The sequence below is a fragment of the Molothrus ater genome, chromosome Z (genome assembly GCF_012460135.2).
Source record: "Molothrus ater isolate BHLD 08-10-18 breed brown headed cowbird chromosome Z, BPBGC_Mater_1.1, whole genome shotgun sequence".
Classification (NCBI taxonomy): domain Eukaryota; kingdom Metazoa; phylum Chordata; class Aves; order Passeriformes; family Icteridae; genus Molothrus; species Molothrus ater.
The window spans coordinates 13,735,421-13,879,599 of NC_050511.2; the positions used below are offsets into that span (position 1 = coordinate 13,735,421).

Consider the following 144,179-nt stretch of genomic DNA (forward strand, 5'->3'; position numbering starts at 1 on the left):
AGGGAACAGAGCAGCTTTCCTTCTCTGCAGTCCTCTGCAGCTTAGTGCCAGAAACCAGTTAAGAATTGACCTTTCCTCCTGTCATTTCAGTGCATTTGGGTATTATCCCTCTGTGGATGAGGATGTGCTGAGTGCACCATTTCCAGCCGCAGCCCCACCACTCCCCGGGTAATTGCGCAGGACGCTGACCTCCTCCTGCTGTGACACATGTAACCACATTCCCCAGCAGGGATGGCAGTGCTGATTTATTCAGCAAACCCAGTTTTTTCATTTCCCACCTTAAAGATTCTGTGTAACTAGTGGGACTCCAGCTGTATTCATTTTTATTACTAGAGGCTTCACCTGCGGATAGTGGTGGTAAAATTAGCGCTTGCTTCCTCTTCTCTGGCCCCAGTAATTATGAAGATGAATGTCTGCTGCTGGGTTTGATTTGACAAAGTTCCCCTAAGGTGTGAACCACTGTGTGAATATACAAAATTTGGAGTGATGAGTGGCAAGAAATTCACAGGAAAGCCATTCTCTTCCTACCCTCTTCATTCATTAAATTTTTACAGAACTTGTTGCATTAAATCTGGTTGTAAATGTATTGTTATTATTAGATTATTTCAGATTATATTATTATTAGATAACCCAAATGACCTTGGTGAGTGGGTTTGTTGCCCCAGCACCAGCAGTGCCATGATGTGATGGTGCTGCTCCCTGGTCTCTCTACCCCTTTCAGCTCCACTGTGAAAACAGTCTGTTGCAAAGTTAAAATCCCCATGGAAAAAAAGGTCTTGTGTTGTTGCTTTCTCAGAGGGATTGTTTTGCAATAGGTCAGATAAATTGTTCAGAAGAGATGTACTCAGGGGCAATTTGGAAAATTAATTACCAGCCATGACCTCTCCACTTTTGAAGTGAAGTTATCAGCGATCATACCCCTTTCTCAGTTTCTCTGTGACAGGTTACCTCCAGGTTTTTGTCATTACAACATGGTGATGTTTTTCTCAGACTGGATGAGTTTTGCAACTCCACATCCAAAGTGTTCCGAGGCTCTCTCTGTAATTTTGTCCCACTGGTGTACCAGCAATGACTTTCCTGCACAACGGAGGAAAAGTACTTTGGAAATTATAAATCGGCTTTTGTGAAGCTGTGGTTTATTTTATATTGATCTGCAGCTTCTTCTTCTTGCTGCAGCAGTTAACATGTCCGAAAAAATGCTGAATTGCTCTAATGAGAATATGGTTATGCTGTTGCAGAATAATTCACCATCCTTCAATTTTATAGTTAGCAGATTGATGCAGTTGCCTTTTTTTTATTTTTCTCCTTTTCCGGGCCAAAGGTTGCCTGAAGAAGACAGGAATCTGAAAATGCTGGTGTAATCAATACAGCAGCAGAAAATCAGCAATATCAGCCTGTAATCCTGAAGAAGTATTGGCACTACAATGAGAAGCATCCCCTGGTGGAACTGAGAGTTCCACGATGCAGGACAGAAACTGAGTTTGTGCCATTTCAGTCCGAGATATCAGCTCCTGCCTTCTGTTCCAAAGAAGTCTTGAGCCTTTCTCAGCCCCGTCCCCCACCACTGTATACGCACAGCCCACAGGACAAGCATCTATGATCTGAGAAGTGCCATGTCCAAGACTGATGTTTTCCTTCTTGCCCCAGTGAGCACTGCAGTCAGTAAAATGCCCAGGGCTTGGGTGGCCAAGCCCCTGGCTCTTCACTCAGATTCATCCTCTTCATTTGAGTTTATTATTTTAATTTTTCAAACAGAGCAGCCATGTGATCTCCAAGTTGAAATAAAATTAAAAACAGAGAGAAGAACGTACGGTGCATCTGTGTTTTTTTCTTACAGGAGATGTGTGAGAGGCAGTTTAGAAACTGGCCAGAACACCAGAAGTGCTGGTGCTCAGCAGTGGCTCTCTAACACCATTCCCCAGCACCATCTCTGCCCGTGATGTCTGCTCTGCTATTCTGGTCTCAGTTCCCCTGCTGGCATGGCTCAGCAGAACACAGGCACACACACTTCTACCTCCTCTCCTCCTCCTAAGAACGAGTCCAGGCAAGCGGGAAAACTGATGAAATTTGAGCAGTCTTCCTTGAGCAGAGGGAGCTACTTGTTTAGGATTAGTAGGGTGCCAGAAAGAGGAAAGCATGGGTGATGGGTTTGATTGGAACGAATGCAAGATGGAATTCAACAAAAATGAGGGGCAAGCCAGAGTGATTGATTAAAGTTTGTGTTTTTAGGGATATTATTTGACATGACAGCCTTGCCTGCTATAGCATCACATAGCTTGTCTTGTTTTTTGGACAAATCTGAGTGATAGTGTTACTTGCTCATACAGCCAATTTTTCTAAATGGGTGGGGGAAACGTGATTTTCCAGAATATAGGCATTGGATCCAATTCATAGTCTTTATTCACTCATTGCTTAAACAGATGAGATTGAATTTGTATTACATTAATGTATACCTTCTTAAGTGGCATGAATGTGTTCCTTCTGTGGCTTGCCTTTGCTTTTTGGGTGGTAACACGTAAGTTTGCTTTTCATGCTTTTTGTTCAGTTTCTGCAAATTAATTCTCCTCCTGGCTGCAGTTTTTGCTCTTCTTGAAACAGGCTTTCCCTGCATTTAGAGAAGTTTTCAGTTCCCTTTTCTACTAGTTTCCAGCTAGAGAACCAAAGGGACTATTTAGAATTTTATTCAAATAATAAAAGTAATTACCATGGGAATCTACAAAAAAATTTGATTCATTTAGAGGAATCAATCTTAAAAGGGAAAATCCCTCTGCGTCCTTTACTAAGGTGCCATAGCAGTATATTGCTTGACCTGCCTGTTCTTTAAGAGACTTGCCAGTTTTGTTGGTTGCCCTGAAACACCTTGCAGGTAGGTTCCTACAGACAGAAGGGAGGGGAAGTGAGTTGCTTACACATTTGAAAGCACATGTTATTAAAAGAAGAGCCATCCTCTGAAGGACAGTTCAAGTCTTGCCACTGCTGGGCGAATGCACACTGCATGAACATCTCCTGCTCCTTCTTGACTTCATTCACAGCCTTGTGGCTTTTGCCATCCTTTCTGCTAAAGACATTATTCCCTGGAGCAGCTCTCTCACCCAGCTCCCTGAGCAGCAATGGCTGGTTAGGTGTTTTCCTGGGGCAAGAAAGATGTATTTTTCAGGGTTACTGAAAAACCTGGTCAGGGTTAGGAGCTGAACCTTTGCAAAAACTCTCTCTGCCAAGTCAATACAGGGAAAGAAACATCATCACAATTTTTCGAAGGAGCTGGGGCTGTGCCAATTCTATGTTGAAAACAGCACAAACCTACATTCAAGGTGAGACCCCTTGGCAGCCAGGTGGGTGGACACTGGCTTGTAGCCCTCACAGGGGCACAGGTTTGAGAGAAGCATGATGATCTGCACTGCACCAAGGGCAGCATTTCTCACCTGTGTAATAGCCCCAGGGGCAATGCCCAAAAGCACTACAGCACCTGCAGTCTAATAATCTATCCAAGATTGACACAAATTAAACAGTTTTTCACTGGATTACATGCTGAGGAGACAGTTTTAAGAACATGGAAATAAAAGTTCTATTTTTAGACTCTACTGCTCCCACAAATAAGTCATGTTCTGCTTGCTTCTGCATGCCATTACACCAGTAAAATACAATCAGTAGGAAGTATCATGGGAGGTAGATGGAGAATCCAATCATCTTGAAGGCAAGGATTTCTCCCCTGCCCTTACTTCTTCTAGATATGTACATAAACATGTGGACCAGACACAGCAAGTTTTCATAACACAAACACAATAGCTACTTTTATCTTTGCTGGAGCCTCAAAACCTGATGTTATGTAAATACCTTGAGAAAAGTAATTCCTTCCCCATCCTGTTGTTCTCTGAAATTCTTCTGTTTAAAGCTGCCAAACACACTGTGGAATGGGTATGTTAAGATCCTCGGTCTCCAGAAGCAGATGGCTATGTGCAGAAGAAGGGTTCTACTCTCAGAAGAATACTGCTGTACAGCAAAGAAATTATGTCCTGGCCAAGTCCCCTCCCAATTCCTGGGATCCCCAGCCTCCTCACTGGTAGGGTGGGATAGGAGCTGAAAAGGCCTTGGCTCTGAGCAAGCACTGCTCAGGGTAAGGAAGACATCCCTGAGTTACCAACCCTGTGTTCAGCACAAATGCAAAACAAAACCCCATACCAGCTACTGCGAACAAAACTAACTCTACCCAAACCCAAACCAGCACAATAGGCAAAATGGAAGACATACAAGGTACCACAAAACTTCTCAGATACGCCTGTAACTTTCTCCTCTTGTCAGAGGAAAACATAACCTTCCACATTTGTACGAGTGGATTTCAGAGCTGCAAGATTGCTGTATTATCTCTGGGGGTTTGGCAATTACCTTGTAGCCCCCTTCACAGGGATGTTGGATTTTGACCATGCATATAAATTACTGAAGAGTTTCATTTCAGAGAAAAACATCAGGGTCTTTTTTTATGACTCAAAACATTTTTCTTCACATTTATCAACCTGCTTTCTGATGATACTGAAGAGAAAACGATTCTATGACACATTTATGCATGACCTTATGGCAGGCATGGAAGGACCCCACTACACACAGACATTTTCATCCCTTTGCAATCATCTACTTCATCATTCAGTAGGTGGTTAATGGAATTTGTCTTCATGTGTCATCTAGTACAATTTTCAGAGTGCAGCCACACGTTAACATCAATGATTAACATCTCAAATGTGATCAGTTCTACAGTAGTTTTAATCAAAAGGTAAAAAATCTCTTCTCTAAGGACTACATATGCAGTCCATTATTTAACTTGATTGAAAAACAAGTCATTTTGAAAATGAATGTGATAATTATGTTTGAGATTGACCCAACAGAGACACCAGTGAGAAGAGAGAACATGTAGAATCCAGCTGTTAACGGATTTTTGAGCTTCATTATTTCTGTTTATCAAACCCATCCACATTCAGACAAGACCTTGAGGTTTTGCTATGTGCTGATGTGTGACATGCTGGTGTGAACACAAGCTAAACTTTTACTTCTCCCAAAAGCAGAACAGAACACCACAAAAAATGGTAACAGAAAAATTAATAGACAAAACCTGCAATTTTAAACCTTTATTATTTTGATTGTTTTTGCACATAGGAAGGACTTTGATGTTTAGTTTGCAGAGTTTACAGCACAGCTATGTTTTCTACATTTTTTTCCTTTTTTCACGGACAAAAAATCAGTAAAATATAAAGTGGAGTCCAATGTGATAATATAGTAGAATCATCATCTTCTTCAGGACAAAGAGTATCAACTGTCCTTGTCTGTGATGTGCTGTCAAGCAGGGAATGATGTCAGTCCCAATAAACCTTAATCCCTGCAATGCCAACTATTGCAACTACTGCTCAGAGTATACCTTACCTGTGAACCACACCTGTGCCCACAGAGAGGGAAATACTTAGGAGTGCTTTAATTTTTGCTTAACAAATAAATTTTAAAAGTGGATTCAAAGCTTGTTTCAATTATCTTGTGCGAACTCATGACATTTTTATAACAATACCAATATTTTAATAGAATCTTTTGTCCTCAAGATACAAAAATACATGTGTGACATACATATCTTGTCTCCTGTTGCTACAGCATCATTGCTGCATATGGAGAGAGCCTGTTCTCCTTTTATCCCCAATTTTCAGCACCATGTACTTTCGCTCTCTTGCATTAACACTGACACAAATAAGACACAGAACTCAAATGTACAGCACATATGACAGTCTTCAAGTACTCTTCCACACTCTTGATCAAGTGTGATCCCCAAGCTGAAGAGAAACAAATAACCTCTTGCACAGACCTTAGCTTCTTATTCCTCACAACATCCCTGTGAGGTAGGAAGAAAAACATCCCCTTTTCCAGCAACAGGAGACAAGGCAGAGAACACAGCTGTCATTCCACAAGGCAGTTAGTGGAGAACCAGAAAAGCTGGAAATCAGGAGTTCTTGGGTCCTAATTCTTTGATTCAGAAACCAAGGTGCTAAACTCCCAGACATTAACAGGTCATTAGTCTTTTTATAGCCATGTATAAACGACAACAATAGCTTCTGTGCGTGTACCAGCAAAGCAAAGTTCTATGGCAGAAGCAGTGTACACCTGATCCTGCCCTCAGACACTTCTCCTGCACTTCATAGATGTGTAAATGTTCACTGGAATAAACTAATCAGTCCAACAACTAATGTAGCATAGGTAATTGCAATAGAGCAACATTTTCATTTATAGATTTCTTTAAGACTCGCCCATCTATTTAAATGTTTGTGTTCTTTGGTCTTTTTGGTTTTGTGGGGTTCTATTCCTCTGGATAAGTTAACAGTAACTGCCCTTCCCTGTACAATAGTTTTTATAATTCTCCCCTAAAACCATCATCCATTTTGGGTACTCTATACAAGAGCTTTGAGTGAAGATGAACAAAACACCTTCAGGGACTACATCCATTCCCTCAGAGTAGCTCTTCAGAAGGCAAAGACAGGCACCTTTTGCTGTGTACACACCACCACAAGGGTCAGAACTGTCACTGAATTGTCTTCATAGAATAGGGAAGAGGCCTGTGGTCTGCTCTATTCAAAAGTGAAACTGTTTACAGTGAGCTGAAATAGTCAGGTTTTATTATATACAGATTTTTAATCTTCAAAACCTCTGTGAGCAGAACTTGAGTCTATCTCCACAGAAGAAAAAATGGTCAAACTTAACTTGTGTGGAATGAGTGAGTAACACAGGGAATACATCTAAATAGCCTAAATAGAGAAAACATGTGAAAATTATCATGCTGTGTTAAGATATCTTGGAGCACTACAATAAATGTAGTTTCAAGTCTTCGATGAAAATTACCTATCAACCAAATCACTTGTTTACATTAGTCATGAAATTAGCCCTGGTCTTTGTACAACACACTTTTTTCCCACAGGCCCAATATCAGGTCTTGCCTATAGATTCAGGCTACACAATGGCCTACTACCCACCAGCAGCCACGAGTTCAAGTCACAGTTTAGTATTATGGGAATACTTTTGTACTGGCATAATGGTGTTTACAAAGGCATTTTGTTCATTTCTTTCTGGGATGAAGGGTAGTTTGTTATGGTATTGACAAGAGATTATTGAAGAACTGTTTAGGGTAAGTGCAACTATACAACATAATACCTCCAATTGAAACAGTTTTATTGCTGCAAAACCCATGTATGGATCAAAACCAATTTTGTAGCTGCTTCTATGAAAGAGAAGCAATTAATATTTTAGAATGGAAAAATGTTGTACGAAGGCTAGTACAAGAGCTAAATATTGCACAATTTAGCTTGCCCAAGAAATGTGTTACATTCCTTCCATTACACACATTGACTATGGTGAATCCCTTATTCACTTAGTATTAGAATGCTTTTCTATGTCATGTGCTAAACATGCTTATTACATGCATGAAAGGCATTATATAAACTTCTTGTGTATCTACATTTTACTTGTTTTTCAGTCACTTAATATGCTCCACATATAGTCCTGATGTCACACATTATGTCAGGAATTATTTTAACTGAAGTGTTTTACATGTTCCTATTTATATAAATGACAGAAATGACAGAAACCATTATATTGGAGAGAACACTGTATTTTAGTAGATGTTGATTTCCAGTCAATTAATGCTCTGTATAACAAATACATATTGTACTGATTTGGTATGTGAGATCCAAAGCTGTCATATTATCTGTTTGCAAAAGTAACAAAATATAAAAATGATTTTGTAATTAACAGGGAAAATAAGGCCTTCATCAAAATTACTCTGAGATAATGTCTTTTCATTTTGATTGTCTCAAGATATGATGAAATTGGGTTCCAAACTCTAGATTTTTCTGGTGCCTTGACTGAAGTGGTGCATATTGCTTTTACCCTTAACCATCTGTATTCCCTTCAGAAGACTCTTCAAAATGTCCAAACCTTCTCTTCTCCTGTTTCTCTATGAGGCACTGAGAGGACAGAAACTATATTCATTTGCCTTTGACTGGGAGCTGAGGAGAAGCATTATATCTGGAGAACAAGAGCAGTTCATGTGGGAAATTGTGCAGCTACCAGTTGCCTCCATGAGGACAGACACTTTTTCATCTTCCTCCTTCATACTAGCCCCTTTCTAGTTTGTATGACTGAAATATGAAGGGTCACAGTTGGACTTTGGGAGGTGTAGACCTCTCAGTACCAAAAAACACACACTGTGGAAACAGCAGATATATTTAGGTCCCAATTATTTCCACTGGTTTAAACAATTTTGTTACAGACTGATGAAAAGGTTCAGGAAAAGGAATGTCCATACTCCCAATATCTCTCTACAGATACATATATTTGTTATAGACCACTCCAGAAAAGAAAGACCCACACCTTTACAGGAGAATGGACGTGGTAAGTGCTATAGTTCCAGAGCAAAAGATATCATCAAACAAAGAGGCAATCATAAGTTTTGCATGTTGGTTTTTTTTTTCTAATTCTGTGTAAAAAAACCCTAGCATTTGGCAAGAGACTACAAGGCATTTTTTTTTCTTTTTTACAACAATCATTAACATTTCACTATAACATGATTCAAAACTTAGAGAATATATTCACCATTCCATTAAAGCTGGTAATGTTATGAAAGCAGAATACAATTAAACATTTAGTCAAGCCTGAGTTTAACTATCTGGAAACTACTTAGACAGCCCTTAAAAAAAAAAAAAGTAAAAAAAAAAAAAGTAACATTGCAAGACGGTCATCAATTTATTCCTTTTGGAAACAGGCCTTCTGGCGAATTTAGCCCAGTCTGTAATTCGCAGTTAAATCTGCCTCATTGGTATTAGTTTCGGTGAAACCTAGCAAAAAGAAGGGGAAAAAAACTCACAAAAGTTGTCATACAGGTAAGATCTAGCAGTACAACCCACCATTCACTTCCACCTGTACCTACTATATACCACTAAAGACTTGAGGCATTGTACTTATTTAACCTGCCATATTTGCATATATTAGAGATAAACACCACCACAACTAAATTTTCTGATGCAAGAATACAAGATGTGTGTGGTGCTAGTATCCAGACTCGCAGCTTCATTTATTTTGAGATAGGTTATTGGTGTAAGGATGCAAGCATATTAAACTTGGGCAGATGAATCTGTACTTGCCCCCTGCAGTCTTCTGTGCAGTAATGTCAATCTTTTGGAAGATGCATGTGAGCAGGGGATACGCAATGAAAGGTACACATATGCAAAAACACTCTGCAAATATTGTATATGGATACATTTGATGGGATTGTTTTATGATGATATCAAATTTATATTTCCTATTTTTAAATGTCCTTCTTCCATTCACATTCAATTTTATTTGCTCAATGATTATATAGTTAATTAATTCCAATTTTGCTTTTTTTTAAAAAACCTTGCATTTTCCCATTCACAGTAATTTTTGTGTAATGACACATTTATGTATTCTATTATTTTAATTCATTTACTCATAAAATTCAATTAGTGATATTATAGGATGTACAGCAGGCCAAAAATAAAACACAGTAAGCCTAAATAGGAAGGTAGATGAGGAAAGAAGGTGTAAATAGTAACAATACTTTCTATAGCAGCAGTGGTTAACATTTGCTTGAACTCTCACTCAGGTCTACACAAAATCTCTGAGGAATAGGTCTCCACAGAAGGTCCATGCCTCTTTAATTATCTCCTGTTTCCAGCCTGATGCCTCAGGATGAAGAGCAGAAATAACTCATGTGATCTTACTTTTTCAGGATGAAAAACAGTTCTGTGGGTAATCTGGCCCCTAGTTGATAAATGCGCCCCATGGAAGCATCACCTACTGCATCCTCCTGCCTCCTTAACCCATCTTTTTCAGCTAACAGTACTCAAGAAACTAACTCATTAAAGAATAATATATAAATGCCTTTTCAAGCATTAATGCCTCTTTCTTTTAGAGGTACAGGGCTGTATTTTCTGTGCCACTTAGATTTCTACATGATCTTTCCTCCAGCCACCATGTATCATCATTTATAACCTTATGAGACTAGCCATTGAGGAAAACTTAGTTCATGAAGAATGTGTTTACTGTATCAAATGTTTTCAGTGGATAGCGACAATTCATTGATTTTTTTCCAAGTTGTGTGTGAACTAGGATAATAAATAGATGTAATATGTACAATGCATCAGCATTCCTGTATTAGTTCCAGAAATGTTTCAACATTTCAGAGTCCAAGTTGCTATGTGGCCCACTTTATTTGGGCTTATTTGTGCCAGACAGGGACAGTTCCATTCAAGTAAAGCTAAACACTGGAGGATGAAGATAGAAGCACTAAAATCTGTATTCTGCAAACAACAACAAAGGCAATTACTGTAGAGATTTCTATTTTTTCTGATGTTGTTGATTTCAGTACCATCAAAACATCAAGTGTTTTACATTTGATGAGCATATTCCATTAAATGTGGTGTCTGCACATCTGACGCTAACAGCTGTCATTTGTGCGTACCACTATCCACTTCAGATGGGTCTGATGTGCCATAATGTCTGCTCAGGATAAGGAAGGTGGTGAGAGCCCAGCACCACTCAGAACTGGACCCAAACACAACTTTTGCTCTACCTAAAATGTGATTAAATAAGCAGAAAAATGCCAATGAAACAAAACAGATGGTTTGTGCTTGGAAAACAAGAATTCAAGACTGAAATGTAGAAAGCATTTCAGGACTCCCTGAGTCCACTAGAGACAGTCAATCCAGCATCACTCTGTGCTAAGAGGACAGCATTTAGTAAGGGCTAAAGGGGCTTGATGCAGACCATATTCACAGTGCACAGCTTCAGAATTGCTAATGGTACCTCCTAAGCAACACAGTCTTAATATTATTTCACTTACAGGAAGAATACCTGATCTTGGAAGCTTCAAATACTTTGTTAATGTTGAACAGGTAGGTGTTCTGGGAGGAGTTTGCCTGTGTAGTCCAGTATGTGGCCTCTCAGCTGGTAAGAAGACACATGGGCTCTGGGGCTTGTTACAGTCCAAGCCTGTTAAATCTCTGATTTCCAACCCCAAAGTACCCTTTTCAGCTACACAAACAGCCCTATGCTTATTTCATTGAATTTCCATGAAGCAAGCACTACTTCAGGTTCTGATTCTGAATAAGGCTGAATCCTGTTAAGTTCCAAGTTAGTGTTCAAAAATTTAAAACGAGCCCTTAAAAAACAAAAAGAAAAAAAAAAGTGCCTATTTGTTAAATTAATAAAAGTTGCTTATATCTTATAACACCTATTTTTTAGTTCAGAGAAATGCAAACCACAATTCTAACATCAAATATATATCTGTATATATATGATACAAAAATCTCTTCTTAATGGTTTTTGCAGCAGCGGTGATTGATCAGGAAAAAAAACCCCACAGCTTCCATGTAATAATCAACTCAATCTTGCAACAGCCTCAAAAGAAAATGTTCTTCAAAGGAAAACGTACTTCCATAAAATATAAAATCTATATCCTGTATCATTTTTAACTCAGTGGTTGAACTTGGACAGACAATTCCTTTCTAAACATACACTAGACGTGGCAGATACTTTTTCTATACATTAGCTTTGAACATTTTGAAAAAACAAGCTTTAAGATTAAGGGGAAAAAAAAAGGTTGTGATGGGGATTTGTGATTTATCCTGATTATTTTTATAATTAAATACATCTGCAAAAGTATGTTCTGTCATGGTCTCATCAATGGTAAAAGGCAGTACAAGCCCAAACAGATTGCCTGCCAAGGTGATCTATATGCTAGGCTACAGCAGATCTTATTTAAGCATGCAAGATAAGCCAACATTTTGTCTTCACAGCACAGTAAAATCGAGGGCGAATTGTTTATTTTTTACATGATGCCAGTCTATAATGAAGATTGTTGACTCTAAATCATGTTTCCTTTGACATTTTGTTTTGCAAATGTTCTTTAGGAGATGTTTTTCCAAGTAAGTAAGCAGGCTGTGAAATGGAACTGTATAGTCAAATGTGTCTTGAATATGGCCATATAGACTATGAATTTCTCCTCTCCAAACAGGAGTAGTCTACATGGGCTAAGGCAGTTACATATAAAGATATACCCATCTCTTAAAATCTCATTTCTAGTGAATTCAGAGAGACATTTGTTTTAGTTCAGATCATACATGGCATCTACTGAAAAAAAAGCTACTAGAAAAAGGGGTCAGCTCCTCATTTTCCCCTGATTAGCTCTGTTTCAAACTAGTAAAATATATGATCCTGCTTTTACTGTGGCAATACAGTATCACTAAAGCTCCTGTTACCGATATAAATAAACCCAAGATGTCTCATTCAGTGAACATAAATAATCACAAGCACAACTGTTACTCTTGCAAGAAAGCCTGAGGCAGAGTTTTGAAATGTGAAAAAAAAGGACCAAGGATGCTGCATTCTGAGTAACTGCCAAACACTATCCTCAAATTCCTATTTTCTGAAATTCAAAACTAAGCAAAGAACCTGTAGCTGTTTGCTATATATGTAATTCAGGCCATCAAGGGTCCAGTATTACACAACAGCAACCCAGTCTTGCTGTCAAATATTTCCACAGAAGATTCGGTAAGGATTTCAATGACAGCAGGACTGGGACACTATGACCTGGAAACATTCTTTACAGGATGTGGGAGGAAAAAAGGAAAGAAAGGGCTAGTGCACTTCCATGCCACAGGTTTAATAAACAAATAATTGAGGTTTGTGTCATGCTTTCAATCTGCAGTGCTGTAGGGACTGTGGGCACTTTAGTAAGTAAATCACGCCATAAGTAAATCACACCAACACCTGCACGTGCTCTGGCAGAGGTACATGCTTTGCAAACAAGCATTGCTTTGCAAGCATTTATGCAAGCTTTCAAGGTAAGTACATGTAAATGCATAAACCAAGAAGCATCTACATTTTTCATGCCCACAGCTCGTGATTTCATGCATGACTGCAGCAGCCGAAGAAAGCAGACTGTGCTGGAGTTTGCTTTCTGGAGAACTAGGAAATGATGCCTGTGAATTGTCCCTTCCTGATCTTAGAGAGACATCCCAGGGAACCAGACAGTGAATTGTTCCAATACCTCTCATCAACTCCTAACTTCAGGCTACACTAAAGAGTTTAAGTTTATATCACTTGTTCGAAACATTTCCAGGAAAGCACCAAGGAACAGTGGGTGGCGTTAATCTTTTCTTTGGACCTAACTGCCTTGCCCTGTCATACCTGCTGCAAAGCTTAATCTCATGGCCCAACAGTTTAATCTTATCACTTCTTTCTCTGAATTTTTTGCTTGCTTCTGCTTTCACTGCCTTGAGCATAGGCAGCTAGCCTTTACTTTGGGAAACACCACTTAATTGAATAGATATCTCTTGGTCATCTCAACCAAAAAAAAAACCCAGGTCTTTTCAAACAAGCAGGTTGGAACAAGTAAGGAGTGTTTTCAGTGACTTCTGCAAACAGAAGTCCTTTGCTGTAGTTCACATCTATTTAAAAGCTTACTAAAAATTGCACTTTCAAATTCATCATGAAGTTACTCCCCAAATTAAATCCAAAAGAACAAAGCAAAGTGACTGACTGCGACAGATAAATACATATAAAGATCATTTTTATGTTTTACTTCTGGATGCTAGCTGCTTGACAGACAGATCAGGCCAAGAAAAAGAAGTCCTGGCATTATCAAAGTTTTAAAAAAATGATAATTTTTTACTAGAGCAAAGTCAGAAGCTAATTGAATCATTTCATTTCCACACAGAACTGCTGTATATGGAAGGTTGCTTCCACTTTAAATAAAGAAATAATAATGACTTCCCTAAAATATGACATGGAAAGCTAGTAACGTAGCATTGTTATGTTTAGCAAAGTGATTCTGTAGCACCTTCCTGCACTCTGCAGTTGCAGGCTACGAGTCCTTAAATCCAGCATCTTTTTCTCAGATAATTAAAGGTATTTTCAGCAGTTAACAGACCTTTATTGAAAATATCTAAAGAGAAACACACACAATCATATTTAGTTATCAGAAATACTCTCTTATGAACACAGGAAATAAATGAAATTTCACAGGTTCATTGCTCAGCAAGTTTCCTTACTACCAAGAATATGCTCAAAGCCTTAATAAAAAACTCTCACACATACTAAATGCTCTGCAGTCTCTCAATAAGGCACCATAGCCACGCTATGAAACTCTGCAAAAAGGAGTATTTTACTTCATTAGTAAATATTCCTGAACTATTTTTACAGCACAATTTTTACACTGTCATACTTGCTGCCCCTGCCAAAGGAGGGTTGAATTTCCCCAAAAGACTTCACAACACAGAGGAAAAGATGCTGTATTTTAAAAATTTGAAATGCTGATGTAGGGACAGGCCAAGAAGAAACTGTATTATCAACCACACATGCATTCAGTTACACTCTAGAGTGCTACAGCTTTCCATTAATTACGTAGTTTTGTGTTTTCATTAAGTAAGACTTAAGAATGAATGTGAATGTCAAAAGGCAGGGGTTTTCTGGATTAATGCAGAGCATAAGTTCAATTTGTACAAGGCAGTTCATTGATTGGCACTACTAAAACAGAGGGGAAAACTGTAGTCACTTCTGTCAAGAAGACTCACAACTCCACCTAAAGATAGCATGGAAAGTCAGCTACAGAGAGTTAGGTAAACTAGCTTATACAGTGAAAAAATAAATATTTATCCATCTTTTAGAGATGAATCAATTCCCATCTTCAAAGCAAAGAAATTTCCTTTACACTTGTCTTTTTACTCTAATTTAAACTTTATTTAACTTTTTAAACTTTACTCTAATTTAACTTTATTTCTCCATCTCTCCTGGTTTTCCTAACTTCTGATGCTTCTGACATCATCATACTATATTAGCTCCAAATTATCTTTCATTGTAAATCCCACATGTAATCTATTCAGTCCTCATGTATAAAGAAGAAACTTACTTCAACTACAAGCCTTCAAGTGATAAGTATTTGTGGAGAATATTTGTTCTGACTCCAAACTGTACCAGTTTGTACAATTACTTACTGCGAAGTCACAGCCAGTGCTTTTCTTGATATCATCTACTGTCAGTCCTTCCCAGATTTCTATGAGGGTCAATCCCTTCTTCTTGTCCACATCAAACACTGCCTGTTAAGTTAAAAAAGCACATAATTTTTTAAAAATTATTATTAAAAGAGAAAATGAGGATGTAAATGCAGTAACACTGAACTAAATGGTGTGCTGAAGTAGATAGCATTCCTTCAGTAACATAAGATGCTACTTTTCACTTTCATAACTGACTAATACAGGTTTCTGCTACATTTATTTGTACTGAGAAAGAGAATCTAGAATGTGTTAGAATATCTAGAATCTAGTACGTGTAGAATCTAGTAGTAGTTTTGTGGGGGAAAAAGTGCAACTGTTCATCACTGCAGGAAATGTGGACCATGCCTGCTGCTCCAATCTGGTGAGAATGGGAGGTTCAAAGGAAAGGGCTGAGATGTTCTTTGCTGTAAGAATATGTCCACCAAGAGACCACAAAAGAAACAGGGCAGAGAATGTCTTCCCATTGTTTTATTTCATTTCATGGCCAGTAGAGAGATCATCTTTGGCTGACTATAAGTTTCTCCAACAGCTACTGCACAACGAATACAAATGCTAGAATTCTTAGAAGCTAGCAATGAAATAAAAGATGCCCTGCAGTATTTTTAAAATAAAGCCTGAGAGGAAGAGGCTGAAGGAGCAAAGGCTGCTCTGTCTGATGTCTTTATAAGATATGCACTCCACCTCTGAGACTTACAAGTGCATCAAATAAAAATACCTGTAAAACAACGTGCACTTTAATAGTGCCTACCAGAGGGACATGCACAGGTTGCAATCTAGTTGCCAGGGAAACCATAAGGTCTAAAGTAATTTTCCTTAAAAATAAAAGTTTAGTAGCAAATGACCAGCAAAGCTTCAACTTGAAATGAAAGTGAAGTCGTAAGCTTGTCACAGAAGTGTCCTGAAGCCTAGTGGTCCTTTGGGCACATGAAACTGCTTTTTATAGGACTGGAAAAAGACAGCTTCTTTAAGTCCTAAAAGAAACGCAGGGCATAAGGAACACTCTAGGATGCTAATGTGGAAACAGAAATTGCAACACTATCCAAATGTTGTTGCACATTTATATAATTCCCTAATAAAGCCACAAGATCTGGTAATTGATAAATATTAGAGACATTTTGACTTGTTTATTTTCTGTTAGTCCTTGTTCCCTCTCGTTTTCTTTGTACCTTACATTTGTACGTGGCCAGTTGGTAGAAGAATAATTTTAAAAAAAGAAAACTTCCATATTTTAATAAATTTTCCTTTACTTCGTGAAGAAAACTCCTTTAGATATAGCAATATACAACCATGAGAAAGCAAATTCTTCATCAGCACCTTTGATGCATTGTACTTGACATGACAGATGGCTCACAGAGGGACTACTCTAAGTCCTTAAAAATGTAAACACCAAAAATAAAAGGAGCATGATTACAGCAAAAAACCTTAAGTCACTTATCCTTTGCTGAAAAGATCCACTAATGTACTTTGAGCAGCAGCAGTATGAGATGCTCGTATGTACTTACACTTATACTTTCCAGAATAAATTGCTTTACAAATGGAATCAAGTAAGGACAAAAGAACTAAAGCTCTGCTACAGCCACAGGTTTCTCTGAAACAGTATGTAGTATACATGAAAGAAGTTGCCAATTACCTATGTCTGCTCTGCTGGAAAAAAAAAAAAAAACAAACAACAAACAAAACAAAAGGACAAAAACAAACTAAACAAAACCTAACAAAAGCAAACAACAATGCACCTTTGCCTCCCAAGCTGTGATTACAGCCGTACTAGAAAACTGGCATGTCACAGCAAATTTTCAGAAATATTTTGGGGGAAAACAAGGAGATGAACACTTTTCATGCCTGTCATATGTGGCATCTTTGTTCTGAAGGCATCTTAGGGTACAGTTCAGTATGCTAGATGTCAAAACTTTAAAAAGAAAAATATGAGCCCCAAGACCTCTGTATCGGAACCCCAAGGCCATCTTTTCACTTCAGGGCAACAGATACTGAAAATATTCTTCAGTTTTGCTAAGCTTTGCTATTGTTATTAGGGATAGAGGAGGAAATTATTAACAAGGAGTCAAGAAAAGTACTTTACCTTTTCTGTAATGATGCGGTCAACACATTGCTTCCCAGTAAGTGGTAAACTGCATTTCTCCAGGATTTTATGGACATTTCCCTGTGTTTAACAATGTACATATATCAGTTTTTTAAAAAACTCAAATATGTTCATGAAAATCACAGCCGTCGCCATTCAGTGCTATTTTAATACTCAATGTGCTCAGAACACTCTTCAAATTCACTTCAATGGCTGACTAGTAAGAATCTTACTGTACTACTGAGTGGACTCCTGAGTTTAAAAGTCCTGCACACTGCTGCTTAATAATCTGCCCTTGCTGCTACGATGAGATATGGAACAAGAGATATATGGAGCCTCACTGATGTGAGAACAAAAATTAGGGAACAACACTATGGGCAACATATTTCCCTGTCTTATCCTTTATCACAAATAGTATGTGCAGGATCAGCCACACACAGAGGAACTTCAGATCCCCAGAGTTCAAGTGCAGAGTCATGCTGTCAAAATAGTAAATCCAGTTTATTTATTCATATTGTCTCTGGGAAAGTCCTTGGTTTTTTTTCCATTCTTCTTCATTTAAAAAAAATAATAGTTAATAAAATGTCTCTTGATCATACTAAGTTAATGTAGGCTGCAAGAGCCATGAATGGATGCAAGGTAGATGGATCATTACTTTTTTGGTCAGTATTTGTGTTTTACAGAAGTAACATTAAGTGCACACTTCTCTCATTACCCCATGCTTTTAACTTTTTGTCTAATTATCAATTTTCAGTTATGTGTTTCAAAAGTCTCAGAGTATAACATGTCTCATTTAACCATTTAGAATCATCAGTTTACCTTAAGGCTTAATCAGGGGCCATCTCACAGCCAGTTTGACTCCTGGGTGATAACACAATGAACAATCCATGTGCTTTTGAATTTATCTTTCACTGTGAGGAACTATTTTTTCATTCCAGTTACCTTCAATTGATCTACTTTTATATCCTGACCAACTTGGGAATGTCCTTGTGCAATCTGCCTAAGAGCCAAGATGAATCTGTGCTATTTGTAATATCTTCATCAACATATCAGATACACTTTTCAGCCATGTGAAATGAAGTGTCTCGTCATGGTACCTAATTGAGATTGAAAGGCATGGACTTATGGAGGTGACAGCCTGAATGGCTCCTGTGACCCTGAGAACTGATACATTTGAGCTTCTTAACACTTGAGCTGAAGATTATTGTATCACCAGCTAGCCTTAAAGATGAAACGCATTTCCTGATCTTTTCAAAGGTTAGACTCAATGATCTTGGAGGCCTTTTTCAACCTAAATGATTCTGTGACTTTTGGAATACATCCATCAGGGCACTGTAAGAAGAGCAAATTAAATGGAACTGCATGATTTTTACCATCTGAATTTATTCAGATTTATTCGGGATTTGTTCAGATAAAGGAAAAGACTATTGTGTAGATACATAAAACCTTAGGTGTTCCAATCTGCTTTAAATAAAAAATTCTGTTGTTGAAGAACAAAAATGACCTTAGTCTTCCACAACACGTTAAAATCAGAACTTTTCACAGAAAGGTATTTTCAATTCAGTGTTCTACATTTCAGTCATGCCCAAATCAAGTGCTTAAAATCAGTCTCCATTCTGTTTTTCTGAACAGTGTAGGCAACTCATTTCACAACATGGAACAATTACCAGCCTTTACACTACTGTGTTTTGCAAAACATGTCAATGATGGTATGGGGGTAAGGACTTGATTTCTAATTCTCTCAGGCAGTACTTAGCAAATTAGACATAAATGCACAGGGACTGTTTTGGCATTAAATAACAAGCTTATATTATATTATTCTTTTCTTCATGGCTATGAAAGAAGAGGTAATTTAGAAAAAAAATACATTAAGAAAAACTAATGAATTTGACAAAAGGTCCATTTGCCAAGTGTCTCTCGGTGGCCTAAGCATATAGAGCAAAAATTGAAATATCCTTCTGCAAATATGCCCTCTTGGTTCCTGATAATGCTGTAATGCACAGATTTTCTGAGGCAGAGACTGTTTCCAGGCAGTGCTATTTAATTGCCATTGATGAACTCAACCTCATAAAATAGTTTAATTCTTTCTATATAGACTTAATTCCTTGAGATTTTTGCATCATTCTGCTATCATCCACAACTTAATTAGCTGGCTGTGGAATGTGTTTCTTCTTGTTTAAACTAATTTCAGTCAGTTATCCCACATTGTTTATGAGGCAGTGGCAATTCTGCATCCACCTACCCCATTTCGTCATCATTTTGTGTACTTGTCTGTTACCCTTCCTCAACAGCAGTTCTTAAGCTGATGATTCTTCCACAATGCTGATTTCATGTTGTCTCATCTACCTTCTGTACATTTTGGTTTTCATTACATGTAATTTAAAATGTAATTAACTTGGGACTGAGCATATTTGTTTTTATTTTTAACATACTTCATATCAGAGTTTTAAAAGAGTAAAATTCTTTGAGTATTTATTTGGTAAAAAAGTTACTAGTTCCACCATCATGATTCAATGTAAATTATATTCTGCCTGTGCTGCAAGGACTCAGCCTATTTCTATGTTTAAAAACTGCAACATGTCTACTGAAAGGAAAAGGGCTATTAAACTCTTTAAAAACTTACTTTAATGTTTAACAAGTCATCACTATTATCAAAACAAAACAACCAACCAAACTTGGAAAGGATTAGAAGGTCCTTCACAAGATCATAAATTAGACAAAACTAGCACAAGAACTACCTCTTGCAGCACCTCTTGCATATGTCCAGTGAAGGCACTGCCCATACCCCATATCTTCCACCATATTTCCATTCATCAAATCTTGACTGTTGTTGATTTACAGGAAATTTTAATGTCTGATGGTAGAGTTCCTATTTATTTGGAGAATAAATTTACAGAAACGTCCCTTTACTAAAGAGCCAGCAGACACAAGAGACTGTCTCAGTACTTGCAAACTGTTCTTTCACTCAGTAGCACACTGGGCTTTGAGCAGGATGAAGGATTGCTCCTCTGATGCAGAATTCACAGGTAGTAAGTCTGATAAAATATTGGGTGTAAAGAATTGAAAAGCTATGAGTAGAAAATCAGCTCTGGAAGATGGAATCACCCCCAACAAAAGGTTTCTGACTTTAAGAACTGGCTTCATGGGTGCTATATTTATTTGACTATTCAAAAAAAAAAGGGAAAAAAAAAGGAAGAGCGCCTGAAAACTCTAACAGCAGTTTTGATCTCTAAACACTAGATTTCTATAGGACATAATCCTCACACTTGAGCAAGCAAGAAGTATCAATATGAAGACCCCAGAAGGAGGCTAGGTAATAGGAAAAAGTGTCACTTTAAAATAAGAATAAAATAAAAATATCACATGTTGTTAATTTGGCAGTGCCTTTGCACAAAAGCTGAAGAAATGATTTATGAAAATCTGTAACTGCAGAAGTGCACACTAGGCACACCATGCACAAAAGTGGACAAAGTAGGTATACATACACCAAAATAAATAATTCTATGCCTGACTTGCTCATAACAGTGAACCTATCTCCATTTTCCTTCTTTTCTTGTTTCACTACTCCTACAGACAAAACAAAAACAACCCAGCAAACAGTTTCCAAACACTCTTTTGGAAAAATATTTTAGCAATAGTACTTTTAGGAGAAAAACTGGTTTGATTATATTGAATGTGGACTCTAAGCCTTAACCAAATTCCACAGTAAGTAGACATTTAGCATAAATATTTATTCAGATCACATGAATACCTAAAGTGTGTGTCTGAGCAAATGGATAACTCCCTATGTTACTACAGTTTTTGGGAGGCTGTGTGATAGTAATGCAAGCCATGAAGATTAATTCATTTAATATTTTCATTTACTCATATATGCATATGAACATGACAACTATCAGGTTAAACTCAGCCCTGTTACTCAAAATGTGCTCCTTGAGATCACAGTTTAGTATAAATTGTGAAACTACAATATTTTTCAATATATATTTTTGTTTATTTTTAAGTGAAAATTAATTTTTCAAACCTCATTTAAAAAACACAGAACAGTTAATACATTTACTCTCACATTTACGTATTTACTACAGTTTACCATGCAAATTCTGACAAGAGATATTACTTTGGAAAATACAAAATTAATTCTTGTTGCAGACATATAATAACTTTGGAATAAGAGAAACACAATAATTTAAAAAAAAAGTAAAGCTTTTTCTCCTTCAGTACATTTTTCTCCTGTGTTAGAAGTTTCAAATGCAAAGTTTCCTATGATCTTTTGGGGGGCACTTCTATCTATAGCATATACCTATATCAATGCCCTCACAAAGAAGTCTCTAGATTAACTACTTAACACATGATGTAAGGCATCTCATCATGCCAAAAAAATATATTCTATTAAGCTGTAAGTACCAATTTGACTGGCAACTTCAAAGGTAAATATCTTTCCATCATAACCATGGGAAATCTCATTTTTCAAATTATTCTGAGGCAAAGAGTAGAGCAGCAGCTACTATAGCTTCGGCAATGGCTATCCCCATTAAATTTGCATGAAGTAGCTAAAGAATATGTGTGCAGCTTTTAAACTTGAAGTTAATATTTCATTTTTTCTCCCATGGTGAATGATTCACTTACTAGAGGAAAGGACCCATATTAACCTAGCCTCCAGTTGCATCACCATAATAACAGCAAAACTGTCAAATCCTCACAAAGCAGCAGAATGGATATGTCCTTTTTTTCCTGTTTATTTTTTTGTCTTTTGTGCAGCACAAAACACTGATTTAGAAAGTGCCAGAGCCTTACCTTGGCTGAGTGTTCCATGGTGACAACCACTTTGGTCTGTGCACTGGATACCAGGTCCATTGCACCCCCCATTCCTTTCACCATCTTACCCTAAAATGAAATTTTTAATGGAAATGTAATATTATTTGTTGGTTTTAGTTTTTTTTTAAAGATAATATTGTGCCTGCAAGTGACAGCACGAGATAGTCAACATTTCCTGCATTGAAAGCCCACCTATTTCATAGCCACAGTATTCAAACACCAACAGAGGGAAACGAGCTGTCTCATTCTTGGCTCTATTTGATGCATATAGGAGAAGAGTGATGAGTAAAATAAGGAGAGCCACTGCCATGGCTCTTTCCTTGAGTGTAACCAAAATCTGAGTAGTATCATCAGCTTAGTGAAAGCACTGACACTGAGAAGCAATGAATTTAGTTCCAATGGTTTTGTCCCATGAAAGCAAAGAGTACATCTATCTGTTGATGGAAATGTTACTGCTTCCTCAAAAGAAATCTCTACTTATAAATGCAGCAACAAGAACATCTGAACACTGTACATCCACCTCACAGTTTAGAAAGTCTCTTGCCACTTCAGAAAGCCATGCTTTGTATCACTATATCAGCAGTAACCAATTGGGTTTGGTCTATTCCAGATGTCTGTAGAGGTCATTTCAGAGTATGGGTAAATACATAAATGTGGCTCAGTATTCGCTTCTGTTTGTCCCTCAAAACATGGATTGCTCTCAGCCTCTGGACTCATTCTTCTGTTAAAGTGGGATACAATTGCACATGTTATCCCAGCAGATGTCTTGTGGTGTGGTGTTCAGCTACCTCTATTTTTACTTTCTGTAATGCTATGGCATTTAATCCTGCCTGCTTCCATTACCTTAAACTGGATGCATCTGATCTTGGAAGGTAAAGAGGTCCAGACCTGACACACTACTGACAGGAGATGATCAGATGTACAAAGCTCTGTGAGTATGAGCAGAGCAATCACTTTTGAAAAAGCTCTAGACCCCAATAAGTAAAGACAGCAACAACCTCACATGCCAACCAGAGCTGCCAAGGAGGAGAGAAAGGGGAGTGCAAGAGGGGCTAGTAGGAAACATGACATAAGGAGGGCAACAAGGATGGTGAAGGGCCTTGAGGGGAAGCCATATGAGGAATGGCTGAGATCAGGTCAGCCTGGAGAATAGGAGGGGACACCACATTGCAGTTACAACTGTAATGTATAGAGGAAGAGGAGGAGCAGGCACTGATCTCTTCTCTGTGGTGACCTGTGACAGCATGTGAGGGAATGGCCTGAAGTTGTGTCAGGGCAGGATTAGGTTGGAGATCAGAAAAGGGCTTTCCACCTAGAGGGTGGTTTTCACCCAGGGCACTGGAGCAGACTCCCAAGGAAGTGGTCATAGCACCAAGCCTGGCAGGATTGAAGAAGTGTTTGGGCAATGCTCTCAGGCACATGGTGTGACTCCTGGGGATGGTGCTGTGCAGGGCCAGGAGTTGGACTTTGATGATCCTTGTGGGTCCCTTCAAACTCATAATATTCTTATTCTGATGAAAATAAATTCATTTCTGCCTCAAATGGTTTCCATTTGCTTTTGAGTGGTTATACGGACAGTAATACAACATTTACTGTTACAGATATAAAACCTAAAAGGTTATGATTAAATGCCTGGAAAACTTCCTAGTGCAAAGCTCTTCTCTTGTGCTTCCTTTTATCAGCTATGTAATCCAACACCTTACAAGTATCAGCACCTAAGGTCCATGATAAAAAACATATGGAAGAGACTTGTCTCATTAAACTGCCAGGCCAGCTACTTGTTAGTCTCTAGATCATTATGGTCTCTAATGTAATGAAGGCAGTTGTATTGGTTTGGCATGGCCTGGTTTTTGGTAGCAGGGAGTCCACAAAGATGGCTCCTTGTGAGAAGCTGCAAGAAGCTTCCACCGTGTCCAGCAGAGCCAAGCCCGGATGGCTCTGAAGCTGGCCAAACCGGGCCAATGAGAGAGGTTGGTAACACCTCTATGATGACATATTTAAGAAGAAAATCAAAACAAAGTCATAAGGTTTCAGCTTCTAGTCAGAGAAGAGAAGGAGGTAAGAACACGTGAGGGAAACAACTTGGAAAACACCAAGGTCTTTGAAGAAGGAGGAGGAGGAGGTGCCAAGATTCCTCTGCAGGCCATGATGAGACCAAGGCAAAGCAGCTGTGCCTCTGCAGCTTGTGGGGATCCACAAGGGATGCAGAGATCCACCCCCAGCCCATGGAGATCCATAGGGATGCAGAGATCCATGCACAACCTGTGGGAATCCATGGGGGATGCAGAGATCCACCCCCAGCCCATGGAGATCTATAGGGATGCAGAGATCCAGCTGCAGTCCATGGGGATCCATGGGGGATGCAGAGATCCACCCCCAGCCCATGGGAGGATCCATGTGGATACAGGGGATGCAGAGATCCACCCCCAGCCTGTGGGGATCCATAAGGGATGCAGAGATCCACCCCCAGCCTGTGGGGATCCATAAGGGATGCAGAGATCCACCCCCAGCCTGTGGGGATCCATAAGGGATGCAGAGATCCACCCCCAGCCCATGGGGATCCATAAGGGATGCAGAGATCCAGCTGCAGCCCATGGGGATCCATAAGGGATGCAGAGATCCAGCTGCAGCCCATGGGGATCCGTAAGGGATGCAGAGATCCAGCTGCAGCCCATGGGGGAGTTGCCCATGCAGGTGCAGGTGGATGCCTGGAGGAGGCTGTGATGGGAGACCCAATGGAGAGACAGGGCCCAGCTTCCAGGCTGGAGCAGCCTGTCCTTGGAAGACTGCATGCCATGGAAGAGTGACCACGCCACAGGAGTTTTGGGAGGAGTTTCTGCCTGTGGGAGGGACTCACAGTGCAGCAGGCGTGGTCTGGCTGCTGCTCCTGGGAGTGAACCCACACTGGAGAAGTTCACAGAGAACTGTTCCCATGGGAGGGACTCCATGGCCTCACAGGGGAAGGATTCCTCTCCTGGAGCAGTGGAAGGAAGTCTTGGTGATGAACTGACCAAAACTCCCCTGCCCTGTATCCCTAGCAGTGGGAAGGAAGAAGGGCCTGGGGGAAAAGGTGTTTTAAGGGTTTATTTTACTTCTCATTATCCCCCCTGATTCTGTTAGTAATAAATTTCACTTTGCAACTAAAGTTGAGCCTGTTTTGTCCTTGAAATATTTCTCCCAGTCCTTGTTTCACTCATGAAGACTGTGATAATTTTTTTTCCCTTTTCTCTCCTTTGCCCAGCTGTAGCAGGGGAAGGTGAGCAAGCAGCTCTTGTGGGTGCCTGGTGCTCAGCCAGTGTCAAACCACAGCAGCAGTACTTACACACACACACACAAAAATATTCCCATTTCCCTGCTGTTGGCATAGTGAGGAAGAAATCACATCTCCCTAAATCTATAAACAAGCCCTTTGGCACTGTTCAGTCAGATTAATATATTTATCACATAAATTATCATTGCTACTAAATATTTCTTTGCAAATAGAAATCTGGAAAGGATTTATCTCCGTCCTTAACTTCCTGACACTGCTCAGATCATTCTCTATCCTGCCTGGAAAAACATAGCTCTCACAGAGACTGGAGTGACCTCCAACCTGCCTGCCAGAAACTCCATGACAAGATAATGCAGAATATTTGAAGATTAGATATTATCTCCACAGTAACTCAGAATATGTTTGCATTGAGGATCAGGCTATCAATACATCTATCCTGACAATGCTATCAGCTCATTTTCCAGGCCTTTTCATTCTATTAACTACAAAAGACTCACAGTGATAAGTAAATTCCAGAGGAACTAAGTGCTGATGAAGGTCAACAACAAATGTACTGCTGAAGAAACCATCATACAGAACTGAGAGAAGAGACATTATCCCTTTGTGTGTGAAGAAAGAGGAAAATGCAAGCTGAAGAGAAGGACTTCAGGATTTTAAATTGCTTCATCTACTCCTCCTCTTTAGGAAAACTTATTCACCACTACAGGGTGGTGCCTAGTAAAGCAAATCAATTCAGCATTAAATGCAACTAGCCAAGTAATTACATGCTTTTATTTTGAGGAAGATCCAAAGCATAAGAGACTTACATTGCTCTCAGTGCACCTACCAAACTCTCTGTCCTAGGTTACAGTCTGTCTTCAAGAGCTGCTGAAACCACAATGGGCATATTTTTTTCCTTATCTCCTGTTAATGGGCCCATCAATGCCTTTCTACATGACTCAGAGATTACTCCCTCTCGGAGCCGTTTCCGTTTAGTGGACCCACCACATGACTCACAGAATGATACCAACCCATTGTGAGATGCTCCACCCAGGGGGGAGGAGCAAAGCATCCCCACCTGGATATAATCTGGGGTTTGGGACAGAACAAGCTGTCTTTCCGCTGGATTTTCAGAGGAACAGCTGCCTTCTTCTACTGGATTTTCAGAGGAAGACTACATCCTTCTACAGGATCACTGCTCCAACAGAACCACATCTGCCACTCCAGGAGGACTGCAGCCACCAACTGGACTGGTACAACACCCTGACCAAGAGAGTGTCAGGTTGTATTCTGACTCTGTCAGTAGTTTTTCTTTTGTATTATTGCATGTATTTTGGTTTTGATTTATTTTCCTTTTCCTAATAAATTGTATTTCTGACTTGGAGCCTCTCACTGGTTTTGCTTTCAAACCAGAACACTACCATAATGTGCATTTTCCCCCATTTCCCCCCACACCACACTGGAAAAGGGGCCAGCCACATTCTAAATTTGAATTAAAATATTCAAGGCTAAAAAGTGGTTCCAAAAAGACACTTCACTCATTTTTGCCCTATCCTGCTCCCTCGATTAATTTATTTAAGATGATTTTTGTTAGTTTTTAATTACAACAGTGTTGCTAGCTTAAGAAACTATTAAGAAAGAAAGAGTGGTGTCGTAGAGCACTGGTAATTTGAAGCACTTTTATAAAACCCATTTCATCAGACAGAGCTTGAAGTAACAATAAAAGATTTTTGGATTAGCCATGCACTTCTGAGAGGTCCAGTGTTGGCAGTTATTTATACAGAGAGTTGGTTAGAGAACAGACACAAGCTGACAATTTCCTTGCAACTTCTCTGTTATAATACAAGTTGGGAATTCTCCTTTTCCCATTGTGTTTTCATCAGCAGTTTCCTCTAAGTCTCAGTCCAAATAATACTAGAGTGCAAGACATGGAAATTTTGGACCTGATACTTTGGGTTTTAATAGACATCATCGGCTGTCCTGCCTTCTTTGTGTAGACCTACATAAATGTACACAGTATTAGTGAAATTTCTTATAATGACTACTTATTGCAAAATGAACTGTTTTGTTATTGTGGTAATGGGGCATCTTTCAGAAAAAGAGAGAAAGGTATGTATTTTCTCATCTATTGCATTTACATCTGAACATTATTTGAGTGGTCAAAATACAACATGAAAGACCTGAGGAATTGATTTAGCCTAATAGTCATTCCTAAACAGGAACCTTCGTGTTTGTTTGGTCACCTATTCCACCCAAGACAACCTGGCATTCCAGTGGAAACTTGTGAGTACTCCAATGTGGGCCAGACAATGAAGATATTTTTCAAGAGAATGTGAAATTTTGCCTAAATGGTATTTCAAACAAGTTAGAAAGGTGCTACAACAAGCAGGAAACAATTAATAAGAAAATTCAAGCAGATAAACGGCTGAAGAAGAGCTGGATGAGAAAAAAAGAGAAAAATTCAGGAGCCTTCTAATACTCTTAAGGTCTTGAATCCACGCTGGTGCCTTAAAACCTTCCTCTACATTCCTAGGGGACGGACTTTTCTTCTGTAACTGAATTTTATAACTGCTCCCAACATTATATGAAAAAATACACCTGAACTGTTTGCTTAAGTTAAAATAATGTGATCTTTTGAGATGAACAGGTATTGCATCAACAGTACAGCAGAGCAGATGCTAATGATGAGTTCAAGAAACAATGAAAACTTGTTAAATGCATCTTGAATGCATACCATGGTAAATGCATCTTGAATAATTCCATTCAAAATTGAATATCAAAGCACAGTAAAAATGTACCCCTGCTTGGAAAGGAATCAAGCCACTTCTCTCCTAACAGTCCTTGCCCATGTTTCCAGCTGCCCTAATACTGTATTAACAAATAACATTCAGTCTGAAATTTCTCTTTCCTTCCATTAGATAAAAAAGTACACATGCCTCACACTATGCTCAAAGTTAGTGAAACTGCTGTTTCAAAAAGTCTTACAGAAGATTACAAGTGCTTCTAGTTCACACTGCAAGGTTCCGATTTAACCTCAATTTTCAGGCATCCCCCTGAAGACTGAACAAGATGCATAGGAGGAGAGAGCAAAGATGCCAGCATTGTCTCTCCTGTCCACAGACACATATGAGGTGTCAGATATGAAAGGAAAAAAGCTATGGAAGGCATCCTTGTCAAAGGAAATTATTGTATCATGCCAGGGACAGACACTAAAATTCAGAGCAACTGGAACAGTATAAGATTCACAGAGAAAAGCAAAAGCTAAGGTAATGTAGTGGCTACATGGTACTGCCATCACAACCATCAACTGTGGTAATGATGCAGTCAAAAGGATAAACTGAAGGCTCCTTCAAAGATCTCTGCTCTGCCCCTCTCTGCAGTACTGCTAACACACGTCAGTCACACAGGTCTCCCTCTCTGCATGGACACTGTCTGCCAGCACTGATGTGTCAGCATCAAACAGCACAGCACAGCAAAGGAGGTCGTCAGATCCATACCTAACGATCTCATCAGTTGTGGGGTTACACCTGGTTGGTTTGGGAAAGCATGTATTAGCTCAAAACTTTGTTTTAGGAAAAAAACCACAAAACAATCAGAAGGTAATATTAAAGAAATACAGATGCATAAATCTACTCTAGCTTCATAAAAATGTAGATGTCTCCTTTGCCCCTTGGTAACAGTCCTGTTCCTGTATTTAAAGGACAGGTATATTTGTAGTTGATTCTAAAATGAAAGTCACAACTCTTCAGATCTCACTTTCCATTTTTCCAGTGAAAAAGACTGCATGAAGATTGTATGAAAAAAAAGATGGATAAAGCTCAAGCATTCTGAACTATATTTCCTTGTTCTATTTTATACTGATTTTATGTCCTTACATATGTCCCTCTTACAGAATTATTGTAATTATACTGTCAACTAGGACAGCTAGATTAGATCTTACTCTGAGGAAAAAAAAAAACAGTGGGAAGTCATTAAGAGGATTTTTCATTCAGAAGAGTGGGTAATGCAACAACACAACAATAAGTTGATACTGGCAGAATACAACAAAACGAAGCACACTCTACATGCACAACAGGGTAAATGTATTTTTTTAAGATACTAAAAAAACCCTAGTTGTATGGTTTTGCCATACAAGAAATAGCCTGGTTTTGAAGAATGTTAGCCAGGTATCTCCTCGTGCATACACAAACACACAGTGAAAAATAAAATCAAAAAGTAAGTCTAATTTCTGAAAGAATGGAGTATAAGTTCTTGAATGACTTCTTTTTCTTAGCAAAATGTAATAATAACTCTACCCTAAAATTTAACATGCACAAATACATGCACTAATTGTATTTATATTTTATTTTTATTTTCCATAATCAGAAAATTAGGGTTGCATGAAACACATGCAAAGAAAGTTGGGCAAATTTAATTCCTTTATTCTCCCCTAAACCTAACTTGAAATGACCATTGGTAACAGATTTGAATGACAGAGTAAAATTCAAATGAATACACTGAGAAGCTGCATCTCAGGAGCAATGCAAAACAGTCCGTGACATGCTTCATTGAAATGGATTTGCTTTACAGTGATGAATGTTATTTCAGAGTAATGGGACAATTAAGCTGTCCATTTACCTTTGCATACCATTTCCAAAACACATAGCATAGCATCCAATAATTAAATTTTACTGCCAACATAATACTAGTCTCACTTGAAAGTGATGGCCCAATATCATAGTAACAGTTCTCACCACTAACCCACAGATCAGAAGTCCTTTGACATATACTTATATTTCTGAGATAGGCAGAATTTCTTCAGCTGCTCTCATTATCCAGAAAGCAGAGCTGCCACTTCCCCTACTGAAAATTTAGGAGTATGAATAAAATACCAATAGGGAGCTCCTACATTCCTTCTATGCAGTCTGAAGAGAAATAAGCATGAAGAAAATTGATAGAAAAAGCTATCAAAACTGTGGAAGAAGTAGAGCCAACACAATACACTCTGTTTCTCCTCTTTGGCTGCAGGACTTTTGCAATAGTGATAATTTTGTGTTGCAAAGGCTCTGCAGGGCTTTCAGGCACATGTTTGTTGGGAGATAAGCAGTAAACTGGTATATTACTGTAGGTGTAATTTCAAGATGTGTGTCTGCAAAAACCTAATACATCTTGATACTAAACCCCTTTCAATGTCCTATTGAAAAGTAGATTTCCAAGAAGTCTCTGGCTCACTGAAAGTCCCATCCTTCTCCTCTGTTGAAATACTGATGTAGCCCTACTCATGTCTTTGACATCAGACAACTTGATAGCATTACTGAGAGAAACTTGGTATTAATACTAAAAGAAAACAGTCATTAAGCATATTTAATCTGCATACTTTCTATTCATACAGATTTTAGCCCATTTTTAGTCCTTCACACATTTCACAGTTAATAGGTAAAGTACTTGCAATGCTGTACATCTTGAAACAAAACACTGAGTTTAATGCATTCAATGCCACAGGAGAACTAGGAGAGTAAGTAGACAATGTGTTAGGATTCAAAATGAAAATATGCCCTATGCAAGACATTCCTACCCAAGCAAAGTGATGAACAGGCTGCAGTAGGGCTCCTCAGAGAAGACCTACAGCACTCTCAGGCAGTCAGGGACGCAATCAGGCATAGGTGTTTTTTCTTCCAGCATTAAAAATGATAATTTTGTATAAGAAAAACTCTTGGTGTGGAGACATCCATTTCCAGGTTTGCCACTACAAATAGCTAAAGGGGAAAATAAAACCAAAAAACCCTAATGCAGACACAGAGCTGGCTGGTCTCTGCCAATTTACCTTTACATTAAAAAACATCTTTACTAATGAGGTCTGAGTGTCCAAAACTGTGCAAAATATGTACTTTGAGGCTCTGTAGAAAAGCTACCAATAACGTATAAAATCATATTCCTAATGTCTTAGGTTATACTAACCTCTACGGACTGTACATTAAAGGATTTATTATTGAATTTGAATGGGTTTCCTCATTTCTTCTTTTCAGATAATCTTTGATAAAGCTTAGAATTTTTTTGTAATTTTATTTAATTCTTAATGTTTTAATCATTTAGGTTTGGCTACTCCAAATTAGAGCATTAAGATCTCAGGCTGCTGAATCTAAAATTTAAGGATTTTTTTTCCCCAAAGAATGGTACAGATTTATGTATCCAAACTTCACCCCCTGCACAAATTACATCACTCTCTTCTTTTCTTAGTGCTACCTTAGTTAACTGCACTACCTTAGCAATCTAAAAATTAATTTTTAATTTTCCAGTTGAAGAATATACAAAGCTAAAGTTTATTTTCCTGGTTTGTATTGTTTGTAGAGAAAAGGGATGCTAAATAATGTCAGGTCCTGTATCATCTCTGAGGCTGCTTGTTAATTTCTGGACGCTAGGCTTTGAGCCTGCTGCCTTAGGAAATGGCCAGCTTCTTTTGGATGTATTCTGTCTGCCCTTGTGAATTTACACAAGTCCAGTCTATTAACCACTCCTCATTCCTCTTTGATGGTGGGTACCATGTGCTATATCTACACATTTTCCAAATACCTCCAGAGATGCTGACTCCACCACTTCCCTGGAGAATCTGGTCCAATGCTGGACAACCTTTTTGGTGAGGAAAGCATTCCTAATATTCAGTCTAAACCTGCCCTGAAAACCCTTGAGGCTGTTTTGTCTTGTACTATCAGTTGCTGGGAGAAGGGGCTGATCCTACTTAGCTACAACCTCCTTTCAGGGAATTGCAGAGAGCATTAAGATGTTCCCTGAGCCTCTTTTTCTCCAGGCTAAACACCCCCAGCTCCCTCAGCTACCCATCACAAGCCTTGTGCTGCAGACCTTTACCAGTTTTGTTGCCCTTTTGTGGACATGCTCCAGCACCGCAAAGTCCTTCCAGAACTGGGCAGCTTTCCAGCCACTCTGTCCCACGCTGTGGCACTGCCTGGGGTTGTTGTGACCCAAGGGCAGGACCCAGCACTTGGCCTTGTTGATCCTCACACAATTGGTTTTGGTCCATCAACACGGCCTGTCCAGATCCCTCTGCAGAGCCTTCCTGCCCTCCAGCAGATCAATACTGTCACTCAGCTTGGTGTCACCTGCAAACTGACTGAGGGTGCACTCAATGCCCTCATCCAGATCATCAATAAAGATACTAATCAGGGCTGGCCCCTACACTGAGCTAGCCTCAGATGGACATAACTCCTTTCAGCACCACTCCCTTTGCCCAGCCACCCACAGTTCTTTACCCAGCCAAGTGTCCCTCCATCCAAGCCCTGAGCAGCCAGTTTGTCCATAATTATGCTGTCAGAAATTATGTCAAAAGCTTTACTGAAGTCCAGGTAGACAACATACACAGCCTTTCCACCATTCACTAAGCTGGACACCCTGTCATGAAAGAAGATCAGGTTCTCAAGCAGGAACTGCCTTTCCCAAACCCATCTATCTGATGCCCTGGTTGTCCTGTATGCCCTGCATGATGGCAGTCAGGATGATCTATTCCATGACTTTCCCCAACACTGACAGGGAAGGTCAGCGTTGCTGACCTTTGCTGACAGACCTGCAATTCCCTAGATTCTCCTTCTGGCCCTTTTGTAGACAGCCATCACACCTACAAACCTCCAGTCACCTGGTACCTCCCAGGTTAACCAGGACTGCTGGAAAATGATGGAAAGTCTCAGTGAGCACATTCACCAGTTCTCTCAGTACCTTGGGATGGCTCCCATCTGATCCCATACAACTGTGTGAGTCCAAGTAGTGTGGCAGGTCAGTGACCAGCTCCCCCAAAATGTAGAGGCTTTATACTGCTTCACGTCCTTTGTTTTCCAGCTCAGAGTGCTCAGTACCTGAGGAACAACTGGTCTGACCATAAAAGACTAAGGCAAAGAAGATATTAGGTACTTCAGCTTTTTTCATGTCTTTTGTCACTATGTTTCCCCCTGCCTCCAAAGAAGGATGGACAACTTCCTTAAGCCCTCCTTTCGTTATCAATGTATTTATAGAAGCACTGTTTACTGTCTTCTGTGGCAGCAGCCAAACTAAGTTGGACTTTGGCTCTTCTGATACTCTCCCTACATAACCTCATGACATCCTTGTAGTCCTGCTGAGTGTGCTACGTTCACATTAATGATTTACTGAATAGTTAGCTTTTTCCCCTGCACAAAGTTTCTGCCTAGTGAAATATGATGTCATGGACATTTAATCCATTTTGTGCTTTCAGATTCATCAACTTCCAGCTGCAGGGACCCTCCACTATTGCTTCAACACTTTTTCTGCTGCTACAGTGTGTCAGCTGTATCAGTAGTCATATTAGGGTTGTTTAATGATATGGGTTGTTCAGAAATGCATATTAAAAAGACAGAAGCCTTGGTGTCACAAGGGAACATGGCAGAAGTTCTGGTGTTTTGTTTTGACCTATTCTCAGCCTCTGATAACATGTCACAACAATAATCATAGTTACTTGTGATCTCTTAGGAAGGATGGGGAAAAAATAGCACTACTCTGTGCAAGCTGCAGCTGTAGTACTTTGTAGTAAACTTGGCCCTTGCAGAAGGGCAGCAGAAACTGTTTCATGAATGCTTCTGTTCTTAGGGTTTCAAGAAGACATTAGTTGAAAGGAGCAGAAACGAAGCAAGTACATGCAGGGATATGTGCAGTCAATCCCACAGCTTTTAAAACCACATACGAGACCACTAACGCTGCTGCTCAGTAAATGCTGGAAGCTGCCCTGCTGGCAGCAATTTCCAATATTAACTGAGACACACAGATAGGCTACAAGTGTCCTGCACTTGTGTAATGAAAGGTGGCTCCATCCAGTAACAACCAGCAGCCATGGGTTATCTGTTCTGGCCTGACCTACTCCATGATCATGACCTCCATGTTTCTCTTCAAACTCTCTTGGCCAGCTTCTCACACAGATTTATTCTGTTCCCAGGGGATTCACAGAAATTTGCCTCCTTCTCCTTTCCCTCCTCAGAAACCCTCTTGTAAGTTGGAGAAATACCAAAGTGAGGAAGACAAAAAGCCATTAAGTAGTAGTGCTTAATGGAATAAAATTACCAATAAATGCCAGTATTTAGGAAGTAACTTCTGCCTAAGCAAACAGCATTGTTTACTGCATGTGCTTAAAATATTCACACCCTCTTCTTCCTTTACTCAGGGGATTTTTCTCTCCATTAGAAGTCAGCAAATGAGAGCAAAGAAAAGGCTATAATTACTGCAGTGAGACTTCCTCAGCTCAGTTCCTAATAGTAAGTGCATGTACACACACATGCACACACTAGGCCTCAAGTGTTATCAAGCTCTTATGGGACAGAAAGGTCTGCTTCATAATGGCACTTGCTCAAAACATACAGAGCTATTACTTGCCTCTGAAATAATGGCAAATATCATCAATACAAGAATCCAAAACTACAGTGTATAAGAAGTATTTAACCAAAACGAAGTGAAAAGTGAAAAATGTTAGAACAAAATACAGCTTGAAGTTTCCTTACACTATGAGTTTTCAACAAAGTCAATCTTTGTATCATCCACACACAAATCTTGTGACTAAAAAAGGAATACATCTTGCCCATAATTAAATTTAACTGACAATAATATATCATCTTATTTACAGGAAAAGTAGGGAGACCTGTATATCGATGGGCTGTTTAATCCCATTTTTAAAATCTGTACTGTAGAATAGCAGTAACACATCAATAAAGTAGATTAAGAATCATCCATCCAACAGATCTCCATAAAAGTAACCAAAGAGAAATTACTGCTGCTTGGAAAGGCTCCTGGTGGATTTATGAAGTGTCATTGGCATATTTACTCACAAGTAAATACAGCTCACTGCAGAGTAAATTTCCAAACAGCCAAAGATCAGTAAGAGAGGAAAATGACAACAGCAAAAGTCACGAGGATCCATCTGATGTATGCTGTAGTATGTAATAACAAGGTACATCTCAAAGGTAACAAAAAGTCAAACAGTCTTGAAAGCTGCACTTTATACTTTCCTGTTTTGAAAACATACCTGTTATTCATAAATTTGGGGTTGCACAGAACTGAGGGGCAACTTCATAGGTAAGATAAGCAATACCAGATATAAAAAATAATCTTTTTGATATATATGAATGCAAAACTAAAATCACTATCTTTTAGAGAACATAAAGCACTGAGGGAAGAACATGTAAATCTGCACCATTTTGAGAAGGATTACAATCAATCTTGGCTTCAATGTTTCAAGAAATACATGTGTAAATGAACCTTGTTGTCAGTACAAAATGCTGTCTTCATCTTTTGATAGTTCAGATCTTGAAAGGCTCATTTCAGCCTAGCCATAACCCTTCTCACTCCCCACAATGACTCACACAGACACCTGGATTAGCCCTTCACATAACCCTTTCTCCCACATCTGCTTGTATGGCTCTCATGTCAGACCATCCCCTCTCAATAAAAGCACCTTGTGCTTCAGCCACTGCTTCATGACTTCCATGCTCAAAGGTCTGCTCACAGACTTCTGGGTTCAACTAATGCTTCTCCAAAAGACAAGGACATTCATTTGGGTTTTTGTCCCCCTTTAATCATCTTTCAGTTTCCCAAGGCCCTAAACACTGCTCAGGCAGATAGAAATATGTTTCATTACTTTAAACAAGGCTAATAGGGAAGTTTGCTTCTAGACATCTCTGATACATACCATATCTGAAAGTACCATATTGAAAGCCATTGAAAATATCAAACTTGTCAACAGTATGAAAGTCACTAATGTTTAATGCTAGAACATAAAGTTCAAAGAATGGCTTAATGTTATCCACTGCTTAAATAATGCTGGAATTAGCTTATATTTCTATCATTGAAACCTGCAGGTCTGTTTGGCTAAATACAGTACTATTGCTTTTTCCTTAATGTATTTGAAAGGGCAATGCTACAATCTTTTGACAGAAATACAGAAAAATAATGCAGGCTCTTTTTATAATTTTATAATGAACTACATCCTGGTTTACACTTTCCTCCAACTTACTGCTCCAGGAACAACCATACAAGAGTCGCCACTGTCAAGAGAAGGCATCACTCCTCAGCCAAAAAAAGAGACATTTGAAAGGCATGGACATAAAAGGCAGAAAAAAGACTTGCATAAATAACATTTTGCTTTTCACAATGCACAAGAATAATTTTAGAAGGCTGACTTCTGATAATGGATTGCTTGGTGCCAGCAGTATGCATGAAAAATACACATATCCTCTATTTTACTACTTTTAGCTTCACAACTCCCATTCTACTTCTGCCCTGTTTTCCTTTGCCTGGTCCTCAGCTACATTTATGTTATACTAAACACAGTACACTGCCAGTAGTTCAAAAACCTACTTACAGGAATCATCCAGTTGGCCAGGTCACCGTACTTAGACACCTGCATAGCTCCAAGCATCGTCAAATCAACATGGCCTCTGGTAACAGAAAGTGTGCAATTAGCATATCATGTTCAAGTAACAGCCCACAAATCTTAACAAGCTTTTGTTCATGCTCATTACATAAATTTTAAAATGGTGGCATTTGACAAATGTAGCAACTGTTTGTAACACATGTAGTTGGGTTTTTTTTTCCCCCTAGATGTATCACTGATGCAAATGTCTCTCTTTATGCCTAGCGAGCCTCAGAAACGTTCCTACTTTTGTCTGGTTTGGTTAATTGCATGTGCAGTCAATCATCTCTGAATTCGTACTTTTTAGTGCACTCCTTAACATATTTACATGCACCCATTATCTTTTCAGAGCCATTAGGATTTAGTGTTTGTTTGCATCCAAACTCCTTTCCAAAAAACAAACAAAAAACAGGTGCAGATGTTGAATTTCCATTAAGGAGGTGGAATGAGGATCACAATTGCAAGCTGAGCAAAGAAAATACACTGAGTGCAAGTACAGATTAGATACTTGGAAATGACCAAAAAATAGTAGTTAAAATGTCATTACAAATGTGTTTATAGATGGCCAGGTGGTGGTAGGCACAAACATCACCATGGTATCTATTAGTGCAGTGTTTTTTTATTTCCAATAGCTAGATTTAACCCTCTGTAAACCATAACTGATTAAGTCCATGATAATTTTACAGGTTGTTAAATGCTAACCACATTTGGAAGAAATACTTGTGAGTTCTGCCACTGATGCAGTTTATTCTTTTCCTGTTTCAAAAAGATCAGAGTTTGTGTTGTTACATACCCTCTTATCATTGCAAATGATTCATCGCTAGAGAAATAGGAAGAACCTGGAAGAACAGTGACTGTCTCCTTACCTGTAAAAGAAACAAGATACAGTATGCATTTTGTTTCTTTTACAAATGAAGTCACAGCTATTTACCAAGAAATAAGAGGTTTTCATAAAATTCCTTTGGATTCAGTACAGCTACAGCCTGGTTACACTTACAACATCCCATGTAAACCTAATCAATCCTATTGAATTGTGAAGCAGTTTGTTAGAGTTTCTAATGATAGGCTTGCCTGCTGTTTGACCACCAGCAGTTCCAGGCAAGCACCAGGAACACCAGAATGTAGGAAATATCTATGGACTTTAGCTTTCTGCTCCATTTACAGAAAAAGTGAGAAGTAACTGTCTTTTGAAACAGAGGAAGATAAAGCCTTCAGGACACAGAGAGGCTGCAAAGAAAAGCAAGCAGATCAGATTGAACTGTTTATAATACTAATGATGAAAAATACAAAAAAATAAATGACAGGTCTAGTCAATTCTTGCTTTTTTTAAAGGGCACAAGAAAATGTGCTTCTGTGTTCTGTACTTTGCTCTGAACAATGCTTGATGCAAGCAATGGAGCACACCTGGAAGTGTCTTTATTTTGACTCTGTTCAGAGCCCTTCTCTTCCTCTTCTGCCTGCTCTTTGAATCAGTCTAAGCAACAAACATTTACAGAGGGTGCCTCTGATAAGTCAGAAGAAACACAGATGAAAATGAAATTATAAAAGAAGCATGGTAAACTTGAGAGAGGAAAAAAAAAAAAAAACCAAAATATTTTAGCAAGATGTGACATACTGTAACACCAAAGGGGAAGGGGAATGATGCATCATTAAACAGTTTCCAGAAAACAGAGGAAAAAAGACAATGAGATTAACTAAGAGAATGGGAAAAGGGAAAGAAACTGTGCATAAAACTTTAATTAGAGATCTAAGATATGTGCTTTAATTACTGAACTCATCTGAGGCATATTTTATGCCATTTGTATGGAAATTAAATGGAATAGTATAGAATTAAGGTCATACAAGTGGTCATGCACACTTCTCAAGAATTCACCATGCTAACACTCAGACCTGCTGAGACAGCCTGAATTATCTTTCCCTACAGGACAGCCACCCAAAGCAGTGAGAGAGAAAATAGGGTTTCCAGGCAGCGACATGGAGAGAGAAGCCCAGGATAAGGTGACAAGGTAATGATGAGAAGAAAGACACACAGGCTTAGAACCACAGAATAATGTAAAAAGAGCACCACATTACCCACTTCTTAAAATGCTCTCAGGAGGTCAGTACTTTAAAATATTTCTGCTGTAATACAGTAGTCTACCTTTCAGTTGCAGTCAAGATATCCTTCATGTGAGACATTAAAAAAATGAAACAAACAGAAAAACCCACACATATTTCAGAGCATCACAATTACATTTGCATAGAGAAATCTGGCAAAAGCCCAAAACAGGAATATGTTTTAAAAACTTTGACCTGGACTTTGGGGCTGAGGGATCATTCCAGCTAATGAATAAGAACAAGATTAATTTCTATTTCTATGCAATTCAGCTTCTGTTTTCTTCACATGGTTTTACATATTTGATTGGAAAGCACCTAGAACGGTCCTAATCCAACCATGTGAATGTTTCAGCAATTATAGAAATAATTATATTGGTGGTAGGTCTGATGTTTGTCTATCCCATGTCCTGTTTACTGCAGCTTCAGAGGGACATGTGAAGCTGCTTAACATCAAATTAACAATAGTACAATAATCTAATTTTCTTGTTGCATTCTGACCTGTTATGTTAGCTTCATGTCTTCCAGATTGAATCTTAAAAAATATTTATCAACTACAAATAACAATTCAAGACCATCTCAATTTCCATGTTAACGCAAAATTTTTTTCAGAGAATTTATTAAGTTCTTGGATATTTTTTCACTGTCGCTCTGTTAATATGTTCATTTTTCATATGCACCCATATTAAAACTTAAGTTCTAATATGCATACATATAATTTCACTCATAGTATTTTTTTCTTCTAAATATTTTTTTTCTTCCAGTGAATCCTCTGACATATTCCTTCATGCAGTTCTTGAAACAATTACATATATACTGGTGAAATGCCGGACTCAATTTCTTAAATAATTTTTTATTTCAAACCAGAAAATGGCCTCAGATAACTCCACATTTAAAATACAGTAACAGAGGCAATTACCTAGTGCTATGATAAGCATCATTTAGCTGAGCCAAGCAGCAAATGTTTCAAGTCAGTGAACAACTGCTGGACTGATATGAAATTAAAATTATTTTATGTCAGTGCTTTATCTCCTTTGACTTTTCAGAGTTTAATTGTACTTGCTAACAGCCATTGAGAAAAGTACTCTCTGTATAAATACATATGTAGACACACATACATGTATTTGTATGTATGCATGTGTATATTTGAATAAAAAAAATGAAATGTGTATCTTTTCCATATGAAAAAACAAGTCTAAAATGTCAGATCTACAACCAATACCATTAATATCAATGACAAAGTCACAAGGCCTATTTCTATTTGTCACAATGCAATATTTAAGTGTATCTTTACATGGAGACAGAAAATGTACACAGGCACAACTTTTCCATGAATAAAATAGAAATCAGATGGGTGCACTAAATTATAAGAAACTTACATTTTTATATTGAATAGCATCTTCTGAGGTGAAATGCCCTAAAGCAGCTGGGCAACAACAGTATGTGAGAATTGCCATTCCCTGCTAAAAGTGGCAAAAGCAGCTGCCCACAGCAGTGCCCTTGGTGTGCCAGATGCCAGCTGGGCAGCTCTTTCCCCCTGCCTTGGCTACCACTCCCTCTCTGAATGCAAATGACTTATATTCCTGGCTGGGAATAAACCAAGCCATTATACACAGGATGTTTTAAAACATGTCCCAAACATAAATCATTGAAAACCATTTTCTAGAAGACTCAAGGAAAAGCAGCAGGAAAATAAACCCATATTCCCTTACAGGCTGCTCAAAACAGTCTCACTTCTGAAAAGGATGATTTAACCATTTACTGATGGGCCTGGAAGACAGACTCTCCCCAAAGAAGAAGACTATCACTTAAAACAAGACAAATGCATTAATATTTATTATCAAATAAAACAGGTCTCTAGATTCAAATACTGTATCAAAAGAAAAATTTTAAATTAACATGGTTATTCTTTTTCCATTAATTAAATTTAATTGAAGTATTTACCTGCATTAATCAGATCTGGATCTACTTCATTTTCAAGTGGATAGGGACCCTGACAACAATACAGATGTATGTTAAGCTTTAGAATAAAATATCTCTAAAATACAATAATTGCCATATTATTTCCAATGCTTATTACCAAAACCAGATCAGGGTAGACATGTATTTTTTAATCTTATTAAATCAGAATTCTATTTTTTACCAGAAAAACATCCTGACATTACAAGCCACAGTTTATATCGAGTAACATATCAGGTCCTTTGGACTTATTGTTCAAGGATGTTAGCATAACAAAACAATCATGAAGTGAGAGGTTTGTTTGATTTGGGTTTCTTTTTTTCTTAATCAAAGTGACAGACATTTTTCAAAAAAAGGTCATAACTGCAACTTCATAAAGTTATATGACAGTAAAAATAATATTCACTTTAAGCTTTATTTAAAAATATGTTTGCTAAGGTTTATAATGCTTAGTCTTGCAAATTCCTGATCGTTTGAGTCCAGAAACTTAAGGACATCCTTAGCAAAGTAGCACCATAAACATAAAATGAGCATTTCCTAGAAAACTTCTCTGCAGGAGAGTGAGAATTATATGATGACATAATATAGTATATATATTTTTAGCAATATCATAATCAAGTTGGAGGCACACAGGAAATAAAACCCAGCCACAGAAAAATAAAAACACTACAATAACTGATCAAGATATATTCTTACCAAACCCAGGACTCCATTTTCACTCTGTAAGTGAACAGTTATGTCTGGACTGATGAAATTACTGGCCAACAGTGGGATTCCAATACCCAGATTAGCTGAAAAAAGGTGGTTAAGGCAGAAACACTTATTGCAAACTAGTAAATTTTTAAAAAATTATTACTATACTATGAGTAGATTAGAACTGTTCCACTCACAAGCACTTTTGTTTTTACTTAAATACCTCATATTTGTGATGAATTATTTTGCCATTTGGACTGTCTAATTGCATTCTGTCAAATCCTATATATGATAAAAATATCAATGTGCAACTTCTACTTCAATTGGGTATTAATAAAATGAGAGCACCTCAGAGTCCGGTAAAGACAATGAGCACGTTAATCAACCTGTTCTAAACAAACCAGATGGGTTTCTTATTCTATTTAGCAATCACTTCAACCTATAGCACATCTGAAGGATACCATACATGCCATCCTCAAACTCTAATGCAGCCCGTTTGATGATCCTCTCCCTTACATTGTCTCCTTTTTTTTGTTTGGCTGTTGAGTCTTCAGGCTTTCGGATTGATAAGCGCTGCAAAATAAGAAGTAATCATAAGTAAAGATTAGAATCCAGATTCTTGCTTCTCAAGACACAAAAGCTTGATTTGTGATTGCACTGAGATACTTGATCTAAGAATAAAGTTATTTATTCATCTTCTACAAAAAACCTGACCTTTTATTTTATGCATTCAAGCTTAGCTAAGCCAATGGAGTCATCAAATATTGCCAGCGACACCCTTAGAGCAAAATATTATTTCTTTGTCTGTATTGCCAAGCCTGATACATAGAGAAGTGGCGAAGAAGGCACCAAACACTAGTGCAAATACTAGCAAGTCTCAGATTCATTACCCCAGAGATACTTAAATAGATTTGTAAAATGTCAGCCAAAAATACAAATACTGCTCTCTTTCTGCATTCGTTCAATTCAATGAGCTGTTCTAGATTTATAAGGATGAAACAGACAAATGCCATTCATCTAAAGATACTGGGGAGCTAAGAATCAAAATTTTCAAACATAACACTCTATAATCTTGCACACCCCATGAATTTGTTTCCTAGTATTTTCTCATCTTAAGTTCATGTTTTGTAAATCACCTGCAGGTGAAAATGCCATGACATTTAAGAAGTTCGTAACATCTTTCTTTTAAATTATTGTCTACATAAATTATGTTCTTTGCACATCTCTCCTATGCATGGAAAATTCATCTGGAAAACATCATGTCCTGCACCCCCATATGTCTTCCTATCTTCTCCTACTTCAGGCTACAATTAACACATCAGAAAAAATTATCCTGTTACTTTTCATCACCACAAAAGAATTTTTGCAGAGTCACTTTCTCCTTAGGCAGTCAGAAACAGTCAATATAAATCCTTTTGAATTTCCCATCACCTTCCTTTTTATGCCTTGGCTATTTTCCCTAGAATTGCTTAGCTTGTGGATTGATAAAGTAGGAACACTTACAGAGGGTTTCTATACAGCAAAGAGAAGGCTGGATAGAAATTACAGCTGGTGCTAGAGAAACCACTTCTAAGCCATATTAGGCAGGAACTGCTATTTAAAGCCAGTAAGAATTATGACAGACTAGCTTCTCTTTGTTTCTTTATTTCTTATATTCTTCATCTTCCCTCACCACTTACCATACCCACTGCTTTTCTGCATACAGCCAGTTGATTTATAAAATTTAACAGAAGAGTAAATAAATCTGCCATTTCCTTTCTATACCCAGCAAGAGTTGCCACTGCCAGAATTACAAAATTGCATAATCAAAATTAATCTCTGTTACAATTTTGCTTGGCAGTTTATAATAGCTTTCTCCCTCACCCCTGCCCCCTTTTTTTCCTGAAGCCTATAGGGAAGGGGGCAGATGACTAGGTAGGTATTCACCAGGTATTCAGTAGGTATTGACTAAATAGATATTCACTTATGCAGCCAAGATGCAGCAGAAGCAATGTTTAATAAATGAAAAATTATTTCTGTCATAAAAGGTAAAAAGCTTTTCTGGGAGATAATGCAGCCATTCAGAAGAAGAAAAAAGGCCATTAATTGCAATCTGACCCAACACAACCAGAGGGAAAAAAAAAGGTTTGACACATCTGTTTGCAGTCAATTACTCAACACCATGCAAGATGCTTTTGCAGAATGAACAGACGGCATTAAAAAAAGAGCTTCTTAACCTTAGCATTCACAAAAGAGAATGCTCAGAGAAAAGGCCTTGTACTACTTCCTAGGACTCGTGCTTTGATTTTAATAACAGAAGTTTAATTATTAAAATTCCTTTCTGCACTTTTTTTCTCACAGATTTTTTCTCCTTGTGTCATATATCTTCCCTTCTACCAGCTTATCTAACAAACAATTCCCACCTCCAGACTACAGAGACACAGAAGAAATACAGAATTTTCAACTGCACATTAAAAGCATTGTTACATCACCAAAATGAATATAGGGACATAGCCTGAGTGTGGCAAAGTCATAGAAACAACAAAGAACAATTACATAATCATAATTTTATTGGGTGTTTTCAGTGGTGGAGTACTATTGCAGCAATTTTAATAGCTATTGACATTTTTTATTCAGACCAGAAAGGCCACCAGTTAGAAAAGTCCCTGATAAAAAGAAAAGGAACAAAGGTTTGCAGGACCTTTGCAACATATCGTAATTCAATGTACAGCACAAAAGGGACTGAGGCTGGCCCTACATGCCCACATCAAAAGCTGTCCAGTGGAAAAGAAAGTCAGATCCTTGTCTAAGTGTTCCCCTTGTCATATCTACAGCAGATGAACTGAGAGGGAAGGAGAATTTACTAGCATTTTCCACTAGATTTTCAACTGCAGTAAAGTCATCCAGGGCTACAGGCAGTTGCCCTAAATTATTCAGGACCTGAACCAGAGAGTCTGCAGTGTAAGAAAGAAGGCTCAATCCTCAGGCCCCAACTTAATTACATAAGTACTATCTAAGCTCCAGTTTTTAGCAAAACTTTATGGGTCTTTCTCACACTATTTTCTCAGTGCTAAGACTTGGTGGCTAGACTAAACACCATACAAATTTTAAATACACCCCAAGCTGAAATATGTTGTGACTGAGAAGCTCAGCTACTTACTTCAATTCTCTTCTCAAACTTCTCTCCTTGTAACAGACGATCAACATAGATTTTGGGAACATGAATGTCTTCTGGGGCAAATGCTCCTATATCAACAATTTCTTCTACCTACAGAGTAAAAAAGAAAAGGGAAAATATTTAGAAAAACATGTTCAATGAGAGGTTTTAATACCAATGAAGTTTTGAAATGAAACATAAAATTTACAGCAAATGATGTCAATAAAACTAATGAATATGACAAAATATATAGTCTTTAGAACATGTTAACTTAGATGCTTATCTGCTCTCTTCTTTCAAAGTATATTTCTTTATAAAAAGTTGAAAGTAATTTATAATTTTACAGGCCCATTTGTATGGCCAACTTGAAGAAATAATACTGTGTATATCAGTTACATCAGAGTTGTTTGTAACTACCAAAAATTTCTGCCCAAACAGAGAAGAACAATATGCTGCTAACAAAATATAAAAATATAAAGCAGAAGTATTAATTTAGAGGATACAAACACTGAAGCTGAAACAAAAGTTTTCCATAGTGTACTCAAAACTAAAATAGAAAGCATTTGAACTGTAATAATGGGTTGCAAGAAAGAAGACAAAAGATGAAGATCTAGAAGTCCTTATAGTTAGTGAAACAGAGATTCAGCACAAAATGACACTCATCCACCTGTAGTAGATTTGAAATGTCACCTATCAGGAGGAGCCCAGACAATAGGGGTTTCCTTCCTTCTAGGCCTGAATTGGGGGTGATCTAGTTAGAGACCCTGCTACGGACAGATACCTGCAGCAAAGACTCTCAGCCATGGCTGGTGCTTTCCCTTAACAAGTCTGAGGTACACAGAGCACATCTCACTCTGCCACAAAACAGACCCTAATGTTAGTGTTGTTTGCAGTTGCATCCAGCCACAGAGAAAACACGAAATGTTAGCGCAATAGTCAAAGATAACATACAACCATCTACTACAAAGGACATAACAACGTACCCAAAGATCAAAAGACAATTTCCAAACTGCTGTATCACCAGGGATTCATTAAACTCTTAGCAATGCCCAAAGCTTAATAACTCCAAAACAAGACCTGGGGTATGGTAAGGATAAATCTCTGAACAGCTGTCACCAGTGAAACAACATTAAAGAATTTAAAACTCAGTTTGACAACCTACTGGACAATATGATCAATATTAAAATCTATAGCACATCTGATAGAAAATTACCTTCCTACGGTGCCTTGAAATGTGACAATAAACAAACAAAGAAACCAAACAATCCACCCTAAAAGCAGGAGAGGGAAAAGAAAAATTAATAACTAACGATCACAAAATCAGGTTCAGATGATCCCAAAAAAACCCCCTAGTTAAAGAGATAGAAAGGATGTGCTGTGAAATCTGCAAGGCAAACATCCTAAGCAAAAGGCAACAACAGCTACAGCAACACCAGCCTCAGTGCTCAAGGAGAACAGAGCCCACATCCAGAAAGCCCTTACCCACAAGATAAGGAGAGCCAATCAAATCAGGATCTTGAAAATTCTGATTTTTCATATTAAAAAATGCTAAAGTTTCATCCATCTCACTTGAAGTTTCCAATTTTATACATTCATTTTAAGATTAATATGGAGACCAAGTCAAACACCGGGTAAAATTAAAAAATCCTGAAGCACACAGCTGAAGCACACTGCACTTTTAGTGTAGTGACTACTGTCAGAACATCCTCAAAAGAGAGGAGAAGCAGGAGACAAGACTTTCCAATGAAGCAATAGGCAAGCAGATGATCTGCTACCAGCAGAATTCCCACATTCACTCTTTCTAATTAAATTTATCTTCACTTATCAGATGGAAAACTAGGCCTAGGGAATACTAATTGCTCCTGATTTGAACCTTCTCACAGAATAACTACATTTATTTGCTGCAGCAGCTGAGATTAAAAAACCAAAATCTTGGCACAATTCAACTAACTCAAACAGAATTATACTGTCAGGAAACTTTACACACTGAGTTTCTCCCCCCATAGAATACACCGAATAAATTATTCATCCAACAATAAATTGTTGGATTTTGTTTCAGTCACACCATTCTGCTAATTGGTTTGTATTTTGTCTCTTGGGACACAGCAGTCAGCCTGATAGCTTTTCCTCTAATATTTCCAAACATTATCCTAAATGAACACAACACTGCAAACTGTATTTTGTCCTAGGGATTTCAGATAAGCCTAAGGATCCCTGACAACTGGAACACCTTTCCATGTTCTACCACTATGTGGAATAAGCATCAAATGTAACTAAAATTAAATATGTTCAAATACCTCCACAGCAGTAAAGAGGAATTTTGAAAAGGGATTAAGAATTTGCATGTGATATATGAAAAATGAATGGTCTTCCAGTTCTGCAAGTGAAATAATCAGCACGCTACACAGAAAAGGGAGAATTCAAGCAGAGGAAGTACAAACGCCATCTGAGTGCTCCAGCTCTCTCTCCCAGGGAACTGAATGATGAGGCACCATACATGGGCTGCCTGCCATCAGCACTGCCAGAGATGAAGCTGAGCCAGCTGAAGTGACACCAGGATATCTGATGGCTATGGGAATCAGCACCCTAGTGCCTTTGGCCACTGCAAGGCATTGCCCCAGTATCTTCCTAGAGAAGAATGATACTGCAAATTCAATAGGACCATCACTGGGCATATTCACTTCCCTTTCAGGTTTCATATTTCTTTATGAGTTGGCTCTGTAGATGAAGCCTCAAAGAGAAAGGCAGGAGCATATCCATATTAATAATTCAAAGGATGCATGTGAGTTTTCCTCCTGCTCTGCTCTCATCATACCTATGCTTCTGTTCTTTCTTCTCTGTACTCACTGTGCCTCAGGCTTTATTTTGTAACATACAGAAGAATCTTTGTAAACATCAAAAATCATTATGTGTCACCCCACCCGAGAGACACTAACTCTGGCAAAGCACAGAGAGGGAACTAATCAGGGCAGACCACCTCTTGTACTCTTTGTATTTAGAAAATCAAAATCCTCTGGTACCTTTTAGATAGCCTTGATTACATGTGTTCATCTTAAATCTTCATTTCATCAATGAACAAAAAGACAGAAAATGTTTACATCTTTGTAAACATTTTGTAAAAAATAACTACGAGAGACCATGAGGTCTGACTTCCCTCTTCTGGGACGGCTCTGATGCCTGATTCAAAAATCCTTTCATTGCCTCAAGAGTTTCACAGTATTGGAGATTTCTTCCTGGGGTTAGCGTTCTTGCAAATCTTCTCTGATTGCTGACAGTGGAAGGAGGATGAATGAATTCAGCCCTTCCTAAACACTGGTTTATCTGTAAGTACACCCAGAACATAAAAGCTGTTTTCCACTATGATTCACAAGAGCCTTCTGCCATTCCTTTTTGTATCAGCATTCACAGAGGCAGTGGTTCTTTGCTTCACAATATCACTTCCTTCTGTAATTTACATCTACTTTTCCCTTGTAAAGCAATTTTAATTCCTTTTCCTTACAGAAATTCAGCTATTCTTCTAGTTTTATTCCAGAATTTCTGAAGGCTTACAGAGAGAAAAAGGGAACCTTGATAGATATGGAAGTAAGAAAAGTAAATAAAGTAAGAAAAATAAAAACTATGGTTCTTTACCAAAAGTTGATAAGGAAACAATAATGACAAACTATTTATGCCAAAACACTCAAAAATAAAAAAAGCCTTTTATCTATTTCTGCAGCCTAATTATGTACTTTATGATACGTTAAATATTTTCAGCTGGTTTGGTTTTAAATCTCAGTTTTCCTAAAGCTAAGCTTTAACCAAAAACTGCAATTTCATTCCTTATTACAGAAAAAAAATCAAAAAACATGTGCGTATGAAAGAAAAAAAGAGATGGGGAGAGAATCACAGACTAACAAACCTATGCATTTTTAAGTAGCTTATTTTTATACTAACTTTATTAAGTCTCTCTATCACTACCCTAATTATCTTAGTTCATTTCAGTTCTTCAAACTGAAATAATAATCATTCCTAGCAGAACATTAGTAAAATAAAACATTACAATTGGTTAAATGTCCAAAATAACAAGAGGAATGAAAGAAAATTTAGCCACTTAGATGCTCAAGACAAACTCATCAGTACACGTCATCAGTTCACTACTGGAAGAGTCAGGATGTCAAAAATTCATTGTAACATTTATAAAATCTTAAAAAAAACTTAAAATACAGAATAAGGGCTGTAAGAATAAATTTTATGTGTCTGCATTCAAGATCACAGAAAACTGTGATCAACCAACCATTCATGATGGTTAATGACAAAAAATAGGGGAAAAAGTTAATATTAATTGTTTAGACTGAATTTCACAAATAGCTTTGATATTTTAAAACTGTGAAATATACTCTGAAGACAGTCCACTCGAAATTAAGAACACACCATACAAACTTTCTTAACTACAGAAAAAAGCAAAGCAGGTTACTACTGAGTTCTGCAAGCAGGGAGAGGAAACAGAAGATCTTCTGAGTTGAATTCTTTCCTTTTGTAAGATCAGATAGACCGTGAAAATTCTACTGTCAAAATCCTACAGTAATGGAATGACAGCCAGTCAATATCCATACTGCAAAAGAGACTTTTATAACTTTAAAATCAAGCAACTACCAAATAGCCTTATAAAGGCACATCTTGATCAACAATTACCACATTAAGGTCATATTAGACTTCAAACAGATGTTTTCATAACCTTACTGAAGGGCAGGGAACAGTAAAAACCTGTAAAGTTCATATTTGTCAGAGAATCTTTCACACAGTGAGCCTGGTCTGGGTCTCACTGAAGGTCCACACTGAAGGTCTGCTTAGCCAAATAGCCCTTCTTCTTAGCAACAGGATCTTAAAAGGCAGTGTGGTACTTCTGGTTATATTCTCCCAGCTGCCAGCAATGTGCCAACTGCAGGATGTCCTCAGTCAGAGGCTGGACATACATCACCTTCCTCATAGCTTCTGATGAGCCAGGAACTAATTGTTCTCTTGAAACCCAAGAGACTCTAATGATGCATTTCTTAAATTTGACTATTATGTAAAAGATTTCTTATTACCTATTGTAAATTCACTGTGTGCTCCCTTCTCTGTGCCATACAGAAATAGCACACAGGAGTTGTTTATTTGTCTGTTTCATGCTGTTGAAGATCTTATGTACCTTTATGTTTTCCTTCTTTCTAGTAGACTGTTATCCTCTGTAAACACCACAGAGAAAAACAGTGAGATCTGTTGCCAGTATGTTGTATCTGATGATTAGGAAAGCAAAACTGACATAAATCTCCTACATTTGTCTTCAGGTTTTTCGTCATGTGGCTACAGATCCTCCTAAATCAGGAGCCCCCGCTAGAATATACTCAATTCACATTTGTTTTCTCTGCTCTAAATCTCCTCAATTATCACCTCCACTTGTAGTTGCCTCAGGCTTAATCTCCTCTCACACTTCTCTGCACCTGCTCCCTGTTTTCTCCAACGGCCCCTTCCCATTGCACGCATTTGACATCTTCCTCCATGCTGTACTGCTGACAGCAGAGAAGAAAACAGACAGCAGTAAATTACCAGCTCTAGATCCTCACAGACAGCAGCTCCAGGATATATACCACAAAGAAAAGAGGATGCATGCTTGATTATCTGCAAAGGTTATGTATTTGTAAAGCTGTGCGCATGCATGGAAGAATATGAAAAATTTAACCACCAGTCTCTGAAGAGGTTCTACCACACCCACAGAACTACACTTCGGAAATTTTTGAGCTAGTCACATATTAGCACAGCAAGGATACGCAATAGTCTTAACTTTCAAGAACATGTTCAAAGTCTGAAGAAACTGACATTTCTCAAAGAAATTCTTCCATTAAATTGATGGGCTTGCTTGTTTGATGACTTGCACTAATATGTCTATATAATTCTGTATCCACTAAAAAGTCAAAATGAAGATAGCTGTTTTCTTACCTCCTTAAATTCACTCATTTGCATTTTATTCTATTATTTTATGGTAAAATTACCTGAACTGAAAGCATGAGAGATTACTTTAAGATCCAGCAGTCCAGCAGCCCCAGCATTACCAATCAAACCAGGCTCCTACAGCAGGCACACCTAGGGAGTGATTCTTTCCGAAACCCTGTGGTTGCTCTGATATAAGTCATCAATAACCTCCTGCTGGCTGTGATCACATTTTGTGACTTTTCCTTTCTTGATGAAATGAGGTGATAAAGCACCCAATTTGTATTCAATACCTAGGTTCTCAACGCAAAATAAAACATAACCATCCATGTGGAATATATACAAAATCATCTCACATCTGGAGAAATTTTGGAAAATTGTTTTTTAGATTATGTATTATGTAATTAGTTTTCAATCATAGAATTAAATAATGGGAGAAGAGCCAGAAGACAGCAAACAAAACTCCCACAATCTGTGAATATGGTCTTCATTTGCTAAGGGCCAATCAATAGCAGAAGAACCCGTTTAATCCATACTCAGCTGAATAAGAGGACTGACCTCATCCCAAATACTTCCACTCCAGAACACAAAAGCTGCTAACAAATAGTAACTGCACTGGAATATAATTTACCATTTTTGCAAACAAAACATATGTTGCTTTAAATACATTATTGCTGTACTTTGTTACTTATTTTCAAATTGCTTTAGATTGACAGTCTTTGAACTTATTAGAAGGTAAAAATAAATAACTTACTTTTTTATTAAAATTAATCACATTTTACCTGCAATAATTGAACTCCCAAAAAATCCCAACCATAATCACAACAAAAGATTTGCTTACTCACATCACAGAAATGACAAATGAAAAGAGACTAGAAGAGCTCTCATACCCTACACATTCCAAGAAATGTAACTTAAACGTCAGGAGATAGATTTAAGCTTTACTTTCAAAAATAAACTAAGTGGAATTTAAATACTGAAGTGAAAAGTAGAAAAGTAAAATAAAAATTAAGAAAAAACCCAGAGATTTCATTGCACTATCAAAGGTGGGTTTTGTACTTTAAAATCTATTTAAGTGCAACCAAACCCCACTCAGATTCAAGGAATATCTCTAAGGATCAGACCAGAGCATGCTCAGCAGGAGATACATAGCAACGTAATACTAACATAAAACAATGCATTAGCAGCTGATTTGTAGCTAATTCTGTTGCTGTTTCTCTCTGTTAAGAAAAAGAAGCCCTGCAGGTATTTCAGTAAAGGTAACAAAAAGTTATCTTCATCTGAAAATGGCGTGTTCTATGCTTACATCTATAAGGTCTCCTTCTTTCAGATGTTCATTAGAGACCGTGGTAATTTTCAAAGAGTTCTGGAAGCTACTTGACATGCTACTGCTTTGCTTCTCAACAAGGAATTAGTGTGGTCGATTTCACCTTCAGAATCATAGCAGATATCCCAACCTCCCAAAAGGATATTCAAGATAAATAAACTTCTCGACAGTTTTGAGGAAGAAGTTAGTCAGGGTACCTTTCAAGGGAAAAGTTTGAAAGAAAGAAGACAATTGATGTGGCCTAGACACTTTCAACAGACTACAGAAATATAAAGAGAATGTCAGTAACATATTCTAAGAAGAAATAAAGTTTTCTTGCACTTAATTGTTATCCTTCCTAAAAGGTGCCTGGAAAAGAGAGCAATAGACACATATGGAAATTAAAAAAACCCTAAGAATAAAGTACTTTATAAAAGCACTTTATTATTATTTGAAGCTGGCAGAAACATTTAAATCAGTCCTTCAAACTATAAAAATGGAATTTTTTGCTTATCATAGCCTTACAAGAAAATTCAAATTTCACTAGAAATGGTGAAAAATTGTCTTGAGCACAAGTGCCCCTTATCCCACTGCTAATAGAGCCAATTGGCTACATACCTTTCCCATTCTAATTGGGATTATTTCACAGAATCATCTGAGTCAGAAGTGACCCACAGGAATCATGGAATAAGTGAATGGCCCATATGGGGATCAAATCCACAACTCTTTGCCTTTCTCCACTTCTTTCAGCAACAAGAAGACTGACAAAATACACTTGACTTATTCCAAAGGTTAAGGAAAAGGAGGAGTGTGCTTGTTTCTCTGTAATAAAATCCAGGAACACCTGTTCAAACATGGAGTTGCTTTAAGATTTGTTTAGTTATTGCTTACTCCAGATGAATCAGAAGTTGCAAACTAAGGATCTTAGTTTATATTCATGGGAATATAAATGAAAGTGCATTTCAACACACCAGACACCCTGAGTGCAAGTTCTCTATAACAGAATTTAATAACATTTTGGGGAGGAAACTAAAAAGAAAAAACAGGAAGACTAGGAAACTGTTTAGGACACAGAAAAGGAAAACTACTCTGTTGCCCTTGTTCATTCTTTTACCATTGCCTGCAGTCATTATTTTACCATTGTCACACAGAAAAATCAGTATGATTTAAGTCAAGTCAGTCTTGGTATCTCAACCCATTACTTCTCTTTAAATATTCACTTTTTTACTGAGTAACTCAATAGCATTTGCAGGGGATGGATTCTGCAAGAGCTAAAAGGATGCTGCTAACACCTGAGCTACTGATTCAATTACTCAAAAATTTTCACTCCAGCAATAGTTATGAGGCTGCAGCTTTTCAAATCTCATTATGTTGATGACCTGAAAAGATACATTTGCTTCATGTCAGAACACAATTTTTTGGAAGATTTTCAGTTTGGATGTTAAATCTTTCTCATTCTATGCTAGAAATCTTCATCAGAGATGTTAATAGCACAGAAAACAAATTAATGCTTTAAGACATCAGGATAGATGCTTGTAAATTCTTTATATCATGCCTAGAACTCTCCCATATTTTCAGTCCTATAATAATGCACAATTTTAAATGCAAAGACAGTTAAGTCATTGATTGATTCACACATCTTATACACAAAGCAGAGCTGAAAATTTAGAGCATTTTAAATTTAATTTTCAAATTCTCATAATACAAGACATGAGTACTGTTAGTGAAATATACTTCAAATGCACAGTCTATGAGGCTTTCTATAAAATGTTATGAAAAACCCTCTAAATTCAGCTTTAGAAACAAACAGAGGCTTTCCATCAGTTTCTCCAGCACACTTATTTCCTGGCAATCTCCAGTATCTACTGATCAACTGCGAGCTTCCTTTTTCTTGTTCTTATTGAATGTCATATTTGTTCTTAACATATGTGACAAGGATAAAAGGAATTTTTTTCATTGAAGAATACATTCACATCTGCAATGAACTTATCAAGCTGAATGCTGAGATACACATTCAAGAAAGTATAATTTAGAAAGGAATAAAATATAAGAGACAGATAAAAGGAAAAAAACAAATTCAATCTTCCAGCAGTATATTATAAGGAGGTAAAATTACCTGAACAGCAGTCAGCAACAATTTGATCTGCTACGAATTTTAACTACTTAATATTCACTACCTGAGCAACAAAGTGCCAAATCTGAAGCCATTTAATTAGACGCTATATATAAAAGAAAAGCAATTGTAGGAAAAAAGACCAACAACCAGGAAATAAAAGAACAACAGCTAAAAAACCAACACAAAAGCCCATCCAAACAAAAAACATCCACAAACCTCACATTGCAAAATTAAATATCAAAGGAGTTTATTCCCCTGAAAATCATAGAATAGAACAGTCACAGAATATAATAGGCTGCGTTGGAAAGCACCCATTAGGATCATCATGTCAAACTCCTGGCCTGGCAGAAGACACTCCAATAATCACATCATGAATCAGAAAGATGTTAGCTAAACGTGACAAGAACTACCATATGAACTACCTTCTAGCCCAGTACTACCTATATTCCAGTACTTTTCTAATAATTATAAAAGGGTCTGCGCCACAGCTGTACAAATGTTTTGTTGTTCTATTCTGTTTTTAATAAGCAGAAAACAGAAGCAAGAAACAAAATACAATGAAGAGAAATAAAACCAACAAAAGAGTACTCAAGTCTGGGAGTGGGATTCTTTTTGGGAAACTAAAATTGTTGTGGCAATGGTGTGTAAATGTTTCTAGGAGCTGATTTTCCAAAACAATACTGATAGTCCCTGAATTTCAACTCCAATCCTTTTCTGATTTGCTCTTTAATTTACTATGACTGGCATCGTTATAGCTGCCAAACTGGTTGTTAACATTGTTCAGTACTGCAGGAGAAAAGGCATTAAGCTCTTCAGCCTTCATTGTAATCCGCACAGATAATTTTAGTCCCTTCATTGAGTGGTGAAGTATTCTTGGTGTCCCAGTCAACTATGCATGTATTCTTATAAAGATTTCTTGCTACTTTCAAGTATTCTTTATTTTGTATTGGGCAGGATATTTCTTAGAAGCTTAAGCTTTTTGGTTTGCTTTGGCTTTGTAATGCTTAGCCTCAGACATCTGAGCTTGGATCTCACTTTCTATCATGTTTCTTTTCTGTGTTTGAGATTACAATGATTGTGATCAAGGTTAAACTCCTCCTGCTCTTCCAATACTTCCTCCACATTGGAAAATTTTATTCTCAAGCTCATTAACACAGTCTTTCCCTAACGCCATTTCTTCTTTGCTATACCTCCCAGAAGGTTTCATCAATCCAAGTCTATGAAATCAGTCCTCCTAAGAGACATTCCTGATATTTTGCTATTTTCCCTTCTATATTTTTGAAGAATCATGAGCTTGTATTTCAAAGTTGCACTCCCACAAATGTTCACTCAAATCTTTCAACTAAGATTCGTCTGGGAAAGGTTATTGTAATGTCTATACATAGTATTTGGGTTATCTAAATTTAGATCCACAGGCATCCCTGACTCAGGATTTAGCCAAGGCCTAGGCAGGTAAATACACTTATGCAGTCAAAAGCCCCAACTAACTACCTACATATTCAAGATACAAAGTTTTCTATGTTTATTTTATACACACATACACACATACACACGTATATATGTACACACACACATATATATGTAATGTATTATAGGAGCATATTATGGCAACTAGAATTCTACTGTCACTTGTGCTAAAACTAGCTGGTAATGTGGCAGGACTAAGTTCAGTGTCCATCCTGTGACAAATGGGATTCTCAAAAAAAGCCTTTCTCCCACTGCAGATCCATGGGACCCTCCCTCACAACCATTGCTTAAGCACACACAGATTCAGCATTGAGCAGTTAAATAATAGCAACAAAAGCTATAGCAACACAAAAGCTCAGTGGCTACAGAAGGACTTTAATTCTACATCTGTGTCTACTTATTTCTATTTCATTCCATTCTATGTCTGATCTGTGGTTTGACAGAAACACACACTAATGTAAAGTCTGTGCCTGTCCCAAAGCCATCCTCTACCAGGCTTCACTTTTGAGTTCCATGGCTGAAGCATCCAGGTAACAAAAAGTTTCTATTAGATGATTGTTTCACTTTAAAGTGGTACTTATAGGTTTTTTGTAGTACTAACTGTCACTGCGCAAAAATCTTGAAGAATTTTTCAGAAAAGAGCTGTGCATGTGAGGGAAATTTTGCCATTGTTAAAGCATTTGGAGGTATAGACATACACACAAAAAAAGGTTCATTTCAAGTTTCCTCAATAAAACCAAATGCCATGATTTAGCACAGATAACATGATACAAATAGCTCATTTCAGTCTGATTCTGTCCCTTAGTGCCATGCAGTTCATTGTACCTGAGAAAATGGTGCTCACTGATGTGGCTGTGTTGTTACTAGGCAACCAGAGATAAAATGCAGGGCTTAATGATTTTTATTTAATGCATTTTTATGAGAAAGTACACTCTCTTTTTTTCCCTCCCTTGCTATTATTTGAGGTGTAAATGTTATTTACCCAAGGAGATATATTTAGCCATCTGCTGTGATCTGAACAAGAAAATTATTCAAACTGGATATTCAAACAGCCAGTCAATAAATATTTCTAAACATATTGACCATTACCACTACCAAACACTTCCACGGTGGCAGTGGCTGAGATCTCAAAACACTTCACCAATGAAAAATATTCAGTAGGTCTCACAGCAGAGAATAAAAAGAAAACAGGTAAGAGCTCAGGGTCATTTGGGACAGTTACTGACATTTATGTACTCTTCCGTGGCAGAAAGCAAGAGCCCAAGCCTATATCACCCTTTCCCATGTTATCATGACACCACATCTGGCAAGGTCACACCATGTGGCTTTGTGTAGCCCCAATTCCCTCCAAAAAAAGAGGTGTCATGACCAAAAGCCCCAGTGGGGCTCTGCTCAGAGGTGTCTCTACAGGGAGATACACATGTTAAGAAGCACCCTGTTATCACAGCCCTAATCCCAGGAGTCTAGGCATACATCCAAGAGGCCTCCTGCAACTCCAAGCTGCCTCGCAGTTCATCTCCCAACACAAAATTCTATGGCTCTGTAGAGGGTCCTGACAGCAGTGACACCTCCTCAATTCAGTTTCACCTTCATTCAACAGTGTTGGAAGTGTTACCACATCTATAACATCACACAACCTCTCAAGTTTTTTCACAGGCCATGCTCTTCCTTTCAGTCTTTACAAGGGCTGGTGGCTTGTATGTAACTTCTGACCATTGAGTTTCTTTTGTATTGGCCAATTTCTCAACTCTCCCATCTTTGCTACAGGAGCAGGAAAATGTTTATAGCTCTGAAAAAACAACCTGAAAGCCTCAGGCTGAGTGTGTGCGTGAGAGCTCAGGTTCAAACAAAGCTACAGGTCTGGCTGCATGCTTAACTTCTGCAAGCTGAAGCGAGAAGCAATGAACTCCCTGCATCATTTCATTTTTATTTATAGATAAAGCCAAAATAACTGATGCTACCAACATGATTGCTTAGCATTTGTCTCTGCAAAGGCTTAACTTCCAAGTAACAGGAATCATGCAATTCAGTGGAAATCTTTTTTGACCTTTAATAATGGGTCACCTTCAAATTAAAGTAGAAATTCCACTGGACTTGGCAGTTACATTTTTATAGACAGTTACCTGTTCCTCATATAACCCATCTTATTTTCTTGATAGCAGATTCTATTCCCTCTCACTTAGATAAACAAAAGAGATGCATGCAACAGTTCAAAAAATTTGTGTAGATCAGTAAGCACTTGTTGCATTTAATTAGAAGCTTACAATCAATGTATTTCTGATCCCAAAATGAGTACTGATTGGCTACTTCGGACCATTTCCCTATTCAAAATAAACAAGGCTGAAAGTTTAATCTGCCATTTTAAAAATCAGTAATTCTTCACTGTGTGTCCCAAATATAACAGGTAACAGTCTGACTTCCTCCTTCTTCAGACACCTCTCTGCGCAGCCAATCTTGCTTCTCACAATACAGGAGACTTTTTAAGCAAACAATAGCTATCAGTCTGTGAGTCTGAGAAGTGGGGGGTTTTTATCTCTTATCTCTTTTTCTTTTCTTTTATCCTTCACATCAACAGAATTTGTCTGCCTCTGAATTGTTACAATTATTAAGTGTCTGTCTGTACTTCAGATAAGAGTGTGTAAAACACCACACAGACTAAAACTAGAGAACAGCATTAAGTAAAGAAAAAAAAGTCCTTCACTGTGTATGCATGTCAGATTTCACATCTCCCCAGGTAAACTTTGCAGGACATGTTAACAAATGTAATTGATTCCCAGTTAACTTCCTGTTTTCAACAAGTTCACAGATACATTGAGATTGAATTTCCAGTAGTTTATATTTCATTAGTATCTTACTATGCCAAATGCCATTCCATATTTGTATCAATGATCAGAAACTAAAGTAAATCTCAGGAAGTGGGAAAACAATCCTAAAACCCCAGTTAATCACTTTATCTTTGAAGACAAGCCTGACCTGCAGCTATTTTGATGAAAAGGAGCAGAGTTGGCTTCACGTCTCTACTCCTAGGCACTAGAACTGTCCGCTTAAATTCAGTTAAATGTTCAGTCAGTTACAGAAACAGAGCTGGGAAAAAGCACCAGAATCTGGAAATCCCTCCTGCCAAGACAGTATCTGAATTACTACTCTCACAAACCCTTTTCTTCTCCCTGTAAATGGGTTTGAGAATTTCAATCTTCAGCCTTGACCAACTTTAACTAAGGAGTCAGGCAAAACTCAAATTTTTAGTTGCCTTAGTTCCCTATTGATGAGCTAAGACAGCTTATACTGCTCAGTACTGAGGATGTACTAGACACCATACAGAGGTATTTCCTTCTGATTCCCTGGGTTTTAACTCTTACACCCAAACACAACATTCTGAATTCCACTTTTGAAAGAGTGACATTTAGAAGTTAAGTCACGGATGGTTCAAAATATTTGTCCTAAATCTGTGGTTTTGTATCTTCATCTAATTTGTCCATAAAAAACAGAATTGCAAAGTAATATTAATAATGCATCTTGCAAAAAGATTGACCTTTTTATTAAATGGTATTGAAAATGCAGTAAGACTCACAGTGGACACAGTTCACAGCAGATCTACTAACAACTGATAAATGGAATTACAGCAAGAACGATGTCACATCAGCTGCTCACTGACAAGAAAATTCTACCCTATCATACATGGATAGAAGAGCAGAAAGAGAGAAAGAGATGGAATGTAGGTGGAAGGCTTTGATCTACTTAAATTCTTTAAATGCTAGACTGAACAAGGTATAAAGGACAAGTGTCTAGAAGAAAAGATTCTTTATTTAATTTTTAGATAGAAAAATACTTGAAACCTTTCTTAAAAACAAAACATGAGAATCTTTTGCTGTATTGGCACTGTAAGTCGTGGCAAATATCATGGTATTTTTTGTGATAGTTCTGTAAGGCACAAAGAAATAACTGAAGTTCCCAAATGTATTATCCAGAGATGCTTATATAACTAATATATTTTCCAAATAACATCTTACAAACAAACAACAAACAAACAAAACCCCCAAGCCAACCCCCAAACAAAACAAACAAAAAACCCTGAAGAAATAACAGCCTCTTCCATAAACCATTTACTAGAAATAGTCCAGAAGAGTTTGTCTTGATCTTACTGCCAAACTGCATTTAGCTTTTATTAGGCATATAAAAAAACTTAACAGAGAGTGAAGAAAAAGCTAAGAGAGCAGTCTATCTTTTACATATTGCTATGCCTTAGCAACTCTCCAGGCACCAGTATTTTTTCAGAATAGGCTGTTTCATGTTTTTAAATATTATCATTTTAGACAAAGAAGAAGGGCAAAAAGATTGGAAGAAACTTCTAGATCAGCTAGCTCATCCTCATTCTCAAGACACAGCCAAATGTCTGTATCTCATTATGGACTGATATTTATGTAATTTTTTTACATTTTAGAGACCACAACTGTGATAGCTCTGTGGTTTGCCTAATCTATGTTGTTATGTACTTGATTTTATTTTCAGTAAGTTTTGCATTAAGTCTTATGTGAATCTTCTAAGCCTAAGCCTACTCTTTTCCTCTTTCATCCACGTATTACTTTATTTAACAAATTTGAAGGCTCTTGCTTTGTTTCCCTTTCAAAGGCTGATCACAGCAAACACAAAGTCCTGACCAGCATCAGTTGTACAGCAACAAAGGAACTGCTCACCAAAGCAGAGCACAGTGCCAGGAGAAGGCAATCCAAGAGGAGAGGTTAGACCAATGACCCTGATTTGAAATCCCCCCAGCCTGTCTCCAGAATACTACATAAAATAAAAGGGTATGTTGACTATAGGGCTTACTATATTTCAATTCCCTACCTCTACTACAGTGGTTTTTGCAGCTTTGCACATAGGTTGGTTGAAGTTTCTTGCCGTTTTCCTGAAAAACAAAACAAAACAAAAAAAATGAATAAATATTTAAGGCCATAATAGTACAATGAAAGACTTTTCACAGATAAGCTACTAGAGGAATGTCTGTATTTTAAGCATCACAAAGCTTTTTGCCAAATAGATGAAGAACTAATTAAAAAAAAAGTGTAAGGGAGAAAAAAGTATTGTGGAATTGTGTAAGATGCATCTGAAATGAAATCATGTTTTTCTACATTAGGAAGTATTTATTACAGCTCTTTCAACTTTAAATCAGCACACTGTTTAATTGAAATTTGGTATGTTACTGATATCTTTATTTATTGGATCCAAAAGCAGCAGCAAGCTGGACTTTGTACAACACCATTATTTCACTGCACAAAGAATGAAATTAATCTCCAGAGGGGACCAGTACCAGGCCTAACAATCTCTCAAGTAAACTTTCCTAACCCAGACAGGGATTTCAGATAGCACTATACCCGGTAGTAAATGTAATCCAATTTTCTTAATTAAAAAGCAACAAACAAACTAAAAAACCCACCCAAAACCCACAAAAAAACAACCAAACAAAGAAAACCACCAATAAAGTGAACAAGATAAAAAAACCCAAACCTCTGCCACATTTTGGCACTCGCTCTAAGACTCTGGCATTCACCCTAAGTATTCCCACAAAGCATTTCTGTACCAAGGAAAAAGAACGTCTAGAGAATAAAAGCAACACTTAACATGTATACCTTCATTGGCAACTGCACCAAGATCCTAGGAGCACAGGGGAAATAAGTGACTTGTGTCAGCCACTCCATGTGTTTTTCAGAAAACAAAGCAGCATGGCACATTTAATAATTAAGAAATACTATAAAGGCTTTAGTGGTGTTCCACTGCTAGCTTCTCAGCATTTTCCTCTGTTAAAAAGCAGAATTCTTGAAAATTTTTCTTCAAAATCCATGAAACCAGGCTTCAAAACAAGATAAAACCTCCTTTCCCACATCGTTTTTCCACAGAAACATTTTTTTCTCCCTGACCATCCGTATTTCACAGACTCACAGAATCATTTAAGCTGGGTAAAAGCCCTTAAGACGAAGGAGTCCCGCCTGCAGGGGCTCTCCCCCAGCCTCCCTCCCTTCCTCCCCCGGGGCCAGCACCGTGCCCGGCGCCGCAGCCGCTCCGAGCCTCGGGGCGCTGCTGCCACCGCCTGGCTCGGGGGCAGCGCCGAGGGACGCGGCCAAGGCCCGGCACCGCCGGCAGTTCGGCCGGGATCCCAGCACACATACCGACACCATCACCGCTATACCCAAAGATACCTATCTTGGGCAAACCCCTTTTTATTGGCAATATATAGCAGCTGCGAAGCCTCTAACAAAGGGTCAACCCTGTCCCGGGGGCATCAGGCACAGCATCACCAGCCGGGCAAGGGAGGGATTATCCCACTCTGCTCTGCACTGGGGCAACCTCACCTCAAGTGCTGGGGGCAGTTTTGGGGGCCACAACATAAAAAAGATACTAAACTGTTACAGATTGTGCAAAGGAGGGTCACAAGGATGATGAAGGGCCTGGTCTGTTCAGCCTGGGGGAGACTGAGGGGGCACCTCACTGCAGTCTTCCTTGTGAGGGGAAGAGGAGGGGCAGGCACTGATCTCTGCTCTGTGGTGACAGTGACAGCCGAGGGAATGGCCTGAAGCTGAGTCTGGGAATTGGACATCTGAAAAAGTGGACATCTGAAAAAAGTTTTTCACCCAGAGCGCAGTGGTCACAGCAACAGCCTGACAGAGCTCAAGAAGTGTTTGGACACCGCTCCCAGGCACAGGGTGTGACTTCTGAGGATGGTGCTGTGCAGGGCCAGGGGCTGGACTTTGACGATCCTTGTAGGTCCCTTCCAACTCAACATATTCTGTGATTCTATGAATATCTTCTTCCCATGGGTCTTTTTGGTGGCTATACAGACCCAAAAGAAGTATGTAACAATAAGAAACAAAAGGAAAATACCCCACAGTGTGAATTTATACTGTCCTCTGAGAGACAAAAACAATACTAGTTAGTAGTGATTCGGGAAAAACTCCCCTAAACTAGGCAGAGTAGCAAATGAGAAGAAAAATAGAGATAGAAAAACTGAATTAAAATAGCTAAAAAATGGATACAGATGGGGGAAAGGAAGATGACAAAACTAACAATTCAATATTTCATCCCATGTAACTACTTTTCTGAGCCAAAGACTTTCTCTAGATTGTAGGGGCTACTCTTGCCAGTAAAAGAAACTGATATAAAATTATTTTTACATGGGGAAAAAACTAAAATAAAACATTTCATAATGTTAATTTGACATTAAGAAGAGCTAATGGTCTCTAATCTGACGTAATTTATAAAAGCTTCTGCCATTTAAACTGTTCTTGAGTTAGGTAAAGTTGTTTCAGAAGCAGCAATCTTTTACAGGATCAAAGGCTTTATTTCTAAAGAACACACCATCCAGAAGTTTTATGGGATCAAAGGCCTTATTTCTAAAGAGCACATCATCCAGAAGAAAAAAAAAACAGAAGCACTACACTACACTTATTTTCCAACACAGAATAATGTTAATGAGATAGCAGTAGGAAATTCAAAAACTAGCTAGACAAATTTGCATTTTTATTTTAAGAAAAATTTCTGGACATTTAGATTCAGCAATGTCTACATAACATTCCATTGTTCCACTGGATTTCTAAGTCACCCAAAGGCATGACATCTTTTCTCCCAGAGGCAAAAGATAGCAAATTAGCTCATAGCAGACTAAACCAACAAAGTACATCCACTACGTATCCAGTGATATGAAGATGCAGAGACACCTCAGGTATGAGCTGAATTTAGGTATTGCAGAACCAGTTGAAGAATGAAGAGATGACCTGACATGACTCTCACAGAAGAGGCTCTGACTCAGGTCATTCCTTCAACATTTCCGCTTCTTTGTCAGTAGTCTATTTTCATCACCAACAAGCCACGTATTTGCTTGTAAAGCCGAGGTGCATGGGGTTAGAACTAGCAGAATGGGACCAGGTGAAAAGGGAGGGGAGCCAAAGGAGACAGACAAATCACTCTCCATGATATTTGAAAAGTCATGGCAGTTAGGTGAAGTACCAGGTGACTGGAAAGAGGGAAAGATGATTCGCATCTTTAAAAATTATATAAAGGAGGACCCCAGGAACTACTGACCCGTCAGCCTCACCTCTGTGCCTGGGAAGATCATGGTGCATACTCCTAGAAGGTGTGTTAAGTGACAGGGAAGACAGGGAGATGATTTAGGACAGCCAGCAAAACTTCATTTCTGTTAGCCAAGTCCTGCCTAACCAATATAGTGGTCTTGTATGATGGAGTGACTACATCAATGGATGGGAAATGGTTATAGATGTAATTTATCTGCACTTCTGTAAAGCTTTTGACATGGCTTTACAGCCCCACAACATCATTGTACCTAATGTGGAGAAAGATAGATTCGACTGCATAGTTTGGTAGATGAGGAATACGTTCAACAGTCACACCCAGAGGTTAATGATCAATGGCTCAGAGACCCAGTGGACATCTGTGACAAGTGCTGTCCTTCAGGGGTCTCTACTGGGACCAGGGTTATTTGATATCTACAATAATGACACAGACAAAGGAATCAAGTGCATCCTCAGCAAAATTAGCAGATGACACCAAGCTGAGTGGTGCTGGTGACACTTCTGAAGAGTGAGATACCATCCAGAGGCACCTGGACAAGCTGGAGAAGTGGCCCTTGGGAATCTGATGAGGTTTAACAAGGCCAAGTGCTGGTGCTGCACCTGGGTAGGAACAACCCTGGTACCAGCACAGGCTGGGCATGAACAGCCCAGAGCAGCCCTGCCCAGAAGGGCTTGGGGGTGCTGGGGGTGAGAGGCTGCACATGGCCCAGCCATGGCACTCACAGCCCAGAGAGCCAAACGTGTCCTGGGCTGCATCCAGAGCCCCGTGGGCAGCAGGGGAGGGAGGGGATTCTGCCCCTCTGCTCTGCTCTGCTCTGCTCTGCTCTGCTCTGCTGAGACCCACCTGGAGCACTGCATCCAGAGCTCGGGTCCTCTGAACAGGGAGGACAGGGACCTGCTGGAGCCATCCAGAGGCTACCAAGATGATCAGAGGTATCACACAAGGAAAGGCTAAGAGAATTTGAATTGTTAAGCCTGGAAAAGAGAAGGCTTCAGGGTGACCAAATTACAGCCTTCCAGTACCTGAAGGGAATCAACATAGATGGACTTTTCACAAGGCCACGTAGTGACAAAACAAGGGAAGATGGCTTCAAGTTGAAAGAGGGGAGGTTTAGTTTTGATATGACAGAGAAATTCTTTACTGAGGGTGGTGAGGAAATGTAACAGGTTACCCAGAGAAGCTGTGGATGCCCCATCCCCAGAAGTGTTCAAGGGCAAGCTGGATGGACCTCTAAGCAACCCAACTCAGTGAAGTGTCTTCCTGCCCACAGCTGGAGGCTGGAACTGGATGATATTTAAGATCCCTTCCAAACCAGGCCATTCTGGGATTCTCTGACTATCCACAGAAGCACTACCTGATGCTGTCCCTAATGAGCCCCAAGAGAGGTTAAGACCTTTCTTAGAAAAAAGCTAACCATTGTTCAGTGGTGCAGAATAGCTCACTCACCATGAAGATGCCTGAAATGAAATCCACCACAACATGCTGTATGGGACAAAAGATCTAGGACCCATGAAGTAAAACTTTAAAAAAAAAACAAACCAAACAGTTTTAAAAGCAGCTTTCTAAAGAAGTTGGTGCCATTCTGAATTCCAAGAAAACAGCATAGCTTGATGTATGAGAATAGGAAAAAAATTAATGCCAGCCTGTGGTCCAAGTAAGTGTACCTTACGTACACTTATACTTACACCCTCTAAATTTATAAAAGCTCTTAGCTTGACAGTGATTAACAGTTTGGCAGACACACTATTGCTACTGGCTTCACACTGTCACAGGAAACAACTATGAATAGTACCACACTGCTGTGAAAGTGATAGCAGACAGCAACTTATAAGATGACCCTATGTTTCTCTGTTCTATGTTATCAGATAATCTTGTCTCATCCAGAAACAGAATAGGTCACTGCTTATCATAAACATGTTCCTTTGAGCTAGCAATATTCTGTATGGAATAGGACACCAGATGATGATCAGTTTCCATCTTCAATTAGTTACAGTGGAAGGGAGGAGTCAAGATTTTTAGTTCTTCACTCCAGATAGAAGTAGTATCTGTTATCAGCTGTATTGTGTGAATGTGGGAGACATAACGAAGACTTCTGAAAGGAACAGCAAGAAGGAAAGGCAGAGAGAACAAGAGAACATAAAGAAGAGGGGGAAAAGGAGAACACAACCAGTCTTTCCATGGAGAATGAAAGAACTTTTGAGAGGTATCTACTACGCATCAGTGTGCATCAGTAGAAAGATACAGGATAAAAGCACAGAGAGTAGTGACTCAGGATCAAAGACAGGGCCAAGGGGGAAGAGAGTTTCCTGTATATTCAATGTACCAGACCCTAAGGAGAGCAGTTTAGCAGTCAAATTCATCTGCACACATACAAGAAAGGTCAGCTTTCAATCAGAAACCATATTGTCTTGCCAATGGGCAAGTCAGGATGCCAAGTGTTGGGCAAAATAAAAACTGATTTATTAATTTTCAAGTATTTTAGTTTAGTATTAATTATGTGGCTATATATATATATATATACGCATAAAGAAAAGCATTACTTTATGGGTGTTAATTTATACACATATTTTTCAGATGTTTTTCCAACTCCTTGTTTGTTCCATACAGAGTCTCAATCAGCATGTGCTTGTAATAATCTGCACATGATAACTACAACACTCACCTTTTCATCTGCTAGCCATAAGACAAACAAAAACCAGGCATTAAACATAAGCAAACCTCTCCCCTGCTTCAGTTCAGGACAAACCAGAACACAAACAGAGCAACTCATATAAAAGATTTTCCCAGTAGTGCAACACCAAACTTTTCATTGCAAAGATGTTTAAATTCCTATGATGCCTTTCCCTACACCACTGAGATGAAATAAACTTTAAACACAGTTTTCTTTAGACAGAATCAGGCTTCCCATCACTGACTGGCCAGAAGACTGACTCAGTTTCCTTCTCTTCTGTTGTGCATGAACCTGTACTTCTTGGGTAAGCCTTTAATTGCTCAAGAAAAAGGACCTAAACTAACATGAATATTGAAGTTATTGAATATTGAAGAACATACTAAGTTTCTCAGCAATCATCATAATGACTTCGGTCTGCTGTGTCTCATTTTTAACTATGAATGCTTTACTTCATAGCTATGTTTGAATTCTCAAAAGTCATTAGAAAAAGCAATTACATTTTGGTGTTTTATAGCAGTGTAATTTGACAGTAGGGAAAGACAATATGAAAGAATGTGAAATCAGTAAAACATTATTTTGCCATAACACAGGAGACAGGACTCTCCTTCTCATTCATTACCTAAACTGTAAAATAATCTTTTCCCACCAGTAAACAAGTCATACCTGAAAATTATGTTGCCTGCACGATCAGCCTTCCACGCCTTCACAAGAGCAAAATCTCCTGTAATAGATTTCTCTAGAATAAAGTGACGGCCATCAAACTCCCTCACCTATAGAGAAAAGTCCAAAATTGAGATGTAGGTTTCTTCCAACAGATATCACATGTATAATAATACTTATTTTAGGGGTTAATTTTGCAGACTATTATATTTCAGCTTCTTTTTGTACTCTGTGAAGTTTTTACTGAAAAGCTGTATGATAACAGAGAGGCATGGAAACCCCAATTTTATCACAGGCTATAGACCCCAGTTTTATCATAGTGTCTCTAGGGAAACATCATGAGAGTCCATATTCCTCCAGCTCCATCTACTGGAATTAGACATGCTTTGTCCTGCACATCTACCAGCTAATAAAAAACTGAAGTGCTAAAGCAGAATAACTGAAAAAGGTCAAAAGCACTGCCCACCACCAAATCCAAAATTAAGTCAATTCAAGATAGACTACTCAAATCATGTCATCTAACAGGCTGAGTTTCATTTGGTTTTCCCTGTATTAATGACCAATATTTGGAATGAATGATACTGTGCCTGAAGCCAAAATATGGAAGAGGGACAGAACTAGTCTTTCAATCCTACATAGAAAGTTGAAGGACCACCTCTGTTAACAATGTAGAAGGTAAGAGTATACACAAATATTACTTGAGAGCTTTTTAAAGCTGCTGAAAGGGGAAGTATGAGAAAAATGTATCAGATGTCAGTCTGTCAATACCATAAAAGGAGATCTGAGCCTTTATAAAATGATACTTCTGTGCAAAATGGATGTCAAGAATGGAATTAACAAATCGTGCTAGTCATGTTATTAGCACTCCATCATTATTAGACTGAGGAGAGTTAGGGAAATTTTCCCACAAATGTCAAAACAAAAAAGAAAAATGTTATTAAAATTATAAGCTGTTTATTGAACAAAACATTGCTCCAAATGGTAAGACACCATAATGATGTATGCAGTAAAAAAATTACGGGAATATAAAAGATTAAGACAATGTATAGCTACTGCAAATAGTCATGTATAAAATACATAAAAACCATAGGTTAGGGTGGAATTACCTTTACCCGAGAAATGCTCTTGAGGTGAAATTTAATGCTGTATGCAGCCTAATTGGAACACACAATATTAGTCCCACCCATTTCTTCACAAAACATTATGACATTGAGACATCTCTTCCTTTCTCCAAATTCTACATCCAATTTCAAACTGAAACCCTTGTTTCTCCCTTGACAGCCACAGTCTTTTTATTTCTTTGCAATTTTAAAAACTGAGACTAAATTGCATTTCAAATGTTGGGAAATGCATTTCCTGAAATTTGTGTCAACTGAGCTCTTGCCATTTAACATGAGAATGCCCCACTTCTTCTAAGGCTGAAGCTCCATGTGCAGCTGCAGGGCTGCTTACTGCGTAGTGCAGTATTTAAGGAGCACCTGCCCTACCTAACAGGTTTTACTTTGAACTTAGTTTGAATACACAGCAAAAGAATAGCCATGTGAAGAGTAACTCAGCAAGGCAGGCTTTCACTTGGACCAGGTCTTGATGCTAAATCACTCTAGAACTGTAAAACTTCTTCAACACATCACAGAGGACACCAGTAAGCAATGGAAGCAAAGCTAATGTCTCTGGTACCACAGACATCCAGTTAAATGAGTACAGTAAAGTTAAACTTAACTCCTTCCTAAACACCTGTTTATCTTGTAAATATGTTGGAAATTAATTTTTCAGTGCTGAAGGCTTCCTAATGGCGATCAGACCTCTTACCTCTCTTGGCTGGCTGGCAATGGCAATGGTGCCATCTGTGTTGTACTTGATGGGCGCACCCCCTTCCTGCACCAGCGTCCCATAGCCAGTACTGGTGTAAAATGCTGGGATTCCTGCTCCTCCTGCTCTAATACGTTCAGCAAGTGTACCCTATGGGAAAACACATTTAAGAAATCGTCATTTGGGAACAACAAATCGAATTTTGATGAATGGCTTGCATTAACTTTATTTTATATCCTGTTCATTCCTTCTGCACAAAGTAGACAGGTGTGATCACCTATTTCTTCCTCACGTTTTAGCTTTCCCATGTGGGACTAGTACTGGATATGGAAAGAAATGCTTGACACACAGTCATGAACTGCTCAAGATGACGCTGTCATACAACCACCTCCCAAATGCCAGGGAGCACTTGGCTATGTCTCCTCTCTTTCAGTTTTTTTCACAACCAATTCTTCCTTGTTTCCCAACCAATTATTCTTGAGAATAGTACAGAGTTATTTTTCTCTTTCCTACCCAGCTACATATCCTAGAAGATTTTTTTTCTCTAACAGATGTACATTCTTCAACATTCTAAGAAAAATTTCAGAACCCATTCCTAGTAAACAGCCAAGCATGGCAGATTGAGAAAGAAAGAGGGAGTCCAGTAATTTGGGTTGCCCGTGCCAAGAATACCAAAAAGCTAACAGAGCAGTTTTTATACTCCCTTTGACCACCCCGTCTGCACTCTTCTCTATGTCCGGCTATAGTATATGTCCAGGATGCTAACAGCAAAAATTTCTCATTTGCCTTAATTATGGACTTATGGACAAAGATGTGTGTTTGCTTTTCATTAGTGTCATTTCCCACATTTTTTATTAATATTTTCCAGGATTCAAGGTAAGACAAAAATATCATGGTCAATTACCCAGTTTAATAGATTTTATTTTCCCCAGTTACCCTGCAAGAAGCACAGTGGCCCCTGGTTAGCTTTCAAAATGGTGTCAAGAGGCAGATGCAAGCCATGCAATGATACAGAGTCCTGTGTTCTAAGAAGCCTTATCGTTTCAAGATCTCACCGTGTTGCACCTTACTGTGCAACAATAATACAAAAGTCTCCCACTTTGCCTAAGGTTTACCACACTATTTTAGGAGAGACTATTTTTCTTGACATAAATATTTCAAATCCCCACATCTCTTAGCAGGTAATTAATTCACCTTACTGTTTCCCCTTATATGTAGACGCATTATTTCCACGCTGGATCTACATAACTTATCTCTAGTCCACAGAGCCAACTACGTGTCTAAGGAGTTCATGGTCACCCAGGTGAAAGTACTGAACATTAAATAGGAAGGAAAAAAAATGCATTGTGAGATTTGTGACATTTGAAACATCAGACATGACAAGTGTATGGCTATTTTCAGGTCTGCTGACTGGGTGTAAAAGGAACTGTTCCACTCATGTCTGTAATTCTAAGAAACATTCTCTCACAGCATCCTCATAGGCAAGCTCAGGTAGAGTGGACTAGATGAGAGGGCAGTGAGATGAATTGAGAACTGGCTGAATGGCAATCCCAGAACATTGCAATCAGTGGCACAGGATCTAGTTGGAGGCCTGTTACTGGGGTGCCCCCAGGGGTCAATAGAGGGCCCAGTATTGTTTAACTTTTCATCAATGGCTTGGAGGAAGGGCAGATGCCTCCTCAACAAGTTTGCTGATGACACAAAGCTGGGAGGGGTGGCCAATACCCCAGAGAGCTCTGCAGACCTTCAGAGGGACACTGGCAGGCTGGAGAGATGGGCAGAGAAAAACAATCTGAAGTTCAGCATGGGAAGATCCAGGGTCCTGCACCTGAGGAGGAGGAATGATCCCATGCACTGTACAGGCCAGGGGCTGGCCTGCTGGGAAGCAGGTTGGCGGAGAAGGACCTGGGAGTCCTGGTGTCAATGAGCCAGCAGTGTGTCCTTGGCGCCAAGGCCAGTGGTGTACTGAGGTGCATCAAGAAAAGCATCCTAACAGGAGATGGGAGCTTCATTGTGGGAGCTGACTCTGCCCCTCTACTGAGCCCTGCTGAGGCCATGTCTGGACTGCTGTGTCCAGTTCTGGGCTCCTCAGGACAACAGAGAAATGGAACTCCTGGAGATGGTCCTGGAGTGAAGAGTAACAAAGATACTTAAGGGAATGGAGCATCTCTCTTACGAGAAAAGGCTGAGGGAGTTGGGCCTGTTCAGCCTCGAGGTGAGAAGGGACCTTATCAATGCCTGTAAGCATCTGAAGAAAGGGTATCAAGAGGAGGGACCAGGCTCTGTTCAGGGGTCCTGAGCAACAGGACAAGAGACAAGGGACAGATGCTAATGCACAGGAAGTTCCACCTGAACATGAGGAAGAAATTCTTTACTCTGACATTGACCACACACTGGAACAGGCTGCCCAGAGAGGTCATGTAGTCTCCTTCACTGGAGATATTCAAGCACCATCTGAACACAATCTTTGCCATGTGCTCTGAGATGACCCTGCTTGAGCAAAGAGGTTGAACCAGATGACCTGCTGTGGATCCTTCCAACCTGATTGATTCTGTGATTCACAAGAGATGGAGCTCAAGATACCAATCTTAACGAAAACTTAACACAGTTGTTTTTCTCAGACATTTATATAAATAGATGTTTAAAGCCCAAATTTTATGTGTCAGCTCTGAAAATGCCACACACTAACATGCTGTAGTCTTTGAAGTTAGAACACCAACTTCACAGAAGCTGATCTCGATAGAACATAACTGATATCAATGATTTTAGGATCTCATTGCATTCATGCTATTTGGGTAGCTTGGCAGTGCTAAAATAATTGAAAATATAGTGCTAAAAAGTAAAGTTTTAAATTTGCTTATAACAGTATACAAAGAATAATTTTGCTAAGAGTTAATGAACAAGCTAAAAAGGGTTTTATCTCACAATGAATGAAATCTCCGAATTTGATTCCTGCCCACTAGATGGCAGGCATTGCACACGCAACATCCCCCAAACCTGCCACCAAGATGGGAACAGAGCAGCTTCTTGACTTCCTTCCCTTTATATGGGGCCACAGTACTGAGCGTATTTTATGCCTTTTTTTTTCATCTCCATATGTGAGTGTATATATTTATACATATTTATATATATATTTTAAAGCTTCATATGAATATAATCTATTAATAATTGATTCCATTAAAGGAATTCACACAAATAACATACAGTCGGTTCTTAGCAGATGCATGACCCTAAGGTGGTATATTGGCTTTGCAAGGTTGTGGTAGCTAGAGGAGTGGTTTCTGTGAGAATATGCCAGAAGTTTCCTCCAGTGTCCACAGAACCAGTGCCAGCTGGTTCCAAGACTAAGCCCATCAGCAACAGTGGTAGTGCCTCTGGGACAGCATATTGAAGAAGGAGACCCTCTTGTACAGATATAAGTGTGCACTCCCTCTGCATCCAGGGCAGAGAGGAGTGAGAATGTTTGAGAGGAACAGCTCTGGAGGCATCAAGGTGACTGAAGAAAGAGGGTCAGGAGGTGCTCCAGGTGCCAGAAAAGAGAATTCCCCTGCAGCCCGTGGCAAGACCATGGTGAGACAGCTGTGCCCGTACAGCCCATGGTGGGCCACAAAATCCACCTGCAGCCCCTGAAGAATCCCACACCCGAGCAGGTAAATGCCTGAAAGAAGGTTGTGACCCCATGGGAAGCCCAGGCTGGAGCAGGCTCCCAGCAGGACCTGTGGCTCCAAGGAAAAAGGAGCTCACGCTGGAGCAGTTTTGTTGGCAGGACTTGTGACTCCGCAGGGAATCCACATTGGAACAGGAAGAAGGTAGGGTTGGGGTAAAGTGTATGTAGGGGAAGGCAGTGTTAAGATTTGGTTTTACTTCTCTTAGCCCACTCTGATTTGACTGATATAAACTAAATTAAGTTCCCCAGGATGAGTCTATCGTTCCCAAGATCATAATTGGTGAGTGATCTCTCTCTTTATTTATCTCAACCCATGAGTCTTTTGTTATGACACCTGTCCAGCTGACGGGAGTTGAGAGTGAGGCATTGGTGAGCACCTGGCATCTCTCTCTTTACTTATCTCAGTCCATGAGTCTTTTGTTATATTTTCTCCTCCCTGTCCAGCTGAGGGGAGTTGAGAGTGAGGCTTTGGTGAGCACCTGGAATCCAGTCAGGGTCAGCCTACCACAGATGGCAAGCGTCTTCTGCACACAAGCAAAACATTTCGATTGCAAAAGAATTTTATAAGAGCACTTAGGCATTATTCTACTCAATATTTTAAATTAAAAGAACCCACTCTCCGAGAGACACTCCTTACCTGTGGTGTAAGCTCAACTTCAAGCTCACCAGATAAATATTGGCGTTCAAATTCAGCGTTCTCTCCAACATATGATGACACCATGCGTTTTATCTGCTTTGTCTGAAGCAGAAGACCAAGTCCAAAATTGTCAACACTGTGTAGAAAATGAAAAAAAAAACCAGACAAAACAGTTTTATTGTAAAAAAAAACACTTGATAAGCTGTAATGACTTAACAAAAAAGGACAGAGCTATCTCCCCCACACATAACAAATTGAAGACAAAAAACAAATTCCAGCCTTTAGAGGGTAAAGCATCAGCTACAATTAAAATTTAATATTTCAGTTTCCAGACCTCATGTCTTCCAAGGCACAGAATACACCCAAAAAGTTCCAGTTAAAGTAATTTCACATGTTAGCAGCTGAAAAATACCAGCTTGACAAGTGGTGTTATTTTACATATCCGCTCCTTTAAAAAGCCTTACCAAATTACTAAAAAGTCAGACATGGCTTTGAGTGAATAAAGACATATTTTTGTTTACACTTCTGCTCACTGGGAAAAAGAGAACTGATTGCTTAGCAGCCCAAGGAGAAAGGCGCATTGATATTTCTAATGCTAGTTATTATATGAGGTAAGAGAATTTTTGTACTTAAATTTTCTTATAATAATAAATAATTAAATCTCTTACTAAATAACCACCTACTCCAACAAAGGATTTTGGCACTACAAACAAGATCTTCTTGTCTATGTCAACTGAAATTGAATGCCAGAGATGCTATACAACATTTTTCTTGTGCCAATGCTTCCAAAATTCTGATATCCTTCATTATGTTTGTATGCTATACTGCATACTTCTGGATTAGAGACATTTTTCAGGAGTTCTTGCAATCAGGGTTTCTCTGTAAAAAATGCTACTTCAGTTCAAGGAAATACAAGGTTAACATATAAATATGGAAATAAACATAAATGATATTATAAAGACAGGGTTTTTTCACTTTTCCAGCCCATTATGCAAGATGGCAGCTGACTGGTACATGTGTGAAGCTCCTCCACATTTATGTTGGTCTCTGAATGATATAAGCAGAGAACTCAGACCTTCCAGTCCCTCTACAAAAAAGATGCCATGATGCAGAATTACTTCACAAAAAATGATGTATATCTGCCCTGAACTGGCTCAATTCAGTATGACTTAATTATCCACACAATGGCTTGACATTTCAGGATAAGAAATACAGAAAAATATTAAAATAATCTTTTAAGTTATCAATCATTCAGCACTTTGTTATTAACACACATGTGCTTACAATATATGAATACTGTTGAAAACACCCTTCCAGAAGAAGAGCTCCAAACTAAGACCAGATTAAAAAACTTTACTATTATGCAGTATTCATTTTCAAATATAAAAGTGGAAATGCTTGCCACCCATAGCACAGCACTGCAGCACCAGTGCTGCAGGTGAAGGGAGAGGGGCTGAGCGAGCAGGACCAGCACCAGCTCTTCCTCTCCCACAATACTCAGAGAGCTGCATGGACAGACATGCAGCCCCAGTGCCTTCGCAACTGCATGCATCATGAACACTATTTTAAGGTTAGGACTATTTTAGGAGGTGGCCCACTTCAGTGCATACTCAAGCACTTTAGAAACTGGATGAGAGGAAGTGAAACAAGCTTCTCTGACCTGGTTCTCTGAATTTATTCTATGTTCTCTAGATACAAAAAAACGCGATGTATTATAAAGGCTTGCTCCACTCTCCAACTCTGACCGATTAAAAAAAAGTTAAAAATCTAACCATGATGCAACTTCCAAAATGTTCTGGTGCCAAAGCCTCGGGACTAAAATGTGCGTTGCCTAGAAACAACCCGTGTTTCTAACCCACCACAAGAAAAAAATCCTCCAGCTTGAAACTAGAAGAGCCAAGAATAGAGAGGAAAGAGGAGTCTTGTGGGCAAAAGAGATTACAAAAACGAATAAAAAATTTAAAAGCCAGAATTTCCTGTATAGAATAATTCAAAGAAGGACAAGTCCTCTCACATGAAAACTATCTAACCCTTACATCTCATTGTAAAAGGTAGTAAACAAATGTAAAAGACCAGTCAACACCTGATGGCAGTTAAACAGGTTGGTGTAATTATGGCACTGTGTGGCAAAAGTGCAGAATTGAAACAAAACTGTACAGTGCTTTCTAGTGCAAGAACAAGAGGAAGCTTCCTGAACTGCTTGCAAGCCAGAGTTTGCAATCTCTGTGTATCATACAGGTGGTTAACACTGCTCTTTTCATTACAAAACTTGGAAGTTACCAAATAGAAAAAACAAATTCTGCATGAAGACAATGAAATACTATGTGCATTGGTGTAAGAAAGGATGGCAAGAGAGGACCAGGAGCAGATTTGTAATGGTTAAAGAAATTTCTCCTTCATTTCACTAAGATCCATAATCCTTGCTCCTACATTCTCAGAAGCAGCTACTGAAGCATATTGTCCTTAATAGGATTTTGCATATCATCTTGCAGGATTCCATGTGGATACACTTGATTTCCTGATCTACTACTGTGAGGTATCTTCTATCAAATGAAACTCTGTAGTTATGAAGAAATTAAACAGAAAGTTTTACAAAGGTTATCCTGTCACACTCATGCCAAGTTGCTCTTCACCTCTTAAATCACTCTTTCTTACTCTTCTCAAATGTAGCAAATTTGTTCAAAAACAAAATTGCTGTGAGGATCTGTTATTGAGCATACAACAAGATCATATTTCCTTAGCACAATGAGAACAGGAATTTCCCCTTTCAGAAGTCATGCACCAGGAGGTTCTGCCTGCCTGGTAACACAAAATTACTTCAACTCCCACATGCACTTAATCTTCAGAGCAACAGCACAAAATCCTGTTGCCATTACTCATATAGGGTTTTTTAGATGTACATTTCTTGAAAGAAAATACACTGCCATCCATCTCTTTTGAGGATGCAATCTGTATTTAGGTTTCCAGCTAAAATAACCCTTTTGCCTTCATATGCATCAGTTTTCATGTCCCTTCAAAAACCCATTTTGAAGACTTCAGCATATTTCATGTTTCCTATGTTTTTCTCTTACATGTCAATGTCCCAAGAAACACACATTTCACACAGAAAACACTGTTCTCACTCTTATTTTCCCTTTGATTTTCATGTGACATCTCTATCCAAGATTACAACTTTCAAAAATCCTCTGGTTTATGGATACTTCTTTCAATATAACAGTTCTATGGCAATAGTTATTAGTTCGCCCTTACTGTCTTTTGCTGCTTTCTTGATCATGTAGTTTTAAGCAAAGAGCCTTTTGAACTTTTCAGCTTTAATTATGTTTACCCTCAAAATGTTACCTTATAAAAATTTGCCTTGCAGGCTACACTCCACCTATCAAACAGCAACCATAGAAAGAAAAAAAAAAAGAATCTTTACTGAGTGCATGAAAAGAATATACCCCATACACCTATTTCACAAGCCGGATTCAGTCCTTTACAAATGAAAACAAAGGCAAATGCAATAAAAATATGCTGCCCTAGATAGGAAGGAAGAAGGTGTGGTAGAAGTTGACATAGTTGTTATGAGTGCAGTCAGAAAAGGGAAAGTACACATTAGTGCTAGACACTGAATGCATTCTTTCACCTTCAGATATGTTTGGATTTCTAGAAGTTTGCCCATTCTGTATTAAGATGAAAAGCGAATCAATCGAATACATGAAATGCATATAGGAAAAGAGAACAAGGCATTCATTAAGGATATCAGTGACCCAAGTTACCCCAAATTATTGATATAGACAAGAAAATTAAGGAGCTCTGATTGTCTAGCAACACGTTCATTCCAGTTGTTTTGTCCCTCTCAGACCTACAGAAACTTCCTGAAAAAAGCTATGTCTGCCTTTTCTAATTTAAAAAATTCACCAAATATGACTCCCAGACAGATCTAGCCCACACATCTCCAGTGTACTGGAAGTAGTCAAAGGCAACATGTCGGTATTTCACTGCAGATAAATAATAATCTGCTGCTCTCAGCCCTTCTTCTTTGGTGCCTCAAGCATAACACATTCTACAGCATCACAGGAAGAAGACATTACCTAAGTTTCCAAACTGATAAAAAGCCTCACGCACCAACAAGGCCTACACAGCCTGATGAAGCAGGAAATAAAAATTTGCATTCTTAAGCAGAAAAAAAATGGCTACTTGGAATGTCACACACTCTGGCACAAAACATACAATGGCTTATTGTTGGGGGGGTTGTGTAAAAGGAAACATCACAAGACAATTACAACTCTCCCCTCTCTCTGCCTTTGTAAAGATATTTATTTGTTTCTAAAACATGTGGGTGTGGTCAGAACAGACCAGCTGCCTTTACTGGATGGAAAGCAGCATCAATTAGAATGAGGGTCTCCTTCTAGATTTCTTAAAGAGATAGCTTCCTCTACTAATTGTTCAAAGATTCTTCAGAAGCTGATATTCCTGGGAGATTACACATGACCAGAAATTGTTAGTTATGAAATATTAAAATGAATACATCGAGTTTTGGAGAATTAAAATGTGTTGATCAAGGAACTAACATGATGCACCCCCTGATCTTCCTCCTCTCGTAATTTGGTGACTGGAAAGATAGGAAGGTAAAACTACACCACCCCTGAAAACTACACATTGAGAAGGAAAAGCATGCAATAAGAATCCTGTGGCAAGGCTCCACCTCAGGCAGAAACCAAAGTTTCTGCAACTAGGTGTTGCTGCCAAAAAATGCACATAAATGGCTGGTTCTACTGCAGGAAAACATTTTATGTAAAGATACCAGTCAGCTTCTGGAGATAGACAGACAGGCTTTTTAGGTATTCATCAGCTCCAAGTGTTACATAATGAAGCATGAAACTTGATAACAGACGGACCTGTTCTAGAGCTAGAAATTTTCTTGGCAATAGGCTAGGGGTGAGGAAAGGAACCAATTTCCTCTGACATTCTCCATGTAGAAGATGAGAGGCTGACTTTATTTTCAACTTCACCTTTTCAGTCTTCAAAAGGATTTGCTCCAAGTTACATGCAATTATGCCTTCTGACAGATCCACAATTCCTAAGGAAGACCAGATATGCTTCCCAACTAAAAGGAATGCATCAATCACTGCCTGCGTGGCATTTCTTAGTAGCAGAGACTACTTTCAGGCTTACAGGGGTGTCTGACTATAGCATGTAACTTTACCAACAAGAAAGTTATGTGGACAGAGGTACCACTCGCATTCTTAGGGACACACATTCTTAGGTCCACAAAAATAAAGTATAATCCTGGCTGCACCAGAAAGATCCTTAACAGCCTTTGTGCAGAAAATTAATAAATGTATACTACATGGTATTTGCTGGAAGACACTGAACAAAAGTGCAGGCACACCCAGGGCAAAATTAATGCAGATAATCATGTAACAGTTCTTTATAGCTCATCTTCCCCAATCTTACAGCTGGCTTATAACAATGACACTATGTCCCACCATAATTTCCCCATCTGTAAGGCCACTAAAGAGCCGGCTTAGATGATACTGTGTTTCTCCTTCTCCATCCCTCACTTCCCAAAGGGTACCAAGAATGAGGAGAACAAGGTGAGAAATAGGAGTTAACAAACAGACAGAGAAAAACAGATTCAGCTCACAGAAAGGTAAATATTCAGAGATATAAGGCTTATTTGCCTTGTTGTTTCTTGACTTTAGCCAAATATCTTCACACTGTCTTCAGCAACCTTGTTTTCCTAGGATATTTTCCCATATGTCTGATTGCAAATTGCTAAATGGAAAGCAAAAAAGAGAGGATGAAGCTCTCTGAAGAAAGAAAAAAGAAGCTCTCTGTAGACTGAAAAGAGAGGTGGAAGAGAGAAGTATGGGCGCTGCCATATGCTATGGCAGTCTTGCTCAGGAGCCTATGAGAAGGAGGGAGGGAAGGAGGGAGGGAAGGAGGGAGGGAGGCCAGGGTTGTAGAAAATCACAAAGTCCTGTGTGCAAACTGGCATTCCTGAGCCTTACTCTTCCTCTACTCCTTCTCTGCAGTGTCCGCATTGGACCCTTGTCCTTCTGCTACTGAAGTATTCTCATGGGAACTCTGTCCTCTCTGCTCTCATAACTTCCTTTTGAGTCTCACAGCAAAATAGCAGTATTGTTCCTCCACCATCCTCCTCCAAAAATGATGCTCTTCTGCTGTGACAGTGATGGGTGCAGGCATATAGGCCAAGTCCATACAAGGCAGAGATAATTTCTCCAGAGGAGAAATCCCGTAGATTGCATGGTTACACCAGCAGCAGTCTCCCCTCTCTACATTCCTTTCTGGTATGAAATGGTGTACTGTGTTTTATAATAACAAGTCGAACAACCCTATTCAAAATGTCTAAAATGTACCATATTTTTCCTTCACAGAGAAGGTATATCATATAGAATTAATCTGATAAATATTTAAATTTCATCATGAAGGCATCGTACTTCAAAAGTCACCTAGCCAAAAGATAGGTTTAACTTTCATTGTCATTTCTACAACCAATTCCTCAAGCACGCTGAGTGCTAATCTATTCTTTTTCTCATTTGTCATCAAAACCAGAAAGCTATCTCCACAGCTGATTTCTCAATAGTTCCAAGTAGTACAAAGTTAGAACAATCTGCCCTGCCAAAATCGTAGATCACCTCCACACTAAAATTAGCTAGATGACTTAAGGCAGATTTTCAGGGATTTGCAGTTCAAACAGTGTCAGCAATTTAACAGCTGTAATAAAGCATCTGATTAGATTCTTTTTAAAGAATGCAGACAATTAAAAAAAATCAAATAATCAAATTCACTGAAAATATATAGTCTCCTGATTTTGGCAATTTGCCATGTGCAGGATTTTACATAATTCCACTCTTCTCTCTCTACCAAGAGAAGTAAGAATCACAGGTGGCCTTCTTTTTCATTTCTGAAAATATATCTAATTTGGGATATTTGAAGAATTTCTTATAAATATACAAAAATGACACACACACTGTAAGACACTCTGAGCATCACCTTGATCCCATCTCTGTGTACATACAAGCCTCCTTTCCTGTTCCTCAGACATTTTCAGTTACCTTTTAACTTTCTGAAGCAAGAGATTATCTAATTTGTCCCACTAAAACCACTCAATATTTAATACTATATGGAAAACACTTCACAACCTTCTGTGAATTTAAAATGCAATTTCCACATGATGGTATTTTTTTATATACATTTACATTTGAATATGTTTTTAATAAGTGTAAGTAATATTAAGACAGACAGACATACATACATATAGATAGATATTTTAGTAACAGTAACAGTGGAATTAAGCCACATGCGTTACATGTAAGAAAAACCAGGGAATCCACAGCAAAGATGACAGACACATTCTGGTTTTAACAGAAATGTACTGTTCAAAGCAACAACTGAAAAATGAGATAACCTTAAACTTTACTTTACAGAACATTTATCAAGCCTGTCTTAAATCCAAATTATTTAATTGCAAAGAATATAAAGATACATTTTGTGCTTTAGAATATGGGGTACAGTAAGTTTACCACTGCATCTGATCCCACAGACACTGTCTTTTGAGGATTTGGGAACCACAAATAGCCCAACCCATTAGGAAAACAAGAGTATTGTGCTTAACAGAGCTAAGTAATGGCACTCAGGCACCATGCTCAAAAGTGCAAATGCTTATCTCAAAGTCATCTTTTCCTTCCTAATGCCTAACATTGTAACATTAAAAGACCTTCAAAAAGAATACAGAGACCAAAAGTTCAAAAAGCTGATAATGCCTTATAAGAACACAATCTGCACCAGTGGTAATCTGACAGATGCTGTCAATCCCCTTTCAGATGATCGCCCAGGTGATAAGCAATTATGATCTTAACTGTGACATCTCTATTTTTAGTGTAAGTGAAAACCTTTTATTCAAAACTACTGCATTCAAAAAGGATGCATTTTTAAGTCTCAAAAACAGACAAAACCAAAATTTGATAAAACAATCAGACCACACACACAGTTATCACAAATAATGGACTTCATTTTCAATCTGCAAAATTCAGCCTATTCAGGTGGTGGATACAATGCTGATTTTAGTATGTGATTATAGCAAAAATTATTTATCCATTTTATTAAGCACAATTAATTAAAAATAATAATTTCATGCCCATTTTTTTAACTTTCATTTAAAATATTTGGCTATGTTTATAGTTTTTGTTGCAACACAGGGCCTGAAACAACAGGTAGCCTGCATTAGAAAGTCTTAGCTGAGCCAAAGCTGAGCCTAATTTTGGCTGAGCCAAAACATCCAAGTCCCAGGTTCCAAGCAACTTCCAATCAGAATGCAAAAAGATACCAAGAAGTTACATGGAGATGAGAAAAACAACCAAAAAGGTAAGGTATACTAATCACAGCTATGTTGGGAATTTACTGAATCAATGTTTAAAATGAGATTTTTAAAATTTATTTATTTATCCATTCATTTACTTTCATTTATTTACTATTTTAAAATATTTTTATTTATTTTAATACTGGCAAATGTAGGATGAATCAAATTAAAACAAGAATGAAGAAAATCTGTAATAAAATGGATTTTGGTAGCCTACTGAGACAGAACACACTCAATTTAAAGGGCTTACAAAAACACAGTGTAAATGAAGTATTTACAGTATGAACAACATAAAGAAAACAAGTTATAGGAGAAGGTGTGAGAGGATGTATTTTAGAAGCACACCTATCTGTCACAGTTATCTTGCACTATTGCCCTGGGTTCACAAGCTTCAGTTTCCCCTGCAGCAAGTTGTGTAAATACCAGAGGTACTGGATATTTGAACTGCTTCACTTTCAAACACTTTGCCTTGTTTGGCTTGGCAAAAGAGTAACTGCTCTTAAAGGTGCTGTTTCGATGGCCAGCACACAGCATGAGCACGGGCATCATGTGCAGCAGCAGACAGAAAGCCAAGCACCCCATCACACTATTGTACAACCTGTCATTGAAAAGCTTTAAAGAGGCCAAAAACAGGACTTCACTTGCCAGCAATTACATGATTTGAACAAGTTTTTGCAGGAGGAATCTCCTCCCAATTACACTGCAGTACAGAACAGTAAGTAGTATGTGAACTTGTGAACATCCTACTCCTTTAATGTTGTTTCCAGATATTGCCAAGCATTTCTAGGCTCTGCTGAACCTTGTTTCCAGCTAGGAAAGTTGGCAAGAACACCTCAGGACTTTCTAATTACCGCTTTCCCTTAGCTGTAAGCGAATCGCTGTCTCTACTGCTGCTATTTTAGTTATAAACAGACAGCTCTGTAACATTCCATGGTTCTCACATATTGAAAGGCATGTGACTTAATCCATGCAGCTGCACTGCTCTCCAGAACAGGCTGTCTGTCCCCGTGCACTTGGCTCCTTCCCTGATCCAATTACAAGCTGCCTGCTAACCCCTGCAGGACAAGAAAACCTTACCACAACCAATTACCTCCTATTGGCTGGAAGAGCTGGAGAAAAGAAAGCAGCTGCAGTCAAGAAACTGAAACACAGCCAGGCATCAACTGCAACACAAGGTCACCAAAGAAAAGCACACTAAACCACATGGCAATTTGAAAGTGGCAAATTACTCATTCCACAAAGTGCCTGATACCTCAACATTACAGGAACAATTGACCCTTTGAATACGACTGCTGTAGGGTATATGACTGCTGTGCTCCTTCATTTGTAAAAGCATTTATTGGTGTTCCAATATTTGATAATAGATAATACCACTAAACTTTTGGACATGGTATTAGAAGATGCTAAGAAGATGCATGATATTAGAAAAGCATGCTTTTTTACTGGCTAATTAGAAGATTAGAAATTGTATCAATTGCTGTTATGAGAATTCTGACTTCATTTCTGACAACAGCTATGTTTTAACCTGGTTCCCAAACACTACCATACTTTAGCAGGCTAAATTCCACACAGTAGGAATACAGTAAATACAAAGATAGACTAAACAGTTATTTTATTATTAATTAAATTTCAAAGTAAATTATACTGTCCAACAGAAGAGTAAAACTTGTATTTTTACCAACTAGACTTTAAGAAAAAACTCTAGATGCCCTTGTAACAATTTTCAAACTGTTACACTGCTCTGTAAGGAACTCTCCAGGCTTTCATGAATGTTATACAAAACTAGTTTCAAGAGAACAGGAATTAAATTTTGCTTTCTTGCCAGCAGCCAGTGGAAATTTTTTCAGAAATCACTTCCACCTCAAAATCCAAAGAACTTTCAGGAAAGTTAATATTATTTCAACATAAATTAATTCTAACCTATAATATCAGCAATTATATTCAGAATGCAATACAAAATGTCTTCCTTTTCATCCTATTGCACGCACAGTGCTCCTCTTTCTACTTTTTCTCATCTTTTTCTCATATTCAGACTTTCACCTCCCCTTCAGGAACATCTGTTCAACCTCTCTATCTGCAAATATATGTGTGTTATTCAAAAATAAGACTATGAGGAAAGTTAATGATCTCTACTCTAGAGCTTGACCTTTCCACACAAAATTGTCTTTCTTTCTTTCTTTCTTTCTTTCTTTCTTTCTTTCTTTCTTTCTTTCTTTCTTTCTTTCTTTCTTTCTTTCTTTCTTTCTTTCTTTCTTTCTTTCTTTCTTTCTTTCTTTCTTTCTTTCTTTCTTTCTTTCTTTCTTTCTTTCTTTCTTTCTTTCTTTTCTTTTCTTTCTTTCTTTTCTTTTCTTTCTTTCTTTCTTTCTTTCTCTTTCTTTTCTTTCTTTTCTTTCTTTTCTTTCTTTTCTTTCTTTTTTTCTTTTATCATCCAGCAGAAATTGTTTCCCACAAGATTCTAAGGAGCTTAAGCTTGACTGTGTATGTACCAAATACCAAAAAAAAAATCTGCTATCCAATAAATGTGCAATTAATGTTTTACATATTAATATTTTTATTTAATTTAATTTATATTTTCATCAATGCACTTCAACAGAAGTGGTTGTAGTTATTTCTCTATATGGGGATCATTAGGTATTGTGGAGCTTATATATAACTATATTGTGGAGGTATAAGGTATTAGGTATTGTGGAGCTTATTATATAACTATAATGAACAGTTTGTGTAAAAATTAGCCTGAATGAGAAGATGAGAAATTATACAAGAAAGAAGTATTCTCAATTTCAACCCCACATGAATTTCTTAAGGGGCAAGCATTTAAAAAAATAAATCAAAAATCTGAAGACTCATTAAAGAGACTCTCCATTCATTCATCATAGATATTCTCTGCTGGTTTTGTGTTGCTTGGAATCTTTTTTAAAATAACAAATACAGTAAGAGGGTCAGAAAGCACCAAACTGAGTTTAAAAAATATATACCTATTTGGAACTTCACAAAAAAAAATACACACAAAATCACTGATACTTAAAGCCTCTCAAGACTTTCCAGTTACAGTCAACCAGTTAAATATACAAAAATTTAAATAAAAAAAATATTTATAGTAACATAACTGCAACTCTACACCATGACAATTGGTCCTTGACAAAGTCAAGTATACACATAGTACTGAGCTTCCTGGGCTCCTTCCAAAAATAACACTTTCAAACCAAGCTGTCTGGTTAATATAAAATTATGATGGTGAAAAGAAAGATGTTTTTAATATATATCAGCCTTTTCACATAATTGGAATTTTTAGTCTGTACTTATTAAACCACAGACATATGAATACCTACCCTGCATTGTTACTGACTGCTGTTATTCCCTTTACCCCAGTCTTCAGTAAACCCCCAATGAGGTTTTCAGGAATCCCACACAATCCAAAACCTACACAAAATAAAAAAAAAATAATTGATTATGTGACAAGTGTTTGAAAGAACACAGAATGTTCAGAAGTATGGGAATTAAAAATCTTTTCTGAGAAGCTCTTTAGTCAACTAAATAAATCAACACTTGCAGAAGACTTGCCCTCTAGTACTGGAATCTCCCACTCAGAAGACACTTCCCAGTTTGGAGAAAGCTCTTTACCCATCAGAGTGGGCTTTCAGGGAAGCGCTCCAGGGCCATGGCTCTCCGTATGTATGTCCTCAACCCAGTACCCATTATTCCTCCTTCTCTTTCTACCCATTCAACCTTCCTATCTTTGCTGCACATCCCAACGCTTAGCCTGTGTAATTAGGTGAAAAAAGTCTAGGAGTCTGAACACCCTTGGGAGGATATCTGCCTGGAATCGCAAAAATCTAGATCTCCACCAAGGCACAAGAACCTCACATTCCCACCTATTATGAGAGACTCCAGCACCTCTAAAATGAAATACCATGTCACACTACAAGCACTACCTTTTCACAGAATCACAGAATCAATTAGGTTCTAAAAGACCCCTGAGATCTTCAAGGCCAACCTATCTTGGCCTTAAATCTGCCTTCCTTCATGAATTAGCAACAACAAAAACAAACATAATTCCTGCAGAAGGAATTTTGCCTCATTATATATCTCCATTGAAGTGTTTTACAATCTTACATTCATTCCTTCTGCAATATCAAAACAACTTAAGAAATAGTTAAATCACTTTGTTTTAAAATGCAGATGGAACAGCATGAAATTGTGGAAAGCATCGACAATATATAAAAGATCAAGTCACAGTGAAAGTTAGTATGATGCAACTTCTTGACTCTTCTGGAAATGCCACACATAAGCATTAAGTGTAACATAGATAAGTATTATCTTCACTTCCTAACACAAAAACAGGTTAGGCAGTTTGTTGAAGGTCACAGAGACCCAGAGACTGTGCAGACAAAGGATACAGAGTGCAAACATAAAACAATCAAACCATATGCAATGATAATGCTATCCTGAAAATTCCCAAGGTCATTTTCTGGATTCAACCAAATAGAGTCCAGTTTTTGGTTTTTGCTAGTCAGAAAAAAACCCTGTTTTTCTGAGGTTTTTTCTCCTTCCCTATGACACAACCTGGATTTTCTCACTGAAGGAGTATGCCCTTCATGAGCAGAGTAGGAAACCACTTGTTTAAAAAATTATGCAATTCCATGGATTCTCAAATTAGTTAATAGTAAAAGAAACAAGGTAAATGAGTAAAAAGTATCTCATTAACATAAGATGCTTGCAACCATAAAGAACTTAAATATTTACCACCAACAAGTATAGTTGCCCCATTGGGTATATCTTTTACAGCTTCAACAGGATCAGTGTAAAATTTGGTGTTGCGATGACAGCTGGTAGAAAAATAGCACCCACAGATCTGCAACAACAATAAAAGAAACAAGTGAATGAACAAAAGGCATTAGCTTTGTAATGAAGACCATGTCTCTGTCTAGATAAGGGGGAAATAGATACAAAAAGATATTGCTGCTGTAAATACTAAGGCAGAGTAGGGGGGGGGAAGGGAGAGCAGGGGTGAGAAGGAAGGGAAGTGCAGGTGTCAAAAACAAGAGAATTCCATCCTGAATTACTGACAAATTGTGCCTTTCTGAGAACAGATTTACAAATGCAATTCCTCAGCACAAGTTGGAGCCATCCACAGACTCCTTAAACCTATATAGTGCTACATTAGCTTCAAAGGCATCCAGACACTAAACATAATCAGAAACTGCTGAAAGAAAGACAAAACCACCACAAAATTTGAGTGGAAGCCACAGAACAATAGGAAGGACAGCACTGTACCAGCAGTATGCTAAGCAGGGACACCCTTCCACAGAGTGAACCTTCCCCCAGTTTCCTTGTGCAGTCTTAGAACTTTCTAATGTGGTCTTAGAGATCCTCATGTTGTTGAATAAGTCCACAATCAAGGAGACTCCAAGAAATGCATGAAATATGGAGGTGAAGAGGGAAATCAACATAAATCCCACCCCCAAACCTGGACCTCACAGGGCAAAGCCATTTCACATTAGTCATCATATGCATGTATGTACTGTTATGTACTAAGACCACAGTTACCTTTTTTTTTCTTTAATATTTACCACTAATACCATGCATTAATACTACTCAAGTATTTTTTCAGGAACCAGAAGAAAAACTGATACCTAAGTCACTATGTTGAAACAGTCTCAATAAATTCAGAAAATCTGGAAGCTAAAGTAGTACCTACTGGTGTTTCAAATTCTAGCTTGATAGCAGGAGTGAAAAAAATATATTGTGAAAGAGAGAGAAAAATTAATAAATAAACAAGGTAATCTCAACACTTTGAAGACAATAGTCCAGTTCTTCCCTGAAGAGTCCTTACCTTAAGAGTTACCTACAGTTATAACAAGGGCAACAAATTTTGGCTCAGTTTCAATATTACACAAGCTGTTCTCTTTTTATAATTAAAGCTGCAAGAATTTATACTGAATATTAAGAAAACCCATCTGAATGGAAGCTTACCTCCTTCCCAGTGGAGACCCTGATGTTCCTCTGCTTTGATGGGCTCAATAAAAAAATCAGTATGTGGGTCATAAGAAACAATGTCATGTGAGAAAAACTGCAAGAGCCTTCTGCATGCCAAATTAAACCATGAATGTTTCTCCACTGATCCACGGTACTTGAAAAGTCACAGCGTCAGGTGCAGTCCTTTAAGGAACTGAGGGAAACATTGTGCCCACCTTTAAAAAGGATAAAAAAAGAGGACACCAGGAACTACCAACCTGTCAACCTCACCTCTGTGCCTGGGAGGGCCATGGCACAGATCCTCCTGGAAGCTGTGCTAAGGCACAGGAGGACAGGGACATGATTCAGCACAGCCAGCACAGTTTCACTGAGGGCAAGTCCTGCCTAATCATACTAGTTACCTTCTGTGATGGAGTGACCACATCAGTGGACAAGGAAAGGGCTATGGATTCATCTGCACTTCTGTAAAGCCTTTGACACAGTCCCCCACATCATCCTTGTCTCTAATTTAGAGACAGATGGATGCGATTGCATGGATTTGGGGGATGAGGAATTGGGTGGATGGCCACATCCAGAGGGGAGTGGCCAAAGGCTCAGATGGATATTGGTGACACATGGTGTTCCTCAGGGGTTCATGCTGGGACCAAGACTGCTTAATATCTTCATCAAAGACAAAGAGAGATCAACTACACACTCGGCCAGTTTTGCAAACCAAGCTAACCAGCGCAGCTGATAACCCTGAGGGATATGATGCCATCCAGAGGGACCTGGAAAAGCCAGATGCTGGTGTTGTACCTGCATCAGGGAAACCCCAGGCCTGAGTACAGACTGGGAGAGGAACTCATTGACTAATTGGTGCTGCTAGTGGGTGAGAGGCTGCACATGGCCCAGCCATGGCACTCACAGCCCAGAGAGCCAAACGTGTCCTGGGCTGCATCCAGAGCCCTGCAGGCAGCAAGGGAGGGAGGGGATTCTGCCCCTCTGCTCTGCTCTGCTGAGACCCACCTGGAGCACTGCATCCAGCTCTAGGGTCCTCTGAACAGGAACAACAGGGACCTGTCAGAGCAGGTCCAGAGGAATAAGAAGAGCTGGCAGCTTTAGGAATTCCAGTCCAACAGGGCTGCAAGAGGGCTTGAGGGCCAGGGCTGGAGGGAAGCCAGACCTCTGCTGTGTCCCTGTACCCACGCATAGGAAAGTAGTTCAGAGGCCACGTGGCACCTTTTCTTTAATCTTCCCGACTGTGTGCCACAGTGGTGAACAGAGAAGCGTACATTACACAAGTGTGCATTCGCAGGTGGGATGTCTCCAATGAGTGTATCTGCTCTTCTATCCTAAATATGGTCCTCTCCTCATCCCTTTCCTACCCACCCGGTGTTTGAGAGCAATGGGCTTTCAGGGACTTGAGGCACCAGCGATCACCTATGCTTCCAGCACACCGAGGCAGCAAGCTAAAACCTCAGGAACTGGCAGCAATTCTGGCAGGTTTATGGAAGTAACATGGGGACTGATGAGCTCCTTCCTAGAATAATCAGATTTTAATTATCTGGAAAAGCAAAAATATGACATAGTAAAACAAAACCTGAAAATGCTAAGATTTGTCCATTAGGATATCAGGAGTAGTAAACACATGAGAAGGTGAGCTTTTTCAAATAAAATAAATTAAGAAAGGCCACAGAGACAGTTCTGGCTGAAAAAACAAAAAAATATGGTTTGCTATGGTTACATGTGCGTTGGAAACCATTAAATCTGCGAGACTTGGCAGAAGCTTCCCATAGGAAGGGAGCAGCATGGCTGCACAGCACACGTTTCTGGACAGCAGTAGATGGCGGGGCTGCCAGCGAGCTGTGCGCATCTGCTGCCCACCTCCGGGAGGGGAGGCGGTGAGAGCAACATGGCAATACACAGCAACACACTGTAACTGTGCTGCCTTTTGAAATTATGGGGATCTGAATTAATAATAATAAATTAAATATAGAAACAAGACCAAAAAACCCTTAAAAAGCCAACTCTCCTTGCCAGCGTCTCAAGGTCACCGCATCCCCACCCGCCGCCGGGCCCGGGCCTGCGGCGGGGCCGCACTCTGCCCTCCCGCCTGCTCCCGCCGCCCGCGGGGGCTGCCGCGGGACAAGCCCCTCACGAACAAAGCCCTCTCTCCCCCGCGGGGCGGGAAGCGCCTCCCCGGGGCCGCAGGGCGGCCGCCCACCCGCGGCTCGGCTATCCCCGCCACACACGCCGTCCCCGGCGCGGGCGGCTGCGAGCGCGTTGCCCGCCAAAGTCACCCGGCGGGCAGGGCGAGGCGGAGGGGCTCGGACCCGCCTTCCCCGCCGCCCCTCGCCCTTACCTCAGCCCTGCGTGCGGCGGGGAGGAGGATGCGGCGGCCGAGGGGCGGCAGGAGGAATTTGAACGCCGCCATCTTCACGCTGCGCGGCTGTCGGGGAGCGGAGCGGGGTCGGGAGCCGGGCCGGGCTGGGGCGGCGGCTGCGGGAGCCCAAGGCGGGACGCGGGGAGCAGGAGCGGCGGGACAGCGGAACCCGCGGCGGAGGGAGGGCGAGGGGCTCGGCCCTGACGTGTGCTGACGTCGGTGCGCCCGAGGCGGGGCCGCCGAGCGAGGGGGGCCGGAGGGTTGGGTGCCTCCGTTGTCCCCTCTGCCGCCGGCTCCGGCGGGACCCGGGAGAGCTGTCCAGCCGTCCCGCGCCGGCCGAACACAGGCAGCCCGACCCGGGCGCTGTCCCACGGGAGGGAGCAGCCCACACTCCTGTAGCTCCACTGATACCTCCGCTCCATCGTCAGCGAGTTTGTTCATATAAACCATCAGAACCCGCGCAAAACACAAGTGGGCAAACTCTATCAACCAGCGGCACACCAGTCTTACAATGCTACAATCATTTCAGCAAACAAGAGCTTTTCCTGGTTTTCTTTTCCTTTTCCTGTTTTCCTTTCCACGATTACTACAGATGGACAACTCAGATGTGCCATCTCAGCCGTTTCCCCCATAAAGTTAAGGTGGATTAAATTTCTGTGTGGTGTGACCAAGGACTAGCAGCACAAGACTTAAGCAAAGGGCAGAGTCTAAATGGTTAAGTTTCCTGGGCATAGTGTCAGGGTGACCCAGACTCCAAAAAGCACACTGTCTCACAGACCCCGGGACGCTATATTTGGGTGGGAAAATGTTACTAGAATAGATGTATACTTGTTGAAGCAGCAGCCACATGATGTGAACTGCTGGCCCTTTTGCTGCTGCTGGAAGGAAAGTTCAAAATATGCCTCTGCTATTATTTACACTTCCTAAAAATACCCCTAATGATCAGTGCATGCCCTAAAGATGTCCAATGCAAGAGAAGGATTCACAGAAAAAAATGTGAGAAGCTGTTTAGAGGCAGGAAAACAGAAATTCTCCTCACGCATATGACAGGAGGTCACACTTCTGGCAGGTCATGCTGACCCTTGTCTTGTTTCCAGGCAGTTTCCAATGCAGCTGCCAGCGTCACTGTAATTTGCCATTGTGGTAATCAACATGCGGAAGGATAAGCTACAAGGAAAACAAGGTCTTCAGAGTGTGCTGCTGGTCTACAAAATGTTCCTGCAGAACCCACCCATTTTATTCAGAACACTGGTCCCCCCTTGCTGCTGCTGGCCTGTGGCCTGCCACTCTCTTATAAGCATTTTGAAAATTGCTGGTTCCTGTACTTACAGTTCACATAACAGGCAAACCTTGCAGATACCAGTGAAAAGTGGTGGGGACACCTTCACTATTGTGAAGGTTTTCAGTAGTTTTCTAGTTATTCACCATATTTAGCTAGTCAGTTAAGTTTGGGATGATGCCCGGTGAAAAAAGCTACAAATTACAGGGACATAATAAACTAAAACCAAGATAACAGCACAGCTTGTATTCTTATGGGACTAAGCATTAGTTTAAAAGTTTCACTGGATTTCTGAACCTTGGTTCTACCTAAATCTTACATAAGCAAGTAAATTCCTTAAGTCATGTTTCCTTTCTCTAAGCATGGAAAAACTTGTCTAAAGAAAGTTTATTCTCTTCAGTTCAGTAAGCAATCTTCCTTTAAACCAACAGAGCGCATTGTAGAATTTATCAAAGTGTTCAGCACTGAGTATTTGTTATATACCAAACTAGCATTTATTTTGCATGGAGTTTGCACTGTTTGGGATTCCAACAGTGCTCCTCCTTGCAGATTGAAGGAAAGGGGCTAACAGTATGCAGTAGGTATAGTGATGAGTATTAATACCTCCTTGGAACGTCTATTATGCAAAACTCCTTGCTCTACTTACATAAATTAGTTTATTAACTAAATTTTCCTTATCAGATGATACAGATTGTGTTAACCCACTTTCTAAAAAAATTGCAAAGTTCACATGCTTTGGACTGCAAGCATTTTATTTTGGCTTAGAAAAGGTCCAAACATTACTGTAAGAGTGGATAAAATAATTTCTTTTTTCTGTAGTAGCTTAGAAAGGACAGTAGATCAACCTTTACTTAAGATGTCTTGAAAGCTCTTCATACAGAACTACAACTAAGCAGCCAGTGTGAAACAAGTCTCTAAAAGGATCAAGAATTTTTCAATATATTATTTTTGTTTGGTGAAGTGAATCACATGACAGCAGTAAATGTGAGTCAAAACACTTTCCAAATTCAACAGCATTTACAAATGAGGAGAGTTTTGAACCCTTGGTGCCCAAAACAAGTCAGCAGGTAGACATTCTGGAGCTACCACAGGTTAATCATTATATACACTGTATAACACCAGCTTACTTATACTACTACAAAGCATAAGATGTCAAAGTCAGCATACCAATACAGTGAAATAATATTGTCCAAAGAAGCCATCAAAGAGTGAGCAGGAAGTTCAGAGGTTTGATTTACCTGCACAGGGGGAAGAACTGGAATTCTGAGGTAAAGAACTTAGTATTTCTTTTTTTTTTCCTTAAATTAATTTATACTTGACCCAGGCTTTAGTTAATTAAAATTTAGCAATTTACCTTTCTTTTAGACCCACTGGAACTTGACAGGAAGATTCAGTTAGTGAGGCATGAAAGCCATATATGGAGCCACAGAGAAGGGAAAGCTCATTTAACTATGCCGCAACTAGAACACACAGACAAAACCTAAACTTATCTTCAACATGTTAACAGGTGTCAGTTCTGAAACAAGAGTTCAGTTTTTCAGTACTTTTGATTATTTCTCAAAATACTAAAGTATTATTTATATTATTCATTAAAGAGCACTTGCAACTCATCTTTGAGTCATTTGATTCCCTTGATTTGGGATGGCAAGTCAACAAAATCAAAACATTATTTCATGGCATCCTCACATTCTTGTGAGAAGGGAGTGCTACAGGGAAAACAAACAAAGAAAGGAAAAAAACCTCATGATACTGACCTAAAAGCATTAAATAATAACAAATATGATGAGAATATGAAAATGCTTATGAACTCTGTGTAATACGTTCAACAATTTTAAGATCAACTCATAGCACTTACAGAATATATGACTAGGGGAAGACAAAAGGGCTGCTACCTGCATGACTAATGATCACACTAGGAAGCCATGGGAACTTAAATATTCAACTTATTTACAAGATTTCAGTGAAAGGAAGATCAATACAAAAAAATATTTACTAGTCTAATTAAAACTATATATTTTAAAAGTCAGCAGGGATTAAACCAATCTAAGTTCAAACATAATTAAGTATAAATACAAAAGACAAAATTAAACTGGAAAACAAACAAACAATAACAAAACCTTCCAAACCCTAAAAGGCATTTTCTAGATGGTTGTGGAAATGTAAAGCAAATGAGAGAAGCAGAGAGCCAAAGTTTTTGAAGGGAACAATACTTGAACCTCCTGAGGAATCTCTTTGCTAACTTTCCTTTTATAGTCCTAAACTTAAGGTAGAGAGGGATACCAAATAATTAAGGGATAGTGAAGCTACATAACAAGGAAGGACCAACACCCCTTTGGCAAGAGCAGTTCTTTATCCATGAAGGACTTCTTTAGCAGATTATAGTAAGTCCTCAAATATTTTTGTTCCAGTGAATATTGCAGTAGAATACTAGAGCTCATCTAATTAAGATTCTTTTTTTAAATTTAAAAAATTTAAAATAAAGCTAAAAAAAATCCAAACCAAACAGAAAACCCCACTAACTGTATGAGGGGTTCCATGCAATGAAAAGCAATCTTAGGGTTTTTGGTTTTTTTTTGTTGCTCGTTTCATATTTGTCCAGATTTCCTTATACCAGACTCATATTTTGGGTAAAAATTTGCCCTACTTTCATATAAATTATACAGAAGCTTCTATATTTTGTCAGACTATCATATCATTATCACAAGCTAAGAGAAGCAATTATGCAGAACTTTTTAGAAGCCACTGAATATTTTATACTCAGCAAAATTTGAGAATTAAGTTACCACAGCAAATTATTAACCTTGACAGCACTTGAGAAGTAGCCACTGAAATATCAGCAGTTAAATCAACAATTAAGTAGTTACTGCAATTTGGTAGTCTTAAAAAATGGCAGAATTTCAAACTTTCTCCCCACTGCAAATGCTGCATCTCAATTCAAAACCACAGTGCTTACAAGGTCTAATTATACAGCACTTAAAATTAAGGTATCATTTTTCTTTAAACAGAATTACAGAGTCTGTTACTCAGCATGATCCTTGGCATTTCTATTCACAATTATATATTGCTCATTTAGTAACTGGTGTTAATATTGTCTAAAAAAGTTAAGCACAATAACCTTTTTACAGTGACAGTCAGTATGTCTAACAGGATAAGTGACTTATCATTCCTTTACAGCAGGAGTGAGGAAACCTCAAAATGTCTATTCAGCAGATATTTGCAGACATCAGCTGCACAAGTTCTGTACGTTTGTGTATTTGATATTTATGGAGGATGGTATAAATGCCTATTCAGAAAATGCTACTACCCTCTGACTCTTCACATTTGTCAGGAATTTTCTGGTGCAAGAATGCAACAGAATTGGAAAGTCTTTCCCCCCACACCCTCTGATCAAACTGAAACAATGGGGTTTTTTACACTCCATACCAATGGTGCTGTAAGGGTAAACACAGCAAAAGTAGCTGCAGAAACAAGAAACTGTAAACAGGAATCCTGAGCAGCTCTCACAGGACAAGTCAGTTCATGTTTGGTAATGCTACTGTAACAGGCTTTTCTGCATTTTGCAAGGCAACGTTACAGTAATAAGCTGCAAAGAGTTCTTTCAAATAAACTTCAAGAGCAGTGGAATGTACTATATAAACAGAACTGAGGTAGACTTTGTAAAACTGCTAGTAAACCAATTTATTCCTTCCATTTAATACACAACATATAAAATGAATACAGAGCCTTAATAAGATTATGCAAGTGTTCTTTTGCAGAGGTTATACACAGTAAACAGATCACATGCACACACCCCATCCCACACCTCACTGGTGCTATACAATAAGACTACAAGGCCAAGCTGCCAGGGCTGTAAATTAAGAAAGGCAACACCTGCCTGGTCAGCAGGTTTTGCCTGCAACCGTGGTTTCCTCTTTGAAACTTGGACTTTGACATCTATTTCATGGGTGTGGAGCTAAATTAGAAAGCACCATTTCTTGTCTACAAGAATCTAGCATGCATGTTAAAAACTCATGCGTGTAGTCTAAGCCCTTGTAATAACTTTATCATCTACTGACAAGGGAGACAATTCAATGCATGCACTGAAAAAACCAAGCGCCAATCCATCTTCCAACTGGTTTGGATGCTAATTGTTTATCCTAATTCTTCCAGTCCATCCAACTGCAGAAGAGCAGCTGTCTAGGGGTCAGAACAGCTTCCCCCTTAGAGTGGGCAGCTTATCAATGGCTTGGTTCATATTCTCAACAGTCCAAAACTTGCATGTCTAAAAACAGACAGCACTTTACATCCCATTTCTCAGTCACAAGCGAATTAACAGAATTAGTAAGAAAAATAACAACTTGCACACAAGATAAATGGAAAAATATGAAACTTTTACTGTTAAATTTTTTGGAAGGTGAATTAAAATGAACTCCTACAATTCACTTCTCTATCTTTTTAGAAGGCCTCTTAGACTCCTTGAGTCTTAGAATACCATGTTTTCATTCAGCCACCCCCTGGTTTTGGTAAAGTAAATCTGTCTGATCTTAAAACTGGTTCTACAAGTACACACTCAGAAGGAACTCTGAAGGCTGCTAAGCCTAAGCAGCAGATTCCCTGCATTTACAAGCACACAGTTGCTTGTTGAGAAGCTCTTGGGCTTCTTGCTCTCAATTTCAGCATATCTGACCATCTCATCAGAGATAGATAGTTTCTTTCTGGGGCCAGTTTGTTTCTTTGATGAAGACATCCATGCTCTGGTTTTTGAGTTTTGTAGTTTCAGTAAACACAATCATTTCATATTGCCATCAATTCCATGAGATGTCCTGGTTAAAACCTGGACTGTACTGAGCGCGTTGGTGACACCCCGTGGCATCCTGCTGAACTCTCTGACACAAATGGCTTCGAGGTCTTTAACATTTGTCTTCTCAGTACCAATGCCAGTTCTCACTTAAGACTAGCAGTAGCAGGCACCAATGAAGTGCTACTTCTGTAGCAAATTTGGCATAGAGAACATTAAGTAGCAATGGTAACCAGTAAGATTGGATTGAAACTAATTGCTCTGGGAATGGCAAAAAGGTCTCAAGACTCCCATATAATTTTAGAATGCATAATCGCATGACTAGATTATATATCCAAGTGATAAACATGATAGTTTAGTACATTTATATTGTAGCACAATTGTAGTATATTTGTATTGTTAATAAGTTCAAGCAATCACTTGAAGAATTTCACTTAGCTTGCCAGTTATGCACAGCAGGAATCAGAAAATCTGTTAACAATCTTGAATTTTTTGTTTACCTTACAGGGTAAAACCTTGACTATCATTATCATAGTTTGCCACTTCAACAGTTGCACACTGTAACAGAGGAATTACCTTTGACAAGATTAGGTCATCAAATTCAGTATGTTTGTATTTATTTTCTTATGACTTTGGAAGATGGGGTATTTAGTTGAGCATAGGCTCAAGAGGGTACTCTTGGCAGTTCCACTCACAGGTAGCAGATTTCCAGCAAACCAACCAGGAAGGGCAGTGCATCAATTTGCATAGCTGAACATCCAACTGTAGTACTGGAAGAGGGGTCAGGAGGCTTTTAACATGGATGAGCCTTCCAACCACAGTAATCTGAAAGATGCAATCATGTAAGCACAATTTAAAAGTCAGTATCATATAAAGTGAGAAGACGTGTCAAGAGACCCAAGTAGCTGATGAAACTAATTTTCTTCCAAGAGTAATGCTTGCCAGACTAAGGCATGACATCTGTCTCATGTACATTTATTCTTATCCACTGCATGATCCTTTCAGAAATGTTGATTGGTTGGTTTGGGTTTTTGCCCTCAAGACAAACCCCAGAAGAAAAGAAAAGCTTTAGTGCTAAGTGTTACGTAGATTAATACAACACCCCAATTAGTGGATTTAATTTTGCTATGATCCAAGGGAATTAACTGTATAAAACCTCTTACAAAGGCAAAAAAAAACCTTCAGTAAATGCCAAATAAAGATTCTCTCTGTGGATGCTACATGTAACAGTTTCAGAACGAAGCTACAGTCTCATTTTACAGATATTCAGATCAGCTGCACACTAGGTCTATGCAAGAAATGGGCAGCATTCAGTCAAACAAGAGAGTTGATGCTCTGAACCAAACCATCACACTAGAATTAATACAATTAAAGATGGGAACATGTAGTAACTGACAAGAGTCTGTTTGACCAAAGAACATTACTTCTGAGTTTGCTCTAAGTTGACTGTGAAATAATACCATAAATTACAAACATTTGTAACATTTGGAGACTGTGACAAAGACTGTTGTAAGCAAGTTCTCCCGGACCAACACTGACAGACAGAAGGTAATAAACGAGATGTGGCAGGCACACCATTCTGCTGGATGAAGGCCTACAGTGTACACACCATTCTTTGTTCATTAACCATGTAATAGACAAACCCAGGTTTCCCTGCCTGTTGAAAATAAACCATTTCATTACTTATAGATCTTCTTGTACAGAAGATTTATGATTCCTTTTTAAAAAGAAATTTCTTCAGATCTCTCTCAAACAGCAAGTTCCTAAATGTCAGTCTTTAATGCTGCCCTCTTCTAGGAAGGTCACTTTAAAAGACAGCAGTTCCAACATCAAAGTTCAGTGCTTGCCACTCTAACAACCAGATATCAAATTGATAAATTACCTTCTATGTTCAGAACCTATTTCAAATCCAGTACCACATTGCTCCAGTGGCAGGCTGTAAGAAAGCAGCAGGTTCATATTTTGTCAGGGCACCACCTAAACTATAAATAAAATAGAAAGCAGGTAGAACAAAGAATAGCCATATAAGATCAGGTAAACAGAAATATGACACACCTGCAATTTCTAATCATTGGCATTCATATGCCTGTCCAAAATAAATATATTTCACATCTACTGACACAAAGGTAAAATTCCATTATAGATCACCCTTATTCTCTGATTTTTTGTTTGGCATGGACAATATGAATATCAAATGCTTTCACCTGGATATACTTCAGACTACACAGCCTAGTTTTAAGAGGGATGACTGAATTTGATACTGCCCTTTATAATGTCATGAATAATGACATTATGAATAATCCCATGATATTATTCCATATGACTCTAGATTCTGGAAATCATTTCATAGTCCTTAATCCCACAAACATGAAATATTTAGTAATGATTTTCCACTTCCTTAGCATTATTCTGAATAAATTCCAGTTTTACTCCCCTTCCCTGGTGATTTCAAAGCCATGAAGCAAAAGTTCCTTTTTTGGAAAAAGGAAAAAAGTTTCTTTTTTGAACTTGAAGAGTGTTAAAGGCGATTACCGTACTATTGACCATCAGATATTATTAGAGATATTATTATTTACAAGAAACACATGAAGATAACATACGGTAAATAAAGACCTCTGTTTCATATTTTCTGGGCATAAAAGCAAATATTTATTTTGCTTATATTCAGTAGGAGAAATATCTACTTCAAGTAATACAGTGAGGAAAGACAAGTGGTGGACCAAATATTCTGCAACACATTTTAATAAATTTAGCTTTACTCAAGTATTTTTCTAACCAAATCTTCTTGTACTCCTCAACTAATTATTCATGCTTGCAAAATAAGGGCAAATATTTATTTTTGAAATCACAGTAATTCCGTGCCATTCTAAGATGCTGTACCCTCTTATAACTTCTGCCATTTTCTACAGGACTTGAAGCATGCTATGCTGCTTTATTTGCTACAAACTCAAACTAGCCAAATACATCTGTATTAACATCCATGATACTCTCCTTATAGTTTAAAACACAACTTTGACCACATACTCTAAAACTGTCAGGAATCTGCTAGTTAAGGAATAAATCTAAAACTTCTGAGTCTTGTATGATCAGGCCTGATCTAATCTTTCTATCTTTCTAATTCCACTATTTTTTTTTCATGACTAATAACATCCATCTCCACACAATCTTTTTTTTTCTCTTTTTTTTTTTTTTTTTCTTAACATTAGGAGTCTGTGGTGGGACCAGCTGTAGGTTTCTCTTTTTCTGGATTGAAGGCACTTGAGACAGTAATTCGTGTTCGGACTCAGGTGTTTATTATTTCTTATCAGTAAAACAATCTCACTATTGTGAGTCTGCCAGCTTTTCATTAGAAGGCACAAAATGGATAACAATCTCTTGTTACAAGGTCTTTTAAGACTAAACTATCCAATTAAGAACTGACACCTGGATTATTTTCCCTTTTAACCCAATAACTGCTCCCACAGAGCCCACAATGCAGACTTTTCTGCCCAATTACAAAATGCCACCCAAACCCAAGAAGAAGAAGGAATAAGAAGCATGAAGAAGAAACCCAGGGCAACACCCTGTGCTCTCCATCTTGCTTCCATCCACAATGTACTAAAAATCCCAAAACCTAAATTTCTCACCAAGTGATAGGCCTACACTACTCTCTATAATCTATTTCACACTTTTGTGGATTCTAATCTATCTTGAAGTCTAGGAAACTTTCTCCATGAATGAGGGTCAACGTCAGTGCTCCCCTGGGGTCAGGGCACCCCAGAGCAGACAGAGAAATATTCCTGGTGCCCTGGGTTTCCACAGGTCAATTCATAATCACAGCAAGCAGTAAGGAATCCAGTGATCATCAGGCTTTGTAACCTCTGGTCAGAGGACTGGTTTGTGGAAACAAATTGGCTTTTTTTCCAGAGAGCAAAACGGTCAGCAGTCAGAAGGGGTGACTCACAGGAATCTGCTCCCTCCTAACCAGGGAGGGGAAAGTGCTGATCTCCCCTCTCTGGTGATCTGCATCAGGACATGAGGAAATGGAATGAAGCTGCTCCAGGGGAAGTTCAGGTTGGACATTAGGGAGCTGGACTTGCTGATCCTTATGGGTTCCTTCCAGCCTTAGGTTATTATAAATATTACTTATTTTAAGGGTCACAGTTTAAGAAAATTTGCACAATGGAAAAGATCTTGAACTTGCTAATAATGATAAAAATTTATCAATTACTGCTGTGCAAATCTGCATTTCTTAGATGATACTGTATTTTTTATTAAAGCTAAAGACATTTCCCTAGTTTAAATAACATTAAATACACAAAGGAACAACTCTCTTGTGTTTAAGCACTGTTTCTTTAACTTGCAATATAAATAATATATGTCCTAGAGCTACTGAAGCAGAGTAACTATGTATATCCAATACATTACTTATCCTAGTATGTTCCAAGTTTTCAGGTATTTGGAGATGTCGAGCTAGCCCAGTTTCACAGTTACATACATCAAGGCAGTTAGCAATTGTTGATGGAATACCACAGGACAAAAATAATTCCCAAGCGTATCATTACCACCAGCCTGTTCTCTAGCACCATACACATTTACACACACACACACCAGAAGGACAAGAGCATGTGGTTTGGAAGGAAAGAAGCTACAGAATCCTATGTAGCAATCTACAGAATCTACTTTAATTTGCACCATGTATACATATATGCACATATACATAAAGATTAATCTATATACAAACCCAAAATATCAGAACTATAGCGGCAATTGCCCCTGAAGGACAAAATCATGCTAGCTTTCCCTCTTCCATCAACCACACTGTTGACACACAACAACAGTGTGTCTTCCTGTTGTTCTTCCATCAATTTAGGAGCAGAGCATGTCTAAACAGCAAACACCTTGCCCCATCCATATTGATAACAGTACCCTTAAAAACAGGTAGTGCTAGGCACTGAAAGAGCACAAATCCCACCTGAATTCCCTCACCAGAGATCATTTTATCTTTACTGTTCCCTAAAATATGAAGTGAACAATTTTTCTGCTTCAATGTAATTTATGGTGTCACTCAGAGTTTCTTTTTAAACATAGAAATATTCAGAAAAATATTTGATGCCCCTTCATGTGAAGCTCTAGAAATTTGAATGCTACATTTCCCAAGCTCTGAGAAAAATGGTGAGAGGTAGCAAATCCTGAACCAGTCCACTCTCCTTGAAATAGCGGACAGAAAGGGATTTCATTCAAACAGGTTCTAAGCAAAAGCAAAAAATAAGGCAAATGAGATCACCATTCCCTCAAATAATCAGACACCTTGTCTTTCACCTTCAGAATGGCGCATGGTGTGAGGAAAAGGCTGGCACAGCAGCTCCATAAACTACAAAACAGAGCCTGGGGGTTTAGTGCCCAAGGGAATACAGCTTGGGGAAGGGATGGGCACAAGGCTGTTCAGAGCCCAGTCCAGGCAGGAGAGAGGCAGAGGCTGCCTGGGGTGAGGGCTTGCCAGCTGCAGTGAGGAGGCAGCACCCCATGCTGGTTCAGCCTCCCAACCCTTTCCAGGCTCTGTAGTCTCTCAGTTACTTGCCCAGAAGTCCTGTCCTCTCTGTTCCTCACAAACCAGCTCCCAGTGGGAGTATGTGGGGTTTGAGAGAAACAAATGTCAAGAAAAATGCCTCTAGAGATGTCTTCCACATTTCATGATAAAAATCAAGTTGGGGGAAATAAAAAAACAAACACTACAAATATCCCAAGAGAATTGTGTGTCACCACCTTTTTTAATCTTTGTAGCAGCTTTTATTTTACTAGCTTGGTATTAACAGAAACATACCTCATTCATCTCAGCAACTGATAAGGTCAAAACCAACTTCACTGGATATTTACACAAAGAGCGGATAACAATTTCTGGGAAAAAACAGTCACTGCATATACACATAGCTTTTAAAATGGATACAACTAAAGTAAGCTGCAGCACTGCCTGAAGCACAGGAAGAAAAAATACCACTTCCTTTATCAGATGAGTCAACATACAACCATTTGGTGTTTTGTTCTAGTTTAGGTTGTTTGGGGCTCTTTACTTTTTATTCCTTTTTTTTTACAGGAGACATCTTGAAGGCTAAGGGCTGATGTACCTGTCCACTTGACTAGGTATGAAAAAAGCAACAATTAAATCATAACTGGGGATTGAAGAGGAGAGGTAAGGACCAAGCAAGCAAAGGATCTGAAGAAGAGGATGTCTCAATTTCACAAGCCTTTTTCAGTCCCCAAGCTGATAACATGGAAAGTGCTGTATTTCACTTAAGGCATGAAGCACCATCTCCTCTACTCACAGGTTAGCTACCAGAATACTTTTGGTATTCTTAACACAGCTGTTACTTTGATGAAAAATTGCATCTGAATATCAACTATGCAGGAATGAACAATACCTGCATATCCAATCAAAACTCTTATTCCGTCTATAAATCAAACCATTTTAGGAAGAAAACACAATTTTTCTTTCGAGGTTCTCCTTTTTTTGTTGTATTTAATCTGTTTGGCAACTCTTTCATAAGACATAAGACAGATAACAGCAAAAATAACTCTGCCTGTAAGCAGACAGCTTTTCATTTCTAAAGTACTCCAGTAAGCGACACTTTATTTTCAGGGGATGCAGGAAGGGGAAGGCTTGGTGAGTTTTTGCTTGCTTGCTTGCTTGCTTGGTTTTTTTAGGTACTTTGGGGGAACATAGGCAATGACAGAATGAACAGCATATGACCTCAAAATGGGAAAATGTCTTTAGTCAATTATTCTTTCAAAATATTCAAGTTGACAAAATTCTCAATATTGTGTGAATTTGTTTTACATTACTAGAATAGGCACTGTGCTATTGGCTTTTTCCAGGCAGGTAAAGACATAGAGAAGGCTAGGGAAACATTATCATAAAATGTAGCACTTTTATAACTAGACAACACCAAGTATTTGATGATTGACTGTCAGATAGTAGGAAGATGTTTTAAAAATAAACGGAAAACTTACAGTTTTCCCATCATATATGCAAACTCTATTATTTATGAAGTTCAGAAGAGAATTATTAAAAGTTGGACAAAATGTTGGAGCAAGTGCTTCACTTATCTAATCAAAGGTATTTAGTTTCAGGATTATTTAATGTATTTTCATGGCTGTACTTTTGCATTTTAAGTAAACAAGCGCTAAAATGTATTTTAAAAAAACCACCAAAACTGTTTATTGGAAATTAAGTGTGGGCTTGATCTTTGCTGCCTTTGTTTCAGTTTGTTTTATGGACAACACCTATTTTGCAGTGAGGCTGGAAAGCATTCATTGATGGGACAAAACTCCATTCAAATTTTTGCGGTGGAAAAGGACCTGGGGGTGCTGGTAACAGCAGCTGAACAGGAGCCAGGCTGTGCCCAGGTGGCCAAGAAGGCCAATGGCATCCTGGCCTGGATCAGCAATGCTGTGGCCAGCAGGGCCAGGGCAGGGATTGTCCCCCTGTGCTGGGCACTGCTGAGGCCTCACCTCATATCCTGCTCTGGGCCCTGCAATTGAAGGAAGGATATCGAGGTGCTGGAACAAGTCCAGAAAAGGACAGCAGAGCTGGGGCAGGGTCTGTCCTGTGAGGAGCAGCTGAGGGAGCTGGGGATGTTTATCCTGGAGAAAAGGAGGCTCGGGGTGACCTTATCACCCTCTGCAGCTGCCTGACAGGAGGCTGTGGCCAGGCGGGGGTCGGCCTCTTCTCCAGGCAACCAGCGACAGGAAGGGAGGAAATCGTTTCAACCTGTGCCATGGGAGATCTAGGTTGGACACTGTACTGTTTCACGAAGTATTTCACAAAACACATCACAAAACGTTGTTTCAAATTGCTTCACAGAGAGGGTGATTAGAGCTTAGAATGGGCTGTCAGGAAGGTGGTGGAGTCATTGTCCCTGGAACTGTTTAAGGAAAGACTGGACACGGCACTCACTACCATGCTCTGGTCGACATGGTGATATTCGGTCATAGGTTGGAACCTCTTTTCCGAGCTGTAAAATGGTTCCGTAAATTCTGTAAACACAGGGTGTCTCCCCGGGGTACGGACAGGGCACTGCAGACACCACACCCGTCTGTTATGAAAGACCTTTCACACCCACACAAGCCCAGAACAGCAATCCCAGCCAACAATGCGCGCAAGGCGGGCGGGCCGGCGGTGTCCCGGCGGGATCGGGGGCCAGGTGTCCCGGGCCGGGTGCCCCGGGCGGGGTCGGGCGGCAGCGACAGCTCCGCACCCCGCTGTCCCGGAGCCGCTCCCGCCCCCGGGCCCGCGCTGCTGCGCCTGCGCCGAGGGGCCGGGCGCGGGCCCGCCATGGCGGCGGCGGCGCTGCGGCAGCGGGTGGCGGCGCTGGGCCGGCGGCTCGGCCCGCCCGGGGCCCGCGGTGAGCGGGGACGGGGACGGGGACGGGTGCGGCGCGGGCGGCCCCGAGGGCATCTTCGCATACGGCGTGTGCGCTTGGGAGCATCAGAGCCTGGCCGCAGATGCCTTAATTTAATCATGAAAGGTGCGGTCTGACAGGATAACTGGCCTGCTTCGGTGCTGTATTATTATTATTCAGCCGCTCTTGAAGATGCCCCAAGGATGGATGAGAAAGCCATGTGGAAAAGGAGAGTGAGCCCTCATCGGTGCTAAGGGAGCTTTGTGTTTTTCCCTCAGATACGTTCTTAGCGAAAGGCTCTGCTAATCTGGACAAGCTGAAGGATCTTTGCAGCGAAGGGAAAGAACATCCTTCCACGCTTTTTCAGCTCTATACCCAGGTACATTGTTATGGACATCAAACTGTCTTTCAAGAAAATGTGTGTAGCGTGTGGGAGACGGTTTGGTGTAAAAAAGGAGGGTGGGGCAGAAAGGCGGCACAGTTACTTGGGGGTGTGTGGTGAGCACAGAACTGCTTCTGACTTGGATAATTTGGAGTCGTTCGTGCTGTTAATTTAGGGACAGAAGGGGGTTTGGTTTGATAGTCACCATTACCAGGCCTTCAATACTTCCACCTTGCACCTTTTGTAAACTAAATGTTAAAAAAAACTTCGAATCGTAGTGGTTTATAAACTAACAAGTTTTCTATGTTACAACACACATCCACTTGATTATTTTGACAGTAGCATTTCTACCTTGTATATGTTCTTGTTTTCATAGGCTGTCCTAGACATTACGTATTTTGAGGAAAACCAGCTTGTGGATGAAGATTTTCCAGAAGAATCTGCCTTGCCAAAACTTAAGGAACTTATTTCTGTTCTTTCAGAACCAGAGGACCTAGTGAGGGAATGCGGCATAAAAGAAGTGAGTAGCCGGAGGGCGAATTATTTCATTATTTAAAAACAAAAAATCTGAAATGGGACATAGTATTTGCATTTTTGATGGGCAGAATTTAAAGTATTTGGAAGCGTTTTCAAATCTTTTTGGTATTTAAATAGGGATTCCTGAAAATATCGTTTCAAATGCCTTGTTGTGTGTTCAGAATTTCTCTGGCTATCATTTAATGATTCTACAGGCAGTTAATACTCCTATTTGACCTACAGTGATAGGTTAGGCTAGCCTTGTCTCTCTGAGTGCTGCTGTCAAACACAGTTCCTGAAATAAGAGATTTACACAGTGTTTGCATGTGTGCCAGTGCATATAAGTAGTTCAGGTGGTTTATTTTTGTGTTAGACCAGTTTGTTGGACTTTATTTCAGCCCATCAACATCCTTGGTGCAGAGTTGTTAGAATGTCTTTACTGGAGAAAAGGAGCCCTGCTTTACATGTATTGCCACACAGCAAAAGAAAGGAGTGAATGGGTACGAGAAAACATTGCCACATTTAAAAAGGTACAGGAGATGAAAATGTTCTATGAGCTTTAAAGTTTGACTCTTGAGTTTTAAAATATGGCTGGTTTTTTTGTTCTGGTTTTTTTTTTTTCTTTCTTTAATTGGGATTTTGGGGCTTCATAGGAAGAAGTATTTCCGTATATCATTAATTTAACGAGAACTTATTTTTTCCTCATTTTTAACTGTACTCAGTGTCTTAATGATGGAGTTCAGTACTTGATGAAGATGCTTAGCTTTAGATGCCCTCTTCAGCTAGATGAAGATATCTCACTTCAGGATAAAGACACAGCTAGATTACTCAGTGAAGGTAAAAAAAACTCCCAAAAAATAACTCCTAAAAACCTTTTAACTTACTCTTCTTAATAACTGCTTCACTTTATGAAATGCTTCTTTGCATGTGTTTATTGTTTGACCTAATTTATGTTCAAGACTTGACACTTTTTAGAACAAGAAGATAAAAAATGAGGCAAATAAGCCGGCAAGAATGCCCCCCCCCTTCTTTTTAAACTCATGAATTTTAGGAGGTGTCAGCGCTCATTTTCCCAATGTTTTATGAGTGCACTGGTAGGAGGTGAACTGAGGCAATGAAGGTTTGATGCACAGTAGTGTTTTACACTGGCAGTGTTTATACACAGTATTTTATTGTGAACCATCCAGTTCACCATTGTCAGATGTTTAGGGCACAAATATGACTGCAGAGGGTGCCAGAGGTTCACATATTGATCTTCCCTTTTAGCTCTAGGACAGCAGGGGTACAAACACAATTACAGACTTCATGCAGGTAAAAACTATATGCTGAATTGGTTAGATTTGGCAAATGTTCTTTGTCACCACTTTATGTAGCTTTATGTAAGTTTCATTCCTATTGGGCGTTTCTAGGAGGATCTGAGGCTGCATCAGTGTGATGCAGGTAGGGTGATACAGCAGGGGGGGATTTGTAAGATAAACCAGCTAGTGCTGAGGACATGGTGTCCACATTGAGCACACTCAAAACCAGCTCTACTCTGACTGTAGCAGGATATGCAGCACCTTCTTGTTTAATTTAATCTGAAAGTGGCATTGCTGCTATATAGCTCCATAATGTAAAGTCAAGTTGTGGATTTATTTAGCAAGATTTTTTTTTTTTTGGTGAAAGACACATGTGTGCCTTTGAATTCAAATACTAATAAAGCTGCTCTGGTTAATGTGAGTTAAGATGACCTCAGACAGTATCTTTTAGGCTTAAACTGTGGGGAGGCACAGAAATACTCCAGAGTTAATATGTACAGTCATGCCTGTGCCAAAGAGGCTGTAAAGAAATACTGAAATTCTATGAGATAATTAGGCAAACAAAACTATGGAAATAATGTTTATATGGCAGTCTTAAAAGATTTTAACATTATGGAGGGCCAAATTGGACAGAGAAATGAGCATGGTCTTGATCCATGGTTTTCTTCTGGGCGTTATATATTTATATAATGATATACTTATACTGTCTTTTTGGAATTTTCTTCGCCATTGTTACTGAAAAAGAATTAACAAGCTGTGTACTTTCTTGTAGTAGAATAATAAAGTACTTGATCTAAATTATTTTTGCAGGTATATTTAGTGACACTCACTTACTGGCAATGATGTACAGTGGAGAAATGTGCTACTGGGGACTGAAACACTGTGGAGAAGGGAAGCAGGAAAGCCTTGAGTCAATAGATCCTGTGTCCAACAGTGACTGGGGCAGCAGATCACAGAGCATATCGCTGGATTTCCAAGAAACGGGGAGAAACATGTTAACAAAGTATGTGGCCGTATGTGAGGGACCCTTAAAAGGTCAAGGGTGGAATACAACAAGTGCAAAACAAATGCTGCATTACTTTGTGAAATCTCACAACTAAGATCCACTGCGTTGTCTGTGCTAGAAGAAAACTCGTGACATAAGAGCACACTCTTCGTCACTGACTTACTTTCTTTTTTTTGTTGTTGCCAACCGAAATGTATACTTCCGTTGCATTAAAAACTCGCATTCCAAGGACTCCCGGACCGCGGTCCAAAGTGCAGTGCGGTGCTGGGGCGTGGGTGCGGCAGCCACCGTGGGCAGCGCCGGAGCGCGGTGCCGGAGCGGGGCCCGGTGCCAGCGGTGCCAGCGGTGCCCGGTGCCGGAGCGGGGCCCGGTGCCAGCGGTGCCCGGTGCCGGAGCGGGGCCCGGTGCCAGCGGTGCCAGCGGGGCCCGGTGCCGGGGCGGGGCCCGGTGCCAGCGAGGCCGGCGGTGCCGGAGCGGGGCGCGGTGCCGGCGGTGCCGGAGCTTGCGCGGCGCTGCGCGGGGGCGGTGCCATGGCGGCGGCGGCGGCAGCGGAGCCGCGCAGTGCCGGCCTGGAGGCCGCGGTGCGGGGCGGGCTGCGCCTCCTCCGGGCGCGCTGGATGCGGGGCACCGCGCCCGCCCCGCTGCCGGCGACCCCGGACGGCGCGGGGGGAGAGAGCGCCCTGCAGATGCTGCCGGTGAGCGGGGCCCGGTGGGGGGGTGGGCAAAGCGCTGCATTCTCACGCCGTTCTTCTGCACTGCTGAATGCGGGAGTCCTTAAGCCGCTGTTCTCAATGGTTTTCAGATCGACGTGCAGCTGAACATCATGTCCTTCCTCTCGCCCCAAGATTTGTGCCGCTTGGGAAGCACGAGTTGTTACTGGAGGGCAGCTGTGCAAGACCCGTTGTTATGGAGGTATTTTCTCCTGCGGGATCTTCCCTCTTGGACAGCTATTGATTGGAAATCACTTCCAGATGAGGAGATTTTTAATAAAGCCTTTTCAGAGGTCAGCGACAATGCACTGTATGATTACATGGCAATGTAAGTATCTCCATATTCTCTTACATTACTTTCAAGTGTGCCTACAGCAGTAATATTCAACCCACAGGTATGTTTCATATTTACAGAAATAAAGCTCTGCTGTAAGCTGCTGTTTAAATGTTGATGTGTCTCAAATCCATTGTTTATTTTGGAAATACAATTTCCTGTTGCTCTATAGTCTGGTCAGCTCTTTCTGTTTGGAACTCAACAAGAATGTAAAACATTGTAAAAAAGACAACGGTAATGCTGTAAAAAATTACAGCTTTTTGTAAACTATATGTCTGCTGTGGCACAGAAATATTGCTTACTGTTGATCTTGATAAAGAAGTGTTCTTTGCTCAGTGCCACGGCAGTTATTTTCATAAAAGTACCAAGAAGTCTTCAAACTACACCAAGTGAAATGAATCTTCATTGTTTTTCATGTTATTTGGAAGACCTAATAATAAAAAAGTGCACAGAATGTGCACAGAAGAACAAGTTGTATTGTTTTAGGTCCAATTGTCAAAGGCTGTAAGACAAAGACTGATTTCAGCTAGTATAGGTGAAAAGCATAGCAACACAATAAATATGTTTGGATGACTGAGAAGAACTCTTAAAACAAGTTAGTTTGTGATGACTTCCTTTCTAAACTTCATTCAGTTCCCTTGATTTGCAGTAGTGGTCTGTAGATTTGTTTGGGATTTCTGATTTATTTGCAGTTACATTTTCCAAAGGTGGTCCTTAACACATTGCTTTGTGGTAAGTGCACTAACTTCTGCAATTTCTGTGCCCTTCATCCTCTTTTAACAGGTGGGAACAGTACCCACAGAATTTGACGTGCAAAATATGGACTGATTTTGAAATTGGATTTAAATCTGTTTAGGTCTGAATTACTAATTTGAAACCATCTGTCACTGATTTCCATTGTGTCTGCACACACTGAGCTGTTTTGCTGATCTCAACTGAAACATTTCAGTGTGGGTATAAAGGAGCCCACATGTGATGCTTCCTTGAAGTGGTTTGTTCAGCAGCAGCCTACCATGACTCCGGAAGCAAACTGAAACTACTGCTCTAGGATGCCTGTTTTTCTTCATCTCAATTACCAGTCCTTCCATGCCTTCTAGCATCCACACCAAACGAGCATTTAAGTTTGCAGACAACACTTGTCTCCTTCCACAGTTTGCATGCTCTCTAACTACAGGGAAAATGTTCATTTTCAGGTGGTTACTTGTTACAAACACAAAAGAGTTTAATTAAGGTTTAAAATGCACTCACAAAGCTAATTTAAAAATTATATTTTTAATGTGACTCTTCTGCTTTGATGTTATTTTACCTATATTGTGTATTCAGTGAGGATGGGGAATTCGCAATTCTTAATTTATTTTTAAGTAAACTAAAAGATCTTTAGATAGAGGTGTACTGAGGTCCAAAAAGTCAGTATTTGGACTTAAAAAGAATTGATGGTTTTGCCTGCTTTGTACTGGTGCTGGAAATCCTCAGTTTAGAACTTTATAATTTTTGACCTACACTTTGAGTTATACCAGAAGCAAAGCATAAGAAATGTGGGACCTAAATTAATTTGTTTGATTAATGCCTCTTTTGTATTTTGTGTTTAATTTCTAGTTGCATCTATTTTAAACAGATATAAAAGGAGCTGTCCTCAGGGTAGAAGAAGTTTGAAATCGAGCCGTCCCCGGTATGGGACTGTGACTTCCTTTTTGCAATCACTGGTCACTCAGGCAGAACCTCGCTTTGCTATGTTTGGGCCAGGTTTGGAAGAACTGGACAACTCTTTAGTACAAAAGATGATGACATGCCCAGAAATTCTGCTGGTAGCTGGCCTGCCTCAGAGACAAATTCATGGTAATGATGGTTTTGGCTTTTGGCCTTCTTGTTTTCTAAAAAGATACAACACAAAATACTGAGAAAGAAATGCAGAAAAGGAACAATTTTTTTGTATCCTTAAAATTCAGTAGAATCATGGTAAAAGCAAACCAATTTCTGATGTGTTCAGATGGATAAATGCAGCAAACATTTGGGACAAGCTGATAGCTTCAGTGAATTTATGATTAAATTTGGACATTGTCTGAAGAATCATTTTGCTCCTTGTACTTCTATTTTCATCCAAAATTCCATGTTACTGCTGCTGTTGTGATCAATAAATGCAGACAAGCCTTTCTTTCAGTACTGCTTGCAGTAAGTGGCTAAAAAAGACCTTGTCTTTGATGATTCTGTATTCTGATATGAAATTATGTAAATTTTACTTAGAAGAGTTAGAGGAGCAGGTGAGGGATTTTTTATGTTTTAAAGAGTAGCTTTGAAAGTCTAATTTGACTTCAAGCCAAGCCAGAGACAAAAATGTTTTACTCTTTAACTAACAGTTATTTCTTCACAGCAGAACTCAAATAATAAAATTGCATTTATAGGAAGCATGACAATTATTTTAGTGGGTTTTTTTTTTCTCTCATATGTCCTTTTCAATGCAGCTTGTCATAAGCAGACTGGAGCCTTTTCTATGCCAGTTTCTCCTAATAAATACAAGTCTGGTTCCTTTCTGTTTTAGATTTCTAGCCCCAATTCTAATAATCAGAAATACGGAAATGGTTTTAATACCTTTGACTAGATTTTCATGAAATTAAAAGCCTGATCAATTGGACCATGTATAAAGTTTAATTGTAAAATAGTAAATCTTCTACCCCTAAGAGCAATATCTAGGTTTGAATATATTCATTTTGTAGCACCACTGGAATTTTTGAACTACCACTTAATTGTATTCAGTAGCCAAATAGCTGTAATCTCATAAATTCATTTTTTCCCTGTAGGAATTGGATCAGGAGTCAGTTTTCAGTTTAACAACAGTCAAAAATTCAATATTGTGACATTGTATTCCACCACAAGGTAAGATAAGATCTGTTCTCCACCAAATGAAAAGTACAGTTTCTAATTTATTTCAGAGTTTTCATATTTTTGTCCTGTGACTTTCATATGCACTTTCTCATGCATGGATATCCCTTATAAATTGAAGTTTCAATGCATGCCTTTGTTTTTCCTTTCTTTTTTCAACCACTAAGTTTTCTCATGGAAGTAATAAAGCTTTTCCAAACAGTATATGTACCAAAGGTGTACAACAGGCACATTGCAGGTGCGTCTATCCCTCTTAATACCTTGGTTGAGTCCCTTTGGAAACACTCCATGAACTCATCCTGGAGTGTATAGCATCTTGCAGATTGCCAACCATCTCTGTGCACTCAGAAAGAAAGGAAAGCAGGAGGGGGCAGGGAGACATGAAACCATTTTTCTGGCTCAGCCCATTTTCCTGTCCCTTTCCTGCACTGCCTAGACTTTCAAGATTCTCTTTTGATATTCTCAGTTAACCTGACTACTGAAATATCTTTCAGTGTGGAAAGGAGGAGAGCAAGGGAGGAGCAAGCTGTTGCTGTGAATAAGATGTTTTACCAAGAGAACAGCACAGTAGGGAACCAGCAATCCATGCACTACAGTGTAATAGCTCAAGTGAGGAAGGTGTGTGAAGTAGTTGATGGATTCATTTATGTTGCTAATGCAGAAGCTCATAGAGGTAAGAGGTTTCTCTTTATTTATATTTTGTGAATAACCGGTGTGTTAGATTACAAAGAATATGCAATGCATCAAAATCCATGTTCTGATCCTTTCAAAATCTGCTGTTTCTTCATGTTGAAGAGGTCTCCTGTTCTAGACACTCTCATCAACATGTTAGGGATTGTGGCCCCTTGTTTTGTTTATGACACATACTGATATGGTTGCTATCTAAATTACATGTGGGAAATTACATGGATTAAAAAACAAAAAAAACCCGATGGGTATGTATAGGAGAAACTTGAAAATACATTGTTTGTGCTGTGGAAACAACCTTCACCAGGAAAACAGTAAAAATGCAATTAGTCTAAATCAGTTTAGTCCTGTGAGATGATAATCCAATAAAAATTCCGGTAGTTGTCTTTACATTCATCAGCTTTGAACGGAGGAAAAGGGCTATCTCAGAAAAGAGGCAAAAAACTTTGAAGGGATACACTAAGAGAAAAGTGCATTCAGTAGGGAAAGGCTGCTGACTGTGCAGTGTGTGGGTACTTCTGAATGGCTTGTTGTAATTTTGATCTCTGTGAGGTACTCAGAAAACACTCTGATGTTAGGATTGAAATAGGCTGCCATAGAATCTACGGAGATCTTTAACATCTAAATATCATCAATATCTGTGTAACATAAGGGCAGATGAGTAAGTCTTGTGATAAGCAGAACAAGATCATTTGGCCCTTCCACCCCTCTGTCTAACTGCCTCTGAAATAAAAAAATCCCAAAAACGAAAACACTTTTTTTTTGCATATACTTAAGACTCATGCACTAAAAATTATTTCTTAGCACATGATCGTCAGGAGGAGCTGGCTCGTATTTCGGCAATGATCGATCCAGCCCTCGGGCCTCCGAACAGACCTCTGCTGGTTTTGTCCTGTGTGTCTGACATTGGTGTGAAAAGAATTCCATGTGTTTACGTGGCACATCAGTTGCAACTTAATCTGCTGCATCAGCCCTGGATGGTACTTGCTCTTAAACCTTTATTTTCTGTTTCTCTGTGGTTTAAATTTAATTTGGGCTCTCAGGTTCCTTAACTATACCTACCTAAGCAAGAGTGCAGCTTTCAACACTAATACACAAGCTTTCTATTCAAGTGAAAGATTTCATTTCTTTGGTGTTCCAAGATGAATTATTAGCCTGTCTGAAGACAAGAAGCTTAAGTGACTTGCCCAAAAACACACAACAGACTTAAGATGGAGCTAGAATGTAAGGAAGGACAAATTACGGTCTTGAGGGGAGTAAGGAAACTTCAGTTCATTTAAATCTGAATTTCCTAAGTCACAGCCTTGGACACAAGATAGATTTTTGGGACATTTTTAAAAGACTGTTTACTATCACTCAGTTGATGTCTTCAGTTTTTGACAGATCAGTTTTCTACGTAGGATGTGAGGTCTTGAACCTGGTTTTTTTATGTTTGTCAAGGACAGTATCTATCAGCATGGTTCAGCCAGAATGAATTTTTGTTGATGTTGTGTAGCTGAGGAATAATTTAACCAGAAAAAAATCCTGATTTGAGGTAATTCCTTTGTTTTCATAAGGAAAATGTTTATAGGCTTTTTACAAAACATACCATTTATAATAGCCACTGGATAGGATATTACAAAATCTCAGTGTTAATGATGTGTAGAAGTCTAAAGCTCTAAAGTGGCAATTTTGCTTTAAGATTAACAAGAAGATTTTTCAAGTGGATTGCCATCTGTAAAGTAAATGTAGTCTTCCAGAAGAGCTGATGAAACAATTGAAAAAAACCTCACCTCTGATACTAAGAGTGAAAGCTTTCTTAACATGAAGGTGTTTTTTTGTTTATTTTCTTACTTTCATAAAACCTTTTTTTGTCTAAGGGATCTTTACAGTAGTGATAAAAATTTAGATTTGATATGAGTGTTTCTGACTTTACAGATAGACACAGAGTGATATTAAAATACTGTTAGATCCTGTTAGCTGTTACCTCTAATACAATAACTTTTTCTTTCAATTTTATTTTCACAGATGCAGGACACTGTAGCTGCAACTTTAGATGGACTGCTAAATGGAATTGAGTGGCTCTTGGAAGAAGCAAATTGTAAAAGTGCTCAGTAGTAGGATTAGGCATTGTTGCCCTGTATAAGCCTTTTGGTATTTTCCCTTTCAGTTGAAGTAAGAATCTTGTCCTTTCTGCCAGACTACTGTGAGAAGGGAAAACTAATAAGGCAGACCTGTATATAGTTCACTGCACACACTCAAATCCTTAACATTTTTCAACTATATTCCTGAATTAGAAGTACAAGTAGAATTGCCTTGATTCTAGCTGTGACAAAGTGATTTGGAGGGACAATCTGAGTGTTTTGTTATTTTTCTCTCCTTTCAACTAGAGTACAATCTTTTCCAATATATCTGATGGTCTAATATCTTTTATAAATAAATATGTAACACTACATTAGTTTATCAGCACAGCCATATCACACATTTAGTAAATATATTCAGTGGAGATCTTTACAGTGACACTTCCTGACCAAAGAAAACATACTGCAGGTTGTACAGTGGGAGGTTGACAGAAAGACAGTAACTCTTGAATTTAGAAAAGTGAGTTCCCCTGAATTTTTCTAGAAAAAAGTGCCTAGACAAAAATAGTGGGGGGAATTTTCAGCCCAGACCAAATTTCTTAGAAGCAAACCAACACTCTTGCATGTGGATTGTTGTTTCTTTGTTGTGATCTTACTTAAACGAACCACAACAGACTTCAACATCTTTTTCTTTCTGTTGCACTGAAAACATTAGCTTGAACTGGATATTCCTCTGATCCCATGAACAAATGTTAAATAGGATCAATCAGGACTTTATTGCATACACAGACTGTCAGGTTTCCCAAACAGTTGTGGCCATTTGCAGATATGAATTATACCTTTCTTGAAATTTTCTATGCATTTGCAAATAGTTTTATGAAAAGCAAAGCAACATTTTAAAGCTGGAAATTGTGTTTCCATATAGATGTCTTTCGGGCTAGTCATCATCTTCCACCTTTTCATATTTTTACTATTGGATGAATGTTCAGAAACTTCACTTAGATTTCTTGCCAGGGCATTTATTTGCTTTATTCTGGGCCTTTTGTTTTATTTTCTCCTATCATCATGGAAATTCAGGTGTCTCGTAGCTTTTTCTTGGAACCCAAATAAATGGTTGCATAACACACATGCAGCTGTAACTGCCCTCAATCTGGGATACTTGAGTGATGATCAACACAGCCATGTCAGAAACATTCCATTTGAGAAGATGTTTGGAATTTTTTTAAGAACTAGAAAGTATCTCCTTTTTTTCATCTTTATGCACAATTAATCCATTTTCCCAGATTTTTTTGTGTGTCTTAATCAGGGACAGATGGGAGTTTCAAGGGAAAATCCAAAGGAACATTACAGTGAAAATTCTGGGGTTTATCTTTTTTTTTTTTTTTTTAAATAGTGTATGTGTGTTTTGCCCTTTAAAATAGAACAGATCCAATGGATTTGAGTGTTCGGGGTAAAATTCCATGCTTTGTGACTGAGTGTATGTGATTTTCCTCCTAATCACATTAATTTCATAGTGGTCTGTTTGTAGGGGATTGAATGCAGCAACCTGATTCTGTTGCTACTACGAACATGGAGGGGTTATGGAAGATCCTCTTTCTACTTTCTTCATCAGGAATAAATACTTTTTTAAAGAATGATATCTAGAGTCTTCCTGTGTGTGTTAAGCCCCTTACATGTGTGTTGTCTATAGTCATTAATGAAGAAGGTTATTGTACGTTACCAGTTTAATTACGATAACTCACTGTCATTTCAAAGGGTTAGGATAATGTAGGGTATGTAGTTTTTCTGAAAGAGCATCTGTTAGATTAACTTAAAGCTAGAATACCTACCAGAATTACAAGTTTTAAGGGTGCAGTCTAGAAAACACACAGTGGGCATGAGAAGTCCATGCAGTGATGGAGCTCCATGATTAAATGCTGTGGTGGATCAGCACAGGCAAAAGGAAGATGAGCATGTACACTGTTCAAAGGAGCAGCTGAGGTGCACAGAGATATGCTGTGGAAGAGGCAACCAGCTTGTTGAGCATACACAGCAAATAGTTGCAGAGATGCACTGCCTTTTACATTTGACAATTCCTCCTATTTCAGTTCCTGAGTCTGCTGAATTTAGAAGCATAGAAATCATTTAAGCTTGGGACTGTCAGTGTTAGAAAGTCAAAAATAGTTGTGTATGGAATATTAGAACATGACTTAAGTGTATCTTAAAACTTCGTAATGTAAAAAGAAAACTACTTTTCTAAAAAAAATCTAATTGGTTTTGTATTTATCAGAGTAGATGTAATGGTGATGGGTTTGTGAAAAATCAAACCAGGGTCTGCATCCCAGGAATCTTGCTTTCCTAGGGATGAAGGATTCTAAAAGCACTAGACAGAAATTGCTTTTGTACCCTCTGTGGTAGGATGTTTATCTAAACAGTAGACACAAAATAAGAGATTAAAATGACAATATATGTGACTTTATAAGAAAACTCAATTACTGGACTTCACCTGAGCAACTTTCAAACAAAGGAAGTGGCCACGAGGATGCTAATTTTCAAATCTTTGAAAATTGAATAACAAAATGCCTGCTGCCAGCTCCAGAGCAGTGCCTGGGGGCACCTGTGAGGCTCTCAGGACAGAGGCAGCACACTGTCACTGGTGAGATGTCTTGCAGGTTATGATGATGATGGAGCAGCCCTGGGTCTAAGCAGGAGTGTCAGGACCCTTCTAGCTGCAGCTTCAGAAGGAACTGTGGCTCTCTCTGTGTTCTGCAGGATGGCATTGCTGATGTGCATCAGCTCTGATGCTGTCCAGGCGCATCCCTACACCCTTTGCCAAAATTGCTCCAAGTAATCAATTGCACTTGCTGCTCAGAGATGCAGGAAGCAGGCACAGTTATAGAAAGACCTATGGGAAAATCGAAATGCTTTTCAAAGGCTCATAGCCGGGGAATATGCTGCCTCTTAATCTGGTGGGTATTGTCAATATCACTTTGTATGGCAGCATGAATATCGCAGCTGAAAAGATGGAGTTGCTGTCAGAAGACGTATGGAAATAATTGTTGGCATTATTGCAAAGTGATTGGTGTCTGTGATTTATGTGTTTTTCATCCCACTCTAGCACTAGTGGTTCCGGATAAATTACTTTCCTCAAATACAGGAGCAGAGAAATAACATTCTTTGTTCAGTTACAGAACATGATATAGCTAGAGCCTGTACTTAAACCTCAGAGGGTGTCTGAAAAAAGGCTGCCCTCAGTTGTCTTAGGAGGATGAAACTGCAATCAAGAAGGTAGGTAGTAGGCATAGAGCAGAGACCTGGCAAACAACAAAACATGATGGGTCTGGATAAGGGGAATATTTAAGAACCAGTGAGATTAGATATCTCCTGCTGCAGCATTACCGCATCTGTGCTGAGCAGCTGTTTGCAGGTACCAGTCTGGGCGTTACTGGCCAAAGTTCCTGAGCAGCCATTCTCTTAGGAAAGGGTCACTAAGACATTTAAGACGCTGGAGGAAGGAACCTCCTCCAATGTCTTAATGACCCTTAAATGTCTTAGTGACCCTTTTCTGGATTCTCTCTGGTTTCTATCTCACATAGTGCAGGCTTAAAGCTGGACACCCTGCCCCAGATTCAGAGCTACAAGTCCTGGGCACTTGCCCCCAACATAGCCTTCATCACTGTGTGGCCACACTACTGAAGCCAGGATCCCTGGTCCCTCAGGTGCCCTTTGCAGAGCTGCTCCCAAACCAGTCACCTGTCCTGCACATGTGCACAGTGTGCTCTCTGCTGCAGGCAGGGCTTTGCATCAGGAAGTCTCTGAATCACCTCTTAGCCCACTGAATGGGCTAGCAGTATTCTCACTTGCAGTGTTTCTGGCTGTCCTTGCACAAGGAGCCTACTGTCTCTGGGAATACCAGCCTGCATGTGACAGCACACAGAATCAGTCACCTCATGGGAGAAAAAAGGCATTCAGTCTTTTTCAGAAGGGTGAAATCAATCAAGCCATTTGCTCCATCAAAAGAAAGTTGAACAATACTAGTCTTAGAGTATCAAAATTAATTCCTCCTTAGTATGCATACTACTGGTAGACAAGAGCTGTAAGTATATGAAGCTCTGATACAGTTCCAGAAATAGATTTCACCCAGCTCTGTGAAGTGTTTCACTCTGAAGTAATCCTGATGACAACCCAGAAAGACCTACTGTATTCATTAAATTATTTAATACTACTCTTTACAAAGTGATAACAAAAAAATCACAGCTTTCTCACATAAGAATAAAGGAACTTCTGTCATTACACAGTAACTGAGGACCAAGGGCTGTACTGCTTAATCCGTAGGGCTTTGTTGATAAAGGAATATCATTTGGGTGTGGCATCTCTCATGTCTTCCCCACAAACTTAAATTACAAACACATTCATGCCTGATACCACACATTCCATAAATGTGAACATAAAAGGGCTACTCATCAAGAACAAAACCAAGCCTTTCTCTCTATTTGAATCAAATAATCTTTTGCAGAAGGTGTTTACACAAGGTTCCTAGGTGTAACTAGAAACGCCAGTTGCTTAGAACTTTCTCTCATAAGACTGATGGTATTAACAGCCAATTCCCTTAGAAATTCAACTGGCTTCATCTTAAATTTTGTGAAGATTTAAAACAGTATTCTTGCCTTTAGTTCATATGAAATAGGTTAAATCTGATCTGCATATGTGCTGTACATTAAATTTGGTGGGATAAATTAAATTTTTTCTTGACTCTGAATAATGAGGATTTAAGTAATTAATTACCTGAGAATCCTCTGATTGTCAGATGACTATAACATTTACACATCACACATCCAGACCTTTGGCAATATAGCATAAGGATGCACTGACACAGCTATACATTAAGCTTCTTTGAAAAACTACAAGCTATTTGCAAGAAAATAAATGCAAATTACACATTTAACTGACAATATTAAAAGAATCCCATGGGGTTTTATTTTCAAAATTAGAGAGTCAAAATTTGTCAAAATATATATTATTGAAAGCAAAGAACCCAGTTATCTAAGTACTGCTACATTTCTCTAAAACAAGAGAGGAAGCTGAGTATAATCAATACATGGTTGAATTATGTACTTGAATTCAAGCACTTTTCAATCTTTTGTTGAAAAGAATTGCTGCTGAGCTAATATCAATATCCTTCTTTTCAGTGGAGACTTGAACTGCTTTTAGGTTCACTATAACAAAAAAAATCTACCAAGGATTTATGTTTTCCAGCTTTATTTTTACCACAGCTATGGAGTTAATATAAATAAACTGATGTACATACACACATTTTGATCCCCCACTATTCTGTGATCACTTGTTCCAGTCACAAGTAGCTAGTAACATAGATATAAACTGAAAAATAAATTACTGAAAGGACATATTGCTGTGAAGATTTTTTGGAGTGTCTTGGTATGCCTGAAGGGTTAAATAGTTTGAGAGCCCCAGCTGAAAAGGAGGCATTGGAAACTGCTGCCACAATACCCAACAAGATTCATGGCAGGCAATTAAAATCAACAGCCATGGAAAATTCTGGCTAACATATAACCTGATACTGATGTTTCCACAGTGCCTATTGTCTATGGGTGTCCCTACTGCCACCTGAGTGACATCCTCAAGCTAACATGCTGAGCCAGCTCCTGTCTTATTTCTCCCACAGTGGTACCTTCCATGCATCTCTGGTTTCTAAGCATTCCAGCACAGCAGTTTCCTTCCTGCTCTCTAGTCTGTGCACCAGATTATATTCATTGGCCTGATGTGTGATTTGCTGAGCAGATAATTGTGAACTCAGGAGTGGGAGAGAATGCAGAATTGTGCTTCAGCTGGACCATGTGAGATCCTGCACTCAGAGGTGCAGCTATAGGCGAGGAATCCTATCCTTATTCTAATCACTTTCTGGGCATATAAATTTACCCCATGTTTGAGCACACAGAGTTGCATACACCAGGAGAAATGAAGGTCTTGGAATGTTTGAAACACAGAATCCACAGAATTTCAATGGTTATCACACAATATGCAGTGAAATACATGAAGTCTGATCTTGCATTCTTAGTGAAAATGCTGTTGGATATTTCTGTGTATTTATATGCTGCTAATTTGGTTTTGGTTTATGCACATCAAAGTGGAATGAAGATAACTGGATATTGGAATATCAGTGTTGTCACAGTATTCCCTGCAATGGTGAGAAAGCTCAGGTTGTTCCTGAATGGGACTTACAACATACCCAGGGGCTGTCAAGCTTCATATTATCTGCATGCAGGTAGAAGCTAGCACAGCAATTAGGGCATCACTCCTCAGAACAGATATCATTTTCCTCATGTCTCTGAAATACCTAACTAGACTGCCTACATTTGAAAGTTGTATCCAACGAGATACTGAATTCAGAAAAAAATTAGCTGTTCTTGAAAAACTGTAAGAAGGTCCAACCTTATTCCAAAATAAGAGTACTTTGTTCATTTGAAGTGGGTCAAACTATGCCAGAAGTACATACCCCTTTTCTGGTTAAAGAGCACCAGCACACTGGATTTATACTCTGGGACAAAGTATTGTAAAACAGTCCCAGAGTAAATTCACAGAAGGGAAGCCTTAAATGACAATGTCCTGTAGGATAAAAAAATACTGTATTTCCCAAATAGAGATACAATTAGCTAAATCTTTGAATTAAGTCTTTCTATTTCTTCCTGGATCATTGTTTGACACAGTGTGACAACAAGGCCTCTGTGAAACACATCCTGGCCTCAGCAAGCTGTGGGCCATGCTTGCACAGGACTTTAGCTGCAGCACATCCCAAAGAGATGCACTAGGGCAGTGATTGTACCTTGACAGCACTGTATGGTTACAGCTCACACTGTCCATCCTAGCTGGCAGCAATCCTTAACAAGGAGTGCATAACAATGCAGCCTCATCTCTTCTGAGGTTCCAGAGCACTGGATCCACCCAAATCCTGAAATTTACTCCCAGTCACATTGATAAACAGCCAGAACCAGTTCCTAAATAGAGCATATTTGTAGCCTGAATCCACTAAAATATATTCCTGCTGTCTCAAATCAAGAGAGGGTTGCGATCCTCTGACTCACTTATGTAGATCAAAGAATTGCTAAAAGTCTCCCCCCTATTTGTTCCCAAGATTTCTGAAGACAGGTTTTCATTGCACAACTACTCAAGGATACCTAAGTAGGATGTTGTTGAGAGTATCAACATATATAGAGACCCCAAGTTCCTATGTAGAGTAAAAGAGAGAGATCACCAGAGAGCGTTTTGGAGATTTTGTGCTACTTTAGCATGTTGCAACACCACTGCTCCTAAGATTTTGGTTTATAATATTTAATTCTTTTGTTCGTTTTAGGTCTTTGAGACAGACTGAAAGTCTTGTGTAAAAAAAGTGCTCAGTTTATGCTCCTAGCTTATACTCTGCCTTTGTCTGGATACTGGCAATATTCTGTTCTGCTTGCTGCTATCAATCACACCCAGAGGTCATAGTGCTGTTCCCTTGGCAAATTGCCCCACAGTCTGGAGAATAATAAGAGGTTCCTGTACAGACTGTTTATTTTAAAGTTTAGGAAATCAAAGTGCATTTCTACAAAAAATGAAACAAAGCCAGCGTTATTAGTCCTTGAATATGCCTAATGTGCTGTAGAATCTGTCTACAAATTCAGTCTTCAAGTACCACATGTGTGAGAAGGATCACCTGACTCAGTAATACTCACATACCTGAAATTTAGCATGTTAGCCTTTGCAAAATGAATCTTTCTTTTCCTTTTGAAAGCATGAAAGATATATAGATAGATATAAAAATTCTTTTTTTTTTTCTTAGTCAGTGGAAGTATTCTAGTCAGGCTGATGCAAAAACTCTAGGTTTATTTGATTGTATGGGTAACTGACTGTATGGCCGATTTCAATGTCAGAAACTGAGGACTGCAATTCATCTAATACTGTGCTCACCACTTCCCCTCCAGGTAGAAAAAGAAACACCCTTTGCTTACTTTGGGGTTGGTGCAGTGATTTTCCCTCTAGTGAATTTCTACGAGCCTGTGATTCTGCTATTGGCATAACTGAATCTACAGCATAAATGAAGAATATCCCTAACCAGGGCAAGCTAGAAGAACTTGATTTCATAATTAAACAAAAATGAATTAGCAGCATAATTTTCAGTCAAAAAATTAGACACCAATCAATACCAGTGACAGGGGGGAAAATGCTGCTATTTACTTTGATTATTAACTCTATTTACTTTGGTTCAAGAACCAAATACATTTTTATTGATCTGCACCTGGACACCTCTTCCAGTAACTGTCATTCTCTTCTTCCTTACTTCCAACCCTGCTTGCAAGGGGTTTGACCAGAATGAAGAGGCATATCTCATATGCTTCATATCCTGGTTGTTTTCCAGTTCCGACAGCTGCATTTTTCTCACTTTCTTTCACTACCTGTACTTCTCAAAGTTGCACCTTCCCTGGTTTTCCAGACTTTCCAGTCTTCTTTCACTTCTCTGACTGCTTTTCACATCTCTGTTTCTTCAGTATCAGTCATTTATATAAGGTCTTTGCATTGGCCATGGTGGGTTAGTCTACCATCTCTAGCAGATAGATGTATCATGTACAGTGAATGGACATGAAATATATTTTCCTGGCCCATAACACATTTGTTTTTCAGATATTCTGAAGCAGTTATGATGTCTTAGAATTTATTAATACTTATAATTTCTCCTCCTTGTCCTTTTTTGTGTGGCTGTCTCTTTTCTTTTTGCACATTTTAAAAGCCCAGCTCATCTCTTTATGTAGGTGAATCTTGGTTTCTCTTTATCAAGTTCTCTGTATTCTCTGAGAGTTAATTTTTTAAAATTTCTGCAGCACCTACTGTTCTCAGACAGAGGCATGGGAGTAACTTGACCAAGGTACTGTTCAAACAAAAAGCAGGAAGATAGATCTTACTTCAGTGCAGTTATTTAACTGTAAGGTAAGAAACACAGGCAGATAAAAGTAAGTGGGAGTGCTTGGATTGGATGAGAGTGGGTGACTTAGCACAGTAATACAGGCATCACAGTAAAACAAAACTTTTAAGAATTTTTCTGTATTTATGCACTTCTTTTCTGATGTTGGTTTAGGTAAACAGTGATCTTCCAAGTGTCTCAGGATTGTCCATTCCTTCCTACCCTCACAGTGGCTTCTTTAATTTCTCTAACAAAAACTGATTGTGTAAACTCTCACTACTGTTTCTTTCATTTTATTATGAAGAATCAAAGACTCTTTTTCCTATTATATCACTAACTCATGGGAAGTGAAAAGAAGCTGGAAAATGTATCATGTGAAAATACAATTTACTTAAGTCTGGTAGCTGAAAAATATATTTAGAAATGCTCTACCTGAATAGCACTTTTATGATTTCTACATCCCAGTCTTGATGATCATCATTTTCATACACTTTGAATAGTGTACTACCCTTGAAAAGGGTTTGTGAGTTTCTGGGCCATGCAACAATTCTGTTGGCTAATAGGAAATAATAAAAATTGAAGCTGAAACCTTAAGTGAAAACATGAGCTGGGGACTGGGGAAGATTGCAGTCACTTAGCCAATGAGTATTGAGCAGCTGTTGTGCGAAACATTGTATAGAAGCATAAATATGACAAGCTTGCTAAATAAAAGTGGAATGACATGTAGCCATATTGGTGTGATTGTTGTTACCCAGCTGCCTCTCTGTGGGACCTTCTTCAGAGGAAGAGCAAACAACAGCCTGGAGATGGCACCAAAGACCCCTACAGCAAATATTAAACTGTCCCATCACCAGATCACAGACCAGACCAAGTGCCGCACCACACCCTAGGTAACAAGGCTGCTACTTCAACAACAAATACTAAATACTAAGCAGAACTCTGAATGCCCCCTTTCTTGTACTTTTCTCCTTTCTCTGCCCCAAAAGCCCCATCTCCCCCTCCTGTACACCCCAGGCTGTTCCTCTCTCCCTCGTCATGGGAGACATTTAGGTAAGTAATGCAAAGCTTCCAGCCACTAGAAAGCTGGACACGCCTCTGCAAAAAACACATGTTAAAGACAAAAGAAACCTGGAAACATCCTCGTTTTCCTTCCAGCCTGGGAACAAGCAACAAGCCCGGCCCAGTGGAGCGGTGGCCGGGAGATAGAAAACGCCCAGGCTAGAGAGGTAGTGTCCAGCCAGCCTCCAGCCAGTCGGGCACTGCCCAGACGCGAGATCCAGGCCCTGTGCCCAAGCGGTGTTGTGCTTGAGGGCGAGTGGCCGCAGGTAAAGAACTCCAATGCTGCAGGGCGCTGAAGAAAGGGCGACTCATGGCTTCTTGGGAAAGGAGGTTTATTGGAAGGGGAGGTGACGGGTCGGGGAGCGGAAGTCGGAGCCCCAAGGCAGGGAAAAGCCTCAGGTTATATAGGGAACGGGCGGGGTTTGGAACAACAAATCAGGAGAGGGGTACAGAAGTTACATTGAAGACTGACAGTAGTGGGGAGCCAACAGGAGACAGTTGCGGGTGGGGCCCCGGCCCCTGAACCAATCACCCAACACCTCAGCCAGAAGCTCCTGCAAAAAGAGGCAGGGGTGCTGGGTGACAGGCAGGCAGCCAGGGGAGGGGAACACACGAGATACATTGGGGAAACCATGACAACCTGGGAGGGGTACAGAGACTGACACAAAACTGGAACTTTCGGGCAGAACCGTTAACACAACAACTGAAGGGAAAACTGAACAAACATAGAACAAACCACAACAGCCCAGCTCCTGTCCCAGCTGGGGCAGGCCAGGTAGGCTATGCTGCAGGGCAGGGCCCCTCTCCGGGGAGCCCACCGGGCCCTGTCCCGGCCAGGCCGAGCCCCAGCAGCTGCCAGGCCCTGGCCTGTTGTGGTGTGCTTTTCCTTAATGGTTTGATCCCGTTCCCTCAATGTTGTTGGTTTTACCTAAGTTGTGCCCTCCTACCCAGTTATCTATCATATCCTATGACCTGCCCCTTGTTCAAGAATGTTCCCTGTCTTTCCTCCTACCACTTTTTAATCCTCCCTTGTCCCAGCCCCCTGCCTGGAAGTCCCCTTTGGAAATCCCTCACCTTTGGTGCCCCACTGTTCCATGTGACCTGTTCTCCTCCCTTTGTTTTCCTCATTGGTCTGTGAATTGTAAACCCCACCTTGGGTTCCTCCCCAGCTCTCTTGTTCTTGGTCCCCAACCCTAAACTCCACCCTCACTCTGTCCCTTAAAACTCATTACCCAGCCTGTGTTATAGGTCCTTGCCTCTGGTCAGCATTTGAGTTAATGAATCCTCAGATTTCCAAGCAAAGCCCGTCTTGTCTGTCATCCACATTGATCTGCAGTAACTAGTTGGGGATTCCTGGGCCCCAGGGGAATATCACCCCTTGTCAATGTGTGCATCAGAGTGTGCCACGTGACACTGGCTGAAGCAGGGCCGGTCCATGGCTATTAACATCTTGCTGCCAAGTCCCCTCCCCTGCAGTGTGGCAATGCACAAGGCTGCATGTGGCTACAGCCAGAGGCAGCCCTGCAGCCCACGCAGAGTGGCCCTGCGACTGGAATTGAATGCAGAGAAAACCAAAGAGCAGCCACGCAGCCAATCCTGACACAGCCCCAGTCGCAGTTCCCACTGCAAGCACCGAGTGGCCATCTGCAGGCCCCGGGTGAGATGTTAACTCTTTCAGTGCTTCAGTGGAAGAAAGGAAGAAGATGCAAGCATGTAAAGGACCAACATGAAAACAGTGAAGTCAGTGAAGAAGTAGTCAAGTCCCAGATGGGAGCAATGAGAAGATGTCTTGATCTTGGGGCTGAAACAGTCTTGCAGAGCTGTGGAGAAAAGACTGTTTCCCTGTACCACATGAAAGTCATGGGGAGATAAAGCGTTCAATTTGATATCAAGCAAAGGCCTCCATGCCAAAGTAAGCAGATGTTAAAATAGCTGTGATCCTATGAGAACTTTGAATAGAAAAAGAAAGAAGAGTAGTCTCATGCCCCCAGGAGAAGAAGAAAAAGAAGAAGACCTCTGATCCCAAAGATGAAGATGATTTTAGAGCTAGATAATGAGAACATTTGCCTTTGAACAGCTCACCTTTCAAACAGTACCCCATAGGTTGACAGGGCCCATAAACGCAGCTGTGGGAAAAACTTGTGGAAAATAAGAGGGAAATCACTATTGCAGATGTGCCCAGGTGGCTGCTATTTGTGAGAGCCATGAGAGAACAGGTTCTTTCTTGTGTAGAAATCTCCATAACATTAACGAGAGGGACTTCTCTCCCTAAACGAACTGAAGAAAGGCTACTCTAGAGGCACTATGTTATGTTGTGCATTGGTTGTATAAGTTGTTGGTTGGACTGCTCTGTTTTCCCCTTCTCTTGTAATGGTTCTGCCCTGGTTCTCTCTTCCCTCCCTTGCATTGTCAATCACCCTGGCTCCTCCCCAGTTACCATGGAAACCAATGTATCCTTTCCCTGATCCCTCCCTTGTGCCCTGTCTGTCACTCGGCGACCCAACCCTTCTCTCTAGAAGCTTCCAGCCAGAACGTCGAGTGATTGGTTCAGGGGCTGGGGCCCCTCCCTAAAGTTATTCCTGTTGGTGTATTCCAAAAGTCAATCTTCTGTATCCCACTCTCCCCTGCAATCCTATTTGCTTGGAGACCAACCCCACTCCCATTTCCTCCCCTCTTTATAAACCCTTGTAACCCCCACAGTCTCAGCTTCAGCTGTTGGTTCCTCTGGGGGTGTTGCCGGGATTCAATAAACCCAGATTCACCCCAGCTGGAGTCCACTCTCATTTCTTCTGCTGATTGTTGCTGCGAGCTATGGTCCTGAACAAGGTAAGAGCCTTATACGCTCTCCTGACCTATAGAAATCAGGAGAGTGTCCTACAGCTGCTAGTAGTGCTGGTTGGCTAGCCAGGATGTCCTGAAGGGACAATCCTTCACAGCTGCCACTTCATTTGGCGCACAACGTGCGGCAGCTGAGAACAGATCCCACGGACGAGGCTTGCAGACCCTCTGGATTTTACCCCTTGGATTCCTGCAATAAGTCTCCTTGACAGTCAAGCTACCTCTGTTAGTGCAGACTCCTTTTTGTTGGGTGGTGCTCCCAGAGGATTGGGAATGGCAGCTCCTTGCACCAAAGGAGTGATTCCCCCAGCAGAAGCCGTCACTCCTAGATTTTCTTTGGCTCTCGTCAGAACATGAGTCTTTATCTTTCTTTCTCCCTGTCTTTTTACTAAATTTTTAGACTGGTGCAGTGCCTGGTTCCTCTCCTTGTGCCCACTGGCACTTTGCTGTGCAGCTCCCCTTTTTCTGACAGGGGCTGGTGTGGGGCCTTTCCTTTTCTTTTTACGTTTTTCTGGGGTGGTGGATGGACTAGGGTGGTGGATAGCACCAAATAACATCTTTACCATAGGTGCTCGTTTCTCTGTGGCTCAGAGAGTTTACACCCAAGTTGCAGGGATCCTTGCAGGGGGCAGTGTTAAAGTTCACAAAAAGGAACTTAGAAAGATAGTTAAATGGCTGTTTTCCCAATTCCCAGAAGTTTCCCCCAACCAAATTTACTACCTAGGCTTCTGGGATGCTGTTAGTGACAAATTACAAGAATCTGCCAGACTAGGGGACTCTTCTCTGTTAAAAATTACATTTTGGACCTCATAGATTAGAGCCGTTTTAAAATCTAGTTTGGGACTGAGAAAATAGCCATCATCACAGAATTTAATCCCCAGTTCTCCCTGTTCCCCCGGTCCTAGCCTTTTTGTCTCTCCCATTCATTCTAAAAATGGGATTGTGAAAGGAGCAGTTCGCTCCAGCAGAGCGCAGGGTTTTCACCATCCCCTGGCTCCCCGTGAAGTTCCCAATCCCCCCGCCTGAGGAGTCCTGGCCAGAATCCCTGGGATTCCTCCCCTTCCCCCTCTCACCCAGTTAATAAATCCCCATCTTCCAAATTCTCTGTTCAGTTCTGTCTTCCCACCCAAGAACCTACTCAAGATGGCTCCCATGGAGCACAAGATGGAAGAAGCCACATGGCTTTTCCCGCCTTTTCCCCTCCTTCATCCCACAACCTCTTTCCTCCCTCTAAAAACCCTTTCCTGTCCCTAGACTCCTACCACTACCCCTCCTTTCCCCTTTCTGCTCCTCTACCCACGGCTCCTCCCATCTCTTCTCCCTCCTCCCCAAGCCCCACCTCTCTATCACACCCTTGGGGCGGGGACAGAACCATCACATGTCCCTATCCAGTCCTCTAGCCACTCCTCTTCCCCTCCCAGTTCTGGTTCCCACACTTCGGCATCCAGGGGGGAAGAGGCGGAGAGGTGGGACCTGGAGCTGATTCCCATCCCTTCAGCAGCTCTGGTCACTTACCATCCAGAGAGGGAGGGGAGAGCCCAGGCCCAGTGGACCCCATTTCCCCCATCATATTATAAAGGAATTGTGCAAGGCCCAAAACGATTTCTCCCGGAAGAGTGAATACTTCCGGGGGATCTTAAGGGCCATGCTTACCGAATCCGAGGTCACCCCTGCTGATCTGAGGTGTCTTTTTTCATGGTTGCTGAACCCCACTGAGTTTGTTATGTAGGAGGCGGCATGGAAAAAGGAAGCAATGGGGATCTTACTTATGCTTTGGGATAACCCCTGCACTGCCATGGATTTTAGTGGGGGAACCATATCTAATGATCATTTGTGTGGAATGGGGGATTGGACAGATGGTCAGTCCCAGGCACGATCCATCCCCCCAGAAGTCTTGCGGGAAAGCACCAGAGCGTCAGAAAGAGCATTCTTTTGGTTGCGGTCTGCAGCATCCCGCTTTACCTACTCTCAAATTATTCAACTCCCCAATGAACCTTTTGTGTCTTTTGTCGAACGCCTCCACAGGGCTGTAGATTTGCAGGTGCGGAGCAAAGAGGCCAGGCTTGAGATTCTCACTGAGGTGGGGTCTGGCAATCCTAATACAGCATGCAAGGCTGCCATCTTCAGCTTGCCGCTGGATCCTTCTTTCACTCTGCAGTATATGTTGGAGGTTTGCGCCCACAAGGTCACTGTGTCTCCAGAAGCACTCTACGCAAAGCCCCAACACAACCCCCAGAGAGTTGCTGCTGCTGACATTGCAAACACTGCTGCTGCTGATCCAGCCCCACCATCCGCCAATCACCAGCCATGCATCCCAAGGCTGTCCCAAAAGCATTCTGCTCCTTGTCATCTTTGTGGAAGAACGGGACATTGGATGCTGGAGTGCCCCCTGAGGCTCCAATTTATCAAATTCAAAAGAAAGCAAAAATCTCAGGGAAACTCCCATCAAAAAAACTAATTTCTGAGCGCAGTCCCCCCCTGTACCAAGACAAAAATGAGGTGGGCTCAATACCATCTTGCAGGGAAGGGAAGGGAGAAGACATCCCTAAACAGGACCTGCCTGTGTCCACAACTCAACCAGATTTGACCAAACCGGACTTGACCTGTTTAGAATGTGTATGACCTAGACCCATTTTAACCACATTTTCTCAAACTACCCCTTTCAGATTGCAGCTCATGGAGCCACTTCATTTGAGGAATTCTCATTTCCACCTGGTATCTGTGTGCCCAGAACATCAAGGTAATTGGGATCGGATCAAATGTAGGTATGTCGTTGTTGGAAACACCAAGTTTACACCACTCGACATCAACATAGTCCTGGGTCTCTTAACATCGGACCCAGGGTGGTTTTCTCTCAGGCTGTACTGTGTCTGCCCTCCCACCTTTCTGCCCAAAGGTCAGGTCATAGCTCAGGCCATTCCAGTGCCTGAGCTGACCTGGGATCCAGAACTACCTCACCCACATCAACAGAACACTCCCCATATGGTAGCCTGGGCCCAAGTTTTGGGGCAAGAGAAGCCTCGAATCATCTGCAGTCTGTTGAGAGGTGGGAATCATAAATCACTACGAGGGCTTTTGGGCACAGGGGCAGATGTGACGATTATTCTCTCTCGGCAATGGTTGTCACATTGGGAGTTGCAAGATGTGGCTGGTTGCGTTCAGGGTGTTGGAGGCATGCAATTGGCAAGACAGTCTAAGAGCGTTGTACAAATTAAGGGGCCAGATGGGAAATTGGCATCTATACGGCCATTTGTTTTAGAGTATATGGAACCCTTGTGGGGAAGGGACCTTCTTGCCCAGTGGGGAGCCAGAATTGACCTCCTGATGGCTCCTCAGGTTTTTCGGGTTGCGGCCACTGAAGAGCACCCTACCCAGAAACTGCGTTGGAAAACGGATACACCAGTATGGGTAGAACAGTGGCCGCTCAATAAGCAAAAACTGAAGGCACTCCAGGAGCTCGTTGAGGAGCAGCTGCTGAAAGGTAATCTGGTGGAGACTGTGTCACAATGGAACTCCCCAGTCTTTGTCATCAAAAAACCCAATAAAGATAAGTGGCGACTCCTTCATGAGCTCCGCCAAATTAGTAATGTCATCGAAGACATGGGTCCTCTCCAGCCAGGGATGCCATCCCTGACGATGCCCCCTCAAAATTGGCATTTGGCAGTTGTGGACATCAAGTCGTGGACATTTGCTTCTTTCAAATTCCCCTGCACCCTGATGATGCCCCACATTTTGCCTTCTCAGTTCCTACCATCAACCGAGAAGCCCCCAGGGAAGCACTACCATTGGCATGTTCTCCCTCAAGGGTTGAAGAACAGCCCTGTTATCTGCCAATGGTATGTCGCTTCCTTGCTGTTCCCAGTGCGTGCAGCCATGAAAGACACCATAATTTTTCACTACATGGACAACATTCTAGTTTGCGCTCTGACAGATAACATACGCACACGCTTGACCTGACAATCAGTGCATTGATTGCTGCAGGGTTTGAGCTCCAAGAGGACAAAATTCAGTGGATGCCACCCTGGAAGTACCTGGGCTTAGAGATCAGCACGCGGACCATTGTGCCGCAGAAATTGGTTATTAAAAGTAACATTAAGACCCTGGCAGATGTCCACCAGCTGTATGAGTCTCTGAACTGGGTAAGGCCTTGGCTAGGCATTTCAACTGATGACCTAGCCCCCCCTTTTCAATTTATTGAAAGGAGGAGAGGAGCTTAGTTCTCCTAGGTCACTTACCCAGGAGGCACGGATAGTGCTGGAGAAGATTCAAGAGTCTTTTTCTGCCAGGCAAGCCCACAGGTACCAACCAGGTCTGCCATTCAAGTTTATCATTTTAGGAAAATTGCCACACCTCCACAGAGTGATTTTCCAATGGGACATTCCATCTAAGGACAAGAACCAAGGCTCGAGAGATCCCCTCTTAATCATAGAGTGGGTCTTCCTCGGCCACCATAGGTCCAAGAGGATGACATGGGCACAAGAGCTGGTGGCAGAACTGATCCGCAAGGCAAGATCTCGGATCAGGGAGCTGGCAGGTCATGATTTCGGCTGCATCCACATACCTATTCAATTAAATTCAGGCCAATTCAAAAAGGGTATGTTGGAACACCTGCTCCAAGAGAATGAGCCCTTGAAATTTGCATTAGACAGCTACACCAGTCAAATCTATATTCATCAGCCAGCCCACAAAATTTTCAATCAGGATGTTCGGTTTTCCCTGTCATTAAAAAGTGTTCAGAGCCAAACCCCTCTAAAAGCCCTGATCATGTTCACTGACGTGTCCGGAGCATCCCCTAAATCTGTGATGACTTGGAGGGATCTACTTCAAACCCAGCGGTGGGAGGCTGATGTTACCGAGGTAGAAGGATCACCTCAAGTAGCTTAGTTGGATGCAGTCAGGGCTTTCGAGACGTTCTCTGAACCATTCAATTTAGTCACAGATTCATCTTATGTTGCAGGTGTAGTGTCCAGAGCCGAAAATGCAATTTTGCAAGAGGTGTCCAACATGCCCCTTTTTAACTTGCTCTCAAAATTAGTCACCTTAGTCTCCCACCGAGAGCAACCCTTCTTCATGATGCATGTCAGATCACACACAGACTTGCCAGGGTTCATCACGGAGGGCAATCAAAGAGCTGACGCCCTTGCAGCCCCAGTTCAGATGGTTCTGCTCCAGACATGTTCAATCAAGCTAAGATTAGCCACCAGCTATTCCACCAAAACACTCCTAGTCTTGTTGGACAGTTCCAACTCACTCATGAACAGGCTAGGGCGATTGTGGCCACATGCCCTCACTTTCAGTCCCACCAACTTCCATCTCTTAGCTCCAGAGCTAACCCCAGCGGTCTATCTAGTTGTGAGGTGTGGCAAATGGATGTAACGCATATTTCATCTTTTGGTAGACTCAGTTATGTCCATGTGTCGGTAGACACCTTCTCCAGTGCTGTCTATGCCTCAGCCCATAAAGGGGAGAAAGCAGCTGACACGGAGAAACATCTTGTGCAGGCTTTCTCTGTGTTGGGCATCCCCAAGGTCATCAAAACTGATAATGGCCCAGTGTATAAATCCAGGGAACTCAAGAGCTTCTTGCAGCAATGGGGAATAGAGCACAAGACCGGCATCCCCTATTCCCCGACAGTCCAAGCCATGGTGGAGAGGACCCACCAGAGCCTAAAGAGAGTCCTTCAGCAAGAACGCATGGCAGTGAAGGTGGAGTCCCCACAGATCTGGCTCTCAAAAGCATTGTTCACTATCAACTTCCTAAATTGCTCTTTTGACAACCTCAACCCACCCACTGTTAGACATTATAAGCACCGTGACCAGCTGCACCTGAAAGCCAGGACTCCAGGCCTAATTAACAACCCAGAGACCTGGAAAACAGAGGGGCCCTTTGACCTTGTCACCTGGGGAAGAGGATACACATGCATGTCTACTTCCTCGGGTTTGAAATGGACTCCTTCTAAATGGGTCAGGCCCTTTCTCTCCAAGAAAACACCGTTTGTTGGAGTTGTGGCACAGATTGAAGAGGCCTGTTGGAGGAGGAGGCACAAGCCCTTTATCCAAGATCTAGACCTCCTCCCTGAGCAGGACGAAAATTTTTAATCTATCTTCTAAATTTATTTCTGTTTCTTTGTAGTGACCCTGACCCGATGGCTCCCATTCAAGCCACTGTTGTCACTTTTTTGTCACTTTTATGGTCCTTTTTCCAGCCAACGGACCAATGGATCGTTCCCCAGCCCAAGGCCAATGTCTGGCAGACCCTTGCGAAAGTCCTCGGCCAAGATCATATTTGCCTCAACATCACAGTGGCACAAGACCCTATATTGTCTTGCCTTGTGGGGATCCCTCTCCTGCCCAATGAGTTTCCCTCTCCCCTTGCTACCTCCCTTGCTCCCTTGATGCCCCAGAAGATTACCTGCTCTCCTGGTTTTGACCCTTGATCAGTTGGAGGAACGGAATCCGGGGTCTAAAACCTTTGGATTCCGAATCCCTGGAATTAGAATTGCTTGGCTTTGCCAACGCCTCACTCTGTGTTTAGTTTATGTTCACCCCAAACTCTCCAAATAAGCTTTTTCAATCAGTTTTACAGCTTAAGAAAGAATACACTGCCAACTCTTGGTGTGAGGTAGTCACCCAGATTGAAATGGCTTCTACCTTTGATTACAAGCCCTTATCCCTTTCCCGTGGTGTGTTCTTAATTTGCGGAGACCGAGTGTGGGCAGGCATCCCCTATCGTCTTTAACAGAGGCCCTTGCACTTTCAGACGGCTTTCACTGTTTACTTCCAACAAAACTCAGATTAATAATTGGCTAACTGTGGGAGAGGTCACAGGGAGGATGGGGTGAAGATACCCTGGGAGACTTCAGCCTGATTGTCAATCAACTGTGGTCCATTCCCTGATTCTAGAAGGTCCTCTGCTCTTCCTTTCCCAGTTGGGTCTCATCATAGGACTACCCTCCACCCCCTCTCTCATTGGGGTACCCCTTGTCACCCCACCTCAACTCCTCCCCTGACTCCCCTTCCCATTGGATACATGTATCCTAACCTCGCCTACCTTCCCCCAGTTATAAACCCTGGCCCCACCCTTGTTCTGGGCTCTGCCACTGGCTTCCCTTTGGCAGTGGTTGTGTCCCTGCCCCTCTCCTTGCCCTCGCCTTACCTGGACCCTTTGACCTTCCTGCAATAAACCCTGTTGGACCCATAGCCGTGTTCAGAGCCCTCCTTCATCGTCTGGTCGTGTGTACGTCTTCTGTCTTCTGGGCGTGAGAGCAAGGTGGGCTGGGGGAGCTGGTCACTCAGACGAAGAGTAGACAGCTCTCAACTGCACCTGCCCAGGAACAACACCATGATCTCACAGCTAACAAATTTGGCTGAATTTGGCTCGTCCCAAGAGGGATCTCAAAACCTTGACCCAGAGTGTGACTCGGAAATTATCCATTGGTCAAAACCAAAAGGAGTTGCAGTCACTGCGTTTTTGCCCTGGGTGTCCGCAGCCAAAGCTCTGGGTGAATTGGCCCACCTAGAGTGTTGGGTGGCTAAACAAGCCAATCTTACGTCAGCCGCATTAATGGACCTCCTATCAGATGAGAAAATCACAAGGAAGGTGACCTTAAAAAATAGGGTGGCCCTCAACTTCCTCCTCCTTCTACATAACCATCAGTGCGAGGACTTCGAAGGCCTTTGCTGCCTTAATCTAACATCCAAGGCTGAGGACACAAGAAGTGCTGTCAGAAAAATGCAAGATATGGTTCACGACATCAAGAGAGAAACATCAGACTGGCTATGGGACATTTTCTTGGGATGGGGCCTCTTGGGTTGGGTTGGGTCAATTTTGAGAACCATACTTTTAGTTTTTTAGTTGTAATTATCGTTTTGATTGCCTCCTCCATCATTTGAAAAATGAGAGACTGTTAGGCAAGCTGTTGCCCCCTCTGAGCGTGAATCAGGTGATGAGCCCAGGAGAAGAACAGCCTACAAATGAAAAATGATGGGCTTCAGCCATTCTGAGCCACCCTTGGTTTGGAGACATTTATCCCAACTCTGAGTTTAATAGCCAAGTTCAGTTTACCTCATTTTAAATTCTTGATAATTTTTTTTAAACAAAGAAGGGGGAGATGTTATGTTGTGCATTGCTTGTGTAAGTTGTCGGTTGGACTGCTCTGTTTTCCCCCTCTCTTGTAATGGTTCTGCCCTGGTTCTCTCTTCCCTCCCTTGCATTGTCAATCACCCTGGCTCCTCCCCAGTTACCATGGAAGCCAATGTATCCTTTCCCTGATCCCTCCCTTGTGCCCTGTCTGTCACTCGGCGACCCAACCCTTCTCTCTAGAAGCTTCCAGCCAGAACGTCGAGTGATTGGTTCAGGGGCCGGGGCCCCTCCCTAAAGTTATTCCTGTTGGTGTATTCCAAAAGTCAATCTTCTGTATCCCACTCTCCCCTGCAATCCTATTTGCTTGGAGACCAACCCCACTCCCATTTCCTCCCCTCTTTATAAACCCTTGTAACCCCCACAGTCTCAGCTTCAGCTGTTGGTTCCTCTGGGGGTGTTGCTGGGATTCAATAAACCCAGATTCACCCCAGCTGGAGTCCACTCTCATTTCTTCTGCTGATTGTTGCTGCGAGCTATGTCCCTGAACAAGGCGAGACCTTAGACGCTCTTCTGACCTACGGAAATCAGGAGAGTGTCCCATAGCTGCTAGCGGTGCTGGTTGGCTAGCTGGGACGTCCTGAAAGGACAATCCTTCACAGCTGCCGCTTCAAACTGACTGAAAGTTTAGGTACTGTTTCTTTACATTGTCAGTGGGAAAGAAAAGGTCATGGGGGGAGGGGAAGTATTCTCAAGGTTTTTTTCTGATTCTCAATACTCTTTCTTTAGTTACTGTTGATAAATTTTTCTTTACACCCTTGTAAATTTTTGAGCCTGCTTTGCCTTTCTCCTAATCCTATCTCACAGCAGGAAGTGAGTGCATTGGTGATTAGCCAGCACTGATCCCCCCACACTCTTTTGTGTGTTGGTCAGAAAAATCTCAAAATTGGCAAACAAAATTGGCAAACAACATCTGCTGGGCTAAGTGATCTCCTGTTGGATGAGGAGACTATCAGGCATGCCACACTTCAAAACTGAGTTGCCTTTGACTTTCTATTGCTTGCCCTTGTACAAGCTGTGAAGAGTTTGAAGCGCTGTGCTTCTTCAACCTAAGCACCGACAGCAAAGGCATTTCCACCCACATCCAGTGGATCCAAAACTTCCTCCAAGAACTAAAAACCGAAAAGGAACCTAAGTGGTTTGAAGACCTTTTTGGACACTGGGATAGATTGCCTCCATCCGAAAAATATTCTTTAGATTCTTTTAGTTGGTTTTTATTTTTTTTTTTTTTTTTGGTGCATGTTTAGTTGTTTTAAGGCTTTACTCATAAGGTCTCTGGGGGAAGCCTTTTTATTAAATAAAGAAGGGGGAGTTGTGAGGACTGGAAAACCAGCCAGGGAAAGGCTTGCCACACTCCCCTGGGGAGGCGATACCTAAGCCAAAACCCTTTTGGTTGTGGCAAGTAGAAAGATGACTCCCAGAATCCTTTACAGTATCATGTTAATCCCTTGTACCCCATTGGCCTGTCTCCTTTGCTCTGTCCCTGCACCCTTACCCCACTGGCCCTAGTGTTTTGTCCTACCCCTCACTTTCCCTATATAAACCCATTTTCCCTGGGACCTCAGGGTTCTTTTCCCTAGTCTCCTTCTCACAGTGCCCTGCTCTTAATAAAGGCTAGTTCTCTGTGGAATGCCATACAATCTCCCGTCTCTCCTTTCTCCGCATCGCCCAGAATAAGCCAAAGCAGAGCATCACTTGCCGGGCTGAGAGCGGGATGTGCCTGTGCCCCAGAGCCATTCCTCGTAGGACGCTTCCTCAGGAAGGCTGCAGCACCTTTACCATCCGTCCGCCATAATAGGCAACACCTACCCCGGCAAGGTCCTTCTGCTTGTCCCTATCTTCTGGATGCCAGTAAGAACGCTGGCACTGGATGCGTGGTTAGTAGCCCAGCCCAATGAGAACATCTAGGTCACCCTCGCAAAAACTCTTCAGCAACACAACATGTGCCTGTCCATGGGCAGTGCCAGCAACCCGCTGGCCTCATGCCTGGTAGGGGTTCCATTAAAGCCCAGCCAATACCCCTTCACGGGGAAGGAACCTGACCTGGTGGACACCTGGAATAAGTGGACAAAGATGTTGCCCCATGCACCAGAGGAACCAAACCCAAGAATTGGAGCTTCTGGGATCCTCCAAGGCCACCTATTGTGTTAGATTCTACTACAGGCCTTCAGGCAAACCACGTCCCATGTCTGAATATAAAAATCAATCTACCACAAAGATGTTTCACCTAATAACAAAATTTATAATTCAGTTAATTGGTGCAATTACACAAGCAACACAGTATCTGTGTTCTCCTGTTACCCCAGAGTGCTCCCCTGGGGAGTGTTTCCAATCTGTGGGGACAGGGTGTGGGCAGGAATTCTCTCCCATCTGCAGGGAGGTCCTTGCACCCTTGGCCAGCTTACCATCCTTACCCTAAACTCAACATTAATCCACGACTGGCAAAAGAGAAATTAATTGTCCTGCTAAAAAACAGAGCTCACTCAATTCAATGAAAAATTGTAATAGTGAAATTGTTGATTGGCCTCATAAGAAGAGGGTGGTGATGTCCCTTTTTCTACCCTGGGCTGCTGCTGCTAAAGCCCTCAGTGAGCTTTCTAATCTGGAGTTTGGCTTAGTAAGCAGGCTAACCTAACGTCTGCAGTGCTAAGTGACCTTCTGTCAGACAAGGAGACTACCAGGCAAGCCCTCTCCAAAACTGAGCGGCCTGTTAGAGAGAACTGAATTGATTTCCTGCTGCTGGACACAACTGCAAGGAGTTCAACAGGCTGTGCTGCTTCAACATCACTTCCCACACAAAAGCATCCAGATGCATATCCAGAAGATCCAGAACCTCATAAAAGAACTCAAAGAAGAACAGGACCCAAAGTGGTTCAAAGACCTTTTTAGACACTAGGGACTCAAGGGATGGGTTGCCTCCCTTTTGAAGAACATACTTTGGATCCTTTTAGTTGTTTTCATTTTTCTGTGTATGTTTAATCAGTGTAAAACTGTGCTTGGAAGGTCTCTGGGGGAAGCCTTTTTATTAAATAAAGAAGAGGGAGTTGTGGGGGCCAAAGAACTGGCCAGGGAATGACCTGCTGCACATCCCTGCAGAACCGAGAGGGTAACGAGAAAGATTGCCCCCAGAGGCCTTTACTGCAGTATGTTGGTTTCTCCCACCGTATTGGCTCCTCCCCCTTGCTCCACACTTGCACCCTTACCCCATTGGCCTGTGTGTTTTGTCTCGCCCCCTGTCTTTCCTATATAAACACATTTTCCTTGCTTCACCAGAACTTTTGTCCCTGGCACCCAGAGGGTCCCGCTCTAATAAAGGCTTGGTCTCTGTGGAACACCATACAAGGCTCTGGTTTCTCATTCCTCTAAGTCACCTTGAAGCTAGACCACCAGTGAAAGCGTGGACGTGCCTGCATGACCAGGACGTCCTTATCAGGACACTTCTTAAAGTAAGGTCAGCACTCCAACCAGCACCTCCGCTGCAGCATTGGGACACTTTCAAGGGTCAACAGCCAGACATTCACAGGCCTAAAGTTCTTTCTCTAACAGAATTCTACATATAATCCTCACTGTTTCTCTCTTTATGACAATAAGGGAGATTGTCACTGCTGCCTCCTTAGTTCTCTGCCTGCTCCAGAAATGACAGTGGATGTATTTGTCACAGAACAAGAGAAAGCACTGAACTAAAGAGCTGCTGCTGGAGTGACACACAAAGCCATAAAATTACAGAAAGTTTGGAGTTGGAAGCTAGTTCAACCTGCTTTTGAAAAGGGGATAATAATAAGCCAGAACAGTGCACACAGAAGTCTTTGTATTTCACATTGTACTGCAAAAAACACTCCCAGCACTTAAGAAGGATCAACAGTAGTATGTTAAGAGGTAACTCCATACTATGTCTACAATGCTCATATCAATTATTGTCACCTGTTTGCCTAAGCGTTTCCCAAAAACTAAAACGCAACTTGAAAAGTTTGAAACTGGTATGCCTTCTACTAAATGTAAAAATGGCAGAGTGCAGCAATGCTGGGAACATTTGGAAGTTTTTTATTCAAGTACAGTTGCTCTTACATGACTAGCAGAAGAATTTGCCGTAAGAAGACATTTAACTACTTTATGAATACCTAACTATTTCATGTTGATTACTAGTGGTTTAAGCCATGAGTTGCATGTGTTCCACCCAACTGAGTATTAAGAGCTTTAAATTAACTGTGAGTAGAACTTACTAACATAATTGCAAACAAATAAAGACAAAAAGAGTTTTTACTGCTTTTTCTTCCCACACAGAGATATCTTACACAGTATGTTAACTCTGGTTAGTTTAATACTATTTGGAATTTGATAAGGATATGAATAAGATGAACTGGAAGACAGAAGGGAGAAAATAATTAGTCAATCCTTCTCATAATGGAGGAAGAACTAAAGGAATATCTTACCTACAGTAGGATGATTGTTTTGCATTTTGTTATTCTGCTATTTTGTTATAACCTTTTAGGCATGGAGGTGCCCTACGACACTATTTCCGGGAAAGAAAATATATGCAGATATCAGACAAGAAGCCTGGTGCCTTTCTGGCCTCTCAAGTAAACCCTCCTTGTTTTATGTCTTTGGATCTGTAAAGAAACTCATCACATGAATGTCAAAAGTCAGTGTACCAGTCATCCAGTTTTGTTTAATATCTTAATTGATGATGTGGACAAGGGGATGAAGTGCACCCTCAGCACATGGATGACACCAAGCCGGGTGGCAGCACTGATGGAGGGCAGGAAGGCTCTGCAGAGGGATCTGAACAGGCTGCATCAATGGGCTATGGCCAGTGGTAAGAGAGATGAAAAGGTGAAGTTCTACCTCCTTGGGTAACAACAACCCCAGGCAGCACCACAGGCTGGAGGCAGAGTGGTTGGAAAGATGCCCAGCAGAAAAGGACTTGGGGGTGCTGGTCGACAGCAGCTGAACATGGGTCAGTGTGTGCCCAGATAACCAAGAAGGGCAATGGTGCCTGGCCTGGAGTAGCAACAGGCTGGCCAGGAGGACCAAGGCAGTGATCATCCATCCCTCTGCAATGTCAGAGTTCAGAAACTTCAAGGTTCTCTTTCCCTTTCTGGAGGCCTTCAGAAATTCTAAAATAAAACTAGAATACCTGATTTTCTGGAAGGAAAAAAATTTCCATTTAAAAATGAAAAGTAGATGTACATTACAGAAGGAAGTGATATTGTGAAACAAAGGACCACTGCCTTTGTGAGTGCTTGATACTAAAAGGAAAGGCAGAAGGCTCTTGTGAACCATAGTGTAGAATAGGTTTTATGTTCTGGATGTACTAACAGATAAACCACTGTTTAAGAAGTATGGTGGTGTGTTTTTTCTTTACAGGTTTGTAATTGTTTGTTCCAGTACTCCTACGCAAATGGTTTGTCTCTGAGTTATATCCTCCCACCTCCCTTGTCCATCTTCCCAAAGATCTGCTCTTCATTACAGCTCTTTCTGTGTCCATCACTGTAACCCTGCCCTCCTTCCCTGTCTATCAGGAAGACTCTGCCTTTGTTTCCAGAACTTACCCTGTCATTTGTGTATCCCCTGAGATCCCATTGGTTCACTCAAACTGTTTTCCTCCCCTGTTACTCCCTGTTGGTCTGGACATTGTATTCCCCACCTTGCACTCCTCGCCAGGTTCCTTGCAATTGGCTGAAGTTTGAATCCTCCCCTTGTACCCTCTCCCACATATAAGTTGATGTAAGCCTGTGTTCAGTGCCTTTTCATCCCTTGTGGGGTGTGATTTTTCTGTTACAAGTTCATAATGGTTTGTTCGGGTTACCTCCATGTATATTTGGCTTATCCCACAGTTGTACCTCCCCATTTCCCTAGCCATCTTCCCAGAGACCAACCTCTATCCTGGATTCTTCTCTGCCAGTTAGTGTGATCCTGCCCTCCTCCCTTGTCTGTCATTGTAGCCCTGCCTTTATTCCTAGAGTCTTCCATGTCAAGCCTGCATGCCATGAGATCCCATTGGTATGTTCAAACCATTCTCCTCCCCTGTTGCCCCTCATTGGCTGAAACACAGTATTCCCCACCTTGTGTTCCACCCCAGGTTTCCCGCAATTGGCTGAAGTTTGAGTCCTCCCCTTGCACCCTCCCTTGTATATAAGTTGTTGCAAAGCTGTGTTCTTTGTCATTTGCCTCTGGTTCCTCCCAGGATTAAACCTCTTGGGAACCCATGCAAGTGACCCCTCTCATTCCTTCACCTTGAATCTTAGATGTGGTTTGGAAATAACAGCCGCAGAGAGCAGCCTTGCAGTTTCTGGGTGCCAAGCAGCCCTGCTCACAGCGCTACCCAGACTGGCCTTTGGGCAGATAGGGAGCAACCACTCTTGGCATGTGCCAGGAGACAGGACTAACCAGAGGGCATCTCGTAATGGTCAACCATGTCAGTCCCTGACCTTTTCTGGGAATAAACCATACAAAAGGTCCCTATTCTTTACCCTGATCCTAGGCGTGGATACAGTCAGTGCTGTGGAGAGCAGCCTCGTTGCTGTGGCATTGAGCAGCCCTGGCCGATCTCAGTGCAGTCTGGGAAAGGGCTAGCTGGAAATTCACCCAGTACTTGTCTCAAGGAAGGACTGTATTCATTCATCCTCCTTCCACTGTCAGCAATCAGAGAAGATTTGCAAGAACACTATCCCCAGGAAGAAATCTCCAGTACTGTGAAACTCTTCAAACACTGAAAGGAGTTTTGGATCAGGCATCAGAGCCTTCCCAGAAGAGGGAAGTCAGACCTCATGGTCTCTCATAGTTACTTTTTTAAAAGATGCAAACATTTTCTGTATTTTCGCACATTGATGAAATAAAGATTTAAGATGATCAAGGCAATCTAAAAGGTACCAGAGGATTTTGATTTTCTAATTACAAAGTGCAACTTCTTACAGAGTGCAGCTTCTCAGGTTGCTATTTGAAGACCTGGGTAGGGGCCAGAAATCTGGCAGAAGAAAAGCTTGTATTCCCCTGGAGGGCCAACCCCTAAGCTACTGACTTAATTAGGGTGAGCAAATACCATCCCCAGAGGCCTTTGCATTTCTGTGTTAATCTCTTGTTACCCACTGGTCCTTCCCCTTGTCCCCAGCCCCTGAACCCTTACCCCATTGGTTACTAGTTTTGTCCCACCCCTTGCCTTCCCTATATAAACCCCTGTTTTTCTCAAGTTTGTGGAGCTCGTGTCCCTGGGTCCCTTTGCAAAGGGCCCTGCTCTTAATAGAAACTACTACTCTGTGGAATACCATAGAGAGCTCCAGTCCCTTTCTCCAAATTGCCTGAAAATGGAGGCCTAAGCTTAACATCACATGCCAGGCTGGGAGGACATGCCTGTGCCTCTGACCTGTCCTTCTTAGGACACTCTTCAGGAAGGTTGCAGCACTCTTACCACCCCCTTGCCACCATGACAGATCTGTGCCAGGCAATCCCATCCAGAGCCCAGAGAGAAACAAAAGAGTGCCTGTGTGCCCTCTTTTCTCCAAGGGACCCAGTACATCACCCCATGCATGACCCTTGGGCAAAACACACAGGTTCCGTTATGTGGGTTTTTGTTTCTTAAAAACACAGCGACACAGACTGCATGTATTGACATACAGGAAATTTAATAAACATATACATGTATCTATATAAACCACCTAGGTCACCTAGAACACCTGTGAAAAGGCACCATCAGATAAATGGCACCGCAAGAGGCAGGCAGAGTTGGGGGTCTGCATCTGTGATCTTGTGCAGTTGGGCAAGCTTTGCCACAGAGATCTCTGGTGACAGGCGGCAACTGTTGTTCAACTTGTTGGCTTGGGATCTCTTGATCCCTCCTCAGAATTCTCCTCATTCTGCTTCACCTTTAATTTTACTATAATCTTTGCTATCCCAAAAAGAGTAACTGTTGGACTCTGTTGATGCTTCTTTGTCTCCCTGAATCCTCCTATAAAAATAGATTTCCGGGAAGACTCGTCAGATATGAGATAAAAGCACAGTTGACTGCATGGCAGAGCTTTCTGCAGAGCACTGCCAGGAGATGCCTTGGCACTCCAGTACAGTGAAAACATTTCATTACCCAAACCAGAAATAAATAACTCAAGGGAAAGGCCAACTCACATATTTCTCTTCAGCAGCTGATACATGACTATGTACCCAACCACTACTGCAAGCAGAAGCACAGCTGAGACTGCAACAGATGCTAGGATGTAGTTCTTGCTGAATTCCCACTGTCCAGGAGTCTCAACTTTTTGCCCAGAAGCTGACCCTGGCAGGAGAAAAGACAATGTGAGAGACAATGTTTGTACTCTGCACTAGGGAAAACCCCACAGTCTTGAGTCAGATGCCCAAGGATTATTGTCTTCAGAGATGGGTTCCTCTGACTCTGGTGTCTTAGCAATAGGGACCAAGAGGGATCCCATAAAGTTCTCATAAAGAGCCCAGTGTGTGCCAGGGAGCAGCAGATTGCCCCTGTCTTTTACTCTGGGCTGCAGGCCAGGGCTCCTGCAATTCATCCATGGGAGGGATGCAGCAGAAATGCTGTTCTTTTCCCAAAAGAGCGTCTCCCATGCACTCACTTCCTGAATGTCTCTCATGCTGAGCAGGTGTTCTGGTATCCATGACTCCTTCTGTTTCTTCATCTGAGCCTGCCACACTGTTACTTCCTCCCATAAGATACATCTTCTCATCAGTCTTGTGATCTGCCTCTTTAGAAAGAACATGGGGCATAAATAGAAGTCATTGTCCCTTACCAAGAGCACAGTGCCATGGCCTCGGCACTTTGAGAAGTGGCAGTCAGGAGCCCGCTGTCCCCAAAGACAAAATGAATCCACAGCTGGATTCAGAAATGCAAGAAGAAAATGCAGACCCAAACCACCCAAGACTTAGTCAACCAACAGAAGGAATCCTTTCAATTAAAGCATCATGATTGAGGTGCAGCTTCAACCCATCCCTGACTCATAGGTCTACATCCATGCTGTGCTGAGTGTTAGGTGAACACAAATTCAGCAGAGGCCTTTTCCCAACATCTGGATGCCAATGTCTGCACACAGCAGCTCTGGCCAGTAATGGTACAACTGCAGCAGCAGCTGGAGATGCCCCTGGCAATCATCTGGAAGCACAGCTGCGATCAGACGCTGTGCTGGACCCTCTCTATGGCTCACTCCAGGAGGTGTGAAATGGAGTGTCCCTGCAGCAAGACTCTGACTGAGCACTTCTGGCTGTCCAGGATATAGCACATCCATAGAGGAACAAAAACCTCAGCTTCCCAGGTCCCAGGGTTAACAGAGTGGGATATACGAACCGGATGCATCTTTCACCAATGCTCTTAGAAG

The 144,179-nt window shown here is 40.3% G+C and overlaps 3 protein-coding genes across 5 annotated transcripts; 2 read left to right on the top strand and 1 right to left on the bottom strand.

Moving 5' to 3' along the window:
• Nucleotides 1-5,102: 5,102 nt before the first annotated feature.
• Nucleotides 5,103-89,768, bottom strand: OXCT1 (3-oxoacid CoA-transferase 1). Its single transcript, XM_036402566.2, has 17 exons — nucleotides 89,558-89,768; nucleotides 85,984-86,092; nucleotides 84,570-84,660; nucleotides 72,873-73,008; nucleotides 68,569-68,718; nucleotides 66,763-66,869; nucleotides 60,192-60,252; nucleotides 44,515-44,622; nucleotides 41,837-41,948; nucleotides 41,379-41,473; nucleotides 40,668-40,716; nucleotides 37,423-37,495; nucleotides 36,579-36,654; nucleotides 21,964-22,053; nucleotides 17,173-17,253; nucleotides 15,036-15,137; nucleotides 5,103-8,855 (listed from the first exon to the last, which is right to left on the bottom strand). The coding sequence occupies exons 1-17, from the start codon at nucleotides 89,627-89,629 to the stop codon at nucleotides 8,820-8,822; spliced, it is 1,548 nt and encodes a 515-aa protein (XP_036258459.1). The 5' UTR covers nucleotides 89,630-89,768; the 3' UTR covers nucleotides 5,103-8,819.
• A 14,171-nt stretch (nucleotides 89,769-103,939) lies between these two features.
• Nucleotides 103,940-107,445, top strand: RIMOC1 (RAB7A interacting MON1-CCZ1 complex subunit 1). The gene is made up of 6 exons (XM_036403492.2): nucleotides 103,940-104,015; nucleotides 104,291-104,391; nucleotides 104,771-104,914; nucleotides 105,309-105,440; nucleotides 105,633-105,747; nucleotides 107,019-107,445. Exons 1-6 carry the CDS (start codon nucleotides 103,946-103,948, stop codon nucleotides 107,306-107,308), a joined length of 852 nt encoding a protein of 283 aa, XP_036259385.1. The 5' UTR covers nucleotides 103,940-103,945; the 3' UTR covers nucleotides 107,309-107,445.
• Nucleotides 107,118-115,519, top strand: FBXO4 (F-box protein 4). Of its 3 annotated transcripts, none has more exons than XM_036403491.2 (7): nucleotides 107,118-107,211; nucleotides 108,017-108,252; nucleotides 109,874-110,094; nucleotides 111,054-111,129; nucleotides 111,630-111,808; nucleotides 112,627-112,802; nucleotides 113,830-115,519. In XM_036403491.2, exons 2-7 carry the CDS (start codon nucleotides 108,038-108,040, stop codon nucleotides 113,917-113,919), a joined length of 957 nt encoding a protein of 318 aa, XP_036259384.1. In that variant the 5' UTR covers nucleotides 107,118-107,211; nucleotides 108,017-108,037; the 3' UTR covers nucleotides 113,920-115,519. The 3 variants fall into 3 exon arrangements, with proteins under 3 accessions (XP_036259384.1, XP_036259382.1, XP_036259383.1); XM_036403489.2 differs by lacking the exon at nucleotides 107,118-107,211 and adding an exon at nucleotides 107,745-107,909; XM_036403490.2 differs by lacking the exon at nucleotides 107,118-107,211 and adding an exon at nucleotides 107,816-107,909 and having other exon boundaries at nucleotides 108,060-108,252; nucleotides 109,855-110,094.
• Nucleotides 115,520-144,179: the final 28,660 nt, after the last annotated feature.

Excerpts from the sequence above, each read along its gene's own strand:
- OXCT1 (XM_036402566.2), bottom strand. The coding sequence starts at position 89,629 with ATGGCGGCGTTCAAATTCCTCCTGCCGCCCCTCGGCCGCCGCATCCTC. Across the intron at positions 44,623-60,191 it reads CAAAAACCACTGTAGTAGAG|GTAGAAGAAATTGTTGATAT; the intron begins GTAGGGAATTGA and ends TTTACTCTGTAG. Across the intron at positions 41,949-44,514 it reads AGTTTGAGAAGAGAATTGAA|CGCTTATCAATCCGAAAGCC; the intron begins GTAAGTAGCTGA and ends CTTATTTTGCAG.
- RIMOC1 (XM_036403492.2), top strand. The coding sequence starts at position 103,946 with ATGGCGGCGGCGGCGCTGCGGCAGCGGGTGGCGGCGCTGGGCCGGCGG. Across the intron at positions 104,392-104,770 it reads TTTTTCAGCTCTATACCCAG|GCTGTCCTAGACATTACGTA; the intron begins GTACATTGTTAT and ends TTGTTTTCATAG. Across the intron at positions 105,748-107,018 it reads AGCTAGATTACTCAGTGAAG|GTATATTTAGTGACACTCAC; the intron begins GTAAAAAAAACT and ends TTATTTTTGCAG.
- FBXO4 (XM_036403489.2), top strand. The coding sequence starts at position 107,745 with ATGGCGGCGGCGGCGGCAGCGGAGCCGCGCAGTGCCGGCCTGGAGGCC. Across the intron at positions 107,910-108,016 it reads GCGCCCTGCAGATGCTGCCG|ATCGACGTGCAGCTGAACAT; the intron begins GTGAGCGGGGCC and ends AATGGTTTTCAG. Across the intron at positions 108,253-109,873 it reads CTGTATGATTACATGGCAAT|ATATAAAAGGAGCTGTCCTC; the intron begins GTAAGTATCTCC and ends TATTTTAAACAG.